The following is a 144,179-nucleotide window of genomic DNA, read 5'->3' as shown; positions in this document are numbered from 1 at the left end:
ATTCAAAGTCTTGCTAGCATAATAGATGGAATGGAAGATTTTATCCTTATTTTGTCCCAAAACAGCTCTCACTGCATAATCACTCGCATCACACATTAGTTCAAAAGGGAAAGTCCAATCGAGACTACTTATGATAGGTGCATAATCTTTTCTTCAATTCATCAAAAGCAACAAGACTTTCATTATCAAACTTAAATGGCACATCTTTTTCCAATAAATTGTAAAGTGGTTTAGAAATTTTTGAAAAGTCTTTAATAAATCTTCTATAAAAACCAACATGACCAAGAAAACTTCTAATACCTTTTACCTTTATTGGAGGTGGTAATTTCTCAATTGCTTCAAGTTTTGCTTTATCTACCTCAATGCCACTACTCGAGATCTTGTGCCCAAGTACAATACCTTTTCGCACCATGAAGAGACATTTCTTGTGAAGCCCTACTATATTATATACTTGTCATGTCATTCATCTACTTGATAGCATATCTACATACTGGGATGTCTCGGAGAATCGTTAAAAGTCGATATCGTACCCAGTGTTACAATTAAGCTGATTAAAACCTCGAACTAGTTTGAATAGAGATTTTAGAATGTATTTGAGAGTTATTGAACCTTAGAATGTCTTAATATGGTAATTCGGAGTTCGAGGATTAATTTGGAGTCAAATTAAGAATTTTCATAATGTAAGGGCAAAATGGTCATTTTGCCACCCGAGGGCAAAATAGAAATGTTGGATGAAATTTTTGACCAAGTTTGACTAATTGGAGCATGATTTGAATTTGAGAAATGAAAAATTATAATTCTGACATTTTTCCGAACATATGGGCAAAATAGTCATTTTACGTGTCCACGAGGACGTAATTGGAATTTTTGAAATTTTACTCCACCATAACACTTGTCAAGCCCATGAATTTCACCTATTATTATTTTATACTTTGGATAATTAAGAGATTACATGTGGTGGTGAGAAAATGCTTAATTGTTAAGTTTTAACCATGGACCAATCACATGGTGACACATGTCAAGTTTTAATATTTTTATAATTTCCTTTATAAACTCAACATAAACTCTCCCATTTCACTCTTCATGCCTGGCCAAAGCAAAGAACAAAGAGAAAAGAATAGAAACACACCCTAGAGAGGAAAATTCAAGAGAAATTTGTTGAATTTCAAAGAACAAAACAATCAAAGGTAAGATTTTTCAATTTTAGCTTAAGATCTACCTTTCCCATGCTTTCTTTTTCATTTTCTATGGATGAAACACAAGTTTCCATGAGGGAATACTTCCTGACAGAACATAGGGAGAGAGGTTTTGATGATGGATTTGGCTAGATTTCATGATATCTTAATGTTTTTAGTTGTTTGATGATGTTTGGCATGAAAAACAAGCAAGAAAATCACATGCCCTTCAACAACCCTCTTTGGTCGAATTTTATAGATGACATGTTGATGATGGATTTTGTTGTATTTCATGTTATTTAGCTCGTAATTGATGATTTATGATATCGGATATCGAAAATGGCTATCGAAAAGTATAGTTCCTTTAGTAAACGACTTGAATAATAATGAGAAAATCGTAGTAAATGGACTTGGATTTGATTCCTAATGACGTAGATGGATTTATTGGATTGTGTTAACACTGATTAGCACGTTAGTTCGAAATCAGAATGAATTTTGGTTATGATGAATTAAGTCACAATCAAGCTCATTGAGGTATTTTGGTGTATTTGAAATATTGGAAGTGTAATGAGTATATTTGAAGTTGAATATGATGTTTTGGTTAATTCAACAGTGTATAGTTTGAGTTAGGTCAAATACAAATTTAGTCCAATCATAATTGAACCCACGTAGAACACCGTCTTTAAGTGATTATTCGAACAATTCTCATTCAATTTCATGCATTCATATTGAGCCTGAAATAGTTTTATAACAGTTTGGCACAAATATATTGAATTACGTGTCGTGTATTATGTATAGGTGGTGAGCCCTTTGATAAGGGTAAAGATATCATACCCAAGGACCAAGAATAAGAGTACTCCAAACTCCCGCTATTGTGAGTAATCAAATGTTCACTTTAACTATCTAAAATAGTTTATATTCGTTTTTATGATTTTAAAGAATAATGAACTTAAACCGTAGATTTTTATGTTTTATAAGTTAAGTGTTGGTTAAATGAATGAGATTTATAATTTGTTTTGCAATTCAATAATGATTTTGAAAATTGAGTAAGTGGAGATTATATACTTGTCTTATTTATATAAATATATATGGTTTGAATTGATGGCTTATGACAATGTGATGGCATGAATGGCTGGATTTATGGTTTGTGGATTATATGAACTGTTTTGTTTTACCTTGACAGGCTGGATAATATCCTATTAGCCATGTCATGCTGTCGAAATTTTTATTGATTTGGTGGGTTATTTGATTAGCTTACTACAATGGGTGGGTTTCCATGGACCAGCGTATTAGAGGGGTACGGTAAATCCCATTATATTTTACCTTAGTACGAGAGGCGCGAAGGGTATCTCCTAAGGTAAGTTTAGAGTTCACTTCACGCCGAACCACCACGTGATGATGAAACTCAGCCAACACCAAGGAATGGCGATGTTTTAAAAAAAAATGTTTTATGGGTATATGTCGTTTTAACATCCTTGGCAGACTTGGTTGGATGCTCGGGCCAAGGTGTCACCGAGTACGAGTTTTGGCACAAGCCAAGTTTTTAAGAGAATCATAAGCCTTGTTGATTATTTTGATGAAATGTAATTGTTTTATATGAATTGAAATGAGTTTTGGAATGTTATGAATCATATTATGATGGGATGATTTAGCTGTCTCCATTTACTCGACTTTAGATGTTGTAGATGAACTTTGCTTACTCATTGGGTTTATAAAAACTCACCCCTTTTTTTTTACCCATTTCAGGCTCAGAACAGTCTGTAGACAGTCGATTTTGTCAAAGATTGCTTTTGGATTTGCATCCTTAGAAATAGAAGGTCTACAGTCTCATATATTTTCAGTTATATTGAGGCCCACATGTTATTGTAGAATATTTTTGTCTACCTGGTTTAGTGTGCTATTATATATATTAATTTATTTTGCTCTTAGGCTACAAAAATTGTTTATGCAAGAATCTATAAATATTGTTTTATAAGAAAATGGAATATTTTATTTAATATTTTTATTTAGTTTGATTAGTCATAATTTCATTTTAAATGGATGATTTAGATTACTACAATTATTTTTAGATAAGAAATGTATATTTTTTGATCGTATGTTGTATTTTCACTAGGTTTCAAAATTTTTAGAAAAAAATGATCAAAAATACCCCTGTGTGGCAGAAATTACTTTTTGTTTGTTTTTGATTTAAAAATAGTTTATATTCCCTTAAAACATGATATTTAGTAACTGTTGCTCATAGGGGAGATGTAAAACTGATGCAAGAGCCTTGCGAGGTTTCGATTGACATTTTGGGTACTAAATATCTATCAAGACATCGCGACGGTTGTCATGGGCTCGAAGGGAGTACCAAGTCGTGACATTTCTCCTAGTTGAGCACCAAATTTGCTTTTTCAAATCTCTTGAGTACCCTAAGCAAGATTTAAGAGACAATCATCAAAATTATTTCCCAAGACGAAAAAATCATCCATAAATACCTCCAAACATTTCTCCACCGTGTCTGTGAATATGGCCATCATACATCTCTGAAAGGAGGCAGGTGTATTACATAGTCGAAATGGCATTCTTCTAAAAGCAAAAGTGCCATAAGGACATGTAAATGTAGTCTTTTCTTGATCTTCAGGAATAATAGCAATTTGGTTATAACCAGAATAACCATCTAGAAAGCAATAATATTCCTTACTAACTAAGCGATCCAACATTTGACCAATGAATGGAAGAGGGAAGTGATCTTTCCTTGTAGCCTTGTTGAGCTTGTGGTAGTCCATGCACACTCTCCATCCAGTCACAGTTCTTGTTGGAATGAGCTCATTGTTGTCATTGGCAACCGCAGTCATTCCTCTTTTCTTAAGAACACATTGAACTAAACTTACTCATGAGCTATTAGAAATAGGATAAATTATTCCAGCATCCAACCATTTGATGATTTCCTTCTTGACTACTTCTTTTATGATGGGATTCAATCTTTTTTGCTGTTCAATTGTGGCTTTGTGATTTTCCTCAAGGAGAATTTTGTGCATGCAAACAGAAGAGCTAATTCCTTTAATATCAGCTATGGTCCACCCTATTTCTTTCTTGAATTCTCTAAGTGTCCTTAATAACTTCTCTTTTTGCATGTTAGTAAGAGTAGCAGAAATAATAACTGGAAGAGTAGAAGATTTTTCAAGAAAAGCATACCTTAAGTGTACAGGCAGAGGTTTGAGTTCCAAAGTAGGTGGTTCCTCAATGGAGGGCTTAGAAGCTGGCATCAAAGAACCTGAAACATCTAAAGACTCAAATTGATGACTAGTTTTAAGTCTGGAGTGAGTATTTAACAAATTTAAATATTTAATAAATTCATCATCATCCTTATCAGAGTTAGCAACTAAACATGCTTCAAGAGGATCATTGGGATTTTCGTCTAAGAAAACATCTTGTGTAAAGTTGTTTACCACATTCACAGGAAAGTAGTCTTCAGATGTCACAGGCAATTTTAAAGCTTTGAAAATATTAAATGTTACCTGTTGGTCTTGAACTGTCAAAGTGAGCTCACCTTTTTCAACATCAATCAAAGCTCTAGTAGTTGCCAAGAATGGCCTCCCAAAGATGATTGGAATTTGCCAATCTTCTTCCATGTCAAGAATTATAAAATCAACTGGAAAATAAATTTATCTACCTTGACAAGAACATTTTCAATAATTTCCCTTGGGTACACATAAGAACGATCAACCAATTGCAAAGTAACAAAAGTGGGTTTGCATTCCCCCAAGCCAAGTTTCTCAAAAATTGACCAAGGAATTAAATTGACACTTACACTTAAATACTCAAAGCTTTTGCAAAAAATAAATTACCAATAGTGCAAAGGATTATGAAACTACCTGGATCTTTGAGTTTTGGTGGCAGTTTATTTTGGAGAATTGCATTACACTTTTATGTAAGAGAGACAGTTTCAAACTCACCTAGCTTTCTCTTTTTGGAGAAAATGTCTTTCAAGAACTTGACATAACTGGGCATTTGTTCCAAAGCTTCAGCAAAAGGAATATTTATGTGTAATTTCTTGAAGACATTGAGGAACTTTTGAAATTGCTTTTCAAGTTTTTGCTTTTGGAGCCTTTAGGGAAAAGGTGGTGGAGGATGGATGACTTGAGAAGTTACTTGATTTTCAACCTTGACATCTTCTTTCTATTCGACTTCACTCTCTTTCTCACACATTCCTTCCTTATCAACATCTTCATGCTTTGGTTCAACTACTTTTTCATTCAGCCTTTCAATCTCTTTTTCACTTCTTAAAGTGATTGCTTGGCATTGTTCCTGACCTTTAGGATTGATTTGTGTGTCACTAGGTAAAGAACCTTGAGGTCTATTGTTGATGGAATTTTGCAAGCTATCCCACTTAAGTCTCAAGATATCTCAAGGATGCTCCATAGCTTTGAATTATAGCATCATTCTTTAATATATATTATAGGAGAAGTTCTTCTGTTTGGGACTTCTTTTTAGGAATTGATGGTCTAACTTGTTGTTGAAAACCATGAGGCATGTTGGGTTTTGGATTGGAAGGCCTTGCATTGTTATTCCATGAAAAGTTGGGGTAGTTTCTCTAACCAGGATTATAAGCATTGGAGTGTGGTTATTCTGCTGTCTATCGAAGTTCCCCATAAACTAGACTAATTCAGAATTGTATGGACATTAATCATTTGAATGGCCATCTCTACACATCTCACAAACTATGAATGAATTTTGAATTGCATGAACTCCTAGTGTGTCAAACTTTTTAGATAGTGTAGCCACTTACGTAGCTACTTGAGCAGTTAAGTTGCCAAGTGCATTAATTTCATAAGCTCCAACAACTTTTCTCTGACCTGACCTTTCTGAAGGCCATTAATAATTATTTGAAGCCATCTCTTCCAACAAATTATAAGCATCTGCAGCATTCTTACTCATTAATGCCCCACTAGCAGCAGCATCAATTGTGGTTTTTGTTGACCCAACCAGCCCATTGTAGAATGTTTGAACTTGCAACCAATTAGGAATACCATGATGTGGACATCTTCTCAGTAGTTCTTTAAACCTCTCTCAAGCTTCATACAAGGACTCACCATTAAATTGTGTGAATGAGGTGTTATCATTCCTCATCTTTGAAGTCTTTACAGGCGGGAAGAACTTTGCGAGAAACTTTTGAGCCAAGTCTTCCCATGTAGTGATAGACCTATTATGCAGTGAATTAAGCCAGCTTTTTGCTTTATCCCTCAGAGAAAATGGAAATAGTCTCAATCTAATAGCATCATCAATTACTCCATTGTATTTAAAGATTTCGCAAATCTCCAGGAAATTTACTAAATGAGAATTAGGATCATCACTGGGTAACCCACCAAATTGGACTGAAGACTGAATCATCTGAATGTATGCTGGTTTAATTTCGAAATTATTTGCATTGATGGAAGGTCTCTTAATGCTTTGGTGCAAACCTTGCAAAAGAGGAACAACATAATCCTGCAGTGCTCTATTTGCTTTGGGAACCAAACTAATGGCATTATTGCTATTGTTATTGTTATCCTCAGCCATTGTCTGATTTAAAGCTACAACTTGGAAATTCTCCCTTCGATGTTTTTTGAAAGTTCTTTCTATCTCAAGATAAAAAAGAACAAGATTCAAGTTGTTTCTTCTTTGCATACAATGACCAAACATATCTGCAAGCAAACATAATCTAATTTTAAAACAAGAAAAATAAAATTTGAAGTAAGACTAAATTGCTTGGTATTAGCATTAGTAAAAATTCTAGAAACAATTCCCCAACAACGATGCCAAAAACTTGTCAGTTAAAATTCTATTACACAAGTATACGTATCGAATTGATAGTATATAAGAAAGCAGAGTATCGATCCCATAGGGAATCGATCTAAAATTTTACTAAGTGCTAAAATTAGAACAAATTAATCTTATCCAAGCACTAAAAATTAATTGAGTAACTAAAACTAATTAACTAAAACTTAAACCAACAAGAAAAAATCAAAATAATAATAACTTGAGAAAATATCAAATCAAACAAGCCTAGGATTACAATATCCCTCACACTTCATCTAAATTTCACCTCTCTTTTTGAACTTATTTCAATGGGTTGAATTGCTAACCTAGAATCCTAAATTATTTATAAAGGTCTCTCGACTCATTTTATAAAAATATCTATTTTAACCAATACACTATATCTTTATGTAAATTGAAATTAAAACAGACTCATTAAGTTTAGGCTCTAATCTGGTTACATATGGCCTATAGGTATATCCCTATCCTGTACACAAATCAATTAATATAATCATATGCTATCTCAATTTTAGTTTACACTAAACTCCCTTTCCCAAGTTTGTTTAGGTTCCTAAATCAATTTAATTGGTGATCAGGCAATTAAAAAGCATTAAGAACAAATTGAAATAAACAATTCAAATCCAATTAAAGATAAGTAAGAAAGAGATTAAAAGTTTAGATTACATGTGAGTTCAATTGCAATCCTAGAAAAAGAAAATTAGCTACTCATAATTGCAAAAACAAATAACATTGTATATAATTCAACCATTGAAAGTAACAAGAAAAATAAAAGCTATGGAAGAAAACAAAATAATATTTGCCGCATTGGTCTCCAAGTTTCAGCCTTAACTTCTAGTTTCTTAAATCTCCCAAAAGTTGTCTACCCTAATGTTCTACAAAATTGGACTAAAATAATTCTACAAAATAGAATTATCAAAACCACATTCTTTTTCCTTGTGTTTTTTACTTCAAGAATGTGTGTTCAACTTACAAAAGGTGTCACGACCCGGTACTACCCTCGAGCCCGTGACAACTGCCACGACGTCCCGATTGACATTCATTACCCTGAATATTAACCGGAACCCCACAAGGCTTTAATATCAGCTTCTCATTTCCCTTGTGAGTAATTGTTGCCAAATACCACGTTCTAAAAGATTTTAAACTGTTTTCAACTTAAAACAAATAAAATAATAATTTTCGTCTCACAGGGGTATTTTGGTTGTTTTTCTCTAAAAATTCGAAACCTGCTAAAATGTAATTTACAAGTACAAAACACATAATTCATAATCAAAATGAGTTTAAAAGTCTAAAATCTTCATTTAAAACAAAATTATGATTAATTGGACATAACAAGAAAATAAAAGAAATATTAAGTAAAATATTCGATTTTCTTATAAAACAACATTTTTAAAACACTGCGTAAATAATTTTTATAGCGTCAAAGCAAAAAAAATTCCTACATACAGTAGTATAAATATCTAGAGTACGAAATTTAATTTACAATAATAAGTGCCCCCCCCCCCCCCCCCCCCCCCCCCCCCCCCCCCCCCCCCGGAATAAACAAAAGTAAAGAGGACTATAAACCTACAGTTTGAAGGATGCAAACCCAACGGTAGTCCTCGATGAAATCAGCTATCTACAGTCTATTTTGAGCCTGAAATGGATGGAAAGGAGGGTGGTGAGATTATAAAATCCCAGTGAGTAAACAGACATCATCATAAACATCTAGAGTTGAGTACATGGAGATGATAAAGTAAATCATCGTAAACTGGGTCACAACATTAGAACACATTTCATTCAAAATATGTAAAGAGGCTTATGAATCTCATAAAAACTAGGTTTGTGCCATAAATCCATCCTCGGGGACACCTTGGCCAAGGCATCCTACCGAGACCTCCAAGGTTGTTAAAAATTCACATTTCATATAAAATACATTTTTTGTTGGACATCACAGCCGTTCCTTGGCGTTGGCTGAGTTCACCCTCACGTGGTGGTTTAGCATGAAGTGAACCCTAAACTTTACCCCAAGAGATGCCCTACGCGCCTTACTGATCGAGGTAAGAATATAATGGGATTTACCGTGCCATTCTAAAAAGCTGGTCCATAGAAACTCCCCTACTGCAGTGATTAATTAATATATAATCCACCATACAATAAAACTCAATAACATGATATGATAATTTTTTTGTAATTCGCAGTCTTTCAAGGCAACCAAACAATTCGTATTTCAATACAATTGCCAACTAGCCAATCATGCCCGATTTATCATAAGCCAATCAATTTAAATAATCGAATTGTAATAATTAACAGTCTCTGTGTACTCTATTTTTCAAAATCATTATTAATTTCAAAACAATTTATAAATTAATTTCATTGAAACACATTTATTCATAAAACATTAAAATTTACCTTTTTAAATCCCTTTTTCCATAGAATTCATGAAATCATCTAAAAACCACCCTAGATAATTCAAATGACAATAAGTTTACTCACAATGTCTAAAGTGTAGATTCTCGAAATACTCACACTACTGGTTCTCGAGTGTAATTCCTTTGCCTTTATCGGAGGACTCACCACCTTGACATAGTACAAAATCAAAAAATTCACCACATTAGTACTAAATTGAAATTAAACTAATTTAGACTACTAATGCATGATATGGAAAGCAAAAATGCACTGGTAACTATCTAAACCCGGTATTGGCCTAATTCGTCTTATCACCCGATTAAATTACTAACGTGTCCAATTTAATCCCAAATTACTCCATTTCTTTTCTAATACCTCAATTCACCAAACATTATTCAAATAACACCAATTTCAGCATCAAAACCTTTCCATTTCTTCATGGAAAAATTCGGCCATTACAATGCACTAACACCGTGATTTTTCCTACTTAATTTTCTCACCATTATTCATCATTTTCTAAGCCATTTCTCTTGAAATAATAACAATCCATCTCCCACACATATCAAGGAAGATTCGGCCAATGAAGATTCATGGGGAAAATGGATTCTTTTCTTATTGTTTTGCTTCTAAATATGCTAAACTAACTAAAAATACTAATATAACTTAAAATCAAATCAATCCAACATCTTTCTCTCTCCATACCCATTTTGATCAGCCATGAATTCATCATAAAAAAATGTAATTTAACCATGGAAAATGAGGAGAAATGCTTAAGGAAAATAGATTTCAAGTTTAAATTGAAAAATCTTAGCTTTTTCACTTATTTTCCTTGATTTTCCAAACTTTTTCTCTTCAAATTCCCCACCTAGGGTTTGTTCTCTTCCTTTTTCCCTTTGTTCTTGGTGTCGCTGAATATTTGGAGAGAAATGAGGGGTTTATAGGCTGATTTTTATAGAAAATAATAAAATATTCTAAGCTTGACACATGGCATGTTTCCATTGGTCCATTTTTAAAACTTTAAAAAATTTAAACCTTTTATCTCCACCACATGATTAGTCAAAGGTCAAAATGAGGATAAGGGAAGACCATGTGCTGGACAAATATCCTGGTGGTGGAAATTTACTGTTTTGCCCCTGGGGTGACAAAATTACCATTTTACCCCTATGCTTCGAAAAATACCAAGATTACAATTTTTCACTTCTCAACCTCAAATTATGTTCTAAATAGTCAATCTTGATCAATCTTAGTCAAAAATTTCATTCAACACTCACATCTTAACCTCAAGTGGCAAAATGATAATTTTACCCCTAGGTTATGAAAATTCTAGTTTGACTCCAAATTGATCATCGAACTTCGAATCACCATATTAAATCATTCTTGGATTGTAAAAGTTTTAATTTCATCCTAAAATCTCTATTCGATCTAGTTCGAGGCTTAAATCAACTTTGTTGTACCTTTAGGTACAATACCGACTTTTGTAAATTTTTCGAGACTTTCCTAGCATGCAAACATGCTATCCATCACATGTATGTTATGACAAATATTTTATAAGGTCAGGCTTTACAAAAGGAGAATTCAAACTTTTGACTTTGGTATCCAAATTTTCTTGTTAAAATATGAGTTAGTGCATTTGGTTCCTTTTGGAACCCACTCCAATTTTACTACTTTGATATGTGAAGGTTTGGTTCCTTTTGGAACCCATACACTCTTGATAACCTTTCTTTTATTTGCAGGGATTCTCAAATGATAAAAATAAATGAAATATCCTACTTTATGGCAGCAAGTGCATCTAATGCATTAACCATGTTTTTCATTTTCTTTGACAAAAAAATTCTTTAAATGAGTTTCCTTTTAAGTGCCATCATAATCTAGTCCTTCTTTATCAAAGAATGCTCTTTATGCTTCCAACATGTCATTCAATTTTTGTTGACTCATGTGAAATTTTGAAAATGAATCAAGCAAGTTCTCATTTTTTTTCTTCAACTTATTTCTCTCAATTTCCAAATCCTTGACTATGCTTTTTAACTCAATCTTTGCTTTGACTAAAAAATCATTTATTACTTTAAGTTTGGACATGATACTTTTGTATTTCAATGTCTTTTTTTTTAATTCAAAAACTAGATCATCATATGCATATTGTACTTCCTCAAAATGAATATGAGTTCTCACCTAAAGTACATGAGCTAGAGTCATAGGAAGTAGAGCATACCTTGGAGTCTTTAAGTGCCACGAAGAAAAGGTTGGCAATTTTTTCTTCTTCATCTTGAGAATCATCACTATCACTTTGTGTAGCAACCATTGCTTTATTCTTGAAGTTCTTTGAGGTACTCTTCTTGTTTGAGCACTCATACTTTGTGTGTTTTGATTTTCAACACTCATAACATATCAAGTGATCTTTGTTATGTTCTCCCTTAGGCATATCTCTCTTAAGGGGTCTCCTACCTCTATAGTTCTTCTTCATAAACTTGATAAACCTTTTAGCTAACATGGCTTTGTCCTCATCCTCTTCACTCTCATCTCTCATGCTTCTCTTTTCTTTCTCAATTATGGACTTTAATGCTATCCCCTTTTTTATTGGTGTCTTCTTTCGTTTCATCATTTTTCTCACTTTCATGATTTAGGGTCATCTCATAGGTAAGTAAAGATCCTACAAGCTCTTCTAGTTTGAAGTTGTTTAGGTTTCTTGCTTCCTCTTTAGCCATCACTTTTGGTCTCCATGATTTTGGTAGACTAAAGAGTACCTTTTTGACTAATCAGGCATTGAGGAAATCCTTTCCTAAGGTTTTTAAACCTCTAACTATGTTTGTGAACCTTTCCAACATTTGGCTTATAGTCTCACTGTCTTTCATCCTAAACAACTCATAATTATGTGTGAGTAATCCTATTTTTGATTCATTAACTTGGTTTGTTCCCTCATAGGTGGTTTCTAAGGTATCCCAAATTTGTTTTACGATTTCACACATGGATACTTTGTTAAACTCACTAGCATTAACAGAGCAAAGAATGGTGTTGTAGGCCTTGCAATTTTTTTGTATCAATTTTTTTTCCTTCTCATCCCATTCTTTCCTAATCTTAACTATCATCATTCCATCTACATCCTTATAGGGGACATGGGGACCTTCTAGAATTACATTCCAAACCTCAAGATCTATAGATTGAATGAACATCTCCATCCTCATTTTCGAATAAGGGTAGTTTGTAGTTGAAAATAATGGAGGTCTTTGGATTGAATGTCCCTCACCAAGAATAGTTGCAATGAATTCCATTTTCATGTGTTAAGCTTTCCCTTTGAATCACTCAAGGTTGTCAGACTTGTAAAATTTGAGCTCTAGCTTTGATACAAATTGTTAGTACAATAAGCTCAATATAAGGAATTCCAAGAGTCTAGTGAATTGAAATCTTTTGAAATTTTTTTCCAATTTTAAGAAAATAATATTTTCTCAAACCAAGGTCCCTTTTTGAGATAAGTAAGACAATAAATTTCTTTGTGAGATAAAAGAAGTTAAGAACACAAATAAACTTTCAAAGAATGAGAAGAAAATCAACATAATAATTTTTATAAACATTTGGCCTCCTTACCTACGTTATCTCCTTTAGATTTACTAAAGAGTTTGAAATCTACTATTCAAATGAAGTTCAAGACAATGCCTTTTATGGATCAAGCATAACTTTAACATTAGTTTTTTCAAGGATAAGACTATAACCTTTTTACCTTTTACTTAGTTTAAGGTATAACCACTCAAACTACCTTTTGATTTGGTTAAGGTACGACTACTAAATTAACTATCTTTTGATTTGGTTAAGGTATAACTACTCAAGGTGTTATAATAAATGAGGAGTGAAGAGCTAAAATGCCTTGTAAAAGCTGAGTAGCAAGATAAGTATAAGTGTTTGGTGAGGAGGTAGATAAGAAATTAAAGAACAATAAATGTTACAACTGAAGACTTGTACAAGTGTGAGAATTAAACAAGGCTAATGAATGTTGAGACTAGTAATCTTCTCTTTGAGTTGTGTTTTTAAGTCTTCCAACCTTTATAAATGTGGTGAGAACTTGTATTTATAGTTGCTGAAGTTTTTGAGGTGGTTGAGGTGGATTTTAATGCAAAATTAGTCATTTAGCACTCTGATCTAAGCTTTAATGGTCACTATCTATCAATAAATTTTGTGATCTATTGATAGATTACCTTCAATAAATTTGAAATTCACACCCATCTATCGATAGATGCAAGTTAAAGGATCTTCTAAGAGCTCTTGAGTAGCTATCTATCTGTCACGACCCAGAACTCCCATCGAGCTTATGACAACCGCCGTGAAGCCTCGACAGACATTCTTCACCCCGAATGTCGATCGAAATCTCGCAAGGCTCTCGTATCAGCTTTCGCACTTCCCCGGTGAGCAATAGTTATCAAATATCATAATTCAAAAGATTACGAGTCATTTCCAAATTAGAACATAATATATTGTTTTCTGACTCACAGGGGCATTTTCGTCATTTTTTGTCAAAAATCTCAAAACTTGATAAAAATGTAGTAGGTAAGCAGAAAATATATATTTAGAGATTTAAAAACAAATTAAGTATCTAAAACGTTCATTTGAAGTGAAAATTTGACCATTTGAATATAATAAAAATATTTAATAAAATAAACTATTTTCTTGTAAAATAATTTTTTTATAAAGCTATCGGTAAATAATTCTTATAGCGTAAAAGTTAATTATATTCATATATACTATAAAGCAAATAACAAAAGCATAAAATTACTTTTACAGTGACACATGGGCCCACATCTAACCAAAATGCATCGGAAGCTGAAAACCTACAACTTTTGCCAATTCAAGTCCAAATAAGGGTTTTTGTCAAAGTTAGCTAACTATGGAATTTCCCGAGCCTGAAATGTGAGGAAATGAGGGTGGTGAGGTTATAAAATCTCAGTGAGTAAACAGACACCATCTAAACTATCTAAAGGCGAGTAAATGGAGACGAATTAAAATAAGTCATCATACTATAATTTCATTACCTTTCAACTCATTTCAACCAAATAAACAAATAGGCTTATGATTTCCTGAAAAGCTTGGCTCTACCAAAAATCATTCTCATACTCAGTTATCAAGGATACCTTGATCGAGGGTTATCCCAACTGAGTCCGTCAAGGCTATTAAAAAGTTATATACTCATAAATCATATTTTTATTTAGAAAATATAGATGTTCCTTGGCGTTAGTTAAGTCTCACTCTCACGCTGTGGTCCACGTGAAGTGTACTCAAATCTTTACCTCAAGAGATACTTCATCCAACATCTCCCCCCCGGAGGTAAATATATAGTTGGGTTACCGTGCCCCTCTCTAGGCAATCCACGAAAACCCCCACCACTGTAGTGACTATGGATTATTTAATCTATCACCTGATTTATAAAATCTTTTTTTGCATGACATGACAATTTATCGCAACCTAGCCTCTCAAGGCTGAATACACAGTACAAATAATTCTAACACAAAAAATCAGTTTAGCCATTCATGCTCATATATTGTCATAAGCCATTCAATTTAAAATCATAAATTTACAACACAAGCAGGCAGTCTCCAATTACTCTATTTTCAAAATCAGTATTCAATTTTTCAAAAAATTTATAAAATCATTTTATAAAATCACAATTTCTCCTAAAACATAGCAATTTACCATTTAAACCCATTTTCCATAAAATTTCACAATTGTATAAAACTACTCTAGATAATTAAGACGATAATAAGTTTACTCACTGTTCTAGGAGTCGATGTACTCCTAATCTCAGTCTCCAAGCATAATCTTTGTGCTTTTACTAGTGTAATTTACTCACCACCTATCCACAATGTACAATACATAATTCACCACATCAATGCTTGACCATTATAAAATCAATTCAGGCTCGGTGAATATGCATGATATGATATGCAACTTATCCGACTACTGCTTAAATGCGGTGCTGACCTAATTCGGCCTATTACCCGATTAAATGACAATTGTGTCTGATTTAGCTCCAAATTGCTCCATTTCATTTCTAATATTTCAATTCACTAAATACAATTCCAATAATCTGAAATTCAGCTTAACAACCCTCACAATTCTTCTTGAAAATTTCGGCCATTGTGGTGCACTATCACTAAAAATTTTCGCATTCCATTTTCTCACCATAAATCATTATTTCATCAATTTTTCAACCAATTCACTTGATCACAAAATCAATTCATTACTTCTACACTTCACATAGGGTTCGACCATTGAAGGTTCATGGGGAAGATGGATTCTTTTCTTGTTGTTTTGTTTCTAAGCATGCTTAACTAACTAAAAACACTAACATAACTTAGAATCAAATCAATCTAACATCATTCTCTCTCCATACCCATTCCAACCAGCCATGAATTCATCATGAAAACATGTAATTTAACCATGAAAAATGAGAAGAAATGCATGGGAAAGGTAGATCACAAGTCAAAATCAAGAAATTTTACCTTTTGTCACTTGTTTCCTTGAATTTTCACCAATTTTTCCTTGAATTTCTCCACCTAGAGTTTTTATTTTTCTTTTCTCCCTTTGTTCTTCTTTGCTCTTAGTTTGGCCGGGCATATGAAAGAAATGGGCTGATTTTTATGCCTTTTTTATAAAGAAACAATAAAATAATAAAAGCATAACACATGACATTTCCTTATTGGTTCAAATTTTAAATATCTGACTTTTAATTCTTTAATTCTCCACCACACATTTCTCATGTTTATCCATTTCCATGATGAATAAAATCCCTTGGTCTTGACAAGTGTCGGGGCTGAAAATTTACCGACTTGCCCTCGAAGTGGTAAAATTACCATTTCGCCCCTATACTCTAAATTATACAGGAATTAAAATTTTTCACTTCTAAACCTCAAATCATACTCCAATAAGTCAAATGGGGCCAAAAAAATCTTTTCTAAAATTTTCATTTTGTCCCCAAATGGCAAATGACCATTTTGCACCTAGATAGTGAAAATTTTGGTTTGACTCCAAATTGATCCTCGAACTCCGAATTACCATTTTGAGTCATTCTTGTACTGTGAAACTCTTAATTTCACCTTAAAATCCCTATTTTAAATAGTTTGAGGTATAAATCGACTTACGTGTACTTCCAGGCACAATATCGACTTTTAAATATTCTTCCGGGGCTGTTCAAATATACAATCACTCTATCAGTCTCATGTGTAACACGGTAGATAATTTAGGGTTGGGCTTGACACTATCGATAGATTCGAGTGATCTATCAATATATAAGATTTGTCTTTGAATCCCAAATGATAGGATGAACAACTATCGATAAATGAAGAACATCTATCGATAGATAGAAATCAAATTCTTTAAATAAAGAGCCTTTTTGTTTGTTTTCAATCTAAAACACTTAACTCTTTCGTTTAAACCATTTTAAAGACTTTTTAGACTTGTTTGAACATCTGTAAAACAATTTTGATCACTTGTTTGTCATTTCAAAACTTAGAATCAAATTGAAGTATTAAATCAACCATATCCAATTGATAAACTAAGTTATTTACCTAATTGGGCATATCATGGCTTGTTAAGTAACTCAAGGTCATGGTAGGTTGAACAATATCCTAGCCCACTAGAAAGATTCTAGTAGGGACTTTTCAAAATGGCTTTGAGGTTTGTCATTTTGAACAAAATAGTGGGAGTAATTAATATAAGACCTAAACCTTGTCTTCAATTGGTTATCATGCATTAATGACACTATTTGTTTTTATTTTATACTTTCTAGTTATTAGATGAATATGAGTAAAATAAAATCACTCAAATGCATATAGATGAAAAAAAAGCCCAATGGGCTAAACTCTTTGAAATGGTACACAAACTTGAGAATGGTTCTCAAGCGAAATCGTTTGTCTTAAAGCTTTGTCAAAAGCCCAAGATTGAGGACAATGATGATAAAGCATATGATGTTTATCAAACTCAAACAAAGCCACATATATGAGATTAGCTAATATGACTCCAAAGCTTTAACAATTATATTAAATGAAAATTCACAATTAGGAATGAACTTCCATGTGATGAAACTGTCATTGCCAAAATTATTGAATATAAGAAACAAACAAGGGCAAGGGCACATACTTGGAAAAATGTTCTCATGCATATTTATGGTAAAAATGGGAAAAGGAAGAATTGCAAATGTTCCTTGGACTTGATTAAAAAAGATGAAAAACTTATTGTCATGACCTAACTCAGGGAACTGTGACTGACACACAAGCCCAACAAGTAAAGCCCACGAGACTTGAGTAAGCTTCGGAGTTTCTCTAAATTGTACACACATAATAAAGGGTTTCATGACACAAATATTCATTTAATATTCAATTTCAAATATATAAATATTTACTCTTGGCATTTAGTTCGTACATCAATAATTTCAAATATTCATAAAGCCATACATTGACCAACAAATGGGTTTATACTATACAACCTTTATACCAATACAAATGGCACATCATGCTTGGTATACTTTACAAACTAAAAGTCCTAAGGCGAAGGCCCTACACAGACCTAGTGGAGTGACACATTGGAACGAAGACCTACCGAATGCCAAATATGTGTCTATCTAACGATAACACTAGCCATATAATCCCATAGCTTCACTTATCTACACATGGTACAAACACATAAGGTGAGTCATCTAATACTTAGTGAAAGGACATTAACATGGCATAATATAACGTATAGGCATACATATATTTATGTGTATTTAGCCAGAAGACAAGCATAATCAAACATTTCCAAAGGCCAAATGCAAGGATTGTCTTAATATCCCATGTACACATCTCATCATATTATGCCTTTCCAAATCACAACTCAACAACGTATCATATTCATAGTTTTTTAAACTTTATGTCACCTCATCAAAGCATATCAAATTAAGGCTAAACCTTAAAGCCGTCATCAAGCTAGGCTCTTAAAGCCATCATCAAACTAGGCTCTATAGGCACACCTTAGTTGCTAAGCACATCCTCAAACCCCATATGCATATAATTTGCTTGCCTTGAAGCTTTTTATCAAACAATAATCATATTTCACTCATCTTTCTCCAATGTTAAGGGCACATCAATCATCCCTAAGGGGTCTCCACATTGGTATACATTTTATTAGGCTTATTCGCAAGTCGTATCAAAGTAAATATCCATAGGCACACACTAGTTGCCAAAGTATCATAACAGTTTCAAATCATTTTCATTTGAGCTTATCTGAGGCTATGTCATGTCATTAACAAATTAGATCACGATTAATCAAGTTACAGGCTTCACACATAAATGCCTTCTGATTACTTACTTGGGAGCTCCATTGTATAAAGTGTATAAAAAGGTACTATTATTTGATGCTCTTGTTTTTAAGATACGTGATAAAATCGTAGGTTGGAAGAATAAAGTACTATCTTCAAGGCGTTGGATAGCTCTTTTAATAAGTGTTCTTTCTTCTTTACCAATTTATCTTTTTCACGTACTAAAGCCACTAGTCAATGTAATTGAGAAACTTGAGAGGTTGTTTAATAATTTTATGTGGGAAGGAGCAACAGATGCTAAACAGGTTCACTGGGCATCATGGCAGAAAGTCATGTTTCCTTGCATGGAAGGATGTTTAGACATCCGACGATTGATGGATGTGGTTGAGGCTTTTTCTTTAAAACTATGGTGGAGATATAAAACTTGTAATAGCCTTTTATTAAAGTTTATGAAGGCTAAATACTGTGTCAATTGAATTTCTATACTTGTGCAGCCAAAAATTCATGATTCTCAAGCTTGGAAAAGAATGACAAATGACTACCATGTTGTGCAACAGAATATAAGGTGGCAAATCAAAAAAGATGATGTTTTCTTCTGGCATGACTGTTGGATAGGTGACCACTCTTTGGTAATTTTCTTCCTTTCTTATATTAATTCAATGATGAAAGTTAATGAATTTTATAATAATGATGGGTGGAATGTAGAAAAATTAAAGAATGTGTTACTAGAAGATTTGGTGCAAGATATTTTGGAAATCCCTTTTGATGTTTGTGAAGAGGATACTGTATAGTGAGCTCATACATCTAACCGGGAATTCACTACAAAACCTACATGGGAATTAATTTGACAACAACATTCATATAATCCTCTTAGTAAGTCTATATGGCACAAATGTATTAATCTCTCAATTTCATTTTTTTGTGGCGAATTCTAAATTACTGTATATCGGTAGAGCTAAGGATGAAAAATAAAGGTATTCAATTAGCTTCTAAATGCATTTGTCATAATTCAAAGGAATCTCTCATACACGTGCTTTGAGATAATCTACTGGCTAAACAAGTTTGGAATTATTTTGTAAAATTCTTTTAAATGTACATTATTCATCCTCAAAATATTATTTAGATTATTTAGGAATGGGTCTATTTAGGGGATTATGTTAAACAAGGCCACATTTGAGTTTTACAACCATTATTTATCTGTTGGTTTCTGTGGGTGGAACATCATGATGCAAAACACAAATGCCTTGGTATGTATCCTAATAGAATAATCTAAAAGATTATGAAACTTTTGTTCCAGTTTTTTCAAGGTAAGCTATTGGAGAGATGGTAGTGGAATAGTGACATTCATATAGCTAATTTGTTGGGATTAAAGTTCCAACATAAGCATCGTGCAATTCTAAAAAAAATTTGTTGGCATAAACCATTGACAGGTGAGTTCAAATTAAATATTGATAATAGTTCAAAGCATAACTTTCAAAATGTAGTTGGAGAGGTGTATTGAGAGAATGTGCATTTATTTTTAGTTTTTCTGAAAACCTTGGAGTTAATAGTTCCTTAAAAGCGGAACTATTGGCCTTACATAAGGGCCTAATCTTATGTCAACAATTTATTATTTATAAAGTTTGGATTGAGATGGATGCATTAGTAGTGATGTAAATGATTTAGGAGGAAAGTAAGGGGTTTAATGACATATGCTACCTATTAGCGTCTATTTGATAGTGTTTGAAGCAGTTATCTTGCCAGATTACGCATATTTATTGTGAGGGTAATCAGGTGCAGATTATGTATCTAACCGTGGCTACTCATATTCAAATTTGTAAGTTTTCACTTAGACACAGGATGAACTATGAGGTATGTTACGATTAGATAAACTTAATATACCATATGTTAAGTTCAAATGAATGTAAGCGAGTAGTACTCCTAATTTGTTATTATTGTATTTTTATAGATTCATGTAAATCATTGCTATTACTCATTCTTTGCATGCATGAAAATGCAAGGCCAGTAATACTTCAAGTATGTTTTATTCTCGATATTTCTTGTGAATTTGGAGGTAAGATTTTACGTCCCCCTCCATATGTAATTTATTTTATTAATTAATAAAATTTTAATAGAGTAGCTGGGACCTACAAAAAGTTCCAGCATAAAAAAAACAAATCTTTGAGTGGTCCACCTTGGACATAATCAAATCACACACGATGGTTAACCAACAAAATCAAATTACGCTGGGGCAAAACCGCTGGTAGAGCATCAAATCACGCACATGTCGAAGCAAGGGGCGGAGAATCAAATAATCGTCTAAAGCAATCTCCTAACGGACAAAATCACCTAAAGTAATCTTAGATAGGTGGCATCATATACACACTCATCACCCAAAGTAATCTCTGAACAAATGGCATCACCTGAAGTAATCTCAAATGAGTGTCTTTAAAGCACTATAGACCGGAATCACAAGCGCGACTAACACCACCGTCTCTGCTTATCACCATCCTTGCAAGCACACACATAGTCATAAAGGTAGGACTCCACTCAACCTCAAATCAGTTCAACATCCAAAATTCACCCGTCGGACAGAACATCATTAAACTCATGGGCCATCATTGCCCCTTTAATTTATAAGCAATAATTCACATCATCCATTGGCTCCCTAGCCTCATATGCATGAACAACTTACGTCAAGTATTGTGGCTCAGTAGCCTCACATACGTAGGTACTTTCGCCTCATTGTTCATAAGTAAGGCCATCATGCCTTCAACCATTCCTTATGTCCACATAAACCACAAATCATATTTGACGAGCTTCAATTACTGATAAGCTTGATATGGTTCTAAGTGCCCTCAACCTCTAAGGCATCAAATGTTTAACATCCTTTAACGAGCTGTTTGTCTACATTAATCTACTCTTAGATGTTCATCATAGTCACTATACTTCCTAGTCTAAGCTCACACAAAGTAAGCCACTATGTGCTTGCACTAAGGCACATAACACAACAAATAAAATTCACACATAGATATATTTAGCCTAGGCACATTCATCTAGGAAATCATATACACACACATATATATTCATAGTTCTTTAGCCTAGGCATACTGTCACGACCCGGAACCTGCCACAGGCCCATGACAATCACCGCGACGTCCCGATTGACACTCATTATCCGGAATGCCAACTGGAACCCCGCAAGACTTACATATCAGTTTCTTTCCTTTCCTGTGAGCAATCATTGTTAAATATCGAGTTTTTAGAGAATATATACTATTTTAGATAAAAAACAATCAAAATAAAATTTTCGCCACACAGGGGTATTTTGGTCATTTTTTCTCAAAAATTTTAAAACTGGCTAAAACGTAATATATAAGTACAAAATACATAATTCATATTCAAAATGAGTTTAAAAGTCTAAAATCTTCATTTAAAACGAAATTACGGTTATTTGAATATAATAAGAAAATAAAAGAAATATTAAGGGAAATATTCTATTTTCTTATAAAACAATATTTATAGAGTTATACGTGAATAATTTTTATAGCGTAAAAGCTAAATAAAATTATACATACTGAAATACAGTAAGCCAAAATATTTAATTTAATTTACAATAACAAGAGGGCCCCCGAATAAACAAAAGTAAAGAGGACTGTGAACCTACGGTTTGGAAAATGCAGATCCAATGGTAGTCCTCGATGAAATCAGCTATCTACAGTCTATACTGAACCTGAAATGGGTGGAAAGGAGTTGGGTGAGATTTTGCAATCCCAATGAGTAAACAGACATTATCATAAATATCTAAAGGCGAGTAAAATGGAGGCAAGTTTAAACAATAAATTTCAACCCATTTCATAATGTTTTCAATTTATTTCTTAAACCATAAAATATTTGTAATTTACCAAAACAATTGTTAAGGCTTATGTCTTTTATTAAAACAAGGCTCAAGCCAAAACTAATCCTCGAGGATACCTTGGCCGAGGCATCTAACCGAGTCCGCCAAGGGTGTTAAAATATTCACACGTGAAACACATTTTTATTTTTAAAAACCAGCCGTTCCTTGGCGTTGGCCGAGTTACACATTCACGTGGGGGTTCGACGTGAAGTGAGCTCTAATACTACCCCAGGAGTTACCCTCCTCGCCTCTACAACCGGAGTAACTATATAACTGGGTTTACCGTGCCCCTCTAATAGGCAGTCCACGGAAACCCGTCACTGCAGTGACTAACCCACCAATTTTAATAAAATTTCGACAGTATAACGTGGCTTTTATTTATTTATCCAGCCTGCATAGTAAAATCAACTTACATAAATTTCCCAAATGCACTCACAAAATATAGCCACATATACTCATTTCTCATTAGCCATTCCTAGGAAAATATATATTTTTCAAGTCAGTTTACAGCCTCCAATTACTCAATTTCATAATCAATACAATATATTTTTATTTATCACATTTATTCCTAAAACATCAAAAATCTCGTTTTCATTTCATAAAATACATAAAGGGCATTTAAAAATAAACTCTAGATAATTTACAATAATAATAAGTTTACTCACCGTTTGTACAAACTAAAAGCTTTCTAAGCGCCCCGATCACTACTCGTCGGGTACGACTTCTTTGCCTTTTCTGGAAGGCTCTCCTCCTAGACACATTACAAAAATTTACACAATTCATCACATTGATGCTAAATCACTATATAATTAACTTAAATCCTATACTAATGCATGGTATGAAATGCAATAGCCTAAAACGGCTTAAACGCGGTATTAACCTATTTTTGGCACTTTGCCTGATAAATTGCTAACGCGCTCCATTTTAGCTCTAAATCATCCCATTCTCTCTCCAACATTTCTAACCATTTAATATCAGCCAATAACCTTCTAAAAACAACAAAATCAGCTCACTTCCTTCCTTGGAAAATTCGGCCAAAAATTGGACATTAACTCGGTTAATTTTCTACTTTGTTTTTCTATCACGTTTAATCGTTTTTCATCATTTCTCTTCATTTTCCTTAGAATAAAATCAATTCATCATCATTGTACAGCATTGAGCATCCAGCCAAGAGTGGGTATTGTGAAAATTTAATGATTTCTTACCCAATTTAATTTCTAAACACATTTAACTAACTAAAACTATCAATTTAACTAAAAATCAAAACCTAAAAATTTCAATTTCTCTCCCCAATTTCTCTCCCCTAGAATTTCATCCAGCCCTTGATATCACTTTTTGATCTCTCTCCTCAAGCATGCTAAATGGAAATAAAGATATAGGAAAGGTAGAAATCAAGCTAAAATCGAAAAATCTTACCATTAGACCCGTAAACGGTCGAAAACCGTGAATTTCCCATTAAATTTTCTTGTTTCTCTTTGGTTTTTCTTTTTTTCTTCCTTTCCTCTCTATTTCCTCTCTTGTTCTTCCTTATGGCCGGCCAGCACTCAAAATTTGGGTTTAAATGGGCTGACTTTTCATTAAAATAATATTATTTCATTAAAAAAATGCCACATGTCACTTTCCCATTGGCCCATTTTTAAAATTTCATCCATTTGTTTCCAAATTTTCACCATACACTTGTCTCATATATTCATAGCTTAGATAAAATTCTCAGACTCATCCAAAGTCTCGGTGGAGTAATTTTTGAAATTTACACTTTTGCCCCCGTAAAAGTGAAAAATTACATTTTTGCCCAAAAAACTGAAAAATTGCCCATAGACATATTTTTCATCCCTTATACTCATACCATTCTCCAATTTGTCAAATTTGATCTAAATTCTCTCAAAATCTCAAATTTTGTCCGTGGGTGGCAACATTACGATTTTGCCCCTACATTTCAAAAATCACCAGAATTAAACTTTTTCACTTCTTATCATTAAATTATACTCCAAATAGTTAATCTTGGTCAAAAATTTCACTCCATGATCAAATTATTATCTTAGGTGGCAAAATGACGATTTTGCCCTTGAATATCAAAATTTCTAATTTTACCCCAAATGAACCCTCGAACTCCGAACAATCATTTTTAGTCATTCCTGGACTATAAAATATTAAATTTCATCCTACAATTTCTATTTGAACTAGTTCGAGGTTAAATCAATTTAAGTGTACCGTTAGGTACAATATCAGGTTTCGTCTATTCTTAGGTGTTTTTCTAGCGTAATAACATGCTACTCAATGCATGTATGTCATGACATGTATTTATAGGGTCGGGTTTTACACATACTCATTTAAGTAATCAGATTCACATGCATATATATAGTTCTCTAGCCTTGACATACTCATCTAGGCAATCATATAGCATTTAAGTACCATGGCAACGCATTAACTAATGTGCCATGCACCACATGCATTTTATTCAAAAATAATCCCACTCATAGTGACAATCAGAGGCACTTCACAATTTAGCTCAAATCCTTAGCCTCTAACTGTCTTATAGCTCACCAACACGTTAAGTAGCTTCAACTTTCTTTTAAACGCATGACAACATACAAATAATGTTATTTCCTAGCATTTGAATTTACCCAGCTTTTTAAAATTAATTCTTAACAATCCACTATGCAAGCTCAAATTCTTCAACAATGAGCTAAATCCTTATCTTAGGTGCTAAGTTGCCTAATTCTTAGCTCCAAAGCCCTAACAAACTTAAAGGGAGAGGATTACACCAAATCTGAAAATAATTGGATCCAAGATTATTAATTGATTAAATCAAAAATAAATTGGTAAAAATGTGTAATCTTAGCTCCAGATCATTTTCCAAGCTTAGATCTAGCTCAAATGAGCTCCGTACAGCATTTGGGGGCTTAGGATTTCGAATAAGGTAGAGAGAAAAAGAAAGAGAAAAGGTTTTCCTTTGAAATAAACAAAGTGCCTGAAACCTCTTTTTATTTTTGTAATTATATAGGAATGTATCGTTACATTCTTTACAAATTCCCTTTAAATGTATTAATCCATTTGGCCATGTATCGATACATGTCATTCAAATTTCTCTTTGTCCAAAACGTATCAATAAATTGGGAAAATCTACACACATTTTTCTATAATGATTGTTCCTCAATCGCTACCGGCGTCTGAGTCTTGCGAGAGAACCCACCAAGTCCTGAACAAGCCTTAATTGAAACTTTAGTTATTACTTCATATTCATGCCATCAATCTATGAAATTACTTTGAACTGTATAACTTTTTGAAATAAGATTTGAGCAAAACTCGTAATACGTCATTTTAACCTTTACTCACCATAATGGTAAGAATACATTATAGTCTAAAATCTTCAATTGTACATTTATATTGAGACTAGTGTCCATTTACAAAAATAAAATATATTACAAATGATTCAACCTCAGCAGCGGAGCAACTCGAAATAAAGTGCTAAGAGATGTCTTTACCTATCCGCGATGGACAAATAGTGTCGATGAATGCACGCTAAGCTGATCACTTATCTACAAAAAAGGAGATAAGGGGGTGAGTCTTGCAGACTCAATGATCATCGGCTCCGTGAGCAGGGCGTAGATGGGAATCAAGCTTAAAGTAGATAGTTTGGAAGATAAAATCATAATATAAAATGGCAAGCTCATAAAACCATATAACAAATAAGGTATTTGTGCCTTGTAAAAAAAATAGTGCTGTAAACTTATAATGAAATAGTTCCCTTGGCAAAACAATGCCGAAAACAAGCGTAGCAAATTAAATTTCAATCATCAAAAACATCTTTTTCCTTCAAAAATACAAATAACTGTATAAAAGTACGCACACTCCCAAAATGTGTGGCATGTAAAAATCAACGTGTACATCCACATAAATCAACTCATGATCACATATAAGCATTGAAAGCTTTCATTTAAATAAGAGAGTTGTGGAAAAACATTAACTCTCCACCATGCAAAAGAGTACAAGTCTAAAACTCTCAAGGCTCTCAAGTAGGTAATCATAGATAATCAATCCGTGGACCTTCTTCCACGCAATAACAATTCGAGAGGCCCCCCTCCATCAAATTCCCACAGTCATGGCAGTCTCGACGATGTTGGTCGACATCAGAGAAATCAAGTGGTCGCAACCACGTATATCAACTTGTAGCCTAGCCACATATATCAACTTGTGGCCTAGCCACATATATCAACCCGTGGCCTTGTCACGTATAATCACAGACCGTGGCCTAGCCACGTCTAATAAGCCGTCGGTGACCTAAAGGTTCTTTAGCTAAAGCTCACTTGTGCACAAGGGTCACACTATTTCGATGTGACATTCGACCTACTCTCGACTCTCTTGGTTTATCAAAATCGTTTTCAAAACCAAATCAAGGTTTTTGAGACTTTTGCTTTAAATCATTTGAAAACAAGGTTCGATAACCTTTCAAATTGCTTTTCACATTAAAATGCATGGTGTAAACATTTGTATAAAGATTGGACTAAAACTGGCTCTCAAAAATTTGTATTTAAACCATTTAACAAATGCATTTAACTATGCATGTCACACAAAAATATAAGCCATAGATTTGGTGCAAAAACATTGCAAAAAGGCTTGTTTCTCGGTTTTTAAAACACTTTACATATAAGTATATAGATAGTATACACAAACAACTTCTAAATAAATTTGCATTTTACAATTGCCTATCATTTCTACCAGCTCATGCTTTCCACAATAGCAGTGTATAAATCATTGCAAACTATGTATTCAAATCACTTATCATGTTCTAGCAACTCATGTTTTCCACAAAAAACAGTATAATTGATTACAAGTCCATTTAAAAATCGCCTACCGAGGCTAACAACTCATGCTATCCACAATTGCATTTAAAGGAAACCAACAATGCTTATTAAAGGTATATCAATATATAGTTTATGGAACTTTGGAAATAGATATCCTTTACTCACCTCACAATAGCAGGATGCTACGTTGCTATCAATATATAGTTTTACTTGCCGGCCGCCCGTTACCTCCTCTGGTATGCCACCACGGCAAACCTTTCTTACTTATACACTTCCTAACAACAAGTTAAACTCAATATATTTAGTGAATGTCACCTCAATCCCACTCATATTTGCTGTTCTATATACCATATTTTTAGTTTTCTTTATTTTTGAAAATCCCTCACAATAATCTATTTCTTCATTACATTTACTTCCGCATTTATAACTAATCACACACATATATGGATAGCACCTTAATCAACAAATCTTAATCAAATTTCACTCTTATCCTTGTTGTTCACCATAATCTATCATGCAATCTATGAACTTTAACCAAACAAGTCCTATATGACATAAGGTACCCACATTGCATGTTTACCTTTCGATCTTTCCTTTACTTTGAATCCCTCACATAAGTTACAAACTCCTTACATCCTCGGTCATCATTGCTGCCATAAGCACAAGTAATCAATATCCATCTTACTTTTCTTTCCACCCATGATCTCAAGGTTACAAGCACTTACCCATCATTTGTCTTGCTTTAAATCACCATGCTTTCAAGATCAACCATCATGCATGCACCCGATTCTTTGAATCCTTGGAGATCCTGGCTATCACAAACACAATCTTACATTGCAATCGGTTTACAAAGAATGCATTCAAACACAATGACAGCTTTTACCTTCCTTACCTTGAAATCACTAGGCCAAACCACACATCCTCTTCCAAGTTTCAACAATGGCGAGTCGAATGAAAACCTCTCATTTTTTCTCTAATCCCTCCAAAACCGAGCCTTTCTCTATCTTTTCTTCTCTTTTTTTTCTTTTATTTTCTTTCTCTTGGGTGGAGCTTTCCAAACAACTTCTTATTTCTTTCTTTCTCTCAATGGCACGGTTTTGCCTAAGTTCTCAAACTATTTTCCTTCTTTTTTACCTTCCTATTGATTATTCATTTTGCCACCCTCTTGAACCAATCACAACACATGCACCAATTCACCTTTTATTTTAATTTGGCCATTTTGCCAACCAATGGTTCTTCATGCACCAATTTCCTCCCTTGTTCATTGGCCCATTATCTATCCTCACTAAACTTCTCCATTCACCACCTTCACTCTCCCATCTTTTCTTCCTTTATTATTTATTTCTTGCACCACCTTATTCCTCCAATCCTATTTCATGCACCACCTTTACCTTATATTTTATTTGGTCTTTCATTAATCTATTTAAGTCACATGCATCCCATATTTTCCTTTCCTCATTTGGCCACCTAACGCACCAATCTCTTTACATGCAAATAGATTTAGGCTTACTCTTCCTTTTACTTTACATGGTGGGGGTCTCATATGTTCCCCACTAACTTTCTCCTTTTTGCATGCAATCATTTGCATGCAATAGTGAATTCACATGCACATCTCATTATCCTACGTAATCTAACTTTCCTTGGTTAGTTAATTTCCATTTAACTCTAAATGTTGAAATTACACATAAGTCCTCAAACTTTTCCTTATTTACCATTCGACCTTTGAAACTGTTCATTCTTTATAATTTGGTCCTTCCAACATTTCTTAATTCTAATTTTCTTCTATTTTCCTTCTTTTACACTTGTACAAATAAAATATCAAATTGACACTTCATCAAGGTGTCACCATAATATTTAAATATATTATTACCTGCTCTTGCTTTATTTAATAAAGGCACGTGGGCCCCACTTAGTCATTTTTCTTTTAATTTCCTTTCGTACTTCTTCTCCTCCACTTAGACAAGCCATATAGTCCTCCTTCATGACTAATTTTAACAACAAATAAAATATTAATATTTTAATATTATTTTATTAATAAAATATTATTTTATTTCAAATTTCACCACTTGTCTCCTCAGGTCACAAAGCGTCTCACTTTGCCCCGGTTCACGTCCAATCACCTTTTAACTCTCTAATTCATCCTCAATAAAATATTATTATTTAATTATTAATTTTCTCGCGTGTGAAATATTTTATTTCAAAATATTCCTTTCACCCATCACCGCTTTTTGGCACTTAAATTTACATCAATTAACTCTCCATCTTATCGATAAGGTTTTACTAGCTTTTATACGAGGTTACGGGATGTTAAATTTTCCTAGGTACTCTCGGCTTCAAATCTATTGATACATTCAGATAATGTATTGATATATGTTCATTTTTATCCAAATCTATTGATACATTCTTGAAAGGCATCGATAGTAAAATCCCTTGTATGCCTTATATTGTTCATCCTGCTAAGAATGTGTCAATACATTAGCTAACATATCGATACATTTTGCCCAGAATATACATTTCCTGCACTAACTTTCCAAAATTCCAAATTCAAACTCCCAATTCATTTCTTGCTTAAGTCACAATTTACATCACTATTTCAACTCATATTTCTTGTACATATATCCTTAATTATGACATCAACTTGAATCAAAACCTCAAACTTTAAGATTCATTCATCATTTCTCATAAAAATAGCCTAAATGTCATAATATAGGCTTTATACGTTTAGCTTATTTGACATACCACCAAGGTCCTCAATGATTTCATAATTTTTTAAATTCATAATTTCAAACCATGGTCCAAATCCCCAATCGACTCTAAACCATATGGTTCATCAATTATTTTATCAAAAATTTGGCTAAGTGTCTTGGTTTATACTTTTAATAACTTGGCATTTATATATATATATATCATATAGCAAATACCCTCAGACACATTGAAAATTTGAGGTCAATCTCCATAAGCCATAGTATAATCATAGATATACACATTAAGTTTCAAATTAGTCTAGCCATCACCACATATAGCTCAATATCAAAGTTAAGGGTATTACATTCTCCCTTCTTTATAAAAATCCGTCCCCATATTTTTTGTTCAATTGAAGTATTAATCTTCATCCTCAAAATATTACACATTAAAACACATTAATGCTCCATTAACTTCTAGACTTATAATCATCAATCTAATCAAATCCTGACAAATCCACAGAATAATCTTTGAGAGGTTTCTACAATCCAACATATCACTCTTAATATGTTCTCAAGCATTCATATCGTAAGCTCATATAGGCCATCCATTTATGGATGTTGAGCTATACTTAAGATCCCAATTTAACATTTAAAGCGCTCTTTGCAGCCTTTCCCTAAACCAATTAATAATGATGTCCCTTTTTTGTTTACACACACATAAAGGATACATCTAAGTAAAATTTTAAATAAGTCATGAAACTAGTTGGCCAACCTCTTGAATAATTCATATGTCTCGCTTTCTATCATGGGCCTTGGCCATCTCTCCACCATTTCCATTTACTTGGGTCTATTTGTACCCACCTTTTGACATCACACATTTTCAAAAGCCAATGCCGCTCAATCATAATGCATACTAGGGACTTGTCATATAGTTAGTGTTTTTTAAGTATCTGAAACATAATTCTTTTGCATTTCACATATCTTTCCAAACTCCTAGAGTACAGGATGTCAGCCATAAGTACGACTACAAATTTATCTAATTGTCCCTTCCAATATACAAATCATAACACCAAATTTGGTGGATCATAATTCAATATTTTCCTTATCTTTATCACGCACTGTGCATGTGAGGGAAACATTTTTCGCATTTTCGTGTTCTACCTCCACAAGCATATTAAGATCGAAACATCGTCGAGTCTACAAAACGGCAAGAAAATTATTACCTCGAACCAACATTCCCGTGTATGCTTATTCCTATAGCAATTCTATGCATTGTGTGTCACATTAGTCATATACCCAACATAATTCTATCATTCTAAGGGTTCCACCCTTGGCCACCAATCTCAAGTTACTTTTACGAGCATATACTCATATACTACCTAACTACTCATAAGTGACTCATGGTCGTCCAAATTTGGCCTTTTAATTAGGCTCAATTTTTATCTTAAGATATATCTTTAACCTTAATAATCAGCCTTGTTATCTAGGCTCATATATGATATCTCAATTAGAATCATTGATTGAAACAAATCTTGGGGATACTTATTTCAACAGTGTTGCCCATCAATCACATACAAAAGAGTGATCCTCCCTAGATAATATCAAATATTTGCTTCATCATAACAAATACGTCTAGTGATAAAACCACTAACGCCACATCTAAGTCATCTTTTAGTGCCGAAGCCACTAACGGAATATCAAAGTCACAACGTAAGAATCTCTTCTTTACCAAACTCGCGTTATACATGTTATCATTTTTCCCTCAAGGCTAGCACTTAATTCACCATAGTGCGGTCTAAACTTTGGGCATAAAGTTACACTTATAGTCGTAACTATTAATACTTTTCCGAAATAAACTCATTTAAACCGTAGTCATTAAACTAGGGGATTTCTAAACATACTTCAAATTGGAGCCATATATTTAAAATCATGATCTCCCGATATCCAAAATCACTTTAGAATATGTCAATCTTTGACAATGACAAGCATAACTCAAATGTTTAACTGGGCCACTCATCCAAGTGTACCTAATCATCAAACTGCCACTTCATGGCTCACAATTTTAATAGAATTCCATCTGAGGGTTTAAATGATCAAAGGCTTATCTTCAAAGCCACTCATATCTTCAACAATTCAATTTATGCTCCATAGTATTTCAGCTCATTGGTTCCAATGGACATTATTATCAAACCTCTCAAAACGGCCTTGTCCTTAATCCGGATCATATAGGACTAACTAATCTATTTGTAGTGATTATCCTTAAACACTCTATGCGTGTTATAACAACATCCATATTTCCCCTATTGGTTAACTTACTAACCTCATCAATGTACATATAAGCCTCTAGGCCTTTCATATTATACTTTACATACATGGTAAGGCATTCCCAATCTTATACCTCATCTTCAAATATAATCACCAATTATCAAATCCCTCTATGGATTATCTCTTTCTATATAATACTTATAAATTCACAATTCATACAACTTTGGAAAAGCGGCTACATATTTAGCAAGCTTCACTTACTCCATGATCATGCATACCAAAATTTACAAAGATTGCCTTCCTTTACAAGTACATACTCCATATTTTTATAGTATGCCAAATTTTACCTTTGGCACTTTTCGCTACTAAGCAATCTTGCACCACCATCACAATATTCAATACAAGTCTTGTTAGGCAATGGTCTCCAAATATCTATCCTCCACAAAACATCAAATTGCACATCTATTTGTGCTAGTTTCGCAATCACATGTCAATCATCATTTATTCAGTATCCTCAATAATTTAAAAGGGTATTGGGTGACAAGTCATTTTATTGTCTGCACCGAAATTTCTCTATCTTTCATTGACTGCATATATTGTCTAATGCAGTCAATCATGCCAATAAGGAAAATATTTCACTTATTTATTGCAACGCTTATCTCTAGGGCTACAAATCCCAAAGCAAATCTTATTAAGGTAACCCCAAATGCCACCTTAATAGCTAAGTTCGAAATTCAAGTTGGTACACCTTTCCCAACAATCTTTCAATAACTTAGTGCTTTCCTCGTATCAGACACATGTCCTTATGTCACTTTAGCACTCTAAAAAATCAAAATTGTCACGATCCAGAACTCCCATCGAGCCCGTAACAACCATCGTGATGTCCAGATAGACATTCATTACCCGGAATGCAAATCAAAACCTCGCAAGGCTTACATTAGTTTTCTTGCTTCCCCTGTGAATATTAGTTACTAAAATCATGTTTTAAAGTGATATGAACCAATTTCAATTCAGAAAAAGTCAAAGAGAAATTTCAACTACGTAGGGGCATTTTGGTCATTTTTCCCAAAAATTTTGAAACCAGTTAAAAATGTAGTATGAGAGTGGAAAACACATATTTCATAATCAAAAAAAGTTTAGATATCTAAAACAATCATTTAAAGTGAAACTATACCTATTTGAATATAATAAAAATATTCAATAAAATATTCTATTTTCTTATAAAACAATATTTATAGAGCTACCAGTAAATAATTTTTATAGCGTAAAAGCTAAATAAATTCATACATACTGTAATACAGATAACCAAAATATAAGATTTAATTTACAGTGACACGTAGGCCCATGAACGACCAAAAGTATCAAAAACGGTAAACTTATAGTTTTTGAGGATGCAAGTCCAATTGTAGCCCTCAATGAAATTGGTGGAAATGAGGGTGATGAGATTATATAATTTCAGTGAGTAAACAAATACCATCTAAAATATCTAAAGCTGAGTAAATGGAGACAGATAAAATAGTTTAACATAAAAATAATTCACAGCATTTCGAACTCATTTTAATAAAATAAAATAGATTCATTTCACCCAAATAAACAACGAACCTTATGATTTCCTAAAAAGTTTGGCTCATGCCAAAATCATTCTCATACTCAGTTATCAGGGATACCTTGACCTGGGTCTATCCCAACCGAGTCCGCCAAGGTTGTTAAAAAGTCATGTAAGTATAAATCATGTTTTTTTTTTTTTGAAAACATAGTCGTTCCTTGACGTTGGCTGAGTTCACCCTCACGTGGTGGTTTGGCGTGAAGTGAACTCTAAGGTTGTACCTCAAGAGTTACCCATTCGAGCCTCTCCGATCAAGGTAAGAATATACCCGGATTTCGTGCCCCTCTAAATAGGTTGGTCCACAGAACCTGCCACTGCAGTGACCAATTTATAACCCACCAATTCAATAAAAATTCAACAACATGACATGGCAATTTTATCATTATCCAGCCTATCAAGGCAAACAACAGTTTATACATTTTTAGCACATTTACATATTCAACCATTCATGCCAATATTATCATAAGCCATTCAATTCAAACCATAATTTATAACACAGCAATTAGTCTCCAATTACTCCATTTTCAAAACCATCTTTCAATTTCAAGACAATTTTATAAAATCATTTCATTAAATCACATTTTAGTTACAAAACATAAAGATTTACCATTTAAACTCATTTTTCTATCAAATCACAAAAACGAATAAAAACTACTTTAGATAATTAAGACGATAATAAGGTTACTCACAGTAATGGGAATCGAATTCCAAATACTCCGATTCTTGATCCTCGGATATTATCTCTTTACTTTTGCCATAATGCTCACCACTTAGACATAATGCACGATAAGCCATTTACTACATTTGTGCTAAATTGTTATAAAACCAATTCAGGCTCCATACTAATGCATGAAATGGGATGTGAAATACTCGGATAACTATCTAAATACGGTGTTCAATATAAATTCAATTATGTACCTAAATAAAATGGTATTGGCCTAATTCGATCTATCACCCGATTAATTGGCCAATACGTCCAATTCAACTCCAAATAATTCTATTTTTCTCCCAATTCTCCAAACCATCAAACACAAGTCAAATAGTTTAAATTTAGCAAAATCATCTTCACATTTTCTCTTGAGAATTTCGGCCATAGTGGATGCATCAATACTATGATTTTTTCTACTTGATTTTCTTACCGTAATTCATCATTTCCTAACCAATTCACTTGAAATAAAATCAAATCCACCATCCACACTCTACATGGAAGATTCGGCCAATGATGGGTGATGGGAGGAAGTGAATTTTTCTTACTTGATTTTCATGCTACACATCACCAATCAACTAAAAACACTAGAATATCTTAAAATCTAACCAAAACAACCATCAAAATCTCTCTCTAAGTGTTCGGCTAGCAAGAGACCCATCATGAAATCATGTGATTCAACCATGAAAAATGCAAAAGAATGTATGGGAAAGGTAGATAACAAGTCAAAATCAAAAAATTTTACCTTTGATTGCTTGATTAATTGAAATCCACCAATTTTCTCTTGAATTTTCACTCTAGGGTTTTGTTCTTCCTTTTTCTTGCTTCTCCTTAGTGAGGCCGACCATAATGAAGAGAAATGGGCTGGTTTTGTGCTAATTTATAAGGAAAATAATAAAGAAATAAAAGCTTGACACTTGTCACCTTACCATTGGTCTATTTTTAAATTCTTAACTATCAAGCTTTCTTTCTCCACCACATAAAATCCTTCAATTATCCATGACAATAATGGGTGAAATTCATGTGCTGGACAAGTGTTGGATGGTGTAAAATTATAATTTTGCCCCTAGGGTGGCAAAATGACTATGTTGCTCTTATCCTCGGAAAAATGTTGAAATTAAAATTCTTCATTTCTCAAACTCAAATTATACTCCAAATGATCAATCTTAGTCAAAAATTTTCATCCAACATTCACATCTTATCCTCGGATGGCAAAATGACCATTTTACCCCTAGGTTATGAAAATTTTAATTTGACTCTAAATCGATCTTCGAACTCCGAATCACCATTTTAAGTCATTCTAGGGTTTTAAAATTCTCAATTTCATCTTAAAATCTGTATTTGAACTAGTTCGATGGTTAATTCAACTTAATTGTATCATTTGGTACATTACTGTCCTTTAACGATTTTTGAGGTACCCAAGTAAGTAAACATGCATTCTTATGTAAGAATTGCATAATAAACATATTGTAGAGTCAGGCTTGATAAAAATTGTTTTAGCCGTAACATTAACATAAGGCACCCATCATAATGTAATTACAAATGTTCAATTCGTTACCAGAGGTTAAAGCCATTACTCATCAAACCATTCCAGTTCTAATGGATGCGATAGTCCTACTTCATCCATTACAACCTCCAGTCGCAGAAATATGCTCATACTTTAACTTTTCATTGGAGCATCTTGCTCCAAATTCCTCTTAACGATAGTTCATTCCTCGGGGTGGGATCTTCACTTGGATCACAAGTAACACAATTCAAATTCAAAACTCAAGTTCGAAAGTATGTTGGTTTTCTAAGAACTTAGGAACTTGTATAGCCTCCTGCTCGTAATTCATACTGCAGTCACAAACCATGAACAAGACTATACACTAATCTCGATACCTCGCTGACAGATTTAAGACGACACATAAGCTTAGGCTCTGATACCAACTTTGTCACGACGTAACCCGAAAGTCTATGACCGACACATAAGCCCAGCAAGCAAAACCTACGAGTCTCGAGCAAGCCTTAGAGTTTCTCCAAATCGTACACACATAGTCAAGGGTTTCATAACACAAAAATTTATTTAATATTCAATTTCAAATACATAAATATTTATTCTTGGCATATGGTTCATACATCAATAATTTTAAATATTCATAAGGTTATACGTTGGCCAACAAATGGGTTATACAACCCTTATGCCAATATAAATGGCACATCGTGCCTAGCATACTTACAAACTAAACCAAATCCTAAAGTGGAGGGCCTAGACAGACTAGGAGAGTGACACATTGGAACAGAGACTATCGGATGCCAAATATGTGTTCGTCCAATGACAACACTAGCCACATAATCTCGTAATTTTACTTATCTACACATGGTATAAACACATTAGGTGAGTTATCTAATACTCAATGATGGGACATTAACATGGCATAATATAACGTATACGCATACATATATTTAGGCATATCTAGCCATAAGACAAGCATAATCAAACATCACCAAAGGTAAAAATGCAAGGATCGTCCTAACATCCCATGTGCATATCTCATCATATTATGCTTTGCCGAATCACAACTCAACAACGTATCGTATTCATAGTTTTCTGAACTCTATATCTAATAATTCTATTTTATAAAATTATTTTAGTCCAATTTTGTTATTAGATATTATCTAAATCCTCAATTTTTAATTATAATTTACTTATTTTTAGTTGTTTTTATAATTAGTTTATTTTTAAGTGAGTTATTTTAATTTTATGTTATTTATTTTAATTTAGTTATTATTTATTAGTTTTTATATTTTTCGTAGGAACTAAAGGAATTAGGCTTAATTTTGAAAAGTAAGGTGTTGAAAGACCCAAAGTCTGTTTGCATATGCTTCAGTGTTTTGGCCATAACTCCCGTTATATAACCCTAATGATGTGATTCTTGGACCATTGGAAAGCTAAGAGACAGAGCTACAAATCTCATGAAGATCACTCTACCCAATTTTGCCTTGAAGAGAAAATCGTGTCAAAAAATTGCTAGATATACTGTGCCGAGAATCAAAATTTATAAAGATTGACAGTTAATTTTTTGGGCCTCTCATTACACTTTTGAGCTCAATTAAATGGTAGGTCAACTTAGGAAACTATAGGTTAAGTCTATTAGTATATAGGATATTTTAAGAACATTAGGGTAGATAAATTTTGGAGATTCAAGAAGCTAGAAGTTGAAGCTGAAACTTAAAGATCAAGATGGCAAATATTGTTTTGTTTTCTTCCTTGGCTTTAATTTTTCTTGTTACTCTCAATGGTTGAAATATATACAATGTTATTAGTCTTTGCGATTATGAGTAGCTAGTTTTCTTTTTCTAGAATTGCAATTGAACTCACATGTAATCTAAATTTTTAATCTTTTTCTTACTTATCTTTAATGGGAATTAAATTGTCTATTCCAATTTGTTCTAAATATTTTTAATTGCTTGGCCACCAATTAAATTGATTTAGGAATCTAAACAAACTTAGGAAAAGGAGTTTAGTGTAGACTAAAATTGGGATAGCCTATGATCATATTAATTGATTTGCGTATAGATAAAGATATACCTATAAGCCATATGTAGTTAGATTAGAGCCTGAACTTAATGAGTCTGTTTTAATTTCAATTCACATAGGGATATAGTGTTTTAGTTAAAATAAATATTTTTATAAGATGAGTCAAGAGACCTTTATAAATAATTTAGGACTCTAGATTAGCAATTCAACCCATTGAAATAAGTTAAGGAAGAGAGGTAAAATTTAGATAAAGTGTGAGGGATATTATAATCCTAGGCTTGTTTGATTTGATATTTACTCAAGTTATTATTATTTTGATTTTTCTCATTAGTTTAAATTTTAGTTAATCAATTAATTTTTGGATAAGATTAATTTGTTCTAATTTTAGTACTTAGTAAAATTTTAGATCAATTATTTGTGAGATCGATACTCTGCTTACTTATATACTATCTATTGGATATGGATACTTGTGTAGTAGAATTTTAACTGACAATATCACCGCATCAAAGACATCAAATTAAAGCTTAACCTTAAAGCCATCATCAAACTAGGATCTATAGGCACACCTTAGTTGCCAAGCACATCCTCAAACCCCATATGCATATAATTTGCTTATCTCGAAATTTTACATCAAATATTAATCATATTTCAATTATCTCTCTTCAATATTTGGGGCACATCAGTCATCCCTAAAGGATCTCCACATTGGTATACATTTTATTAAGCTTATCCTCAAGCCATATCAAAGTAAATATTCATAGGCACACACTAGTTGCCAAAGTATCATAACAATTTCAAATCATTTTAATTTGAGCCTATCCGAAGCTATGTCACATCATTCACAAATCATATCATAATCTTTGAGTGGTCCTTCTTAGACATAATCAAATCACACATGGTGGCCAACTAGTGGAATCAAATCACACTCAAAGGCTAAGCCACTAGTGGAGCATCAAATCACGCGCATGCCGAAACAATGGATAAAGAATCAAATCATCGTCCAAAGTAATCTCCCAACAGATGGCATCATCCAAAGTAATCTCAGACAAATGGCATCATATACACAATCATCATCCGGAATAATTTTCCAAACCAATGGCATCACTCGGCGTAATCTCAAATGGGTGGCATCAAAGCACTACAGGTAAGAATCACAAGCAGGACTAACACCACTGTCCCTGCTTGCCACCATCCATACAGGTACACATATAGTCATAAGGGTAGAACTCCACTCAACGTTAAATCAGATCAATATCTGAAATTCACCCATCAGACGGAACATCGTCAAACTCATGGACCATTACTGCTTATTTAATTCATAAGTCACAATTCACATCATCCATTGGCTCCCTAACCTCATATATATGAATAACTTACGTCGAGTATCGTGGCTTAGTAGTCTCAGATACTTAGGTAGTTTCACCTCATTGTTCACACGTAAGGTCGTCATGCCTTTAACCATTCCTTATGTCCACATAAACCAAAAATCATATTTGACGAGCTTCAATTACTGATAAGCTTGATATGGTTCAAAGTTCCCTCAACCTCTAAGGCATCAAATGTTCATCATTCTCTAATAAGTTGTTCATCTAGAGTAATCTACTCCTAGATGTTCATCACAGTCATTAAACTTCCTAGTCTAAGCTCACACAATGCAGGCCACTATGTGGCTTACACTAAAGCACATAACACAACACATAGATATATTTAGCCTAGGCACATTCATCTAGGCAATCATATATACACACATATATATACATAGTTCTCTAGCCTAGGCATACTCATCTAGGCAATTAGATTCACATGCATATATATAGTTCTCTAGGCTAGGCATACTCATGTAGGCATTCATATAGCTTTTAAGTACCATGGTAGTGCATTTACCAATGCATCATGCATCACATGCATTTTATTCAAAAATAATCCCACTCATAGTGATAATCAGAGGTGCTTCACAATTTAGCTCAAATCTTTAACCTCTAATTGTCCTATAGCTCACCAACTTATTAGGTAGCTGTAACTTTCCCTTAAACACATGACAACATACAAATAATGTTATTTCCTAGCATTCGAATATGCCCAACTTTTCAAAAATAACCCAATTCCTAACAATCTAATATAGAAGCTCAAATTCTTCAACAATGAGCTAAATCCTTACCTTAGGTGTTGGGCTGTCCAAATCTTAGCTCTAAATTCAGTGCAAACTTAAAAGGAGAGGATTACACCAAATTTGAAAATAATTGGATACGAGGTTATTGACTGATTAAATCGAAAAATCAATCGATAGAAATGCATAATCTTAGCTTCTGTTCATTTTTCAAACTTAAATCTAGCTCAGAAAAGCTCTAAACAGTTTTTAAGGACTTAAAGATTCAAATGGGATAAAGAGAGAAAAAGAGAGAAAGGATTTTCCTTTGAAATGGGTGGAACACTCGAAACCCCTATTTATTTTTGCAATTATACAGGGATGTATTAATACATTTGAGAATGTATTGTTACATTCTTGATGAATTCCCTTTAAATGTATCGATAAATTTGGCCATGTATCAATACATGTCATTCAAATTGCTCTCTGCCGAAAATTTATTGACAAATTGGGAAAATCTATCGATACTTTTTCCCTTGGGTGCTATTGGCTTCAAATCTATTGATAAATTCAGATAATGTATCAATAGATGTTCATGTTTAGCCAAATCTATCAATACATTCTTGAATGTATCGATAGAAAAATCCTTTGTACACTTGTATTGTTCACCTTGTCAAGAATGTGCCAATACATTAGCTAATGTATCGATACATTTTACCTAGAATGTACATTTCCTACACTCCAACTTTCCAAAAATCCAAATTCAAACTCCCAAATCATTTCCTGCTTAGGTCACAATTTACATCATTATTACAACTCATATGTCTTGTACATATATCCTCAATTATAACATCAACTTGAATCAAAACCTCAAATTTTAAGATTCATTCTTCATTTCTCATAAAAATAGCCTAAGTGTCATAATATAGGCTTTATACCTTTAGCTTATTTAACATACCACCAAGGTCCTCAATGATTTCATAATTTCTCAAATTCATAATTTCAAACCATGGTCCAAATCCTTGATCAACTCTAAATCATATGGTTCATCAATTATTTCTTCAAAATTTTGGCTAAGCGTCTTGGTTTATACTTTTAATAACTTGGCATTTATATATGTATTATGCATCAAATACCCTTAGACATATTGAAAATTCAAGGTCATTCTCCATAGGTCATTATGTATTATCATAGATATACACATTAATTTTCAAATTAGTTTAGCCATCACCACATACAGCTCAGTATCAAAGTTAGGGGTGTTACACTTATAGAAGTTTCTACTTTGACCATGTACATGATTTCAATCAAAGTTTTGGTATTGGATACCAAATGTTGATTGCACTTCTATTATGACATGAAAATGCTAAAAAGTAGTAGAAAATTGGTTAAAGATAAAGTGGTCCTGTACGTTGGAAATGGAGCAAAGAGTTGCTACATTGAAATTAGAACTTGTCCTTTATGATTACCCTCGGTTTTGATTTAAGCACTAAAAACGACTATATATTGTTATGTTCTAGTTTTGCCTAAGAACATAGATTTGTTTTCCCACTTGTTATGAACAAAGGTGTTATCATTTAATATTAAGCACAATAGTTATTTTTTTCATTAAATGATTAGAGAATTTGATCTAATGGTCTTTATGTTGTAGGTATTGATAAACCAAAGCTCAAGATAAATGTCAATGGAACAATAATTGATAATCATTCATATTTAATGAAATATGAATTTGAATTTCTCGAAAGGTTCAAAGAATTCAGACTATGAAACTAGCTAGCATAGACTTTTCTCACTATAAAGATTGGATCAAAGTGAAAAAGACTCAAGCTAGTAGTTCATAGATTATCTTAAGTGTGAATATGATTCCTTCAAAATGGATATCCCTAGAAATTGAAAACATAATAATGTTTGATCTTGGGATAAGTCGATATCATGTTAAACATGAATTGATCTATTAAGACAAGTCTTCCTAAGCACCATTTCCTACAAAACCTCTACAAACCTTCAAATGGGTTCCATCTATATTAGTAAACAACAAAATTATATGAGTTATGGCTTGGTTGTCTTGCTTGGATAATTTGGACATACAAAGCTTATGTGAAGCATGTGTGGTTGTAGGTATATGGTATATCAAAATGGTTTGGATATTGTTCCGAATGATCAATAGTGATTGTCTCACCTTACTAAAGAAAATGTTCACTAGTAAAGTACAGTGGTAGTGTATGATACTTGAAAATTGTTCAAGAATCATAATCTTACAACGGAACCTGAGCTTATGATTTACGCATCAAATGCATAACCAAAATCATGAAATTACACAAGAACACTGAGATTAGTAAAATGCACTTTAGAAATGAAGATTCCTAGTGATGCACAACTTATATGTGATAAACCTATTAAGAACCAACATTTGACATTGATTATAAAATGACTAGAAGCCATGAGATCTTAAATGGATGGAGACCAAGAATGGACTTGGGATAATCTATAGATATGGATTAAAGATCCATAAAGGTATATATGCTTGTTAATAAAATGATTTATGAAATCAAGCAAGCACTTTGGAGTTTAACATTCAATATGATGTGAGAATCAAAAAGGTTTTGATTTCATCAAAAATAGGATGAGTCTTGTGTATACAAGAGGGTCAGTGGGAGTATAATTGTTTTCGTAAGTTATTTGTATAATTAATATATCACTTATGTAAAACAAAAGGTACCCATGCTACAATCTATATAGATTTGGCAATCTAAGGAGATGATCAAGATTTGGGAAAGGCACCCTAAGCTAAAGGAATTTAAATCTATAAAAATAGATTTAAGGTGATGCTTTGACTTACTTAATCCATGAGGACATGATGCAAAAAAAGTTTAGCATAGTTGACCTTAGGAATGACATATGCATATGATGCATTGAGAATTCTTTTACTCATGTGTAAAGCAGTCATTTGGAATGATTCCAAATGAGGATGACTACGAGTATCTATAACTTATGTCTTAATATATCTCATTTTGTTTAAGGCAACTAGAGAGACGTTTTGGATATGAGGTTCAACTTTGAACTAGAAAATGATTCCTAACATTGTTAAAGTAACAATGGAGCCATTACTTAAGGAATCAAGGTCTCATTCAAGGTCTAAAAGGTGTTATGGCATTACCATTTAATGATAGGGATTATCCAGTAGATTGGTAAATTATAATAAAGTGAGTTCCCATAAATCATTGCACCAAAAGCGACTGGTTTAGTGCAAGTGGGAGATTGTTGATATATGCCCTATAGCCAATTAGATTGGTTAAGGGATATATTGTTATTTATGCATAATCATTTGGTTAAATCCAAATACAAAAGGTTTCTTTCATCAATAAGTTCAATGATAAAGAATTATCATGTACTTATTGGATGAAGCCCTAGGAATTAAATATGCTTTGCAAAAGAATTGTAAAGAGTTACAATTATGAGATACTTATGTATCAAAGCATTATTCCTAAATAGTTTCTAGTCATTGTATTATTAAGACAAGGTATCGATAATGCTCAAAGACCACACATGTTATGTTCCTTACTTGTGAAGTAAACAACCGGTCTCATAAGTTGAAGTAAAGGGATACTTAGAATTGACATGTGGGTGCATGTTAAGGAGAGTAAATCCATTGAACATGACCCACCATGAGAAGTCCATTTGGTATCTCACTAAGTGTCTATGAAATACTTCTCATGTGTCAGTTGTATAAGTATTCTTTTGACTTGTGACATCAAATTGTCTTATACATAGAGTGCTATACATTGATACTATTTTACAAGGTTCTAACCATAGATGTCGAAATTGATGGTTATTAGGTTTAGCATGAAACATATAAAAGCAAATGAATAGTCTAGAGAGGATTCATCACCCCATATGAATCGATATGTGACATCTTTTTTTTTTTTTTTTGGCTAGTATTAACTCATGAAAATTCTTGGCCAAAGTAGTATGAATATTCAGAAAAAGAGTTTTTCGAATTTCATAGGACTTAATAAGTTAACTGCAGGAACTAATATGAAAAGACTTTAAGAAAACTCCATGCCATTCTTTAAGTCTTTTTGGGATAAATGATGAAATGAATTAATTATACTAGTAGACCGCACACTAAAAGGTTAATCAAACTATTTTGACATTCATAACATTTGGGTAATCATGATGCATTATTAAATGTCAATCTTGATCTATAAACTTGAATTAATCAACTTAAGGTTGATAATGAATGTATAAAAAAACTGTATAAGTGTATACAGGAAATATAAACCCTTAAATATACTAATTTCAAAATCTATTAATTCAATTAACCGGCTTCAAATTTTTTTAACCAATTTAATCAAAACCTTCTAACCAATTTAAACAAATTAATCAAATTAACCAAACCGAATTAATTGAATTTTTCAATTAATTCAGTTAATTTAGTATTTGATCAAATTCTGCTCACCCCTATTTTAGCCACATCACATACTTACCTATAAATTTCAATAAAACGGAAAAGAGATGTCAATCTTGGAAACAGGCACACAATGCTGTTACAGACTGCTGCAAAGATATCTTCATCACAATTCGCAGGCACGAAAAATGCAATGGAAACGAAGTCAAACGGTAAAAGGTAGATTGCAAAGAGCTCCCATTACAAATAATCCAAATTAGAGACAAAGAGTACCTAAATTTAAGTATTTTCCTTTTAACTCTCAACTATCCTCAGTCATGACTAACACAAGTCATTCTTCAAGCCATGACTTCTAAGGCTCATTCTATTCCCGCCTCTAGTTTCACAACTCGAGAAAACTAAAGACTATGCTGGTGGAATGGCATCTTTGGCATTACATTCCACACTATTGGTGTCGGCAGCCATTGAGGAACTACTAACTTCAGGTACAACCCTTCTTGGAACATCAGATTCTTCAGCAGCAGGCTTGGATTCAGATGGAATAGTTTCCGCCCCAAATATCATTATTGGTAGGCTGGTTGAGGCAGAGCATGGAACTGTCAGAGTCATTGTGGCAGTATCACTTGCAGACAATCCATCCATGTGAGATATGTCATCTCCACATATAATTTTCTTGGCATGCTCCAATTGATTATCTTGTGAAATATCTATATCTTGCCTTGACGAAGCCTGTTTTTCAAACATCTTGATTCCATTGGGTTCACAAGCCATGGCTTGAGGTTCAGGTTCAGGAAACTTGGGGGTTTGAACTATACCAAGGTCAATACCTTTCACATCATCATGAACCAATTCCTGCGGCTTAAGGTCAGAACTCAAGGCCTGGTGTTCAACTTGAGGCTTCAGATTTACAGTCTCAGTAGCTGGCAAAGTAGCAGTAAATGTTGCTGACACTGGCTCAGATGTTTTAGGTGTCTCCACATCAATATTTGGTGCCTTCATCAGTTTGAAGGCTTCAAATCCCTCCAGTGACTGATCCTGTCCTACAGCTTTATCATTCTGCAATCTAGAACCTAAGATTTGTTCTTGCAGGACTTTTTGACCCAGGGGAAGACTTGTGTCATTTATTGACAAGTTACTAGCTGGAGGAATCAGAATAGAGGCAGATTTGCTCTCACTAGCAGCTGTGGCACCAGACTGAAGCCTAGTATGTAGACCTTGGTCTGGAAGGTTAGGTGCACCATTTTTATGCTCAACAGCTTTCTCACTTTTCCCAGATGGAGGACCCACAGCATGGTGCTGGCTTTGAGGGTTTACAAATGGGATAGGAATCTCTTTTCTTTTGTACATCTTAGCATGAGGAGCCACATCATTTGCAGCAGTAATTGGCGTGAATCGGCCCGGTAGAAATACAACACCTCTCAGATGAGTGTTGGTGTCACCTACCTTAACATTAAGAAGATATCCAGCATCAAATGAACCTTCAATGACACCAGAAACCATCTGACCTACCATTTGATCAGAGGCTGGGTTACTTGTTCCCACACTCTGCTCGTTTTTCTTTAGAATGTCAGATGCAGGTGTCGCAGGTGTGCTCTCCCCTTGAACACTCTCATCCTTGCGTGGACGCCCACGTTTCCGCTTCATAGGGGGGTCCGCTGAAGGACATAAGCTAGCCCCTTGATTCTGGCTGCTCATCCTGAATAAATGGATGCACAACCTCCTTTATAGTATCTTAATATAATTCCTTTGCAATAGTCTTCCCAAATCTTCCTGCAATCACAAAAGCAATTAAAATTTTTGTCATCGATATGACCAAACAAGAACTGAGCACATTAAAATAAATGGTACAAAACAGTAGTCAATAAAGAATACGCTAATACTTCTTTTGACATGCTAGTATATCATATCGCACAGGAATCAACTACACTAAACTATATGATATCTGGAAATCCTCTAGATTATCATTAAAATAAGATTGCCTATTGGTGAAATAGCTATGTGTTCTACTTGGTGTAGGCTCAAGTAATGGTCCAAAATTTTGATATTCCTACATGCTCAATGCCATAAACAAATTAGAGTAATGTTTTAATTTTCAAACGTTTTCAATACAATAAATGGATTAGATTTGAACAGCTGATATACCTACTGAATAAAAGAGCAATTGTTGATGAACTAAGATATGCATGTCAATAAAGTTGTGTATGTAATAGGTAGATTCAAGGAAAAGTCAAATTGATATACATTCAATTACAACAAATCTTTGATATCTTAAATTGATGCTTTCCAAAATTTGGCACCAAAGCTAAGGATATACATTCATGATGGATTGTTGCTAGATTTTAATCAATACAGTGGCAAAAACTACGTGCTTCCTAGTTTCTCTTTCTACATACAATTCACTGTAGAATAAGCAGCGGATATACATTCAAGATGAATTGTTGCTAGATACCAGAATATTGTAAGATCTTCTGGCTAGCTCTATGAGAATAACTGATTTTTTTTCATTTTACAGTAAATGAAAGTATAGACATGATCTACAAAGGATATCTGGAAGTGTAACCAGGACCAAAAAATTCTGCCACAGATTCGATATCATGATCAAGGGCCAACGTTCAAGTCATAGGTTCTGCCTGATCCACTATCTTTACATTTAGCCTACAGCACTGCACTGCTGCACTGGCTGAGGCCTTCCCTGCCAATGAAATGCTAACCAAATCTTCATTTTGAACCATGATTCTTTGCCCAAGTCTCGCATTATCAAGGACATTGAGACTTGAGATAACAACAAATTTCTCAAACAAAAATAATTTCCAACAAGGAATGGTACTCAATAGAGCTAGAAGATCTGCGAGAAATGAATATGGGGAAACTCACAAATAGTAACCAAGGATGAAAGAGATAACTCCAATTTCTGTGCAGAACAAACATAAAGCCCAAATCCATTCTAAAAACGAATGCGGAACAATCTACACATTCGAAGAGGGTAACCTTTCCTATTCCAACAAAACTACATTGATCCTGGTTCAAATACACCTCGGATATAAAGAAAACTTGAGCCCTTAATCATAACCCAACTCAGTCAAGATTGAAAACATGAACACCCTTTTGATACATTTCAAATATCTCATGGGTTTTAAAAGTGAAAAAGTCACAATGGGTACGAACGAAAGAACACCATAATTTTCACCAATCTAAAGAGGCAAATGAATCTCATCTAAGCCTTGAACTAAACACACAGTCCCCAAATAAAATCTCCCACTCATTTCCATCAAGAAATAAAAGAAAGAAGGAAAGAAAGAAAAAGAAAAACCCACTAATCAGTTACGGTTTCTTTCATGTTTTTCCCATTACAAGTTTTTTTACTATGAAACCAAACCTGTAACGCAATGATAACATAAAAGTAAAACTACAGTTTTTAAGGTGGAAGAAGGAGATAAAACTAACGTACCTGCGTTGTAGGGGAGATTCCAAATCACCTGAGTGAAAAATGGGTGGTGAGATAATCAATAAACAAATCCAAAATTTGCTGATTTATTAGTTATTATAATAATAATTTTTTCTTTCTGTTTCTGCTTTTTTTTATTTTATTTTCTTTTCCTGATTTCCTTGGAGTTTAGCTGTTTGGTTCGCGGGATGGTATTATAACCGAAGCGCAAGGAAACCAGGAACGGGCGCTACGAGATGCCTGTTTTTTTTGGGCCTCTATAAACAGAAAAAGAGTATTTCGTTGGGCTTCGATTCGCCTAAAACATCAACGGATAACGAAGAACATGGGCCTCGAAGCTATCTTTTTACTCCTGGTGGGACTCGAACCCACAGTGTGCGGCGGTTGGAAGGATCAAGAAACCAGACCAATCTCAAAGTGCGTCCCTAAACGGTTCCCCAGGTCAGGAGGTACGTGTTGTCCACGAGACAATCTAACATTCTCATAGCCAAGAAAAATCACAATTCAACGATAATTATAAACTCATTCACTCATTTTAGTTTTGAGCTTCTTGGTACTATTGTTTGTTGTCTGCTTTCTTTCTCTATCCTGAAACCACAGCCATAACCATGGCTTCCTTGCTAGCCAACGGCATCTCAAGCTTCACAACACAACCCACCTCAGATTCAACCAAGTTCGCGAAAGGGTTTTATCAAAAGCTCGATTCCGTCAAAACCATGACGCAAAAACCCCCAAATTCAAGGCTTTTCAAGGTCAGAGCAGATGTGGGTTTTGATTCTCAGACCCTGACGTCAGATCCCAGCTCTTCCTCAGGTAAATCCTACGATGAGAAAATCCAGGAAATTCTTCGAAACCGTGATTATAATAAAAAATTTGGCTTTACTATGGATATTGATTCGTTTTCGATACCCAAAGGGCTTTGTAAAGAAACAATTCGTTTAATTTCTTCTTTGAAGGAAGAACCCGATTGGATGTTGGAGTTCAGATTGAATGCTTATGGGAAATTTTTGAAAATGAAAGAACCTAAGTGGTCTGATAATCGATACCCACCCATTAATTTCCAAGATATTTGTTATTACTCTGCACCCAAAAAGAAGCCTACTTTGAATAGCTTAGACGAGGCTGACCCTGAACTTCTTAAGTACTTTGATAGATTGGGTGTATCTTTGAATGAACGTAATCGATTGGCTAATGTCGCGGTTGATGCGGTTCTTGATAGTGTTTCAATTGCTACTACACATAGGAAGACTTTGGAGAAGGCTGGGGTGATTTTTTGTTCAATATCCGAGGCAATTAGGGAGTACCCTGATTTAGTTAGGAAATATTTGGGGAGAGTTGTGCCTATCGAGGATAACTATTATGCAGCTTTGAATTCAGCTGTTTTTAGTGATGGGTCATTTTGTTATATACCTAAGGATACAAAATGCCCAATGCCAATTTCAACTTATTTTCGGATCAATGCATTGGAAACTGGGCAGTTTGAGAGGACTTTGATTGTTGCTGATGAAGGGAGTTTTGTGGAGTACTTAGAAGGATGTACCGCACCTTCTTATGAAAGGAATCAACTTCATGCTGCTGTTGTTGAGTTGTATTGTGCTAAGGGTGCTGAGATTAAATACTCCACTGTGCAGAATTGGTATGCTGGCGATGAGGAAGGAAAAGGTGGGATTTATAATTTTGTTACGAAGCGTGGACTTTGTGCTGGAGATCACTCGAAGATATCATGGACCCAAGTGGAGACAGGGTCTGCAATTACTTGGAAGTACCCAAGTGTTGTTTTGGAGGGTGATGATACTGTGGGTGAGTTTTACTCTGTAGCACTTACGAATAATTATCAGCAGGCAGACACGGGAACAAAGATGATACACAAGGGTGAGAATACAAGAAGTAGGATTATCTCGAAGGGTATTTCAGCTGGAAATTCAAGAAACTGTTACAGAGGGCTTGTTCAGGTTCAATCAAAAGCAGAGAACGCTAGGAATTCCTCACAATGTGATTCAATGCTAATTGGTGATAATGCTGCTGCAAATACGTATCCTTACATCCAGGTACATATGCTTATTTATTGGCTTTTTTTTCCCTATATTGCATTAAATACTTGTGTCTTCACTAGTTTTGTGTACCTTTTTCTTTATGATTTTATCATGTGGGTAAGTAGGTGGCTCCCCTTTTTTTTTATTTGCTTTTCCTGTTTACCCATGGAATATGCTGCGGTGAAATTCAAGCTTTTGAATTGATATTTTGGAGCATGCATGTGTGTGTTTTTCCTGTTTGTTCCAACTCCTTGTCTGTCTGTGTGTAATACTCTATCCTTACCATGTTTACTCTCATAACCAACAAGAGCTCCTTTATTCAACCTCCATGAATAGAATACTGGAATGCTAGTTGGGGTAGAACTTGATTCTCATCCTTGTTTTGACAGAAATCTCCTTGATGTTTGTACTGTCATAGTTACTTCTTTACAGTGGCATTACTATGTCTGATTTACAGCTCTTATTTGTTGCATCAAGAAACTAGGGGCTATATTTTGTTGCTTATGATTGGATTGCTGTTACTTAACAGGTTAAGAATCCCTCAGCTCGCGTTGAACATGAAGCCAGCACTTCCAAAATCGGTGAAGATCAATTATTTTACTTTCAGCAGAGAGGAATTGACTATGAGAAGGCCATGGCTGCGATGATTTCTGGGTTTTGCCGCGATGTTTTCAATGAGCTTCCTGATGAGTTTGGTGCTGAGGTGAACCAACTCATGAGTTTGAAGCTTGAGGGATCCGTGGGTTAAGCATGATTTGATGTTCACTCAATTTAGGTTATGCTGGATAATGAGATAATTTTGTCAGTGAATTAAATGATGTTTGAGTTCATGAGGATCCTTTTGTAAATGACTAGTTAGCTTTAATGCACTTTACTGACCCCTGAGTGTCCATTGGAACGATAAAATTCATGTTTCATGTAAATGTACACCTAACCTCTGTATATATACTTATTTCTTGACCTAGAACCTTGAACAACTGTATACGAGTTCATACATAGGCAAAATTTTGTTTGATGTGAAGTCTTATGTATTGCTGTGATATTGAGCATTGGAAATAGAGGAATGAGATTAAAGTTTCTCTTGTTACTTTGGCTTGAACCATGGGTTCCAATAATTTTTATTCTTGCTACTTATCTTTGATATCATTCTTCGGTTGAGATTAATCAGGATAGACCCTTGGCAAACAGAGGAAAAGGAGCTGCCTTGCTTAACGTAGGATAACCTTAGAAGTGTTGATGGAGATGAGACTCGATCAAATACAAGTATGAACAGAAGAGACCAACAAGCTTCAATGCTTGCTCAAATAATTTAACAACTATCATTGGTGGGGCTGACTTGCAGAAAGGAGTTGTCTAACCGTTTTGGCTTTAGCCTTTGTCCCCTCACCTTGTTTGACACTTATTTTGTTTTAATTACTAATTTTTTTCCTTTTCAAAGATGCTTCATGCCGGTGGAAATTTGGTCTGTTTTATATTTGCCCCTTTGACTTCAGAGCTCTCCTCACTCTCTCTCTCTCTGGCCCAACCACTAAAATAGATACCGTCTTCGTACACTCAAACTTTTACCCCGAGGGTCAGCTCTCTGATCACACAAACAGCGGGATGGTATAATTCAGTGTATGCTATAGTGAAGAACAAGAAATAAGAAAAATAACATATATATACATAGAGCAAAAACCAACATTAGAAACATATTTATGGTAATATTCATCACTATAATTTTGGGGATTCCAGCTTATACCAGGCATTCAACTACATGGGTCATTTTACTCTCCTTTGTTCTGCTGCTGCCTGAATATAATTTGATGGTAGAAATAGGTATGCAATTTAACTAATTGAATCCCACAGAGCAGAGTTGTTCTCTGTATTTTAACCCCTAAGTCCAAGATGCATATTGATTCATTGATTACCTCATGGGATTCTGACGTTAATGATAAAATATAAACATACTTAGCTCACGTCAGTACCTTCGACATACTGCATGCTATGGTTGGCAGTTTGGAGCAGCCTGTACTTATTTATGTTTAGTATTAAAGAACACCCAAATTTAACTTGATGAAACCTGAAAAAGGAAATATTTAATTTGTTGGAAGAGAAAAGGCCTTGTGATTATCTAGTGGCATGCTGGTCCCGAGCAGGTCAGTTTTCACACTGATGTAAGGCCAGCTAATAAAAAACCAAATTTTCTCCCCCAAATTTCATATTAGTGCACATGTAGGGCTTCATCAGCATATGACATCCTCGATGCCTTAGTTCCGTCTATAAATATCGTTTCAAGCCTAAGTCACATCTGTCTCTTGTTCCACTCCTTATTTCTTTCAACTTTCCCTGGTAGTAAAGTTTATCCCTGGAGAAAAATGGCTCTTCTGAGGAGATCATATGCTTACTCCAAGGTGGATAAGGAAGACCCAGAAGAGATCATCCATCGACGGGCACAGTTCTTGATCTACAAAGCGCTGGAGCAAGCAGATTCCAGAAGAAAATCATCGTTTCTACGAATCAGATTGTGTAGGCTGAAGGTGAAGATCGGTAGAAGATTGAAGAAGTTGAGGAAGTGTGCGTTGGTTTGTATTTCTGCGCCAAGAGCTGGTGTTTACAAGCAGGTTATTGGTCAATTGAAAACTTGGAGACGCTTGTTTAGCCTTGGTGGAGGAACCATTTCCAGCCTCCCTCGTCCTTTGTTGGCTTAAAGATATGCTACATAAAGTTTTTCTCCTTCTGCTTTGTTAAGAATAAGAGTGATTGTGTTTTCTTCTTGTTGCAGTGACAAGATTTTCTTGCTTCTTTTCTGGTATTATCTTGGCATTGTCTCTTTTTGTTCAACACATTACTCAGAGCTTCCCAACTGAAAAATAGATCATTCCGAAATCTAGTTTCCTTGTTGCCTTGAAACCATTTTCTTTGCCCCCCTTTCTGTTGCATATGCAAAGAACATAACCAAATCAATGACGACATGATCAATGGAACAAAAGATATAACAGGCTTGATCAGATGCACACCAATATGCTTGAAGGGTCATCGGCTATGACAAGCCTGCAAATACGCAGATAGTTTGTGGTAACTGCTGGTGAGTAAGAGAAGATAGAGCCTGTTCCATTGATTTTTCAAATCAACCCAAAAGAAGGGGATCCTTGTCAGATTGTGGTCCTCATTCCAGCTAGGGTCCTCTGCAAATTTAGGATTGAACCCAAACCGAGATTTGAGACATGTCACATGGGTTCAACTGCCTTTAGCAGTTAGCTCATTACTGAGATGTTGGAGACAAAGCAAGCACATACAAAGATTGAAAGCCAGACACTATACCCTCTTTCCCATCATGCCGGACTGTCCTGACTGTACTCCCCCCTAGAATTAAATAATTAATTATTGATTGGCTCGATGCCGGTGGCCAAGTGGCCTCTGGTCAACCCAGCAAGAACAATCTGGCCTAATAATGCTCTTAAAAAAGCTGCTCTTTTTGGGTTCTCGAATAGAACATTGGATATTCTACTTCTTTGATTTCACATTCAAACTAGCAAAGAATCCATGGATGGCACCCGTTTCTTCATCAAAATTCGCATGATCATATTCATGCACCGCACACCTATCAAAAGCTTGTGACCACGTTTAGGCCTCAAATTTCGCATATCAGTGTCACTGACAAGCTTAAAGTAAAGCAGCAAGCTTCACATTCCATACGGCTTCACATGTTATTGATTGAGGTTAATTGATCATGTCACATGTTTTTTTTTCTTCTTCTTTCTTTGAATATTTTTCATCAAATAGCTATTTTCAGTATACATTAAAGTCAACAAAAAAGTCAAAGAAAGACAAACACGTAAAAATGGAAAAAGAATGTAGTATATTTCCACTTTTATATGAGATTAGGATTGGTCTCAAAAATTGTTAATCAGGGACTTCGACCTTTATTAATATATAAGTTAATTTCACAAGATCAACCGCAATTTGATTTAGAAATTTTCGTCTGTATAAAACTAAAGGAAAATCAATATTGTCAATATATTCATACAATACATAATATTTCATTAGAATTTTTTAGAGTTTTATATAAAACGGTTTATGCAATTAAATTCCTATTCTTTTATTGTAATAAAAAAATCTCTATCTTTTTACTTTTAACCGTTATCAAATTCAATGTAAACTAATATTTTTTACTCATATGACATACAACATGGAAACTGATGTAGTCACGTAACTATATGACAATTGATGACAAATGGGTCACATGACCACCTCATATGCTACATGGATAAAATATATTAACCGGTATTATTGTTGTTAAGATTAAGGGCTTGTATGAGTCCAAATAAAAAAAAAATAAAGACTCGTTTAAGTACAATAAGAGTGTAGTTATATAAATTGACGTAGTTCAATTGAATTTTTTTCTAGTGGTGTAAAATATAAGAAAGAACATGATGAAAGATAAGCCTAAAATTCTATTACGAAATTGATGGGCTGATGCTGAGGCATGGGCCATAGGTTAATCCAAAGAAAACATTGGGCCTAAGGTAAGTAGACGTTTCCCCTGGGCTTCACACTGAGGGTCCAAACTCTGGTTGATGACGTGGATTCTCATCCTAAGCAGAGCCAATCCAACATTGATATTTAAGGTACATTTGATAATTGGAAAATAACGTATCGAGGAATAATTTTTTTTGTCTAAAATATTTAGTAAAAAAATTAATTTTTTATATTATTTAGATTAACTGTTGAAAATATTTTTTGTTAGTTAAATTATTTTATAAAAAATATAAATTTTTCAGGAAAGTATTTTCTTAAAAAATTATTATTTTTATTGTTTGGATAATATTGTAGATAATACTTTTTTATTTAAAAAGATTAATATTATTTAATTAATTTTTATAATAATAATTTCAAAATCATTTATAATTTTTTTTACTCAATAAGCTGTGAATTTATTATGGATAAAAATCTGTTATCCAAAAATCTGAAGGAAAAAAAAAACTCAAAATCAATGGAAGAGAAAGAGAAAATAAGCTAGTGAGCTTGTCTTTATCCCATTTTCAAGCTCTGTTTTTCACATCTCTAATATTATAAGATACAAACAAAACCAATAACTTGAAAAAGAAGTCAACAATGAGTCAATCAACAAATCTTTCTTTATTTTTTTTATTTTTCCTTTGGGTTGATGGGTCTCCACCAGTTGTAAGGCTATCAACAACAAAGCTGCTGCAACTTGTTGATCTACGATGGATGGCAAATGTTGGCAACGGAAAAGAAAGAAAGAGATTTGCTAGTAAAGAAGGTGTAAAGATAGAAAGGGAAACCATAAAGTAGAGAAGGAGGTTGTAGAGGTTTAGTTGGAATCATGGCTTGTGAGAGATTTTTTTTTTTATATAATTGGAAGAGGAGAGATTTGAACCCTACTCTTTACACAGGGAGATTATACACCAACCAATAAGCCAAATGCTCGGGTGCTCATGACTTGTGAGGGTTGTTGATGGAGGAGGTCGACGGAGGAGAAAGTTCAACGCAAACAGGAACAAGCAAGGTAAGGTCGGGACAAAAGAAAAGAAGGAAAGGGACACAGTGAGTCAGTTTTTTTAGCCAAGAAAATTTTCTTACGTCCATCAAGGGCATAAGACAATTTACAAAGTCAATCGGTTATTTTCAGTTGACTTATAAAATTTTTTTCCTTCTTGAAATTATTTTCAATCTTCCGAACACTCAAAATGGCTGAAAATATTTTCTGAAAATCATTCTCACCCGTACCAAAAGAAACCTTAGTAACGAAATTGATACTTTAGTTTCCACGTTTTCTTTATATTGTAGTACATTTATTAATGATACGAGTTAATTCAAATATATTGTTGATTAGGTTATTTGAATTATTTATTGGTGATTTTGTTTTTGGATGCTGAAAACTTGGAGCTTTGGTTTGCTTTTGAGCTTGGTAAAAGCTAAGGAAATTGTTTAGGGATATGATAGTTTCGAAATTTTGATGAATGTGTGTGCAATTGTTGGAAATTTTATGTGTTAGTGTTTGAATTTAGTGGAGAAATGAGTGTGGTAGGGTTTGATATTGGAAATGAGTACTGCATTATCGCAGTTGCTAAGTGTCATGGTCCTCGCGTCGACGTAAATCTCACATCATCAAGATAATGCTCCCAGCGAGTGAGCCACAAAGTTCCACATCGAAGAGAAACTCTTAGCGAGGTGTAAGGGTGGATTTCATGGTCCTAGATAAGGGAGCCATGAATTTCACATGGCTATGTACTAGAGTTATACTAGGAAATATAAGGGTTTACACCACCTTTAACTTGTGATGCGCCTTTTGTGGGACAAAACCGTGAGGCCAGCAAGCCAAAACAGATAATATCTCACAAGAGTTGGTGTGGACCGTGACAATTGGTATAAAAGTGAACTTTGAGTATTAACAATGTGCCGCTGAGGATAGTGGACCCTTGTTGAAATGAGGGAGGTTGTCACGGTCCTCGCATGGACGTGAATCCCACATCGTCGAGGTAATGCTTCCAGCGGGTGAGCCACAAAGTCCCATATCAAAGAGAAACTCCCAGCGAGGAGTAAGGGTGGATGCCATAGTCCTAGAAAGGAGAGCCATAAATTCCACATTGGCTATGTACTACAGTGATATTGGGAATATAAGGGTTCACACCACCTTTCACCTGTAAGGTGCCTTTTGTGAGACAAAACCATGAGGCTAGCAAGCCAAAGCGGATAATACCTCACAAGGGTTGGTGTGGACCGTGACTAAGTAACGTCAATATTAATGTGTTGTTGAATGATGAATCGAAGTGCAAGATACTTATTATTGTTTTATTTGGTGAGACTTTATTTTACAGGTTAAGAGATCGATTGCTAAGAAGTTTAACGAACTTGAGATAGAGAACGAACTCAAGTTGTTCCCTTTTGAAACTTTTGAGAGTCCTTATGGTGGAATTTTGATCCGATTACAGTTTATTGGGGAGACTCATGAATTTACTCTTGTACAAATTTTAGGGGTAAGCAAATTATTGAAAAGAGTTTGGAAATGTGTGTTTTAGATTACATGATTAGAATTCCATCTTACTTGATTGATATACAAAGACATACTTATATTAATGCAGTAGTGATTACTAGATCGAAGTCGTTGATATTGTTGCATGATTGTATTGCCACCACCCTTGGTTATGGAATTTACAAGATTGATTTCTCTAATTTTGGCCCAATTTATATTGTTTTCGTGGATATCAGTCATTATGACACACAAATCTTAGTTGCATCATTTGAGATTGGACAAATGAAAATTATCTCATGCTTTTGAAGGGAGCTTTGGAGGAAAAGACTTTGATGAAGTTTTGTTCAATTATTTTCCATCCCAATTTAAGGAGCAATATCTATTGATGTTTATACAAATATAAAGGTTTCTATTAAGATAAAGGAAGGCATTGTGTGATATACTGAAGAAATTCTTCAGTGCAAATACAAAAGCATAACTTAATATAAAGAGCTTGATGGATGAGAAAGATGTTAAGGGTTCTATCAAGAAGGAAGAGTTTAAGAGGTTGTCATTAGACTTGTTAAAAAGGATTAGTGTCCTTTGTCACAAGGCTTTGTGTCATGATCAACACCAACCCTTGTGAGTTATTGTTCACTTTAACTAGTTTACCTCATGGTTTTGTCTTAAAAAAGGTGCCTTATAGGTTGAAGATAGTGTGAACCCTTAAATTCTCAGTATCACTTTAGTACACAGCTGATATGGGATTCATGGCTCCCTTTTAGGACCATTACATCCTCTTTTGGCTGTCCATTGGGAGCTTCTTTTCAATGTGGGATTTATGGCTCCCTACCAGGACCATGTATTCTTTTCGATGTATTCTATTTATATTTGAAAACTAAACCTGATAATTAGGGCTTAGAATAAGTGTAGAGCCCATAAAACTTTAGTTAACCCGCATCATTTCCTTTTATACAGCATTTTTTTCAATTTTTCCTCTTCGATGCCGCGTGTCACAGTCCACACCAACCCTTGTGAGGTATTGTCCACTTTGACTCACTAACCTCACGATTTTGTCCCACAAAAGGCATCTCACTAGTTGAAAGTGGTGTGAAGCCTTATATGCCCAATATCACTCTAGTACATAACCGATGTGGAATTCATGGCTCCCTTCTCTAGGACCATGACATCTTCTCTTACTCCCCGCTAGGAGTTTATCTTTAATGTTGGACTTTGTGGCTCTACCCGCTAAGAGTATTACCTCGACGATGTGGCAGTCATGTCTAAGCGAAGACCATGACATCTTCTCTCACTTCAACAAGGGTCCATTGTCTTTAATTGTAAATCACTAGTATCCTGAATCCACTTTGATACCAATTGTCATGAAATACACTCATTCGCTTAAGTATTTGATAGTCCATGTAACGCTTAAATGGACGCTTCCACTCAAGCTAGCTAATAACACAAATCTTAACAAACAACAATAATAGTCACAAATTAGATTAAGGCAATGCAATATCAAATCCAGAAGGCACAACGAATGCAATATATTTAAACATTGGAGCCATATAAAAAAAATATTTTATTAATATTGAAATAAGTATAAAGGGACTCAAAAACACCACCATCGGGCCATAGGGGCAACCTTAGATGACTCACCACTAACATACTTTTCCTAGTGAGGTAATCCAATAACCCACCGACTGCTCACCCCTTATAAAAAGATTACGAGGTTTTACAAGTATTTCACGAATAGTCATTACAATGTGTGAGATGAGGCATTCTTTTCCTAAAAGGGCCTTTCCCCTAAAGACTTAACAAGGATTTTTAGAACTGTCACCAAATGCCATTACAATGTTTGAAAGGGGGACACCTTCTTTGCAGGTACAAAAGACTTAATCTCCTATGCAATTTTACCCTATTAGAGCCTATACAAGGTTGGCTCATGACACAATGTCACACCCTATTTATGCTACATGTCATAGACTATTCTCCTTCGCTTAAGTATGCGATAGTTCGTGCGGCGCTTCAGTGGACACTTCCACACAAGCCAACCAATAACTCGTTTATATCTGATCAAACATCAACAATATTATCAAATTAGACTAACGCAATGCACGTCAAAATCATAAGGCATACCAAATGCTATATACGCAACCATTGGGCCATATAAAGGAAAATGTTTTATTAATACGAAAATAAGTACAAAAGGACCAAGACAAGCCATCGTCGGGTCATAAGGGCAACCTTAGATGATTCACGACAAACATAACTTTACCATTGAGGTAGCCCAATAATCAGACGACTGCTCACCTCCTATAAAGATTTTACAAGATTTTACAAATATTCCACCAATAGCCATTACAATACTTAAGATGGGAACATCCCTTTCTTAAAGGGTCTTCCCTTTAAAGACTTAACAAAAATTTCTACAAGTGTCACCAAGTGCCATTACAATGTTTGAAGGGGGGACATCTCACTTGAAAGTACAAATGACTTAAACTCCTAGGGAATTCTACCCTGTCATGGCCTTATACAACGTTGGCTTATGACACTGCAGCACTCCCTTTACTTCATGCCTTCTCTCATTGACTACTACACTTCGTCAACTTCCAATACAATTTTCTCCATCTTCAAGGCAAAACTTGGCAAAATTATCTTCATAAAAGTTGTAGGTTTGTCTCTTATGTTGCCAATAGTTTAATAATCACCTCATTTGGAGATATGGATTGGAAGTTATTCTCAAAATATCATGACATATATGAACAGAGCCTAGACTCTTTAAACACCTTTCTTTACCAAATTGAACCTTATTCTTTTAGAGTCCTACAAAAACATAACAATGAATAAATAATAACTAAACTAAGGAAAATAAACATAAAATTAGAATAAAATAAAATAACTTAATAAAAATAAACTAATTAAAAAATAACTAAAAATAACTAAATCCTAACCTAAACTCAAGAATTTAACTAACTTTTAAAAACAAATTGAGATAAAAATAATTCTATAGAATAGAATTATCACATTTGCCCCTTTTAAATTTTTTTTTTTGTAGTTTCTTTGTATACATATTGCATCCCATGCAAACGTATCATCAAAGAATTAAATTTACTACCACTAACCTTTTTATGTGTGAGACAAATATACTTGTACATTCTTTCAAATCCAACTCGTTTGGATCCCTTTTGATAGAATGGTGTGTATAACTCCAATGAAAAAGTCATATTTAGTAAAATCATCTAATATGAATAATAGAAATTCAATATATCCTACTGAATCCATGGAGTTCTCATACATTTTAAGTATATTGATTATGCATCTTTATGCACAAAATGCATAAAGTTCATAGACTAAAAGCGGGATATAGAAATCCATCATGGCCACCCAAATGTTAGAAGAGTCAAGATGGTTTGACTCAACTTTTCAGTGATTGACCTTTCAGTGTAATTCATTCCTTTATCATATATCCCAGAGATGATAAGAACATGATGTAGTGTATACTTTTATTGATCTTCATATTTGTTCTTGCAATTATATCATTAACTTTACAAAGACTTATAAAACTCCTTTCATAATCTTTAAGGCACTTTGGCCAAGGACTTCAATAAGCTAATATCAATCAAGAACAATTAGGATATGTCCCCTGAATCACTTGGGGTATTGATTTCTATCTTAACCATCCATTTGCCTTCACATGTTTCATGTTATACCCAACAACATCTTGTGTAGGTATCTTTGGTAAGACCCCGTAAAGATGAAATGAAAGTATAACACTTCACATAGAAAACAATCTGGTGTCTGAAGTCTAAGAAATACTTACACAACTACCACATGAGAAATATTGTATAGACATTAAACTAAGATACCAAATGCACCTCTAATGGCAACACATGTTCAGCAAACTTGTTCTAAAAACAAGCACCCATATTCTAGTTTCAAGTATCTCTATACTTTAATCTATGAGATCAGTTGCTTACTTCTCAAGTAAGGAACATATAATGTACTAGTCTATAAGCATCATTGATGTCTGTCAGTTAAAATTCTACTACGCAAGTATACGTATCGAATAAATAATATATACGTAAGTAGAGTATTGATCTCATAAAGAATTGATCTAAAATTTTACTAAGTACTAAAATTAGAACAATTTAATCTTATCTAAACACTCAAAATTAATTGATTAATTAAAACTAATTAACTAAATTTTAGACCAACAAGAAAAATCAAAGTAATAATATCTTGAGTAAATATCAAATCAAACAAGCCTAGGATTACAATATCCCTCACACTTCATCTAAATCTTACCTTTTTTTCTTAACTTATTTCAATGGGTTGAATTGCTAACCTAGAGTCCTAAATTATTTATAAGGGTCTCCCTACTCATCTTATAAAAATATCTATTTTAACCAAAACACTATATCCATATGTGAATTAAAATTAAAATAGATTCATTAAGTTCAGGTTCTAATCTGGCTACATATGGCCTATAGATATATCTCTATCCTATACGCAAATCAAGTAATATGATCATATGCTATCCCAATTTTAGTCTACACTAAACTCTCTTTTCGAAGTTTGTTTAGATTCCTAAATCAATTTAGTTGGTGGCCAGGCAATTACAAGCATTGAGAACAAATTAGAATAAATAATTCTAATCTCATTAAAGATAAGCAAGAAAGAGATTAAAAATTTAGATTACATGTGAGTTCAATTGCAATCCTAGAAAAATAGTTTGGTTCATAATATCTAATAAAAACTTTATCCAAACAAAATTAGCCATTAATCCAAGTCAAAGAAAATAAGAAAAACACAAAAGTAAAAAGAGAAAACTAATAGTTGAAGCTTTTGATCTTGATTCTCCCTCCAATTCTCTTGCTTTCTTACATTGTTTTTGGCTCTTTTTCTCCATAAAAATTGCTTGCTACCTCTTCCTAAAAACCTCTGAAAAAGGCCCCTTAAATAGCCTCCAAAAGCCCTAGCTTCCACAATCCTGTAAGCTTGTTATTTTTGGAAAATACAGTGAGGGCCACGGCTCTCATTTTCCAGAGCCGTGTCTCTCAAAGGTGCTGCTCAATTTTATTCTTCTGGTGCAGTACTTTCACTTCGACAAAGATTTTGACCACATTCCAGTTAGAATTGGGCAAAGTGGTAAACATCAAAGTTGTAGCCCTGCCTCTTAGCTTTCTAATGGTCAAAAAAGTATGTCATTTAAACTTCTGTAGTAGGAGATAAACTTGAAAAACCAAAATATATGCAAACAGAGCATCAGTCCATTGTGCACCTTTCTTCACCAATTGAAATTATTTTTGATCCTACTCCTACAAAAACATAAAATAATTATAAATAACATAAAACTAGTATTATTAACTTAAAATAAACATTTAAACATAAATTAAATTAAACTAATAAAATAAACAAAAGCACCTAAATTTGATCCTAAATCTAGTCTAACTTAGACTAATTAGGTATTTAATCTCCCGTTAAATATATGTATTTGATGCACTCATCAATGTCTAGTCTCAACAATACATCAACCAAGAACATTTAAAGATTATGCTTTAATGCATAAGGATCTCCTAATTGTAACACTTTACAATTCCCTTGCAAGGCATATTAATCTCATGGACTTCATCCAATAAATTTATATTCATTGTCTTATTGATGAAGGAAAACCTCTAATCATTTAGCATGAATGATATGATTGCATGATTGGATCTAAGCCTTGATCAATCCAATTGGTTGCAGGGCTTATTCCAACATTTTAGTCATGTCCTTAATATCTAGCATCAAGGTAAAGAAGTTCTAACAAACCCCCAAATTGATCCTTTTTGTATCCATTCTCGCAGCTTCTGCCAAGCCATATTCTCCACATTATCAAGGAAAAATTAATTCCTTAGTTCTCGCTTAAGGTCACCCCAAGTGTTAATAGGGTGATAACTCTATGATATAGAGTTATTTGAGCTTAATTTTAATGGTAATTTAGTTTAGTTCTTGTAGTAATACATAAAATTAGTAGATTTTATTTAATTATTTTAAATTAGTTAATTTAAATGAGTCAATCTAATCTTAGTTAATTTTATGCTTAATTTGGTGTTAATGTGGTTAAGATAGGTTGTTATTGATTTATTTGTGTTTTTGTAGGTATTTGATAAAAGAAGAATTTTATTGGAAGAAGAAGAGCAATTTCAAGGTACAGACTTACACTGCATATGTTTCGGTATTTTAGCCATAACTCTCTCTACAGAGCTCCAAATGAGATTACTCTTGAACCATTGGAAAGATAAAAGAAAAAGCTACAACTTTCATGTCTAACACTTCATTCAGTTCAGCCTGAAAGGTGGTCAAAAATCTTCTCAAATTTAACATACTGTAACAATCCTAAAGCAATTACAATTTCTGTTAATTAATTGGGTAAGGCTGCGACCTATGTAGTCTGATGAGAAAATCCTGGTTGGAATTGACTTCTTTCTTCACCCAACTTAGTCTAACTTCAAAACCCTATAAAAACAACTTTTCAGAGGACTTCTAGGGAGGAAAAAAGGAGAAACCAGATTTACAGCTGAGATTTAGGTCACAAAATCGTTGAAAAACAAGTCTCGTTGGAGCTGAAAAGAAATTGAAGGATTCAAGAAGATTTGGAGATGAAGAGTTTCACTCTTGGAGTTTCTTTATTCTTTATTTTTATTGGCTTAAGTTTCAATGTTTAAACTTATTTTGATAATAATGTGTGACTTAATGAGGAATTAAATTATTTATCTACAATTATGATTGAACTCAATATGTAATCTAATTTATTTATCTCTTTTTTACTTATGTTTGACACCATGGGGCATTTGCCATTAACAAATTTTTAGCACCACCATGGGGTATTTGCCATCGACAAATTTTTAACACCACCATAACTTGGCATTCCTAGCAAGATACATTATGTTCATTGCCACCTTGACTTCTTACGACTTTGTGCGGATAACTCGAAAGTACTATTTTATGTCAAAGAGAAAATTTTCTAGCTTTTTCACATCTCTAGCCCTTTCGTAACGCATGGGCTTTGGCACTTTAGCTCTTTTTCTCCTATCTCCTGAGCTAGAATTAAAGTTACCAACAACAATCACCAAAAAATTTACATGAGCTTTTAATTTTCCAAAGTCAACTTCTATAGTATTCAACGCATCCTTGGTCTCATCATTTAGAGTAGTTATAATGTCGGACAGTTCCCCGTTGGACTGTCTTAATATCTCTTATTTGATCAAGCGAGACCATTTAACCCTTTAACGTGACCATCGCAACCGCAAGCTCCTCAATTCTTTTGTGGTTCTCAAGTGCGCTTTGCATTGTCACCATGCTTGCTTGCTTTTTCGCTTCACACGTCTTACCTATAATCTGATACCAACTGTCACAAACTATACTCTTTATCTCAAGTACGTTTGTAGCCTGTGCAACGCTTAGGTGGACACTTCCACACAAGCTAGTAAAGAAATTGATTATATCTGAGCAAGCACACATTATAGTCACGAGTTAGTTTATGAAATGCAATAGCAAAATCATAGGGCATAGCAAATGTCATATATGCAACCATTGATCCCACAAAAAAGAAAAATATTTTATTAATAATGAAAAGAGTACAAAAGAACTAAGAATACAAACACGTTATTGTTGGGCCGTAAGGACAACCCTAGATGGTTAGCCATAAACATACTTTAAGTAGTGAAGTAGTCCAAAAACTTGTCGACTCCTTAAAAAGAGTATTTCCTCTAAAGAGCTAACAAGATATGGACATTCCAAGAACCATAACATTGTTTAAAATGGGGGGAAAGTTACATTATTTGAAATAGGGACACTTTCCCCCCAAGGCACAAGATTTGTTAGTGTAGTGAGCTCAATGCAATAAATACCAAAAGATGGATGAATTGGTATTTTAAAATTTTCTTTGCAAGCTCGATGAAAATTATCCATTTTTTGAAAAATAATTTTTCTTATTATGTCAAAAACAAAGAAGTGATTTTTCTTTAAAGCAAGTATCAATAATAAATCACAAGATATAAAAATAACTCAAGACACAAAGATTTTATAGTGGTTCAGCTTTCTCAAATGCCTACATCCACTTCTTCGGCTCACCAAAGAATTTTCAATCTACTAAAAAGATTCTTTCTTCTTAACGGGATCAAGTAATAACCCTCACATAATTCATAAGGGGATTCTTATTTTTTAACGGGATCAAGCAATAAACCTTATACTAGCTTTTTCATGGCATCAAGCGATAACCCTTACATAATCCACAAAGAGATTCTTGCTTTTAAACGAGATCAAGTGGTAACCCTTACAGTAACTTTAAAAGGTAAAGTTAAAACCTTTACAAATGTGTGAAGGTTGAGTGCTGAAGGTTTAAGCTTGGGTACGATGAGAAGAATTGATCTCACAAATATCAACTCAATGATTTGCAAGTGAATGAGCTTGAATGGCTTTTGAATGCTTTGTTGGAAGACTAATATGAATGTTAGAGAGAACAGATAAGCTTAAGGGTCTCTTTAGGGTTTTCCACTTTGGTGTTGTCTTCTTTTACTTCAAAATGAGTCAAAGGTGGCCTTTTATAGTCTCAAGAAAGTTTGAAGTGGTTAGACACAAGTTTGAATCAAATCTAGCTATTGCTAAAGCTTAAAAGTCGGCTATGACACTCTTAGGGTCGAGTATGGTTCTTCAAAATCTTGAATTAGGGCTTCCATACTCAACTCTTGAAGTCTTATACTTGATCTACTTCCAAAAGCTTATGATTTTTGAAGTTTAGCTTTTTTTATATATAATTGGGAAAAGAGATATTCAAACTCTACTCTTTAAGTAGAAGATCATACACCAACTAATAACCCAAATGCTCGGGTGCATTTTCAAAGTTTAGCATAGTGTAGTCAACTATAAGCACTTGAGGGTCAACTATGGCTTCTCAAATCATCAATTTTTGCAAGTGTTCTACCTCAAGTTTGATTATAGCTTCATCAAGGTCGATCATGGCTACTCAAATCTCGAATTGTGCTTACATTCTATCTCAATGTCGACTATGGCTTCATGTCTTTGAGATTTTTCATTCAATCTTTGTAACACCCCTCTCATTTAAAGAAGTAGGTAGGGGTCGGCAGGTGGAGAAAAAAGAGAAGAAAAAAGACAAAAGAGAAGAAAAAAGAAAGAAGAAGAAAGGAAAGAGAAAAAAAAAAGAAGAAAAGTTAAGCCGACATTGGAAGAAGGAAAAGGGAGAAAAGACAAGAAAGAGAGAAAAAAAGATAGGGGGCCGATCAAGAGAAAGAAGAAAGAAAGAGAAGAAAGAGAGTGGGGACTCGAGGTAGAGAAAGGAGAAGGAAAGAAAAAGAGAGAGGAGGAGCGACGTCTCGAGGAAAAGAAAAAGAAGAAAAAATAGAGAGAGAGCAGCAGCGTAGATGAGAAGAATGAGAGGGAAGGAAGAAAAATGAAAAAGAAGGAATAAGATAGAGGAAACAGCGACAGTGTCGGAGAAGAAAGAGGAAGAAGAGAAAGGAAAAAGGAAAAAGAAAAAGAGAAACGCCGACTAGAAGGAAGATCGACAGCAAGGGGAAAAAGAGAAAAAAAAATGAAAAGGAAGAGAAAATAGCTAAATACACGCGTGAAACAATAACGAAGTAGCGTCCCGCTATTGTGAGGTGAGTGAGTGTTAAATTTTAAAACTATGTCCCTATAACATATATATATATATATATGTTACATTTGGTAGTTGACAAAATTGTGGACAGCGTGAGTTGGTAGAAAGCCTTAAGTTGTTTATGTTTGTGACAAGGATTTTAAATTTGTTTTTTTTATAATACATAAAAATATATATATCTACATGTTTTCAAAACGGGGAAACAAACCTTTGACTGGCTTTCACTTCAAAATCATACCTTGCAAGTTTGTGTGATGTTTAGGCCAATGGCCTTTGTATTGATTCATAAAACTTGATGATAAATTATTTATTTCACTTAGCATGCTGATTTGGTAAATATGTCATGCTTTGAAATAAATTATGCATAACATACATTTTATGATTATACGACTTTTAATTTGTCATGTTATGCAAATGTATTAAATTGCAATGATTTTATTTTAACGTGATTGAGATACTTTAGGTAAGACCTGTTACCACACTAGGTTAAGTGTGGTCTTTGTGCACAAAGTAGTAATTGTAAATTATTGATATTTGATTTAAAAAGGGAGACCTGAAGCCCCGATTTATATATGGTGGCGTGGGTAGTTCCCACGAGTAGGTAAAGGGGGAATTGAAGCCCCGATGTATGTATGGTGGCGTGGGTAGTTCCCACGAGTAGGTAAAGAGGGACTTGAAGCCCCGATTTATATATGGTGGCGTGGGTAGTTCCCATTAGTAGGTAAAAGGAGACCTGAAGCCCCGATTTATATATAGTGGCGTGGGTAGTTCTCACGAGTAGGTAAAAAGGGACCTGAAGCCTCAATTCATATGGTGGCGTGGGTAATTCCCACGAGTAGGTGATGATGTCTAAGAGAGTAAGCCTAAGGGCTATATTAAACCTACCCGAGGATGATGCTCACTTGTAGATTTTTATTTCATTATGCATGGCATTAATACTTGAAAATTTTTATTTAATGGCAAGTGAAATTTACCTATTCCTTGGTTATCAATTAATTCGCCTTTTTATTTTTAAGAATTTTCATTTTTCACTTGTCATTGAATTTAATGATGACTGGATGTCAGGGTTGAAAGATTTTTTAGTACCCTAAATACAACTGTTTTCATATATGTTTACTTGTGAATTATTATTTTTAAGAATTACAAAGTATATAAACAAAATCTCTCAGTTTTATGGAATGTATTTTCTACGTTTACTCTTGAATTTATAAACATTCCACTTTTATGTTTGTTTCCCCTTATCGCTTGCTCACAGGGTCGATGATGTTCACTAAGTCTGAGATTCACACCCCTTTTATCTCTCCTTTTTGCAGATAGAGATTAGTCTAACGTGTAGTCATCAGTGCGTACGGACCATCACAGAGTAGGTAAAGGCATCTCTTAACCTCACTCCGAGTCGCTTTGCTGTTTAGGGTTGTGTCGGAACGAAATTGCTAAATGTTAAAAAATATTGTTAACTCATAAACGTGAATTGTTATTATTTTGAATGGAGTAGACAATAGTGTAATTATTGATATTTGCTTATGCACATGATTTTATGTATTTAATGAATCTAGTAGAAGTCTTAAATAAGGCTTATTCAGGACGTAGCGAAAATTTCTCGGAAGTCTCGGACGTCGGTAGCAACCAAGTAGGGGTCGTTATAACCTTGCCACAAGGTCGACTATGCCTTCTCCATTTCACAATTCTTCAATCATTTTTCAACTATTCTGCCATAATGTCACAATCCTCGCATGGACGTGAATTCCACATCATTAAGATAATGCTCTCAGCAGGTAGAGCTACAAAGTCCTACATCAAAGAGAAACTCCCAACAAAGAGCAAGAGAGGATGTCATGGTCCTAGAGAGGGGAGCCATTGTTGGCTCCATTAGTTTTTGATGATAATAAAACATTCTCATTTCATTTGTGTCTAATATTTCTAATTGAGTGTGCATGACAAAAATTGTATGCAAATATTTAATCAATCATTCAAATGCACATATCAAAGAGGACAAAAATAAGGAAGTCACAATTGATCAACAAGACAGAAGCCCCTTTGTCGATAAATGAAGAGTTAGTCACCTAAGATTTAAATCAAAAGTTGGCAGGCTGAAAAGTATTGAGAAACAGAACTAACTTAGTCAACCAAGGAATGAGTTAGTCGACTAAGTGCACATTGTCAGAACTGCTAGAAACTAGAAGCAGAAGACAGAGACGACTTAGTTGACTAAGCCATAAGTTAGTCAACTAAGAGCATTCTTCTTGCAATTTTGAAGTCTACACTAAAAGATAGATTAACGGCCAGATTAGCTACCAAACTGTTTCCAACGGTCAAAAACTGCCTAACTCCTATCAGAGTTGATTTTTGAAGTATAAAAGGGACTTCCAACAGCTAGAAACTAGTTTTAGAAGGCTTTCAAGGAAAAAGAGCTCAAAAATTAGTAAAAATCTATCTGCACTTTACTGCACTCAACGAACATCTTTGTAGTTGTGTTTTGCACTTCAACTTGTACCACTTAGATCAACTTTGTGATCATAGGTACACTTTTATTTCATTCTCTTTATGTTCTTAGAGTGAAAGGGTCACTCTAAGGGGTTCAATCAAGCTAGGATTACTTGTTTAGGTAAAGGTTCTAACTTAGCCTTAGAAAAGTTAGTTTTAGGTTTTGGTTAATCCTGTGAAAAACCTTTGTTGTAGGTTGTGGTTGAGCCTTTAAAAACCACTTTGGGTTTTGGTTGAGCTCGTGAAAAATCATTGTGAAAGTTTATGGTTGAGCCTTTGAAAAACCACTTTGGGTTTTGGTTGATCCCGATAAAAACCATTATGAAAGGTTTTGACTAAGCCTGGTAAAAGCCATTGTAAAGCTTGGTGAAAGCTTGTGAATTTCACTGGTTTATAGTGGATTAGTTTGAAAAATCCTTTGTTGGATAATCAAGATAGTGATGTAAGTCTTGGACCGAACCACTCTAAATTTCTGCGCATTGTCTACTCTGTTTTTATTTTCATTGCTTTTCAAATTAGTTCCTCATCTTACCAAGAGCCAAAAAGTGCTATTCACCCCCCTCTAGCACATTTACTTGGGACCAACAGCCATGAATCTCACATCAGCTATGTATTAGAGTAATATTGGGCATATAAGGGTTCACACTACTTTTAACCTATAAGACGCCTTTTGTAGGATAAAATCGTGAGGTCGACGGGCCAAAGCAGATAATGCCTCAGAAGGTTGGTGTCACAACCCAATTTTCGGGGCATAAACGGTGCATGGGCCCAATGGGCATAGCCCACTAAGCCCAAGCAAGCCTCTTTATGTAGTCTTGTCTATTTTTCCATCACTCATTCTTACAGTCACATTTCGTAATTCTTAACTATAAGTATTTCAATAACATATTATGACAACCAAGTATTTACATTTGTATTATCTTAAAATAATGTCACCCATTGCTAACTCACAATGGCACCATAAGTCAAAGTATACATATTTTGATCATAACACATATCTTGATGATTTACATCACGTGTACATATACACAAGCAAAAGACTCTTGACTACCAACGGATTGACTCTAGGTGAAGCTATAGCTACTGAATACCACAATACTTACCAAAAGGCGAATAGGAGAGGACACCTCAATCTAGGTCCCAACTACCTCTGAATCTGAAAACATGAAGTTAAAAAGAGTGTATAAACCCAATGAGTGAACATAAGAAAGGAACAAACAAACATACGAAAAGTTTTAGAAAACATGATGCACTTATGTTAAAAACAATGCAATTTAACTTGATTTCTTGTTAAAGCTCCTTAATTCAATCCTTAATTGTTTAATGCCTTAGTATTGAAAGATCCATGATCAACAATGAAGTTAAAAAGTGAGAACATGTAGCAAATTTCCAACAAGACAGAGAGTTTCTTGCTACAGCGAAAATTAGAGCCGAAAACCACCAGAGAGTTTCTCTCTGCAGCAAAAATCTCGGCTAGGTCAAGCCCCCAGCACCTGAGAGTTTTTCGCTGCAGTGAGAATGCAATTTCACTGCAAGGAGAAATAGGACAATTAAGCGAGAAGGATCTTTGTTACAACGAAAATCCATTTTTGATGCAATGAAAATAAATTTGAAAGCAATTAACAATTTCAACATTCTACATTCAGTGCAATCACATAACATTTTCCCTAACCTATTTATGGTATGTGTAAACACGTATACAACTCCCATCTCTCCAGCTCATGTGCACTCCCACACCGCATATAGCTGGAATCATCATCATGTGCACTCCCACACCGCACATAGCTAGAATCATCATGTGCACTCCCACACCACACAAGGCAATATCATCATGTACACTCCATACCACACCACCACCGGCATGTGCACTCCCACACCACACACGCTCGATTGTAGTTATCACACAACATTATCGTTCAAGACATTACATATCAACATAATATAGAAACACATGAATTCATCACATTACATATTTCACAACATAAAAACGTTTCATCAAGCACTTGTTCTTATGCATAATTTAAAAAAAAGACCAATAAAATATTTCAAGTGATTCAATCTAACATATACATTTATCCCAAAACATTTTAATGCAAGTTCACTCACTTGTCTTTGTTGATTCTTTAAGCGACTCTAACTTCCACTAATGCTCCAAGTGGAGATGTGGGGTCTCGTTGGAACCTATCACACACAATAACATCACACCAACTCAATTTACCTGAATATTATTCCAAAAGTTGTTTCCTAAATCAAGTGTTACTAGTTATTCCTAACTAGCTTCCAATTACCATTTGACTGGCTATTTATTTACACTACTCTAGTCACACTAAAAATGAATAAATAACCTTCAGCAATAAAATCGTCTAAATTTAATTATTGACCATCATCAATAACTTAAAAATCAACTCTAACTCATTACTCACCTTGGCAAATTGTAGTTGAATTCCTTTTCAAAAGTTTTTCAAGCTATTATGAAAAGTTTTCTTCTCTCTCTAAAACATTCAACTAGTGAGAGAAAGTACCAAGGAAAGCCTTTTGAGAGTTTTTAAGGTGAAAGAGTGAGAGAGCAGGAAAAATCCTATAGAAAGGTATATAAAACATGAGAATTGGAGTTACCATGAGAAAGTTATGGAGGTTTCAAGGGTGGCCTCCATGGAAGATGGAAAGTTTGGAATGGAGAGAAGGGATGGAAAGAAGAAGAAGAAGAAGCTACTGGAAGTGAGGAGAAAGTGCTGAAAAAATTAGATATTTATGCTTGGGTTGACTAAAGTTCCAACTACTTACAAAAATGCCATTCAATAGTTGACTTTGCCTTCTTTTTCCATTTGGTTCAAACTTTTTACTCTTTTGATATTGAGAAAAGGTCCATAATAGACTAAAGGTACTTGAATTCACAAAAACTTAAAAATTTAGATCATAGGTCCAAATGACCATTTTACCTCTACTATGGAAATTATCATTACTTCTATTTTCTTCATTTATTTCATTATTATCTACCCCATTCATTTATTCCTTAGGCCTACTTAGACCTTAATAATATCTAGAAAAACCCACTTCTAGGGACTCACCAAGAAAATGACAAAACTATCCCTAATCCACGTCATCGTGTCTACCTCCGCTACACGTCTATGAAGGTCGAGGTTTCACAGTTGGCGCGGACCATGACACATAAGGTCGATTAGAGCTTCTCTAGAGTTGACGCTTGCCTTGTGTCTTCAATATTCTTTGACTTTTTTACTCTTCACTTCAACTATTTCTTTCATGATTCTTTCTTATAATCAAATAGCATGAATTTGTTTTTCAAACATTTGTATAATCTTGAGGATCAAAACATGATATTAGACAATTTCAAATATCAAAACCAAGATTTCATACAACTTTGTCAAATGAAAACATAAAACATTCGATGCTAACAAGATGACTTACTTTCCTAACCAACTCTACCTCGTCATATCCTTATACAAAAATTAACTCATGACATCTTGCCTCAAATCATTGAACTAACATTGATGGGTTGCGCCAAGCCCATGCTATAGTGCAACGCATGAACGACACTCAAGAACTCTAATAGCAAGCTATTAATGATGAGCTCTCCCCTAAAAAAACTAATTTAATATCATGTGGATTAGTAATCCACGTATCAGATATTAAACTGATAAGAACAGATACTACACTTGATCTTAGCCAAAAGGCCGAGAAAGGTATGAGCTGTGATGTAGTTCTGTTTCTCTTTTATAGAGCACTTTGGCATCTTGCTTGTTTGTGCTCTTGATATGGGATATGAACTTAGTCAAAGAACTAACTTTTAGTATAGTATCCTTATGATAGAAATAAAAATCAATTCTTCCAAATGCTTTTGCTTAAACACTAACACTCAACTTCTTTAAACTATGCTAAGCAATAAAATTTTCACAATAAATTATTATCACATGAAAATCTATCCAATCAATTATATACATAACTAGCTATGTGCTACATGCATCCATTAAAGTTATCAAATTATACCCCAAAAGAATCTAATAAAATTCATTAAAATGATTAGTACAGATACTTTATTCTCAAAATATTAATATATACTTTTAATCTTTTAGAGAGGATTTAAGCATTAACTTTGGATATTAGCTATCTGTCCAGCCTAGTCTCCGTGATTTGTTTTCTAGTTCAGTTGCAAAATTTGAAAATCAAACAAAAGTTGGTAAGCATTTGAGGACAAGCTGTACATAATAGATTAATCAATAACAACCGACGAACGAAGAATCACCTACTACAATTACTTCTGCGTAAACACTAGCACTCCAACTTGTTTTAACTATGATTGGATAGGGGCCGCGCGCACGCAGGCCCCCACTGCCACAAATTATGACGTAGGCTCTCCCACTTGGGGAGACCTTGGGGCCGCACCCCTCCCCTGTGCAATGGAGGTCACTGCCCTAGGCCATGGGTCTTCTTGGTCGCCCATCGACCCCGTCCAGGTAAGTATGTTCAAACGTTGCAGCTTGCCTCCTATTTACGTCTCCAGCGCTTTGCTATACTATTATCGTAGAGCCATGTGGGACTTTGCAAAATGAAAGTGAGATTTTAGATTGGAGGGGTGCTGAACTGATCCCTCCTGTGCAAATCACTTGGTGGGCTGCCGTCTGCAGATATAGTGATATAGTACAGCCCCTTCTCCTTCATCAGAAAACTGACGCAGATAAAATCTCAAGCAAACGATGGAACTAACAAACAAAGCAGGGCGAGGAAAAGAAAGAAAAGGCAAATGCAAATGGAATCAGCAGCAAAATCACTAAACCTACATCTCTTACGTTGGTTCAACTCGATTGTTTGCTAAGGAGCGTGAAAGTTTCTCCATTTTAAGGGATTATAAAATCAACCTCATTATTCAAGTCCATTACTTTGTTCAATTTTTGCCACCAAAAGGGTATTGATTGTGCCTAGGTACACTCTTTATTTTGTTACTCGAATCATACTAGGATAAAGTCTTCTAACCACTAACCCTAAAACTTCAATTTGTATAGCTGGAGCACATATTAAAACATTATCAAAATTATATCAGAAAAATATGTTTAAACATTTATGTATTTAAAATATGGTTTGATGAAATTAATTAATGAACAAGAATTTGAATGGCGAAGTTCTCATAATGAAGTTCAATCAAAATCAGCAGGACTATATAAAAATATGGCATACATTTAATCGGTAAAACAACTACAATAAATGTTCTCGAAACCTCCTTAAAAATATTGCCTCTTTTTGTATGTTAATGATTATAATAGAGACGTATCAGTTAAGACCATTACTTGATACATTGTGGATGAGATGTAAAATTTTTATAATATTCATGTTAAATTAATGAAAATGTGATTCATATTTTTATGAATACTAAATAAATCAAGAAATATCTTTTTTTTTAAAAAAAAATGGAGGATAAAAACTGACCAGAAGTCAAGGTGAAACTGAATAATTTAATGTCTACATTAATGGTCAAAAAAAAAAACCTAATAGACAGAGGAAAACTTGCTCAATCAATGCAAAATTTAATTCCATAATGTGCTTCTTTCCCAATTAAAGCAAAATATAAATCTGGAATACATCCTCAATTTCCCATGCTATTGGTTTCTACTTTCCATAAAATCTGCGTAAATTACATTAATCCAAGAAGATGTTTCTCATTTACTTTCAAAATCCCCCCTCATTAGTCAGCAAATCCCCCATTAATTAATAGCCAGCCTTATTTGGCTATTTCTTACCAAATACCCACGAAAACTTGATGCGTTAAACAAGGTAAATTTTCAAACGTTTGTAAAGCTAGTTGCCTTGTAAATAATTTATAAACCGCTCAAGAGCTCTCTCTCTCTCTCTCTCTCTCCCATGGTTTTAGACTTGATATGCCTACCCCCAAAGTAAACACAGAGCCTGAAAGAAAAAATGTCCAAGAAGCTTCAGAAATCTCTCCAGGATTACCTCGCCAAGATGAAAAAACCCTCCCCAACTACTCAGTTCCCATCGAACTCACTCTCTTCTTCCAAAAAATGGACCCTGAAAGGCTGCAAACACCCCAAAACCCTTTCTTTTGCTGTCAATCATGACAGAAATGATCAAGGAACTTGTGACAACGATGATGCGGCTACGCTTTCCGATGTTGATCGTTTTCTCTTTGAGAATTTCAAGTCGTTATATATCAAAGACGACAACGAAGAGGTTAATGAAAGCAGAGGTGTTAGAGAAGATCGTGAAGATCATCATCAAGTGAGAAGCCCTGGTGGGATTTTGTTTGAATCGCCAAGGTTTGTTGATCCTCCGCCAGACCTTTGCGGGTCCAACAGGTTCTTCGTGGCTACGGGGTTGTCGAGTTCGCTTATCGAGGAGGCTCGGAGCAGTGCCGTGACTAACACCACCATGTCAACATCGGAGGACGTGGGGTCAACCTCGACCTCAACTTCAACCAACGCTACTGCCAATGACTCCAACAGCTGTGGTGGCGATCATACCAAGTGTCCGAGCATTCCTGACGAATGCATTGCGGTTTTAACGTATTCTCCGAACCCGTACGATGATTTTCGGCGTTCAATGCGAGAAATGGTGGAAGCAAGGCTGCAACATCATTCCACAATCGATTGGGATTTCATGGAAGAGCTTTTGTTTTGTTACTTGAACTTAAACGACAAGAAATCTTACAAGTTCATCTTAAGTGCTTTCGTTGACCTGATCGTGACTTTGCGTCAAAACGAGAGGAAGATTCCGGCAAGGTCTCGGAATTCTAAGGCTGTAAGAGATAGGAGATCTAGGAGAACAAGGTATAACAATGTAACGTAAGGATTTGGCAATCGGTTTTGTTTCTTTCCTTATACGGGAAAAACAAGGGAGGGTGAGTGATGATGGGGGTGATTTATTGTTGTTGGGTTCAAAACTGTTTTGAGAAATTGGATTTTATTTGGTCATGTTGTTGATGCAAATATTTTATACAGAGAGAAGAGTGAAGAGTGGCTTTCAAGAAGAGGGCTCTTTGTTTATAATTTAGGTCATTGGATGCTTGTGGTTTTTGGTACGATTTGGTGGATATTGGTGTTGACGTTGTCCATTGCTTGTTCCCTGGTGATTAATTGCACCGGCTCTGAATTTTCTACCTCTTGAGAGCAATAATCCAATTTATAATATTTTTCACCATTATTTCACATGAAGACTGATTTTTACCATTAGATAACCAACGATGGAAACACGTAAGGTACCTTTTATACATACAAATCAAGTTTTCATATTTTTATTTTTAATCAAATAAACTCTTAATTGCAATTAAATTGTATAAATTAGAAACTCAATAGTTTGTTTAAGTTGATTTTTTTTATTTTTTTTGCTTCAAATTTTAACTCAATGATTTTTAAACATGTGCTTAAAGAAAAAGAAAAAAAAATTAATTTCTACTAACCAATATTTTATACCACATCATTTGTCATGGGTTGATATCATCATCAAATCACATGTCAACATGTCACGTGGTATTAAATAAATAGTTGTATGGTTGACTAACCACCATTAATCAACGATTAGTACGAAAGATTTATTTAATTCAAAATAAAAATTTTAAAATTTAATTGAATTCATTGAGTCTTAATTACTTTTTCTGAAATAGTTAAGAAATTAAACTTATTTAAGTATTATGTTTTATAAGAATTTATTTGACTTAAAATAAAAAAATAAAAATTTAATTAAACGTAATAAAATAATAAAATTATTTATTTAAATTTCAAAATAATTCATAACTTCTTTAAAGTATTATGTTAAAAATTTCGCAACAATACAGAGGTTGGGCATCTTCCATTTCTATTTGGCAGTGACTTGTGAACTAGTAATTGTTTAGGCAGTTGTTTAATGACTCTCATACTTCAAAGAGTGGAATTAAATGTACATCATCCATGTGAGGATGGCAATTTCACCTTGGGAATTATCTTTAGTACTATAAAATAAACAATCACTTTAGTAATAAGCTCAAGTATCTATTTATATTGAAATTTAAAATAAAAAAAATACATAATATTTAAAAAAATTTCTAAATTATTTTAAAAAATTCCACTAAATCTTTGTACTTTTATTATAATCAAATAAGTCTTTTTATTTTTATTTTGAATCAAATAAATTTTTTTGATTAATAATTAATTTAATTAAAATACTATTTATCATTTTATATCACGTAACACCAACATGACATGCTACCATATAATAATTGATGATAATATATGTTGATATATCATAATTGAAGATGTGACATATTAATTTTACATTATAACATGATCATATATCTTTTTTATCATCCACGTCAATATCATATCAATGTCATGTAAATATAAAATAATAAAAACATTTTGATTAATGACAATCAATCATTAGTCATAAAACTTATTTAATCCAAAATAAAAATATAAAAATTTGATTAAACACGATTAAAAATAAAAACTTATTTAAATTTTTTTGAATAACTGGAGGACTTATTTTTGAACATTATACTTAGAAAAAAAGAGCAATGATACTCAAATATAAATAATTAAGGCAGGTTAAGAATCAGAAGCCACTGGACTTAAACTGAAAATTTTAGGAACAATATATAGTAAGTAATTAATAGGCACCTCATATGCTTTCCATCAAATGGAACCTCATACCTTGTAAATCAGTTCTATTTTAATATCTACACATGAATGTAAATCTCAGGGGCACCATAGGTGCAGTAACTAGTGTCATTTCCAATAACTAATCGACCATCTTGTAGGCTCTTGCTGATGCACTGTCAAGGCCATATAAATCAGGAAGCAAAAACTTAGGTTGCCTTTATATCCCATCTCTCCAACAAAATTCCCAGTTTCACTCTATTTCCGTTTGCTTGATTTTGTTTTCCACAAGAAGTAAGCTGTGACCAAGTCTAATCCAGTAATCCTTCATAATCTCAGTAGAATAATACGGGAATAAGAGTTTGCAAATGCAACATTGCCCTCATGTTGAGAAAGTTACTTTCCTCCAGACATGAAAGAACACTTAGCTGCTTGGTTACGCAGGCAAACATTTTCTGATATTTGTCAAAAGTTGCGATATACTTCACACAAACCCTCCACAACGTTTTATCTCAATTCTTCTCTTTCTGACACTCCAGGAGATCATTGCTCTAGAAAAGCTCATTTCCATCCAGACCAATTACAAAAATTGAAGAATGGCATCCCTACCTAACAACTGTTAGGACAAGATAAGTTTAGTTCCTTTGATTGTCAGGCATTTCTTTACTTGTTTCAATGTACTGCTCATATAAAGATTGATACTTTGCAGGCACGTAATCCTTGAATCTGTTACAGATGACAACAGTGTAAGATCCGGTAAAAATAACAGATGATAATTTCATGCTAAAAAGAAAGAAGAGAAAAATTTTTTGGGAAATGCATGATAGGCTAAAGACTATCAGGTACTCTAATAAACTCACACCTCAGTGGTCAGCTCAATTCTTTCCCTCCCTGTCTGAAGGCATAACACCAATAGTCGAGGTACAGTCAAATAGCAAATTGTTGATGCAATTGGTACTCATGGATGAGTGTTGCTAACAGGTATCCCTCATAAGTTATAAGTATCTCTAAGGACAGTTGCTGCCTCTAACATATTAGATTGCTTCACATAACGTTGGAGCATGCTTACAACATTTCTGGGATTTTTGGAGAGGGGTGAGATAAAGGAAGATCTTAGCAAGTATGGAGAATGGTAGGACTTCTTTAGCTTGTGAGGGAGCTGTGGAAGACTAGCGGTAACCAATGCAATGGAATATTTTATGGCTAATTGGCTATGCTTAAGGCTTGACTTTTCTTGTTATTTTCCTGATGGTGCATGGTTTATGCTAGACATGATTTCAGTTATTCCTCCTGAGTTTATTAACAGCTATGATTTTATTGTTTTCTCCTCTCTCTTTTTTCCCCTTTCTCGTTTAAGCAACTACATTCTTCTTCCTTTTTCCCCCATATCCCTTTGATGCTTTTCAAGCATACGTCCATGTACATTGGTTGTGAACATCATTTGGCATTTTTTATAAATCATTACTCATACCAAGAATAGGAAATTAATTTTTGCCTCACTTTCAATGATATCCTAAAGCTCAAAATCTGGTGTGAAGCATCCTGACAGTAACTGGTCAACGAGTTCCAAAAAATCTCTGGCCAAACTATGCTAAAGGTGAAGCAAAAGTATACTATACTAGTTTCAAGATGCCTAACCTACAATGGAATGGAATTCAGGTTGCTCACATAATGGAAGATCATAAGAGAAACATAAAAAACAGAAACCATCCAGAACAAAACACAACCTTCAAATTTGAATTATCATTAGAGTGACAGCCATATTAGAGTTGATTTATACCTTTCAAGAAGAGGAAGCCTTTCTGGTCCTGAAAATAATCCCACAATGGATTGCAGAACATTACTAATCTTCATCACTTTGGACTTCATTGCCTTCATAAACCCCACAAATTCTTTATATTCTGTAGGACTAAGTTTCTCCTTAACCTGTAAGACAAGGGAATTTTCAGTAGCATCCCTAATCCAAAGCAGCTAGATAAACATTATCAGGAAATTGAAAAAAATGAGCAGATGTTTGTTTGGTATAATGAATTTCAACAGGAAAACAGCAAAATACAATTAACAAATTTATTCTAAGCCAGTTCCTACCATAAAATTAGGAAAAATCTTTATAGCAAAACCATATGATATCATGGGTAGTCTTTTCAATTTAATTTCTCCAGACACTCCATAGATAAGTTTTTAAAACTCTCCTAACATAAAAAAAAAAACATTCTGACATGTTTAGATATAATATTTCACTCCTACCCATCTCCCACATCTAATAAATTAAAATATAAACCAGTCACTTAAGCCCCTTAAAGTGCCAGCTTTCTCCTAAGTGAAAATTTCAGAGAAACTGAACATAATAGTCAAATGAAACTGTTGCATTCACTCCAAGAAAGAGCACCACTAAACCTCATCAGATATCACCTTATACCTGAAGCAAATAGAGGATCAGCTTTATTTAAAGATCAGAGTGGAGGGCATGAATGAAGTTAATCAATGGAACTGGTCTAGGCAACAAAAAAGACTTTGCTTTTCAATTTCACTTCAATGACAGATAAACATTCACAATAATTTCATCATTTCCACTTCAGCATCCTAAGCCATTTCTTCGAGTTTCCACACATACTTATCAAATTCTTTCCAAACGTTTTGAATTCACCCGAAATTTTTTTTAGTAAAACTTCTCTTCTATTCTTGTCTCACAATTTTATTTATAGTCCTGAATTTGTCCCATCAGTTTCCATTACACCGTCCCAAGTCAATACTCAAGTCCATCACACAAATTCTTCTAAGAAGGTAATATCCTATTGCATCATTCTGCAGACCTCTAACACTTTGAACATTTTTACTTCAGGTTTAGCAATTCATACCTTATAATATTGTAAAATAAGATTCTGGAAGGAGCCAAGGAAATTGAACAAGTATACTTTTACAAAAACCAATAACCATATTCAACATGTCAATCAGCACTTTTCATGTAGCATTTGATTGATCAAAGGGAAGAAATGAGATAATAGTTTATTAGATATTCTAAAATTTAAATTTAAATTGGTAAAAATTATTAGAGATGAAATCGTGGACCACTTTTGGCTAGAAGACTGTTGCAAAATTTCATGACACCTAGCAATCATGCACAAGTCAACATGTTTTGCAGTTAGCATTGTTGGCTACTATTTGTACTAAAAAAAGGGTCTGGCATCAGTTCCTTTTTGCCTAGTCGATATATAGAATCAAAGTGTCTTGCATCAGTTCCTTTTTGTACAGTCAATATATAGAATCAAAGCAAATATCGACACAACTAAATCTATCGATTGCAAAAAACATTTAATGAAATTTTTTAAAGAGAAGACAAACATACTTCACCTGAATCAGAAAGGCAGAACCTTTAGTTTCCTCGGCACCACATGGTTCAGCGCTAAAGAGAACTCCTGCAGCTCCATCATCCTTATGCAGCAAATGAACTTTAGCATTCAGCGCACTTCTAGCACCAGAAATCTGTAGTTTCTCATGTTTCACTGAACTGACTATGAAAGGAAGGTCACTTGGCCCTGATCTTTGGGCATCTGATGCATAATTATTGGAACTTTTATCATGCTGCAACGTGTCAAGCTCTATGGGTAGTACTCTGCATTTCTTGCTAGAACAAGACTCTAAATGTTGCTCTTCTCTTTGTTGCCTATCCAATAAAAGATCACCAGTCGAATCAATCACATCATGATTCTGATATTGCATTTTTCCCGTCCCAGTAATTGACAACTTTTTCTCATTAACCATTAGATCACTTGATCGCTTCAACTTTTTCATGTACATACAAGGAGTGAAACATGAGAGACTGGCAGGAAGAATGCGTCCCAGCTGGCTTGAGTTGTTGCTGCTTTTAACTTCAAAATGAGAAGACAATTTGTCTTTGGAGTGAGTTTGTTCCATTGATGTAGACTGCAAACACCATTATTAAGAATCAACTCACATGAAAGAAAAGGATGAAACACAAATTAATCAAAAAGACAAGATTGGAGGTAGAAAACAACAGATACCAAATCAGGTAACAGTTTCAGGTAAGATTTGTCTAGAGGCTGAGCAGTTTGTATCTCTCTTCTACTTCCTGTATAAAGAAATATACCATAAGCAGTAGCATTTCTCATTTGAACATGTCACAAATTATTTGTTAAATGTGGGATATATAGAGCTCATTTGGTGCATAGCACAGGATTAAATAGGGTATTTCTTGTTTAATGCTATATTTTTCATTATCTTTAGTCTTTTCCTAGAAGGATAGAAAAGTTAGTCAGATTAGTTATTCTACATGGATAGATTACATAATCCTCTAGACATGGAGCAGATTGGATATCCTACATGGACAGATTATGTAAAAAATAAGCTGTGTATTTTTGTTATCCATGTACCAACAATAAGAGAGAAACAAAGACAATTTACTCGTCAATTGTATCATATCCTATCCACAATCCTACACCAGTTTCGGAGAGGATAGGATCAGCCTGAGCAGTAATTTGTGACGCAACAACAAATACCAGATCAAAGTTGCTCTAGGAATTGAGATTCAGAGACTTGACATTTTAAAAAATTCCCATGTAGCAAGAAACAAATTAAGCACGTAAGCAGCATAAGATTAATACAATTTCCCCAATAATTCCCATTACTACTGAAATGTAATATGACTAAAGAAGTCACTGGCGTAAATGAATTGAACTGATTATTACTTTGTCAGGTCTAAGATAAGAGTGAGAAAAATGTAAAATCAGAGAAAAGAGCATCAAGGAAAAAAGGAAGGCTAAAACACCAACCATGCACCAAAGTTAAAGACCCTCAAGAGAAAGGTATGCTACCTGATGAAGATTCCTTGATGTCCTCAACTGGAACTGTTTTTGTAGCAGAACTTGGACTTAGATCTGGATGAAAGTAGGAAACAGAGGTAATTTAATGAAGGCATTATTGGTCACAGCATGACTGAAAATGCTCTAATCAAAAAATAATGGAACCCTCCAAAGCCTATAAAGAAATAGAAAAGTTAGTTTTGGTTTTGAGCCAAAAAACATGGAGGGCAAGAAAAATAACTGTGAATTTGCATGAACCACAAGAAAGTTACACATTCTAGTCAAAAGTTACATCATGTTTCCAGATAACTGTTGACTCAACTGCTAATGATGGTACCAGAGGAATTTAGCTGAATCTTAAAATCTAGAGGTGGTTTAGAAAAGTGAGTTTTAGGCCTATTAACACGTTGGTATGCAGATGTGACTCCATGAAAGATGGTCATGTGAAGGGGAGGGGAAGAATGAAGAAAACATGTGCAGAAATTAACGAAAAGGATCTTACTTTATTGATCCAACACAGGATATGGTCCTAAATAAAGCACAATGGCATTATATGATCCCTATAGATGGAGGGGAAAGACATTTTTGATGATGGTGTCAAAATCAGAAGAGAAGAATGAAGAGTCATGCAGTCATACGCAATTATACAGTCAACTTTCCACACTATCAAAAATGGAAGTGGAAAATGAAGTATAAACTGCAGAGCACAAACTTCAGATTTCGGATCTTTATGACTGAAACTTAAAAAGTTCATCTAAAAGAACAGTTCCCTCAATAATTTTTGACAGTATAAGATTAAGAGACATAAAAATCAAGGAAATATGACAACAGTAACATCATTAAATAATACTTTACCCTTTTTTTCATGATCTGCAAATTTCAGCTTTGTAGGACTACGGCTTCCTCCATCTCGGAAAAAACGAGTCAGCGTAAAAACAACATCCCCAAATTTGGTGTAACACTGCAAAAGCATAGAGGAATAAGCAGAATGCTTCAGATAAAGGGTTGTTCCATATGCCATAACTATACCTTAATATGAGGCTGTATCCAAAGTGATATTTGAGACTGACGATTTGAATGAGCAAACCTGTGAAGATGTCAGAAGATAAAGTAACCATAAAAGGAAAATGGATAACAAGTTGACAAAGTCGATGAGAACAAGGTTTCACAGTTCAAAATTTCTGAGAACCTCAACCATACAATTCCTACTTTGAGTCCAAAAGGAATTGTGACAAAATTTTGTGTGAACAACAATCAAAAATATATAGACCAGCAAACCAGCTAAAAGAACAACTCCAAAAAAAAGTTGAATATATATTCTGCAGGCACAAACTTCTTATATAGCAACTTCATAAACAATTCACAATCAGAACAATGGATGGATTCGTACAAAACAAAATACTTGCTGAACCTCACTGTGCATGTTCAGAGCTCAGTTTTCATTTTTCCAACCTTTGGAAAGTTTTTCCTTCTTACTTGCTCAGGTCTTAGGCTGATAAAGGTAAGCTGAAGAAGTATGTCAAAGTTTGCAACCATGATGCTAAATTTAACAAAAGGATTGAAACTAAGGAGAGCTGACAGGACTTTAAGTAAAATGTTAAATTAATGCATAATAGGCAGAGAAGTGAACATTTTTAACCCCAGTTGGAAAAGAAAAGCAATAAAAGAAATGAATGTTTCCAAAGGAGAAGTTGAAGGGAACACAATGTAGAGAAAAGTGTTCACATTACATTTTCAAGTATTTACGACAACATGGACAAATACTGTCAATCACAGATCAAAAAGTCAAAGAAAAGAAAACCTTTCATCACAAAAGATGATCGCCCCATAATCCTGGCGGTGGCGGATAACACGTCCGACTGCCTGATTTACAGCTCTTGATGCTTGTTGATTATACCACTCTTCTCCAGTTAACAACTTAAGCATCTGAAGAAATTAGTATGAAAATTGTTAACTTCAACAAATAAAAACATTTAAAACTTAAAGCTTGAAAGACATCTTTCCTCAAGCAACATCTGCATCACCTTACATCCTTCCCTGGGTGATTGTGTCTGTAGGTCCAAGTACTCACGTTTGAGACGAACCTGTCATATCATCTATCAGATTTGCGAGGAAAAGACAAAAAGGGAATGAGAAGGCTAATGTGGTATGTGCTTGTTTGTCAGAACTTGCATTCATCACATGTAAACACTCACACACACATCTATAATAGCCAAAATTCGTTATATAATGCTCATTCCATTGTTATAAATATAGAAAAAGGTGAAGCTCAAAAAAATTGAAAACTGTCAATGATGAAACTGGGGGAACGGGCTAAGGATGACCAAACCTTAGGGTCTGTCCTTGTGGCAAATGGCATCCCAGTGATGACTACAGCCCTTCCAGCGTAGTCAGCAAAATCTAATCCCTCACTGACCTGAAGAAATAGAAAAAGATCAATCATAGTAGACAAGGCTGAACTTCAGAAAGAAAATTAGGCACTACTGTGAATCAAACAACTTGTATAGTTCAAACAAAAAGCCTTTGAGAAAAAACCCCCCAAGACACCACTGGTGAAGACTTGCAGCCATGTAGACCCTGACGCTAGCAAGATCTGCTGCCTGAGTCACTGCTTTTATTATCAATTACTACCACAAATAGCACTGTTTATACAGATCTAATGAATCTGGAAGCGTGCATGAGTATAAATAAAGATAAAGTTCAGGATTGCAAGAAAATTACTCCATGAGTTATTCCAAGGTTTTGTAACGTACACAAGGTGCAAAAACTCATTCACATATTTTGGAGGTGATGAATAATAGGTTAATTTCGCTAAAATCCTGCATCTCATAACAATACAAAAATGGGCTTCTCAGGGATGAGAAACCAGACAGAGTGCTACATAAATATTTTTGGAACTTTTATAACACAGCTATTTACCTTCTTGGAGCCAGCACCAGAGTCAACAATCACATATCACTCGACTCCAGGCCTTATAAAAAACTGGTGTTTGCTGTTTGATAAAAGAAAGTAAAATCCTACTACACAAGAAGCATGTAAGAGAAGCTTGTAAAGCTGTATCACTAAAACCCTCAAACAACCTTCCATAATCACAATTTATAGCTGAAAGTAGCCGAAGATCTCTACAGTTCTTTTCTGTCACCATCAGACATGTCACATGTATAAGTCTAGCAGAGTGCAAGAACAAAAGTTTTGCTTTAAAGTTAAATGATAGCATACCTTGCCACGACAAACAGCAAAAAATACTGCACCGGATGTTGAAGTGTCCTTCAATTTACTCATATAGTCCTGCCGTAGAAAACAGACTAGTTATCTGCTATGAAGTCCTTGATTATGTTTAAATATTAAAAAATACTAACTAAATTTTTCATGTATCTGCTACCTCAATTGCCAGAGGAAACAGTGAAGATTGCCTAGGTTCAATAACAGGTTTCTTAAATTTGCATATTCTTTCCCATACTGTACTTGAATTTGCATTACCCTGTAAGGAGAAAGAAGATATATTTTTATGGAGCTAAGAGTAATGGACTTCACTTCCCCTTCTCCACTAAGCTTGTTTCAAGGTCTTACCATGTTTTTCCAATAACTAATGCACTGGTCCAAAAGGTAGTAAGATGGAAAGAAAACAAGCAGTCCATCAGGTACAATTCGAGCAAAATTGACTGGAAAGAATTCAAAAAAAAAAACAACATTGTTAATAAAACATTGTGACTAATGAGGCAAATACAAAAACCTTTACATTGCCAATTGTCATAAATTGAAGCATAGGCTATAAGTTCCTGCACAACTTGAGCATACTGCCTCAAGCCTAAGGTTGTTAAAAATTGTGAACCACTTTTTTTTTTTTTATGAAGAAATTTAGAAAGCACACTTAATTCAGGGCATTAGACCATAATTGGTTTTGGCTCATTTATACAATGTGTTCTTTCTTCTACAAAGTCTAGATCATTTCAATACGTCTACCCAGCACATTTTATCCAAATAAGTGTTCATATAACAATGACCAGGCAATTCCCATAGCATATTTTATTGAAATAACAGTGACCTGCCCCTATCTCTATTTATAATAAGTTTACATCCAATGATTTCTATCTACTGCAATAACATGATCAAGTTGCAGAGAAGCAATAGCCCTTCTACCATCAATAAGTGCTCGTATTACTCATTTCATATTGAAAAGCTATGAAGCAATTAGTGGTCTAACACTAATTGTTTTAACATCAGCACACCAAACTCTCACCAATTATAATATTCACATACCAATAGCATTCCCAAGTTCTTGTTTGTATTCTGGAGAATCACGATTCCGGTAAGATGAATTGAAGGAGCGACCTGATGGACCAATTGGGACAACTCCTGCCCATATCTGATCTGAGGATATTACATGAGGATTTTCCAACCGAACAGGAAAATCTCTGATTGCCAGCAAACAAATTCTCTCTTTAGTAATTAATATTCAAGAAAACCGTAGCATAACAGATGTGGCAAAAATGAATCTGTGCAACTTACAATTTCAATTCTTGTGCAAATGAATCCAAGGGAGATAATGTACCAGATGTCAACACAATAGATGCAACACCCATTTTGGAGAACTCTTGCATAGCAATTCCTGGATTGAAGCACCACCAACTGAGTATCCTGGATGTCTTACCTGCCAAACGCAAATAGACAAAAAGATAATATAGTTTTACAAGGAGACATATCGAAAGATCACAGTGGCCAGCTAGTTTCCAGGAACAGAACCTTATGCCTCCCTAATCTGCTTTTATTGTACTAAAAAAGCTATATGAAGTACATCAATTATTGTCATAAAGTAGAATAAATTCAGACTAGAAAAAGGAAAACTATGGATTATGTTTTTGTAAAAACCGTATAAATTTTAAGATAAACTTTACAGCAAGAAAGAATGTGAACTTATAGTGCACCTTTCAATACACACAAGTCTTGCTACTTTTATCTGCTCATTTTGGTATATAGCAGGCTGGAAGGTGGAAAGTCCTCATCTTGTAACCAAATATTTTCTCTATTCTACACGAGCATAATAAGCATGGTTTTGAATAAGATAGAAGGCAATACCAACAACCTTGTTACTAACAAAAAGATCCAACAACCAAAATACTGTTAGCTCCTCCAACATGTTGCCACTAAAATCACATGCGTACACTAATAAACACTAGTTCTTTTTCAAAATATTGTTGTTTGTTTTTGCTAAATCCATGCTGCATCCCAGTCAGTGCTTCATTTATATTAGGAAAACAAAAAGAAAAAGACCTTATTTCTTTATGTATTTCTTAACAAATGAATATTCTTCATGAGGCTTCTAAAAAGGTAGTTTTCATTATACCCATTGTCATATATTCACACCTGACAACCAAAGAATCAGAATGATATTTTAACAATGTTAACATGGTTTAATAAAGAAGTAGGTTGAATCAAGCACTCAGGGAAATATACTTATAGAACAAATAAAAGAGCAAAAATAAATTCCAATAATTTGGCCTCTGAGTTACCTCTGAAGATATCTGTAGCATTTACCTCAGCCTCTTGCACATGAACCTGAAATAAACAGAAAAAAGTTAAAATTGCAGATGCCTAGTATAGGCATGAATAATATGGAAACAACGCCACTATAAAAAAGGGCAATGCGAATGACAAGCTCCACTCTATCGTGACTATTAATTCAAAGCATTGAGTTGCAAGCTTACACGATAATAATCAGCATGATTATTGCCCTTATCTCTGAAAATACTTTTAAGGATGTTACCAATGCTTTCCAGCCTGCAGCCACTTCCCTTTGTATCCTGCTGCCTATCTTCCTCAAGCAACACGGCAGCTTCCTCAATTATATCGATAAGTTTAGAAGCAGTTTCATGAGTGATATTGAGATCAGCAAGTAGCTCATAAATGTAAGGCCCAGGCTTGGTAAATCCAAGTTCCTTGGATTCAATGGGAACTTCAGCAATTCGCTTCTGAAGTTTCAAAAGAAGAGCTGCAAAATATGCAGAGTTTAGCCCTAAAGATATATCTGGTGCTGATGTGTGTGTGTTTGTGTGTGTATAGATAGATAGATATAGAATCTGGTGATGACAATTAGAAACACAATTAAGTTGAAGCTACCAGCAAAGGGACTTAAAGTATTTCTAGAAGCATAAAACCTTTAACTTAAAAAATCAAAGCTTACTTAACAAAGGAGGAAAAACACAAACTCATTCCAGAACAACTAATTGCATTTGAAAATAGTGAAAGGTAGTAATTAGATGCATGCAAATGTATTTGTAAGAAGAGCAACATAGGTGCATTCTCAATGTACCAATTTAATTACCTCTCAAGATTGCAAAGTTATCTGGATTCCTTGATTTATCATTTGATTCTTCTCGCCTCGCAACAGCTAGGTCAACACAATTTTTCGCTTCAGAAATGCATGCCGTCAGAAGTCCAGAAGACAAGTCAAAAGAGGCTGCATCAGCACATATGCCTTCCTGCATCGTATTCCCATAAAATCAGTAGTTAAGCTCCTGTAACACCATGTGTTCTCTTCAAAATTTACACATAAGTTCCAGTCACAAATTTCATATTTTTTCCTTACCAGGTTGTGAGCTTCATCAAATATCAGTACGCTGTTGTGCCACTCAAGGTTAAGAGATCTTCTATAGTCACGATCTATAAGATAGTTGTAAGGTGCAAATAAAATATCAACAACCTTGTGGAGCTCTCGTGACACATAATATGGGCATCTACAAGAAAAAAGTAATAAATAAATTCACAAGCAAATATCATCAACAATAGCAACGTTAACAATGGGGCCTCTAGAACAAGAAATGCATTTCAAAAAGACAACCATATGAAGTATGGAAAGAGAACACTACTGCAGAAACCTACGGCCCAAATCTTCTTCCAATATTCACCAAGTCCTCTATGTCAAGAGGTTCATCTCCAATATGAGGGTTGTTCTTCATATATTCTACAATAAAAGCACAACAATAATTAACACCAGATGCACCTGAAATATTTCTAAACTAGAACTTCAAAAATGAAATTGTAGAGATGGTTGCTCAATTCACCGGACACAATATGAAAAGTATAGTCCAGAAGACCAGAATACAACACTATCTAAACCCTTCCATGTTGTCCATATCAGAATGACCATCATCATGTAAATAAAATTGAAGAGACAAATCAAGCAGAAATTTAATCCATTTCTGCATTACCTAGACGAATCAAAATCGATAGGCATTGCTTACTTTCTTCTTAGGGATTGGACAACATTCAAATATGAAATATAAAACTTTAAAAACCATACACAGCATCAAGTAATAATTGGTATACACTCTAAAGCCTAAATCAAAATCCACCTCCTTCCCTTTTACTTCTTTTTCATATATATAAATTACTTTAAGCCTCTTTAGTAGGCATAATTGTTGCCAGTCTGTATATGAGAAAAGTTGGCATCCACTCAGAGTCAAAGTTGAAATTAAAACAGAATAATCTATAGACTCTGATACATTCTGTGCATTGGCCTGTGCATGTCTAATGAATCTATGCTGAAAAGTATAGTTCAATTACCAGCAACACGAGGAAAATGTGTGCAATGACGCTTCTGACGCTTTCTGCAAAGGGCACGGCAGGCATTTGTCTGAGCTTTCCCGTGAAGTAAGCTCACTTCATCATGTATGCACAATTGCTCCCGTGATCCCAAAACTACCATCTTGGGCCTGTATTATCCTCTAGTGTTCGGAAAGTCATAATCCAAAGTTCAAAAGCCAAAGTATTGAGTTCATGAAAACATCAAAATGATTAATTGTCTAATAATACCTCTGAAGATTCTTTATTGTTCAAGCATTTGATTCTCATGGTTAAGAACTTATTGTGACAACGACTGACAACAAGACTCAAAAGTTCCCTCAAATATGATATATCACACCAAAAGGTTAGAAATCTGCAGTACCTTCATCTTTCTCTTTCTTTTGATAAAAGGCAAGCAAATTTTTGCCATATTAAAGAAGCGAATACAAGATATTCAAATGGTGTTTATCTGTTTCTAGACAAGCAAACTTTCAGATGCATACTGATCAAAAAAACAAAACAACGTAGCAGATTGTAGATAAATTTAAGAATGATTGAAGTTAAAACATATAGTGATAAGATTTTCTAGAAATACAGCAGGTTTTTATATACTCCAAAGTAACTCAATTCAGATTGCAAATTAATAAAATAGTCAAACAGCTAGGGCTGAGCATAGGTCAGAGCAGTCAGTTTTGGTCGTGAAGGAGGCCACAACCAACCAAGCCGACCAGGGTGGGGGGACCAACTGCCATCAACCAATGCAAGTGAGGGAACCGACCAAACCGTGACCAACCACGGTCAGTCGGTTATGCAGTCGGTTAGATGGGTTTGGGCTTAATGGCCCAAGGCCCAAGCTGAAAAATTGGTAGCCCATCTGACCCAAACCAGCCCAATTCCAAGGTGAAAAAAGGCTGCCCAGCCCATATAATTTATTTTTTAGTAAAAACAATAAATTAACTTATGGTTGTGGAGCCGTCAGGGAGAGGAACTGAGCTAAGGGAGTGAGGGTTAGTTTTAGCTTACGGTTTCTATCTGTGGGGAGCAGGCTGTAGCTGGGGGGAAATCTGAAGGAGGGGGGGTTTGGCATTAATGAGAGTTAGATATGTAATTTCTGCCCCATATATAATTTAAAAAAATAGGGTCGGTTTTTCGATCAGTGACGGGGGAAGGTTTCCTCACTGACGAATGAGCTGATCAACCTCCTCAACCAAAACCTCAACCGGAGCCAATTAACAAAACTGTTCCAGCCAAAAACCATTGGAAACGATCAGTTGGGTGGTTTCAACCACCCACTGCTCAGCCCTCCAGACAGCTCCAACTTGGCTTAGTAATTAAACAAAGCTCAAGCGGCAACAGGAAACCCATTTCTTAAAGAAGCCAAGTATCAGAAGATCTATCCCCAACTTGAATGAGCTTTTGAACATACGGCTTCATAGAGTTTTATGATTGCTCAACTTTGAAGCATCTTATATCAACTCAAGGTTCCACTTTTTTTCTTGTCAAAATAGACATTAGATAACAATCCTGCATCCATAAAAACACTATTAAAGAGAAGGGCAAGAAGTAGTTCTCGGCTCATAAACATCCTTGCTAGGCTCTGGCTTACAGGATCAGACAAAAGTCTTCCAGGAAGATGGATTTTTCTTTTGCCAAATCAGACATATTAAGCCAATCAACAGATTTAAGCCTACCATGCATCTCCATCATATTCACAACTGAGACAGCTAAACTGAAGAAAAGTATCCCTCTTCTTCACAACTAAATGCATCTACTTTTGAAGAAAAAACAAAACTCAACTTGCTTGGACTCAGCAGTTAATGTGAAACATGAGTTTGTGTCCAACACATGCACTTTCCATTTTCCCTTAAATTTGGAGGGTCATACCTCATATTCACACCCAGTTTGAGTGTCAGAATCTAATCCAACATGGGTAATGACAAGACCAAGCAACATGGAACAAGTCTAAGATAATGTAATTAACTAGTGATGTAAACATTTCTCATAAGACATATTAATCACCCTCACTACAGCAAAATCATGCATAACAAAGATGGAATGATAAGCCAGTAATGACAAAATTAAATCATGTATTATGCTACAATTAGACGATCAACTCTGACCTGTAGTTGCTTCTTCTCAACTCTTGAACAACTTGCCGGAGTTGGCTGTGAGTACGTGAGGTATAGACAATAGTTGGAAGGTTGCCAGGCTGAGATTTCGATGATCCCACATCAGATTGGCTCCCAGAAAATAGACTTTTTATTTGACTACTCCCAGTTGAAAAACCACCCAAACTCTTCCTCCAGGCCAATGTAGCACAGAGAAGACATAAGGTTTTCCCAGTTCCAGTAGGACTCTCCAAAAGAGCGTTACACCTCTGCCACATGAAAGAACAAATAGAACACCCCTTGAATTAACAAAATTCATACTGCCCATAGCTTAATAGCATAAAAGCTGAACTCAGAACATGTTCATCCAACAGCGATATCCAACTCAAAATTACGCCAAAATCATAAGCAACAACTACCAAAACGTCCCTCAATTACATACCAAATTTCAAAAAACTGCATCAAAATTTTATTTTCCTTGGACATATTTCTAAGAAAACTGAACAGTTCATTAATTTCAATAAACTAAAAATACGATTTTTATTTATTTTTCAAAAAAATAAAAATGAAAAAATTGAAAAAGAATGAAGCACTGTTCATTAGATTCAACTCCATTACTCAGACTAAAAGATAAAACCTTTATCACTAAATGAAAAAAAAATAATACAAAATTTAAGCAGACAGACCTTTTGGAGAGCTTCAATAACTTTCTCCATGTAAACAAGTTGGCAATCATAGGCCTCAAATGGAAAATCAACATCGATTCCCCGTAATTTGTATGTTGGCATCTTTTTCTGTATGGATTCGGAGAAAGGGAATGAAAGAAAATGGTGGTATTTTGCCTTCGGTTCATTGTCTGGATTGAGAAACGGGAACTTTGTAAGTAAACCCTAGGGAAACAAATGTCAGCTGGATTTTCCCGCCATTGCGCTCCCATGTAGTACAGGGCTTATTTTCAGAGACGCTGTCGTTTGACAAGCATCCTAATTGTAACTAATTTTTTTCGAGTATGAAAATGCAGTCCCTCTATTTTATATTTTAAATTTTAAATTTAAATTACAACCAATGAAAAAAAAATTGATAGCATCGACTATTTTTTAATTAAATATTGTTCAGCTCAATCTTGACTCAACTTAAAAACATTATCTTATTGGATAAATATTGAGATTTTATTATAATTTACTTCAAGTGGATATTATAAAAATAATAAACACTAATATAAAAATATTTTTTATTTTAATTTTTAGTAACGTAAAATAAGTCTATGACTGAGATTGGGCTAACTCTTCAAGATTTCAACTTAAGTGATCCTCGTTCAAGCCGACCTAAGCATGCTCCATGGGTATTTGTAGCATTAAGATGTTAATTTGGGTATGATATGACATTGAAGTTGAATTCTTTTGTCACATCACACGTGGCAAAACCAATCTCTTTTGTTCTTTTCCTTTTTCTAACAATCACTTTTGTATTTTTTTTCTTTTTTTCTATTTTCTTCTTTTATCTATATGTATTTTTAATAAATAAAAAAATTAAATTTTAAACTTGAACCTTTAAAATAAAAGAATAATAATACTTTTATTTTCCTATCACCAATTCTGGTAGCACCAACCACCCGATATTGTACTCAACATGCAAACAACCAAGTAAAATTGTCAAAATGCAAATTCGAGAGGTTAATGATTAAATTGCATATAATGTTTCAATTCCATAAGTTGCAACACTTCAAACATGTAACATGTTGATCCAATTGTTAACACCACCATATCAATTCATCGATGACTAAATTTAGTAATAACATTGTCAATTACCTGACACTATAAAAAAAGAGACTTTTATCGACGAAAAATAATTCGTCAATTACTTTTTGTTGACAAATGTCGATGAATTATCAACCACTTTTTAATCATATTATGATTAATAAAATATCGACAAAATAATGACAAAAAGTATGCAAAATTTATTGACTAATTCGTCAATGTGTGGTCAATAAATGATTGGGGCATAATGATAAGAAAACGTGCAAAGAATGCCTACCAACCACCTCCGTCGATATTGTTTATCTTTGATGGAATTTAACCACGTAATTATCAACATAATTGAGTGTCCATATGTATCCCACATTGCTGACAAAACGATAATTCTTCTATTAATAATTTAATTTTAAAATATCGATACAATTTTTATCGATAAATTGAATATATTAATAGTCTGATCGGGTTTCTCCCATTTTCCCATTGTCGCTTCTCTCTCTCTCTCTCTCTCTCTCTCTCTCTCTCTTCACCCCCGACCCCTTAAGCATCTCTACTGCCTACCCACTTTCCCCCATCGCTAACCCACCCTACCCAACCGTCAACCAAGCATCCCTATCCCTATGGTAATTTCTTACTTGTGTTATTTCTGATACTGTTTGCATCTTTATGTTGTAGTTTCTGCAACGAATGAATGGATGGTGATTAAGAATTTGTGTAATGAATGCTTGCATGTCATAGAAATTTTATTAAATATTTACAATATCTCCTTCTCGTTTGTCAATTCTTGAATGTTGATATGTTTCTTGGTTTCTGTAATGCTCTCATCAAGTAAACTACACATAAATTTCTCTAAAGACTAGCCTTACAAATTTTAAGAAAACCCTAGCATGCAAGATTGAAACCAATTGTTGACTTGCTCTATTTGAAATTGTTAATCTTAAACATAAATATATACTATCACCTTGAGATATCGGAATGTAGAACTTCTAAATACTTTCATTTTTGAAAAGAATTAATTTAAACCATTTGTCCAAAGAAAACTTTATGCAATCACATTTTTATATTAAAAATGTAAAATCAATGTATATTAAAATATTTGACTAATTAGTTTATGAAACAATCTACACGAAAAACAAAAAACAAACCCCTCATAAATTACAAGTCAATAAAGAGATATGCCACTCTTTTATGTATATATATATATATATATATATATATATATATGTTTTCCTACATAAGGGGTTTCTACTGTTTTGGTGATAATATATTTCTTCTGCCTACAGGGGGAAAACTGTGTCTGAATCCCCCAAAAATAGCGAAAAGCACTCTAAAAAAGCAGTGTCGACCAAAACAGCCCAAAAGTATAAGGATCCATAAAAAGCAGCCGAAAGCATTTTGAAAAGCAGAAAAAAGCAAGTTCACAAACCAAACAGTGAAAGCAATGGCCAAAAGCAAATTCAAATGTAATGAAAATGAAATAAAAATTCACATGTAAATGTAAAATCTACTGCCTATATAAAGGCTCAGATTCAATATTAGAGCAAGAGTCCCTTAAGACCAAAAATTTTAAGTTTGGGAAAGTTTTAAACTTTCACCAAAACCATTTTTAATATTTTGTATCCTAATTATCCATTTCTAATAAAATATTTTCATTAAAATATTTTCCGGTGTCAATCTTGATCGCTTTTGGTATCAGAGCCACACAAGAACAAAAAGTATTTTCTTTAAGATTCAAGTATTTTGTTACTTTCACTTTGTTTTCCAAGTTTTGGTTTTAACTGATTGGCTGGTACTATATTAATTCTTGCTAAGTTATTGAGAAATCAATCTATTAAGCCGTGGGTTAGGCATTTTAGGACACAATTTTTCACCAGAACAGTAGAAACCCCCTATTTAGGAAAACAATTTGATAAAACAAGATGCTTCCATTTTTAAGAACTACTTCTTGTTCTAGTTCAAACTTTAACCAAACACAAACCGTTAACGAGAAAAATATTCATTATGAAAATATTAACAGATTTCAAAAAATTATACGCCAAGGAATTAGGATCATTCTGTCAACAATTTGACATTAGAAATGAATCTTCTTTCAAAACCCTATTGCTCTGCAAAACCAAAACAAAGAAAGCATAAGAACAACCTTCCAAATTACTATAAGATTCCAAAATACAAAAAATATAGGAAAACAAAACAAAAACAAAAAGAACCAGTTAAAATAGATAAAACAATAAAATGTTTTAGATGTGGAAAAACTAGTCACATCTCAAAATATTGTAAAATAAAAAGAAAAATTAATCAACTCCAATTAGGAGAAGAGATTGAACAAAAACTCAATGAAATACTCTTAGAATCTACATCCGATAGTGACACACTTACAAATAGTGCATCTTCAGAAAACCTACAAATAGATGAAATACAAACAACATCCCAATCTTCAAAAGAAAGTAAAAATCTAATTCATGTACTAACAAAAGACCAAGAATTTATGATTGAAATTATTGACAAAATAAAAGACCCAGTTTTAAAGAATGAATATCTTGAAAAGCTAAAAGACTCAATAAAAGAAAAACCTAAAAAAGCTAACTTGTTAAATCATGAACCAATCTATAACATTAAAAACATTATATTCGATAAATATGAAAACACAAAACCAAAAAAGATAACCAAAACAGAATTACATTCAGAAATAAAAATCATAAAACAAGAAATCTCCAAACTCAAAAAAGAACAACAAAGCATTAAACAACAGATTGAAATTTTCAAAAATACAGAAACCCCAAATGAACAATTTTTTTCAGACACCTAAAACCAAAAAATTCAGAACACACAAGAATATATGAAGGTTCTCACTGAAGTATCCATCCAAAGATATTTAATAAAAATAAAACTCCCAATTAATAATGAGTTCCAACTAGAAACAATAGCACTATTAGACACAGGTGCAGATCAAAATTATATAAGGAAGGGATTAATACCGACAAAATATTATGACAAAACAACAGAAGGACTCAAAATGGCTAATGGTGGAAAACTCAAAATCACATATAAAATATCAAAAACAGAAATTTGCAACCAAGGAATTAAATTCAAAACACCCTTTTTAATGGTCAAAAATATAACTCAAGATGTTATTTTAGGTACACCATTTATATCAATATTAAAACCTTACAAAGTCACTCATCAAGCAATAACTACCAAGATACTAAAAACTAAAATCAGTTTTCCTTTCATAGAAAAACCAAGAATTAAAAATATCAATTTATTAAAATCATTATCAATACACACAGATGAAATCAATATGCTAATTAATTACAAACAAAACCAAATCACCTATTTAAAAAATGAAATTTCCTTTGAAAGAATAAACCAACAATTAATAACAGATGAAATTAAAGAAAAAATAAACCAAATAAAAAATAACATAGAAAACTCAATTTGTTCTGATATCCCTAATGCATTTTGGAATAGGAAAAAACATGAGGTAACATTACCTTATGCAAAAGATTTCAATGAAAAACATATCCCTACAAAAGCCAGAGCTATCCAAATGAATAAAGAAATGGAAGAATATTGCAGAAAAAAATTCAAGATTTATTAAATAAAAAACTCATCATAAAGAGTAACTCTCTTTAGAGCTGCTCTGCTTTTTATGTAATCAAAAATGCAGAAATTGAAAGAGGAACACCAAAACTAGTAATCAATTATAAACATCTAAACAAAACATTAGAATGGATCAAATATCCAATTCTAACTAAAAAAGATTTATTACAAAAACTTTGTAATGCAAAAATCTTCTCAAAATTTGACATGAAATCAGGATTTTGGCAAATCCAAATAAAAAAAATCGAAAGGTATAAAACAGCATTCACAGTCTCTTTTGGACAATATGAATGGAATGTTATGCCTTTTGGATTAAAAAATGCCCCATCAAAATTTCAAAAAATAATGAATGAAATATTCAACTGATATTCCCAATTCACAATAGTATACATTGATGATGTTCTAATTTTCTCAGGAAATCTAGAAAACCATTACAAACATCTCAGAATCTTCATAAATACAAGATCCCACCATATCTTGCATAGTATTAGGGTTTTGAAGACTTCATAAAAAGAATATTACAAGATGAAATATTACAAAAATATTCAAGAATAGTTCATAAAAAGAAGTCTTGGTGTTTCACTCAAACTGTAATGTTCGCAATTCACAATAGTATACATTGATGATGTTCTTTGTTTTGGTTTTGCAGAGCAACAAGGTTTTGAAGAAGATTCATTTCTAATGTCAAATTGTTAGCAAAATTATCTTAATTCTTAGTGTACAATTTTCTTTCTTTTTTAATTTGTTTTTGGAGTTTTAAATCTTGGCAGATTTTTAACCTTTCTTTTTGAGGGAAACTTATGAGTTCACCATATGTAAGATTTTCATAAGGTAGTATACCTTTATAAGTTTCTTTTATTTGATTTATAACTTTCTTTCCTAATAAAGTAAGAAGTCCAGTTAAAAAATTTTTTTTCCAAGAAGGTTGATTATTATCAAATCTTTGCATTACTCTTGTCATAAACATGTCTTTGTACCATTTGAAATCTGTTAATTTTTTGCATTTTAAATTTGATAATAATTCAGAATTTTTGTCTTTAAGATGAGAAGGATCTCCTATAAAGTGTTTTGATTTTGAGAAAATGAGGGTTGCAACAGTATCTTGAATTTCTCTTCCATGGCTGTCTAAAATACTATGACCATCATTATCTTTTTTTGTAGCTTTTAATATCTCTTGTTGTCGGTTTGCTGTAAGATAGTTATTCCACCATCCTTTTAATTGTCCTATGAATCCAACAGCTAAAAGCTTTGCTATAGCATGATCTGTAATTTGACCAGTTTGGTTTTGTGTTTTGTATACATTTGAAACCATTGTCATTTGTTGGAGTGTACTAAGGATATTATATTCAGACATACCATCAATATTCCACTCATAAATAGTATTGGCATTGTATTTATTTTGAAATATGGGTTTTTCTTCCATATTTAAGTCTGGTGTTGTTATTTTCGGATAATAATATTTTTGAGATTCTTTCCAAATCACTATATTAATTTGTTGGTTATCAGATTCTTCTGAATAACTTTGTGAGTCTATTTGGTCATCTATGATATTAATTGTGTGGGATTGTTGTGTTGGTGTTTCTGGAATTACTATTCCTGAATTTTAGCTTTCTAAAACATCAATTCGATCCTATATTTCTTTTAAGAACTGATTTTGTTGTTCTTGATGATATCTTTTTGGACTTTCAAAGGGTTTAAAAACTGGTTCTGCAGTCTTAATATTTTGTGTTTTTGTTGGCAAGTCTTGCATGATTTTGGGTTGGTTTTCAACCATAGTTTCTATGTTTTCTAGTTGTTTTGAAATGGTATGTAGATTTAAATTTGTGTAATTATTTTGTTCAATTATCATTTTTACATCTCTTGAGGAAACAGCTTCTCTTAAGTCTGATGCTCTCATTCTTAACGGAGTTGCCTTTATTCTTATATTTTTGTGAGAATATTGAATTTTTGTCAAAGGAGGATGTTGAGATTCAATTTCACCTTTATTAGCTTGCCATTTATTAGTGTTTTTTATAGTATTTATTGATACTGGTTTATAATGATTTTCAAACTATTCAAAGAATTCTATTAAGATTTTGTATTTGTTCATAAAACTGTAATATTCTTGTAATATTACATCTTTTTCTAGATCACAAAGACATACAAGAATTAAAAGTGTATATAATTATACACTTTAAAAAGCTACTTGAAAATGTATATTACACACTTTTAAGACTTTGCAGCATCAATTCCTACTTGTACTAATCCATAGTGTATATAATTATACTTTTGACTTCTAAGTTTTTGGATTGTATCTTGATCCAGTAATTGGATATTTTCATACTGATTTTGGATGGGTATTTCTTTTTCTTTAGTTTTGATTAAATACCCACAAAAGGAATTTAAATAAAGAGAATGAAATGTTGAAGATTTATAAATTTGTTTTTGAGGAACTTTTGAAATTTCCCAATTATCTATTTCTTGTATAATATTTTCATAATGAATATTTTTCTCGTTGACGGTTTGGGTTTGGTTAGAGTTTGAACAAGAACAAAAAGTAGTTCTTAAAAATGGAAGCATCTTGTTTATCAAATTGTTTTCCTACATATGGGGTTTCTACTGTTCTTGTGATAATATATTTCTTCTGCGTATAGGGGCAAAACTGTGTCCTAAAACGCCTAACCCACAACTCAATAGACTGATTTCCCAATAACTCAGCAAGAATTAATATAGCACCAACCAATCAGTTAAAACCAAAACTCAGAAAACAAAGTGAAAGTAACAAAATACTTGAATCTTAAAATAAATACCTTTTGTTCCGGTATGGCTCTAATACTAAAAGCGACTAAGATCGGCACCGAAAAATATTTTAATGAAAATATTTTATTAGAAATGGATAATTGGGATATAAATATTAAAAAGGGTTTTGGAGAAAGTTTAAAACTTTCATAGACTTAAAGTTTTTGGTCTTAAGGGACTCTTGCTCTGATATTAAATCTGAGCCTTTATATAGGCAGTAGATTTTACATTTACATGTGAATTTTCATTATATTTTCATTACATTTGAATTTGCTTTTGGCCGCTGCTTTCACTGTTTGGCTTGTGAACTTGCTTTTTTTTGCTTTTCAAAATGCTTTCAGTTGCTTTTTATGGATCCTTCTACTTTTGGGCTGTTTTGGTCGACACTGCTTTTTCAGAGTGCTTTCGGCTATTTTTGGTTTATTCTTCTGTTTTTGGCTGTTTTGGTCGACATTGCTTTTTCATAGTGCTTTTAGTTGCTTTTTGGTTGTTTCTTCATTTCTTTCTTCTTAGAGGAATATAGTCTTCGTCTTGAGTAAGATCTGCTGTTTCTTTGGATGAAGCAGTATCTTCTGGTTCATGTTCTTTATCAAAGTCGAAAGAGCTGAGCATTTCTGCCATTATTCTCTTGTACTTGATCTTGGTTTTTACCTGAGCAAGTAATGCGCTTGCATTGGACTTGGCCTGGAGGAATCTTGCATTTTTCTGTGATACTTGGGCATTTTTGCAGAGTTTTGGGTTTTTCTCGAACCATGCTTCGAGGAAGTGGTTGTCGTATTTTCGTTCATCGAATTTCTCCCACCATTTAATCTTGAAAATTTTGGTGACTACTGGTGCTCCAGAGTGGGGGTCAGTATCATAGGCGTAATCCCATGATGTGATCCATGGTAAAGTCAATTTGGAGGAAAAATGTATTGAAACATGTAAGTTTTGCTAGTTTGGTTCTGGTTGGAACTTATCAGAAAATTTTTTATATAAATTATCAAATTTTTAGGGAAGTATCTCCCTTAAAGAACCAAACCAATTCCACCAATGTGAAAACCATGCGAAAAATTTATATTTGCTTCCAAATTTAAAAAACATTAACCAAGAATGTCGGTTATGTTTATTGTTAAAAAGGAAAGTATTGAACCATGCCTGTTAGTAATCCCAGTAATTAAATACAGGACAATATTTAATTGTTGTTGAAAAAGTTTGAGGAAACTTTTGAAATATATATATATATATATATATATATATATATATATATATATCAATGCTTATAATTGTTTGATAAACTAATGAATATTTTTAAAATAAAATTTATTTTTTTTCTCAATGCATTTAGTTGTTTTGTTAATCACTAAACACATATTCTCAATGAAAAACTATTGACAATGTTAAATAACTAGAATCTACTTAGTATGCTCAACCAGTACTATTTTATAATTTTTTTATTATTTAGGTGCTCTCTTTCTAAATTTGTGTGAAAGTATTTTATCAATGTACTATTCCTTTTGGTTTTTCATTTTTGTTTGTCTTTGGTTTTTGAATAGTTGATATTTGTCATTTCTCAATATGACTTGTTTGTCTAATTAAAAATATAGAATAAATTGCATGTTCATTTTTTGTAACATCAATTATTAAAAATCAATTCGAATTTTTTATGATAGTTTTGTGAAGTTGACCAAACTAACACTTCAATAAATTTATTCCTTATCTAATTAATAGTAGTTTAAAGAGTATGGATTTAATATCTCTTATCTCAATGCAGAATTAGTATATGTGCAAGGGTGTTACTTTTTTACAAAATTTGTTTATGTGCAGGGGTGCTTTCTTGTTGATTTTTTTTTTTTGATGATATGGATATCATTGCATGCCACCATGTTGAGCAGAATGCTAGAGCAGGGGTCACCTATCTATCTATCTATCTATCTATCTATTTATCTATCACTGGGTATCAGTGTATACAAAATCTTTCCTTTCCTCATAAACCAAAACCCAAACAAGAAAATTTATTTATATTGAATGAAAAAGAAATGCATAAACACAAACAGAAAATTAGTTTAGGGCTTCCCTATTTCATTTTCCTACTAGCCCTTTCTTTTACCTTAGTTGCCTCACCTTTAGCTTCCACTAGCTCATCTGCAAATTGTCCAATGGACCTCAACTAATGACAAGAATCTCATGGAACTCATCCTTTTCCCGCAATCTCCACCTTAACTCAACTTCCAAAACTGAAATTGCAAAACAAAATTGTTACGTATCTTTTCTATCGATCTTTGGTATTAGACTTGCCCAACATCTTAAAGAAACCTCTTTCTTTCAGCTACCAAATTTGCCCATTTCTGTTTCTTGCCTTCAAGATTCCCAATCAAAGCTCAACTCTTTTTCTCTCCCTAGTAACCTTGTTTCCCTTTATTTTGAGCCTATGCAGTTTGTGATTACATTTTATACATTTTAATATACTTTTCCTTCAAAAAGGAAACTTGCATCTCTTTAACAACGCTGAACCTTATCTAGTTCCCCTTAAGTTTCTTTTTCCAACAAGTTAATCTTGCATTTTATTTTGGTTTATTTGATGTCGTTTTGGATTTTCTATAAGCAAATGCAATTTGATGAAAAATGGTCAGTTGTGAAAGATATTTGTTTGATGTGTTATCATCTTCGCATAATGTGCTCCATCAATCTTCCTATGTGTCTTCTTCAATACCACTAATAGTTAATGTTACTACATTTCTAGTGTGTAAGTGAAAAACCCAGCGAGCACAGTTTAAATCCATTAGACATGCATGTACTTACATCCATATCTGTCTGCTTCATGGCCAACTTAAACCAAGTATACGTTTCTTTGAAGCCTATTGCATATACTATATTTTCTTCAATTTAATTTGCATTGAAAAGGTTGACAAATGTGTTTGGTGGAATATACTGTACAATTTTCTCGTTTGTTTGAGTTGCTAATTTTTTTTTTCTTGTTGGATATATGCCTATGTGCTAATATCTTTACAAGCTACCACATTGTTTTGCATGAATTGTTGGATATGTTATTTTTCGTGTTTTTCCTAATGCTATTTGAATTTCCTCATGAATTATTTTTCCTTCAATAACTGATTATCCAGTCATGGTTAAAGTTAAGCATAGCGAACATTGAGGATAGTTGAGTGCTGCACAAAGTTCGAATGAGTAGCTGTAGCTTACATAATCACCAATGTTGGCAACATCCACTTCGACAGTGGATCTTTAAGTACCACCATCCACTAATTCAGCGACTCAATCATTATTGGTGCAACCTCAATTAGCTTTGACACCAGAAGCTGGTACATCTATTGTTAATGATTGAGGTGAAGGTACCTCTTGCTCGACACCATAGTTGAGGGGTCAAGGGCCCAATGTAGGCTTACCCACTCTTACTGGTCTAGATTGACGTATACGTTTTAGTCCTCTTAAAGTTAGGTAATTTCGATATGCCTAATATTTCATTATATTGCTTAAATAATTATGAATATGAGTTTTGTTATGCATTGTAATTACAATATAGTATTTTTACGGAGATTAAAGTGACTCCAACAATCATAAGAATAATCAAGAGTCACTTTAGTGGTGCTTGACCTATTTAAAAGGTTGTTCTAGTGGACATGAAGGAATAGATGTGGAGAAAATTTGAGGTACCTTATTGTATTCACTAAAATATTAGTTGTTATAAAAAATATTTTTTTTTCTCATTTCAATACTAATAAATTCCTACTTTTTATGTTGAATTCTTTTATGTGGGCTCATATAGATGCTTTGACGGTTCGAAAATATGGAACAAAATATGTCCAAACCGTTTGAAGGATCTGTTAGGGGAGGGAAATGCTAGGATTCAACCCCATGTTCAAATATATACATACTAGTAATTGAACATTTTTCCCAACCTCCCTCAACACCAAGGTATGGCGGCTAGCCGGTCGCCGGACCCTCCATACCCACCCTTACCGGCTATCGCATCTCCCCTAAGGCAGTCAATCATAAACCCAAACAAGGCGGTGGAAAATACCTTTCAGCCGTAACCCTTCCATGATGCCCAACAAGCTGCGCCATGTCAAACTTAAGCGCCGACCTCCCCAAGATTCCACAGAAAATCCTTCCTCTTTGTCGTAATTGGCGAAAAGCCCCTTGTGATTCTTACCTCTCGAGATCCAGTAGTGTACAAGGATAGGCCAGCTGCTACATTTTTTGAAGATGAGATACGTGCCTTAGAGCAGCCCTTCATGCTCTCACTAGTTGGAAAATTTTCCCAAATGCCAAAACTTGCAAATATTAGATCAGCATTTAGAGGGATTGGACTTGTTGGAGCATATGAGTTAAGATGGCTCGATTACAAGCATGTCCTTATACACTTCTCAAATGACCAGGACTTCAACCGAATCTAGACTAAATAACAATGGTTTATTGCCAATTAGAAAATGAGAGTGTTCAAATGGTCCCTGAAATTCGAAGTGGAGAAGGAATCCCCGGTGGTGCCCGTATGGATCTCTTTCCCTAACTTAAAGGCTCACTTATATGAAAAATCAACGTTACTTTTAATTGCTAAGACTGTTGGTAGGCCTTTATTTATTGATGAAGCTACTGCCAAAGGCTCTCGGCTGAGTGTGGCAAGAGTCTACGTTGAATATGATTGTAGGAAGCCAACTGTGGACCAAGTTTGGATAATGATCCAAAACAGAGAAACTGGTGAGGTAATTGGCGGATATCTGCAAAAAGTGGAGTTCTAGCCAATGTTAGCATATTGTCATCATTGCTGCCATGTTGGGCAAAGAGAGGTGGACTGTATGGTGCTGGGCAACAAGCACAAAAGTCAGGGATTAGGGAAGCAGCAACTCAAAAGGAAAAACAAGGTATCCATCCCATCGATTACTCCACCTGATGGAGAGAGAAAGAACACGGGATTGGAAGAAGGTGGAGGCATAAATTTGGAAAAAAGATCACATTTGGAAAATGAAAAAATTCTAGGCCCGGAGGCACCAGCTACACAACTTCAAAAGTGGTGTCAAGTGAAAGGCAGTATAAGTGGTGTCAAAAATAGGCAGGACAAGGAGGGGGAGCTTGAAATGGACCCCAAAGGTGATGGCATGCTATTGTCTAACAGATTTCAGGTGTTCTTGAGTGAGGAAAATATGGAACAGAATCGACTTATGGGAAGATAGAGGTCGTCGAACTTGGGGCTGGTCACTGACAAACCATAAAAGGAAGATGCCGCCTTGCGTCGAGAAGCGGCAACAGAACAGATGACAGAGGTGGAAGGTCAGAACGGTAAAGGAGAACAAGGTGGTGCAGAAACAGCAACAGTAGACTCGGCAAAGTTGCAGTCCTCGTCGAGCGATATGCATGCAATTTTGCATGAAAATAGAGAGCACAGTCCTATTGGAAACACAGCAAGGGAAAGGAAAGTTACAGGGACTACTACAGTGGATAGGGTCTGAGGCACGAGTTTCCCCAAGGGTGCATGGCAAGGGGAGTCAAAATAATAAACTAAGGAATAAGGGAGATATGGAATTAACATCACTTGTAGAAGATGGGATTTTGGCACACAAATCGATACATGAGGATATTGGTGAGAGTTCAAGAAATAATATTTTGAAGCCTCAGATGCTGATAGACTTGGCACTGTAGGAAGATGACCATAAAAAGGCAAAAAAAGAGTCGGGGGGTTAGAATGAGACAAGTACAACTTTGCGTCAAGAAGTGGAAAAGGAACAAGGGATGGGTACAGTAGAACTGGAAAGTAAGGATGAATCAGTAGGTGCAGAAATAGTGATAGCAATTCAACAAAATTGCAACCCAGACAGACGAGCGACGTGCCCAATGACACGGAAGTGACTAACAGAATAAATAAAAAGAGCGACGTGCAAGAGATCTCCCATGTAATCGGGAAACTTGGGCATGTTGGAAATACAACGAAAGAAAGGTTGGAGATAGTGCCAACTGCAATGGGCCCGTCTGACACAATGAAGGGTGGAGGCAAGGCACATGGTGGATTTGACAATCCATTGGCAGTAGAGGACATTGTGCATGCAAAAGAAGATGAGAAACATACTAACCGGGCCCACGCTGAAGTCAACATAAATTATAAAATTAAAAAAAGTCAATGTAAGCAAAATGACGGGATGCTTGACTCTGGGCTTCATGAGGCGGGCAAACAATGTCTAGCAAATGGCTCTCTAGACCATGGGCCCATGCGAGACCACACATGCAAGGTCATGGGTGCAGAGGCCACGGTAATACAGAGCGAATAATAGATGATGGGACATTGGTGCCGGATTGTAAGCAAACAAATGCATGTGAGAAAATTAAAAACTATTTTTTAGAACCATTGGTTAGGCCAACTACTCTCTCACTTGGGGATGGACAACACACATCAGAGAGTGAGCTTGGAGGCAAAAATAGAATTGTTGACACAGTTGAAGGAAGTGGGGAATGTAGCCTAATAATGGGACAAAGAGCATATCAGAATGGGAGAGAGAATGGCCATAATCGGATTATTTCATCTGAGGCATGTCCACGTGAAAGAATGGAAGGACATACTGATAATCATCCTGCCTAGGAATCTACTTCAAGTAAGTACTTGTGTATTAAAAAACTAAGTGAAGTCCCTTCTTTTTCAAGAACTAACTCTACAGAATTGGAAGTCCATCCACGAGTACGGCATAGGAGACATTCAGACACTGTAGTTTCAATTAGTAAGTTAATCAATTTAGCATCAGAGAAAGCTATGGACATAAGGGAAAATGATGGGGTCTATGATGAAGATTCCATCTCGGTGAGTTATGCTGCCAAAATCCATTCATGATTAGTGCACTAGTTTGGAATGTGAGAGGTATTTCAAGTGCAGTAATCCAAAGAAGAATCAAGAAATTACAATTATTGCATAAAATGAAAACTTTAGTTATTCTAGAACCTATGGTTGATAATTCTAAAGCTGACTTCATTAGAAGAAAATTAGGCTTTGAGAAAGTCTTCAAGAATTGCTCCCAAAAGATATGGTTGTTTCACTCTGTTGATCTGAGTTGTGAAGTGTTGCTAGATCAAGTTCAATGTCTGCATGTCAAGCTCACCATGCCATGGTTGGAAATTCCCTTATTGGCTTCTTTTATTTTTGTGAAATGTACCAGGTCAGAGAGGTTAATACTTTGGGATTGTTTAAGGGGCTTGTCAGCTAATATTCATGCACCGTGGATAGTTGGGGGCGATTTTAATGCCATTATTCGTAGTGGAGAGCGGATGAATGGAGCAGCACCGCATGGAGGTTCTATGGAAGACTTTGCTACTGCTTTGCTTGATTGTGGATTAATGGATGGTGAATACGAAGGAAACCCATTCACTTGGACCAATAACCGTATGTTTCAACGGTTGGACAGAATGGTGTATAATCACCACTAGCATAATTGTTTGCATCTACACGTATAAAACACCTGAATAGAGACGGGTCGACCACTGTCCGTTACTGGTTTCCTGCTTTAAGAAACAGGATAGATCTCCTTCATCTTTTCGATTCTTACATGCTTGGGTTCTTCATCATGGGTTTAAAAATTTTGTTGAACAAAACTGGACTTCTCCCATTTGTGGCTCTGGATTGCAAGCTTTCTGGGCGAAGCAACGTCGTTTAAAACAAGCTCTGAAATGATGGAATAAAGAGGTTTTCGGAGACATCTTTCACAATTTAAAGGTGGCAGAACAAAGAGCTGCAGATTATGAAATTATTTTCCAACAAGAACAGTCAATGGATAACCAAGCTGCCATGAATAAAGCCTATGCCCAGCTTAATCATCTACTCAGTGCTGAAGAATTATTTTGGCCACAAAAATCTGACATTAAATGGTTAGTGGAGGGTGAACGTAACACTAAATTTTTCCACATGCGGGTCAAGAAGAAACAAATTAAAAGCCATATCTTCAAAATTCAAAATCCGGATAGGAGTTGGATTGAAGAACAAGATGTTGTGAAATCTTCTGCAATGGAATTTTTTTCCTCCCTCATGAAAAAGGAAATGTGTGACATGTCCAGGTTTAATACTTCGTTGATCCCTGCTATTATTTTTGAGAATGACAATCTTAATCTATGTGCAGTGCCTTCAATGGAGGAGCTGAAAGAGGCAGTTTTCAATATTGATAAGGATAATGTTGCTGGCCCTGATGGATTCACTTCTTATTTCTATCAACAATGTTGGGATATTATTGCTAATGACCTCTTGGATGCAGTTGTTGATTTCTTTCATGGAGCTGACCTCCCAAGGGGAGTTACATCTACAACTATTGTGTTGCTACCCAAAAATAATAATGCCTCCAAATGGAGTGATTTCAGACCGATAAGTCTTTGTAATGTTTTAAATAAAATCATTACTAAGATTTTAGCTAACCGTCTTGAGAAGGTGAATCCCTCCATGATTTCAGACAATCAGAGTGGCTTCGTAAGAGGGAGACTGATCAGCGACAATATCCTTCTTGCCTAAGAGCTAATTGGGAAGATTGACCGAAAGTCAAGGGGTGGAAATGTAGCTCTCAAGTTGGATATGATGAAGGCTTATGATCGACTTGATTGGAAGTTTCTCTATAGAATGCTTCAACAATTTGGATTTAATTCTCAGTGGATTGGCATGATTCACCGCTGCATATCTAACTGTTGGTTCTCCTTGCTGATAAATGGTGGTACTATGGGTTATTTCAAGTCAGAAAGAGGGCTAAGAAAGGGCGACTCCATCTCTCCATTGTATTTATCCTGGCTGCGGAATATCTATCTCGGGGACTAAATGCTTTGTTTGCCACTTACCCTTCACTGTAATATCTTTATGACTACTCTATGCCAGTAAGCCACTTAGCATTTGCAGATGATATTATTATTTTTACTAACGGTGAAAAATCCTCCTTGCAGAAAATTCTATTATTCTTGCAGGATTATGAGGCGACTTTTGGGCAACGAATAAACCATTCAAAGAGCTGCTTCATCACTCACTGTAATATGGCAAGCAGTCGCATCCAAATCATTTCTCAAGCCACGGGTTTCATTCATTAGTGCCTGCCTATCACATATTTAGGGGTGCCTCTTTATAAAGGACCAAAAAAGATAATGTTATTTGATGACTTAGTTACCAAGATCCAAGACCGTATAGCTGGATGGGACAACAAGGTTCTTTCTCCGGGAGGGCGAATAACACTATTACATAGTGTATTATTTTCTCTGCCTATTTATTTGCTCCAGGTCCTTAAACCTCCTATTTATGTGATTGAAAGAATTGACAGATTGTTCAACAACTTTTTGTGGGGAGGGTCGACAAGTATTAGAAAAATTCATTGAGCTTCGTTGCATAAGATCACTATTCCATCTAATGAGGGACGACTAGACATTAGAGGCCTAAATGATGTATTGAAGGCCTTTAACATGAAACTTTGGTGGAGGTTGTTGACTTGTAATAGCATTTGGACGTAATTTATGCGGAGTAAATATTGTGCTGGTCAAATTCCAAGGAATGTATAACCGAAGCATCATGATTCACAGACAAGGAAACAGATGTTCGCTAGCTGCCTGGTCACAGAGCATTACACTAGGTGGCGGATTGGTAAGGGTGAGTTATTTTTTTAGCATGACTGTTGGATGGGTGAAGCACCATTGGTTAGTCGATTTCCATCCTTTGCATCATCTACGACAAGAGTCCACTTTTTCTATGATAATGGCAAATGGGATGTGGGCAAGTTGAATGATGTGTTGCCAGAGGATGTTGTGGCAGAAATCTTGAAAGTTTCGATTAATCCACACAGTGATGATAAGACATATTGGGTACCTACCTCGGATGGTCAATTCATTACCAAGTCCGCTTAGAAGATAGTTTGACAGCGACAGTTTGTAAATCCTCTATTCAATTTAATTTGGCATAAATGCATTCCTCTTTCAAGTTCTTTCTTTCTATGAAGGTTATTACAGGATTAGATCCCAATTGATTCACGGTTGAAAACTAAAGGATTCCAGCTCGCTTCCAAATGCCAACATTGTAACTCCGAAGAGTCTCTCTTGCATGTCATGTAGGAATGCCCAATAGCTACACAAGTTTGGAATTATTTTGTAAAATTTTTCCAAATCAACATTACTCGTCCCCTAACTGTTTCTCAGATAATATGGGCATGGTTGTACTCTAGTGATTATACGAAGAAATGACACATACGCATGTTAATGCCTCTATTCATTTTTTGGTTCTTATGGGTTGAAAGGAATGATGCGAAGCATAGGGACCTTGGTATGTATCCTAACAGAGTGCTGTGGAGAATACTCAAACTCATCAACCAAATATTTCATGGGAGGCAATTCCACCGGTGGCAATGGAGAGGAGATCTACAGATTGCTCAAGCATGGGGTATAATATTTCAACAGGCAGTCCTTTATCCTCCAAAAATATTCTCTTTGCATAAACCATCAGCAGGTGAGTTTAAGTTGAATGTTGATGGTAGTTTCAAGCATAATCGTCAGAATGCTGCGGGAGGAGGACTTCTTCGAGACCATACAGGTACCATGATTTTTGGATTTTTTGAAAATTTTGGACCTTGTGATTCACTACAGGCAGAGTTAATGGCACTCCATAGAGTTTACTTTTGTGCATTGAGCATAATGTTTCTAGACTTTGGATAGAAATGGATGTAAAAGTAGTGGTTCACATGATAAATGAGGGTCATTAGGGATCCTTTAGGACCCGGTATTTGCTTGCTTCCATTCGCAGATCCTTGAGTGGTATCTCGTTTCGGATTTCACACATGCATAGAGAGGGGAACTAGGTAGCAGACCATCTCGTAAATCAGGGGCATACACAACGGATCCTGCAGGTATTTTCACAGGCAGAAGATCAACTCAAAGGCATTCTTAGGTTAGATAAAATTTGTTTACCTTATGTTAGGTTTAAATGAATGTAAAGGAGTAGTACTCCTAATTTATTTTCCTTATTTTACTTTTCACATAGAATTTTGTAATATGGATGTGTTTCAATTTTATGACGATAGTAAAAAAGATGGTCATAAAATGCAACACTCCATTCTAGGTGCCTTTCTTATTTTCATTTTCTGTTTTCATGGTTATTTTAGTTTATGGGCTTCATGTAATAGTAGGGAATATCTATTTTATTGTAGCATCAAAAGTTATGCACATAAAATAGATTTCCTTACTCTATGTGCTTTTATGAATCTTTCTTATGTTCATGTAACTTGGAGGTACGGTTTATGTCCCCCTCCTTTGTACTTTTATTTCGTTATTAATAAAATTTAACAGGGTAGTTGGGCCCTGCGTGAATTTCCAGCATTAAAAAAAAACCCCATATTCAAATATGAAATTAATCAATAAATTAAAAGCAAAACACAACAAAAAAAATAAGATATACATATAATCAAAAAAATAGCCTAATCCTTTAAGATCACTTGTTTGTGTTTTTTATCCAATTTTTATATTAGTTATGGACACTCATAAGTTCAAGTATTACATATCTTGCTCTAGATATCACAATCAAAAGTCAATTAAATCCAAAAGGTTTGTGATGAAGCAAGAAACTTGAAAAGAGAATAAAACAATCTGAAATCCTGTAGTCGAAATCTTTACTTTTTCACCTTTAGGATTTATCAAATTTTCAGCCATATAAGTATTTGGCCCCTAACAGTAATCCACACAATGACCAAATAAGATCTCTAAAGTAGGATTTATTTTACTTGTACTAGCAAGTTTCGTTTTCAAAAAAACCAGAAAACCAAAAATCATAGTCAAACCTTATTTTTGTCAAATAAAGAAAACTTTTCTTTTTTCTTATTTTTATGAATCGGCTAAGAAGTGACATAAAGCTTAAAATTTTAGTTGGCTAACATAACATATTTATAAAGCCAAACTAAATTGTAACCCTAGATACAATATTTGTATTTTTATTTCCTTGTGAACTTAATTAATTTTTTTACTTTATTTTAGTCTATTTCGATTAAGTCCAATTTAATTAATTATCCTTGTTTATTCTCAATCATGTCACTTAATATAAGTGACCCATTAGGATTTTAACATGTTGGCAATAAATATAAATCATAATTAAATATCAATTTAATAATTAATTTTTATTTATAGATTATGAGTAGTATCTAGCAACACATCATTACCACTCAAATGTTAAAGTGTCAATTAAAGAATTTGACAATGCCTTTCAATGATAAGTCTTTCAGTGCAATACAGTCATTTTATCAAATATCTCGAATATGTCACAAAGCATGGCTCAATGTCTACTTATAACATTCCATATTCGTTCTCATAATTCATGATTAACTCTATGAATTTAGGAAACTAATTGTGAAACCCCTCCCTTAGATTCAAGGTTAGAATTGTAACATTACTTGGTGAGCTATTGATTAAATGTCTTTAAACATAAATATGGGACTATTTTGACTTGGAAAATTCATATTTTGATAACAAATTATGTTTAAGTGAGAGTGAGTACCTTTGAAGGGTCAAATAGGATGGTTTTGAACTTAAAAACTGCATTCTAGACAAAATGTATCGATACATTTTCTTCATATATTGATACATGGAACCTAAGGCACAATGTATCGATATATCAGCCCTATGTATTGATACATCAAGCCCAAATTGGAAAAATTGGGTATTTTGGTCTTTCTAACCCTATTTTTAAAGCTCTAAAAACCTCAGTTTTTCCTTATTTGGTAAAAACGAGGTTTTTTACTTAAAACCCAACCACATTTCCTCTCTTTTCCTCTTAACTCCATTTTTCACCAAAACAAAAGATTTTGAAAATCTAAAGTCATCTTCAAGCTTAGACTTTTATTCTAAGGCTTTCGAAAGGTAAAGTTCATGTTTTTAACCTTTTAAATTTAAGGTTTTGATTTTCAGAAGTTATAAAGTTTCTGAAATTCGTTTGAAATCTTGACACTTAGGCTTTTGAGTGGGTTTTGGAACTTACAAGCTCATCAAGGAAAAGTTGCTCTAACTCTAGCTTATAGTTAATCTAAATCCTTTAGTTAGAGGTTAGATTATATGTTGGATTTTAGATTAACCATTGCTGGAAAATATCGAGGAATGATTTGATGATTATTAACTTAGAAGAATCAAGTATTAATATTGTAAATATTGTGTTAGGTTTTGTGGAGGAGGATTGAACTGTTGAAAGACTAAATGTTTGATGAAAATTCTTGAAACGCAAGGCACACTTCATTAAGGTGGTTGGATACTGCGTTTTTAATTATTTTCATATAATTAAGCATGCTAATCCTTTGCCTTGCATATAAATGAGTTTTAATTACGTTTGTTTGGTAAACAAATGTTTTCAAGGATGTTTATGCAACAATAGACTAGCTATATATAGTCTACCATATAATATTTGAAAATGGAGAACAAGCCTTTCAATGAATTTATATCTCAACATCTCATTTGTAAATGACTAATGTGTGATGGATGAATTTTTAAAGGATGCATGAGAAATGTTTTCTCTTTATTGATGCCATGGTAATTATGGTCAATTATTATAAATGTTGTCACAGTTGTTTGACTAAGGATTATAATGTTTTAACATTATATTTATTAATGATTTGATTCATTTCTTTGGACATTATTCACTATATGTTGAATTATGTATTGTCGGCTTAAGCTGGTTAATAATTTCTCAAGACTCGCTGGATTTAGTAGCTAACAAAGTACTACCCTTTTATTGAATAGTTGTCAACAATAGAGTAATGGATTGTTCGATTCTAGTGTGATGACACTAGGTGATTTAATTGTCCTTGGTTGAGCTCCATTTTAATTGATTGAATGTGTAATGTGGTGATTTAGACTAAGTTATTATTGAATTCATGATTGTATTGATGAATTGTATCATAGATATTACCTATGTGATGTTTACAAGTTGTTTATTTGTCTATCATTGATTTATAGACTTGTTTGAGGTCCTAATGATGAGTTATAGGCTGAATTTTTGCACTTTGTAGCCATTCTATCGATATATTGCACAAATGTATCGATAGATTCAACATAAAATCGAAAGATTTGCATTCTGCTTTAAATCTATTGATACATTGGGACAACGTATTAATAGACAAGACAATCTATCGATACATGATGTTAAGGTATTGATAATATCGATAGATCAAGCTTATTTTTGAATTGAATTGTTTTCAAAAGCATTTTTAAAAAGGAATGTGTTTATGCTTGCTAGTAAATCTTTGAAAACCTCAAATTATATTTCAAACCCTTTGAAATGATGTTTAATCAAACTTTTGATGTGATTTCCAACTTTTAAATATTCTTTTAAGAGTTTATGAATTGTTTTAACAATATTGCTTTATAAAAAGGAAAAGTATACCATCCATGTACCTTTTGAAAGATATCAATTTTAAAGAGAGAAAAAGTATACGTTTCTTGATGTCATTTGAAAGATAACAAACTCAGAAACAAAGGAATTGGTCGAGCATCAACCAAGTGATTGTTGACATGCTTGGTAAGCAGGATTGTCAAGAGAGGACACTAGACAAGTGAGACTCAGCTTGAATCAGTGCCTGAAAAGGTGGGTTTTGCAGATATTGATTTATCATCTATTTGCATATTTTATGAAAGTGTATTTTTTGAATACTCTTTCCAATTACTTGTTCCTTTCTCCATATTTGCTCACGGAGTCTTTGTGACTCACAGTTATTATCTATTTTTTTTTAGATCAATAGATTACTTGGCTTGCTATCCATTTAAGAGAACCTGTTTCTTGTGGTTGATTTGGTAGGTGATCGTCATGGCATCCAATCGGTGTCAACCCTTTCCTTGTGTTGTACTTCGTTGGTTGAGTCTGTCTTTATGTTTCAGATTGTTGTGATTATGACTTGGTTTGTATCATGTAATAATTAATACTCTGTATTATTGCCATTGGATGGCTTATGGGTTGTATTTGCCATAGGATGGTTGATATTTCGAGTTATATTTATTTGCTTTTGCATGTTAAGCACGTAAATGTGCAGACTAATTTTATAATATTTTACGTATATAATATTTCATGTTTAAAATTGTTTTGCATATGATTCCACGGTGATGTTCCCCATGAGTCACATATGGTTATTGGTTCAATTATTTACTATTAGGCTTGCATGGGTTAAGAGGGTAATTCCCTTCAATATTCTTACGTTGATCATGAACTCGAGATTGGGTCTTGATACTAATTAACTTTCCTCAAATTCATCATGGTTTGACCAAAGACTTTATACAAGTTAATCTAGAATTGAGAACAAGTGAGATACATCCCTTCATATTAGTAGAGGCAGTGAATCTTCTCTTAACAACTTATCCACCTTCGCATGCTTCATCGCACACCCAAAAAAACCTTGTTTAGGCATCTGGTTGCCTCCAAACCCGTAGGGGTGAAATCAAAGTATGTCATTTCCTGTACAAGATGATTTAGCATCTCAAGTTTGAAGACTAGTTGCACGACTATCACATAAGAACATATCCTATAAACACTTGAGTGAAATACCAAATGGAGTTCTCATAGCAGGTCGTGTTCAGTGAACTTGTTTTCTAACAAGCATCCACATGTCATCCTCAAGTATCCCATATACTTCAATTTATAAGATCGATTATTTAACTTCCAAGTAAGAAGGCTTAACATGTACCAGTTTTTGAGCGTTGTCAATGCTCTGTCTTGACAATACAATAACCAGAAACTATTTTAAGAACATGGCTTTGATGCATAGAGATATCATATTTGTAATAACTTTACAATTCTCTTGCAAGGCCTTTATGTTCCATGAGCTTATCCAATTAGTACTTAGTACCTCCTTATTATTGTACTAACATGAAAGAAAACCTCTATCAGATATAATTATGCGATTAAGTATGCATTAAATGATAACATATATTCCTTAATCAATCGAATTAGCTCAAGAGCATATACCAATAGGAGACTCAAGTCAACAACATCATTGAGACCAAAAAGATGTCTCGATCGTGGATCACTGCAGAAGTCTTGACATAGTTGATCTGTCACCACCCGAAACTCCCCTCGAGCTTGTGACAACCGCCGCAGTGCCCCAATGTGCATTCATCTCCTAAAATACCAACCGAAGCTCCGCAAGGCTTAATATCAGTTTCTCATTTCCCCCGGTGAGTAACTGTTGCCAAATATTATATTTCAAAGGATTTTGAGCTATTTCCAACTTAAAACAGATAAAATAAAAGTTTTCATCTCATAGGGGCATTTTTCACTGAAAAATTTTGAAACCAGTTAAAAATTTAGTAAGCAAGTGCTAATCGCATAATTCACAATCAAAAATAAGTTTAAGCATCTAAAACCTTTATTTAAATGAAATTATAATTATTTGAACATAATGAGAAGATAAAACAAAATGTTCAATAAAATTATTTATTTTCTTATAAACAATAATTTTAGAGTTATATGTAAATTCTTTTTGTAACATAAAAGCAAAATAATTTCATTCATACTGTGACACAGTAAACCAATGCATTTAAATTAATTTAATTTAATTTACACTATCAAGAGGGCCCACGAATGACTAGAAGTGAGGAAAACGGTGAACCTACAATTCGGAGGACGCAATCCAATGGAAACCCTCGATGGAATCAGCTACCTACAGCCTACTCTGAGCCTGAAATGGGTAGAAAAGAGGGTGGTGAGATTATAAAATCCCAATGAGTAAATAAACATCATTTAAATCAGCTAAAGCTGAGTAAAAAGAGACAATTAAAATATCTCATCATTTTTAAGTATTTCACAATTTGAAAATTTATCCCAACCCATGCAAACGGTTGTATTTCATTTAATTTCTCATTAAGGCTTATGACTTTCATAAAAATTTGGCTCATGCCATCAAATAGTATTTGATGACACTTTGATCAGAGGCGTACACTCGAGCCTGCCAAGGCTGTTAAAAATTCACATTTCACATAAAACACATTTTTCGTTGGACATCACAGCCGTTCCTTAGCGTTGACTGAGTTCACCATCACGTGGTGGTTCGGCATGAAATGAACTCAAATATCACCTTAGGAGTTACCCTACGCACCTCTACAACCGAGGTGAGCACATATAAACGGTACCGTGCCCCTCTTATAGGCCGGTCCACGAAACCCGCATACTGCAGTAAGCTAATAATTATCCCACCAATCAATAAAATTCAATAACATGATATGATAATTATTGTAATTCACAGCCTTTCAAGGCTAAATACATATTTCATACATTTCAACACCAATATCAATTCAGCCATTCATGCAAATATCGTCATAAGCCATTCGATTTCAAATCATAAATTTACTACATAGCAAGTGGTCTCCAATTATTCTATTTTTCAAAATCATTATTTCTTTTCAAGACAATTTATAAAATCCTTTCATGTAAATACATTTTGTTTGTAAAACACAAAGGTTTACCATTTAAACTCATTTTCATAAAATTTCACCAAAATCGAATAAAAACATACTTTAGATAATTAAAATGATAGTATGGTTACTCACCTCACAATAGCGGGATTTCTACGTCGCTATTGATTCGTATACGCATATAATTATTCCTAATTGCCCGTCACCTACTTCGTTAAACACGCTTTCCTAGCAACCATTTAAATTCAATACATTTAGTGCATCAATTCTATTTTTCTCTCTCTCATTTTATCATAAATCTACTCACCTAATTCACATCTTAATACATTTTCACTATAATTAATTGCATCTTTCGTTCACGTAATTCTTTAGATTATTAACACCGGTAACATATTTATGGTATTAAGTACCTATTTCAACCTTCTAAGCAACTTAAATTTACTTCATATCACCAATTAACTAATGTATAATTAAATAAAATAAGCTAACCTCCATATAGTCCAATTTCAAAATAAGTCATGGTGAAGAGTAAAAAGATTTTACCCAATTAAGTTAGGTTGGCCCAAATCTCCACCTTCCTTTTCTTTTGGATTTTTCTTCCTTTGTTGTTTTTGGACTCTTATTCATGGACTTCTCCCATTTCTTTTTAATTGAACCATGCTCATTCTTCCTTTATTGGACCATGTCCATTTTTCTTGCTTGTTGGGCCATGCCCATTTTCCTTTCTTGTTATTTTCTTTTCTTTTTTTTTTCTTTCTTTCTTTCCTCCACCGTCCAGCAACCCTTGTTATCTTTCTTTTTCTTCTCTTCACATGCTCAACCCGTCCCACTCTCTTCCTCTCTCTCCCTCTCACCACCAACCACACTTTCTTCCCTTTTGTCCTTCAATTTTTCAACAACTATGCTGCTTTGTTTTTCCTTAAAATTTCAGTAGCTAAGTTGCACCTTTCCCTCCAAAAATTTGCAGCCAAAACAACAACAATTAATCACCAAAATAGCACCTTAAAACCTTCAAATTCTGCTGCAAAAATCTGCACTTTTTGGCCTCCAAAATCAGTAGAAAAATGGCACTTTTCAGCCTCCAAAATCAGTAAAAAAATGGCACTTTTCAGCCTCCAAAACCAGCCCTTAAATGGCTCTCTTTTCCTTCTTGAATGGTAGCAAAAACAACCCCTCAACTTAGCTCTCTTTTCCTTTTGTTTTTCTTTCTCACGCACGGTTTTCTTTTTGTTTTTCTTTCTCTCCGTTTCTTCTTTGTTTCTCTTTTACTCTCCCTCAACCGACCTCTCTTCTTCTTTATCTTCTTTACTTAGCTTACTCAATTACATATATATATATATATATATATATATATATATATATTATTCTTTCTTGAATGTTCCACAAACTTCCACATTGTTCCAACATGGTCGCCCACATCACAAATTTTTTCTTCCTTCACTTTTTGCTCCGCATGACCGACCCCCCTTTTATTTTACCAAGTAAAGAGTCTTTGACTTTTTTATTGACCACATGAGCGGCTGCCCATGTTGGTATTCTAATATATATATATATACTATTATTACTTTACTATATGTTCATTTTATTTATCTCATTAATTCCACTACATATCCTTTAACTTTTATATTTAAATTCGATCTTTTTAATACGTCTAAAAATTTTGATTTTCATCTAACTTCCTTTCTCGGTACGTGTACCACCGAAATATAAAAATTGCACCTCAACGCGATATTACCACAATATTTAAATATTTACTTATCCGCGTTGGTTCGACTTAACAAAACACGCGTATTTCACTTTTGTCGCTCATTTCTCTAAAAATTCACTTGTATTTCTTCTCTCCCACTTTGATCAACCATATGATCCTTCTTCATGACTAATTTCGACATCCGGTTAAATATTAGTATTTTAATATTATTTTATTAATAAAATAATATTTTATTCTAAAAATTTTATCTTGTCTCATTGGTACCTAAAATACCTTATTATGCCTCAATTAGTATCCAATAAGCTTTATTTATCACCATATCAAAGTATGGGGTATTTCATATTTCTAGCCAAACAAATAAAAGAGAATGGATAACAGTGGAGCAAGGCGGAAGTGACCAAAAGCTCAAAAAATGGAGCTGTTTTAGAGAGAGAAGGAGTGAGGAAGAGAGAGAAAAAAATAGGTTTAGTATTATTTTATAAGGTAATTTTTTAAATTATAAAAGGATAATTTTGTCCAATCAACTTCTTTTTTTATTCCCAACAACTCGAAATAGTCATTACCAAATGGGTTTTGATAATGACAATGCAGGTTTCTCTTAAAAAAGCTCTTTCTCGGAATAACCATTCCATTGAACCCAATACAATTTTATCTGAGGAATGAGAATAAGGAAGGAATGACTATTCCATGCCCCTTTTATTGATTAAAATAATTTTAAAATAAATAATAAATAATAAAAAGTTAAAAATATTTTTTATTATAATGCATGATTATTTATTTTATTTTAAATATTGATAGTTTATAATTTTTTTAAAATATTAATAATTGATAATTCAAATATTAGTATTTTATTTATAATTTAATCATTAATATTTTAAAATATTAAAATGTAATTTATAATATAAATTTATTATGATTGAAATATTATTAATTTTGATTAATTATTATACTTAAAATATTTTTATAATATAATCAAAATTTTAAAATTTTTATTATAATATATGATTATCTATTTTTATTTTATTTTTAAATATTAATAATTTATAATTTAAATAAAATATTAATATTTTATTTATAATTTAAATATTAATATTTTATTTATAGTTTTGATATTATTATTAAAATATTAATAATTTTAATTAAATTTTAAATTTAAATATTAATTTTTTATAATATATAATAAAAAATGAAACCTTTTATTTTAAATTCTTTTCTTTTTTTTTTCATTTTCACTTGTAAGGGTATTTTTGTCTTATTAATTTTAGAAGTTATTTCTCCACTTATGGAATAGCAAATACCATAAAGGGTTGGGATTAGCTAATCTTTGATTTTGAGTGATTTTAAGGCATGTTTGATTAGGGGAATGACTCTCTCTATTCCATAAAAGTTTTTCTCTCCCCATTTGGTTTGTTTTTGGAGGAATGATCTTCAAAACTTGGCAAAACATTGAAATAGCTAATACCACTTTCCTTCTTAGTATTAGTTATTCCACACATATGGGAATAGAGTCCAAACATTTTGAACTGAAATGTCCTCACTTTCTTTCAAAAATTACAAACTTAAATTGATAAAATTAATATTTTAAACTAAAAATTAAAATATTTTTAATATTTTAATATTTTAATTGTAATATATTTCAATCATAATGACTCACCAAACAAGGCTCAATTGCATCCGAGCATTTAGCTTATTGGTTAGTGCATGATCCCCCTACCTAGAGAACAAAGTTCAAATCTCTCTCCCCCAATTAAAAAAAAAAAACTAGGCTCATTTAAAAAAAAAATTGACGCTTGTTCCCATGCAATTATATACTAGTATGGTATTTAAGGATATAGATATAATAGGACATAACATTTGGAGAATATTTTTAATCTATACACAATTCACACATAAAGAACATAGATATTCACATATGGACCAGCATATAACACTTAACAATTGCAAATTTTCGAAAATCACATTACATGCATTTACTAAAGCATGTAAGTTAAAATAAATTTTCATTTGACAACCACAAGAGAAATATTGATTAAAAAAAACTATTAACAAATATGTAATCATTGGTACCCTAATTAGATCCCTATGAATGAAGAAATGCACAAACATGTCTCCATCACATTCCTTTACCTCATACAAGAAACTAAGTGTAAAAGAATTATAAAATAATTATTGTTATTGAAGGTTTGACATAAAGTTTTCCAATGCTCACCGTGAAATACTCCATGTCTAGTTGCATGTTTTTTGTGTGTGGATAAATCATTCCATCAAATTAGCAAACTAAATATTCATTATTCAAAATGAGTTAGTGCCTATCTGGTCTGGGTTTTTTTTTAACTTATTTATTTCTTAAAAGCAGAAGTTGAGCCAAGCACTATTTTATGAGAAGTTTTTAAAAAAAAATTTTTTTAAAGGACAAAATCTAAAAAAAAAACTTTTAAAAAGCTCCAAATAGGAGCTTTCTCTTCTCTTTTTTTTTTTTTAAATATACTAGCTTCTTAGGAGAGTTATTTTTTTTTTCCAAAATGATCCTCTCTCAAAAAATACTTTCTTCCTTTCTCCGTATTGATCTCCCTTTCCTCTCCCGCTTTCTACAAATCATCCTTCTATGGTTTTTTTTTTGTTCTTACAAAAATTAAAAAAAAAAGATTTAAAATTAAATTCAGGTATTATAAACTTATTTATAAAAAAAGCTTTATAATAGCTTTTTAGTTAAAAAAAAAAGGCCAAAAATGCTGTTTGTTCACTTTCCCAAGAAACTACACCTATGTCATTCCAATTCTTTTTCATTTTGAGAAACCAAAATGACTGTAACCTTTAAGTCACACAGTCCACACTTTTATAAGTTACTTATATAATTAGAAGATTTACATTAATGGTAATATAGAAAAATTACTCTGGGCATGTATAATGGCCCCTAATTAAGCAAATTATTTATTTCCAAAAAGTGAATATTTTGAAATATTAAAAAAAGTTAATATTTGGAAATATTAAAAATAGTTGTGTTGAGAATGAACGTAGAGACTAGTATTTATAAAGAGGAGCACTGAGAGAATCAAGAGAAAATTAAAATAAAATATGCTAGAAGATCAAGTAAAAAGGAATGTTCCAAAATTTTATGAAAAACGTGGTAAAAGGATTGAATAAAGCAATCAAAGTACAAAATATCATTTGAGTTTAGTCCACTTGTATATTTGCACGTAAGGGGAAATTCGCAATTTCTTAAGACTTGGTTTGATTTTGTGTGCACGCGAGTCCAATTTCTTTTTTTACTTACAATAAATACATAATGGATTTGCTTATATAAAACACATAACATCTTTTGTACTTAAACAATGTGAGATTGCAACTTTATAAAATATCACTATTTTTCCAACGATCTAACCTTGCATTCAGAAATGAAATACATCTCTAGTAAGTGATTTTCACTTTGTCATAGAGAAATTTTAAGGATCCACTTCAAATGCAGCATATTTCCACAAAGGACCAATTAGCTCCCAAACTTCTTTTTTATTTCATTTCTTTATTCTTTATCATATCTCTGAGTTTTTTTTTTTTTCCCCTCTCTGTCTATTTTCATCTTATTTTTTCACTAATATTAAAAGAATATGGTGAAATGTTCTGTAAAACCAACTTAAAATATGTATTACACTTATCACAATATATACAAAAAGACTTGGATAAGTATCTATCTTGTCTATTAGCACCCAACTCAACTTTCAAGATTGAGGTGCCACCAGAGATTCCAATCTTGAAGTGTAGCAGCTTGGACAAAGGCTTTGTAAGCATGCAATGAGTTGCATGTCATTCAATCAAATATACTTTAGTCAAAACGACACGTCACATTCGTGTCATCACAAAAATGCACGTCACAATTTTAATAATTTTCATTAATTATTTTAGTAATTGGCGAAAAACCCAAAACACATATTTAGTGGAAAGTGAATATGAATGTGAAAGGGAGGGGGAAACATAACCTACTCATTTAACTATTTCAGTACTTGGCAGGATTTACCGATTCAGTTTATGCGCCTCACCTTGCACGTTGGCGGCTTGGTTGGACCAATAGCTATATGAGTTCCTCAGTTTTAAGTCTAGAGAGTTCACGATATTTAAAAAATACGCACATGTCATTGTTGATTATGTCAACACGTTGGCCCACTCAAACTGGTTTAAATTATATAGTAATTACTATATAATATATAGTTAATTGTAGTAAATTTACATTAATTTTTTTTTTATAATTAGAGAATGGGGAATTCAAATCCTGTTTTTTAGACAAAGAGATAATGCACTAATCAATTAGCTAAATGCTCAGGTATAATTTTTTTTTTAATGTAAAAGATCTGTCTCTAAGAATAAAATGTATTATTATTAAGAGTCAGTAAAATCAAATCAGATCAATTACTCACTCAAATTAGATGCAATTTGAGTAAATCGGTTCTATTTAATTGTTGTATTAGATCAATTGATTTAAAATATTTGATCTAATTAGTTTTTTGGTCAGTTCTCGATTTTAAAATTTTTAGATCAATCCATCCAAAAAATCAAACTAATTTTTTATATTATATATATATTAATATATAAAATATTTTTATATGTATTAAGAAGAATTAATAATAAACTTAATTAATAATATACTAAAAATATATTAGTTTAGCATATGTACATATACAAATCATAATCATAATAATTTAATTTTAGTTATATATATATATTTATTTATAAATATTTATTAATATGAAATTACTAGTTATATATTTTAAATAATATAATTTATATATTAATATTATAATATATAATAGTAAATATTCTACATATTAATTTGTTTTAATTATTACACTTTAGTAATGTTTCGTAATATAAAATATTATGAATATATATATATATATAATTGTATAAATATAATATAATATATATAAACATATTTAATTTATTCATAAATATTACTATAACTTAAAATAAAATTTATTTATATGATTACATTTAATAATTTTGTAAGTTATTATCTTAATTTTTATAACATATTTGTTTATAATTAATTATTATTTATACAAACTTTGTTATAAAAATTAAAATATTATAACATATAAATTGTACCATTAATTTCATATATATAATAAAGTAATATATATAATTAATTTATATATAATTTATATATTTTATAATTATGGATGAAGTTTATAAGTTTTAAAATTATAATTTGTAAAAAAAAAAGTGAAAATTTTTTTGATTTATTGGTCTAAAACCAAATTGATCGAACCAATTTTATATTTGATCGGTTTGATCTTTATTTATATTTGATTAATTTTTAAAAAATATTTAATACATTTGATCCTTAGATATGACAAAGCAAATCACTCAATCTACCCTTTACCCAACCCTAATTATTATATCCTTTGAGAGAACAAGCCATGCTGCTACTTAGAAAAATTCTGCCCCGTCACTGTATCTACTATGCGATCGATTGAAAGAGTAGAAAAAAAAGTTAATATCCTAAATTTTAGAGAGAATATTAATTAATTTAATTAAAGTATGAATATAATCATATTCGATCTAAACACTTTTTGTCAGTTTTTTTTTTATAAATAATATTTTTTTGACAAGCAAAATTATTAATTTACAAACTTATGACTTAAAAGTATATACTAAAATCTAAAGAAGATGCTAATCACATGTTTATTTGGAGTTGATTTTAAGAAAGATCATTACCACATCAGAAATGAAAAACCAAAAAATTAACGAAAGAAGTTTTAAAAAAATTAGCAGATGATGGTTGTCGTAGATGGACCCAACTCTGATAAGTCTATCCATTGCATCCTAGGAAAAATTTTTAAAACCCGAATGAAAACCCAAAACCCGAGAACCCAACCCATGAGCCGACCAACAACCCGGCGCTTGACCTAAAAAAACGAAAACCTATAGAATTCCAAAGACTCCTCTCTCCGTAGATCTTTCTGGAAGCCGGAGTATCTCTAGACATCTCTAGGACCACCCGACCCCCACAAGACTCGCCCAAAAATATATAAAAAAGAAAAAAAGACAAATAGTTAAATATATCACAGAATTATTAATTTAAAAAAAAAAAAAAGAGTAAAAAGAAGTTGAAATTTCCACACAAACCCTCCTTAATAAAAAGGCTCCTAACTCCCTTTCGCTGCGTAAGGTTGGTTCCGTATTCTCTCTCTCGCGCACCAACGAAGAAAAAAAAGAAACCCCCAACAAAAAAGAGGTGTTTTTGAAAAGAAATTTCCAGAACCTCTTTTGGCCCCCAATCTTTCCTCTCTCTCTATTTCGTTTGTAAAAGGTACGATCGCCATCCTCCGGTCTTCGCAATTTCGTCGATTGTTTTTTGTTGGTGCTTTATTTCTCCGTCTGGAATTTGTAGATCTGTTTAGTTTTACCTTTAGATTTGGTGCATCGGTGGATTTTTTTTTTGCTTGATGATTTTTGCATTAACTTTTGTTTCTCTTTAGATTTAGATGTTTTCAGTGATTCAGGTGGAAATAGTTTTCTCAATTTATTGCTGATTTTTCTCTCCTGTTACTTAAAATTAAGTTTTTTTTTTGTTGTAATTTTTTTTTGCACCTGTTCTTTGGACTCAACGTCTTTCTAGTCGGGAGATTTATTTGAGAAGGAAAACGAAGTTGAATTTTGTTATTTTAGGTTGATTTGAATGCGATTTCTATCTGTCATTGCTAGGATTTTGCTTTTCTAATTGATTTATTTTAATGTAGTGTTATTTTTCAGTTGGAATCTGGTTTTGAAAGTTTTTAAGATTAAGATTTATTTCTATTAGTTTGATTTATGTGGCTCTTCTAAAAGCTTTTTGCTTTTTTTTTTTTAAACTAAGGTGTTTGATTAACTTCAAATGTGTTTGTTGTTTTTGCATGCACCTGGTAAGCACATTCATCTGACATTATGTCGTTGTGTGCTCTGTGTTCTAGTGTAAATGATTAACTTATCAAGAGTCTTCAATTGAAAAAAAGTGGGGAAAATGTCATTTGAATCTAGTTATGAGCTCAAGTCCATGGGAGTTACCACAGAATCTTGAGTCACAATTTATTGCTCATAATAAAAGGGAATATATTTATATCACCATGATTGATATTAATTTTGTATTTTCTTACTCTTAATTGTGTGATTATGTTGATGCCTTGCCTAGATTTCTAGTAATTTCTAGATTGTGATTATCTGTTTCCTTCCTGCATTAATATTTATATATACTCATATTGCTATTTGTTTTGTTAGGTGAAGATCGATTTTATTTTATATAAAATAAATCAGTGTAATTTCTGGTGAAGATGAGCGTTGTTGGGTTTGATTTTGGCAATGAAAGCTGCATTGTTGCTGTCGCGAGGCAGAGAGGGATTGATGTTGTGCTTAATGATGAATCAAAGCGTGAAACTCCAGCTATTGTATGCTTTGGGGAGAAGCAGAGATTCATTGGTACTGCAGGGGCAGCATCTTCTACAATGAACCCTAAAAATTCAATTTCTCAGATAAAGCGGTTGATTGGCCGTCAGTTCTCAGATCCTGAGTTGCAAAGGGATCTCAAGTCTTTACCCTTCAGTGTCACTGAGGGACCTGATGGATATCCTTTGATTCATGCTCGTTATTTAGGTGAAATGAAAACCTTTACTCCAACACAAGTCTTGGGAATGGTTTTGTCAGATTTGAAAAGCATAGCTGAGAAGAATCTGAATGCAGCAGTGGTCGATTGCTGCATTGGTATTCCTGTATATTTCACTGATCTTCAAAGAAGGGCAGTTTTAGATGCTGCCACAATTGCAGGCTTGCACCCTCTTCGCTTGATTCATGAAACTACAGCAACGGCATTGGCTTATGGTATCTATAAGACCGATTTACCTGAAAATGAGCAATTAAATGTTGCCTTTGTTGATATTGGACATGCTAGCATGCAAGTTTGTATTGCTGGCTTCAAGAAGGGACAACTCAAGATATTGGCTCATTCGTTTGACTGCTCTTTGGGCGGTAGAGATTTTGATGAAGTTTTATTTCAGCATTTTGCTGCAAAATTTAAAGAGGATTATAAGATTGATGTTTTCCAGAACGCAAGAGCTTGTATAAGGCTTCGGGCTGCTTGTGAGAAGTTAAAGAAGGTACTTAGTGCCAATCCTGTGGCACCTTTGAATATTGAGTGCTTAATAGATGAGAAGGATGTTAAGGGTTTCATTAAGAGAGAGGAGTTTGAACAGATCAGTGTTCCAATTTTGCAACGTGTGAAGAGCCCGCTAGAGAAGGCTCTTGCTGATGCTGGACTTGCAGTTGAGAATGTTCACACGGTTGAGGTTGTTGGTTCAGCTTCTCGTGTTCCGGCTATGTTAAAAATCCTCACGGAGTTCTTTGGTAAAGAGCCTAGGCGCACAATGAATGCTAGTGAATGTGTTGCAAAGGGTTGTGCTTTGCAATGTGCAATTCTCAGTCCCACATTCAAAGTTCGGGAGTTTCAGGTAATTGTCCACCAAATTGTTGTCTTAATCTCGCTCTTTCTGTGGAGTGTCATCTCAGCTTTGCATTTTTCATTCATTATTTGGAGGCTTTCTTGTGTAACTTGAGTAGTCTATTTTTTTGAAAAGGTGCATTGTTGTATGATTTCTAGTTTGGTACTTTGCTTTATCATCTTGAAGATGGGAATGATGCAAGGTTTTTGCCTCCATTCCTTATTTTATCTGTTGTTGCTGCTGCATGTCTATATTCACTTTTGTGTACTTTTCCTTTCTCTTTTTGTCATATTTCTAACATGGCTTATCACTTAATTCATATTTGAAGGTCAATGAGAGCTTCCCTTTACCAATTTCCCTATCATGGAAAGGATCTGCTTCAGATGCTCAGAATGAAGGAGCAGAACAACAACAACTGGTTTTTCCAAAGGGAAATTCAATACCCAGTGTCAAGGCTGTGACATTCCACAAGACAAGTACATTCAGTGTTGATGTTCAATATTCTGATGTCAGTGAGTTGCAGGTCCCTGCAAAGATTAGTACTTACACGGTAATTAATCAGGAACCTTAATCAAACTGATCATCTTGTTTTCTAGTTTTCTACTTTAGGATAAGAATTACTTGTCCAGTTCAAGAATTTAGAATTTCTTGCTCAACCTTCTGATGAAATAATTTGTGGCATTTGTTAAATGGCAGATTGGTCCTTTTCCAACAATAAGAAGTGAACGACCAAAATTGAAGGTCAAAGTTCGTCTGAATTTGCATGGGATTGTGTCCCTTGAGTCGGCAACTGTAAGCATATGTGAATTAATTTCTAGATTTTAATTATACCTGAAGGGTAATCTTTTTGTGCTCTTTCATAACTACTTTTCTGTGTTTTTAAGCTCTTGGAAGAGGAAGAAGTTGAAGTTCCAGTGTCAAAAGAGCCAGTAAAAGAAGATACTAAGATGGAGACTGATGAAATACCTAGTGATGCTGCTGCCCCCTGTGCCAATGAGACAGATGTTAATATGCAAGATGCCAAGGGTACAGCTGATGCTGAGGGGGTTGAAAATGGTGTTCCTGAGTCAGGGGACAAGCCTGTGCAAATGGAGACTGATACCAAAGTAAGTGTTTTTTAGTCAGCATGCTATATAAATGAGTGGCGTTGTATATGTGTGTGTGTCTGTGGGTTTGGGTATGGTTGTTTACATTTTTGTTTTGCCTGTCATGTAGGTTGAGGCTCCTAAGAAGAAGGTTAAGAAAACTAATGTCCCAGTGGCAGAGTTGGTTTATGGTGCAATGTTTCCTGCAGATGTTCAAAAAGCAGTAGAGAAGGAGTTTGAAATGGCTTTGCAAGATAGGATAATGGAAGAAACAAAGGATAAAAAGAATGCTGTTGAAGCCTATGTCTACGACATGAGGAATAAGGTAAAATGTTGTTACTAGTTTGCAAAATTGTTACTTGGCTGTTCTGATCTTAAAACTAATTATACTTTTATGTCTTCAGCTTAGTGATAAATACCATGATTTTGTCACTGCTCCGGAGAAGGAAGAGTTTACTGCTAAGCTTCAGGAAACAGAGGATTGGCTGTATGAAGATGGGGAGGATGAAACAAAAGGTGTCTATGTTGCCAAGCTTGAAGAGCTGAAGAAGGTAATTCTAGTGTTTCTTATTATTTCTCAGGTTGACTGTATAAATTGAGTATCTGACAGGTGTCTAAATATTGCAGCAAGGGGATCCTATTGAAGAACGTTATAAAGAGTATGCTGAGAGAGGAACTGTCATTGATCAGTTGGCTTACTGTATTAACAGTTACAGGGAGGCAGCCATGTCAAATGATCCCAAATTTGATCACATTGAACTTGCTGAAAAGCAAAACGTAATGGCCTCTTCCCTCTCTCTCTCTCTCTCTCTCTCTCTCTCTACCTTACCCCCCCCCCCCCCCCCCCCTTCTTCTGCTAAGATTTAATTCTTTGGTGCATTATAGGTCTTAAATGAGTGTGTGGAAGCTGAGGCCTGGTTGAGAGAGAAAAAACAGCAACAGGATCAACTTCCCAAGTATGCCACTCCGGTTCTCTTGTCAGCTGATGTGAGAAAGAAGGCTGAAGCATTAGACAGGTACACGCTATTCCACCTGCTTAAGTTATTGTATCCAGCATGTAAATACTTGTTTTGTTTGTAGATTCCTGTAGCTTGAAAAAAGTAATGTTCTCCTTTTTTTCTGCTAACCTATGATATATATTTTGATATATGGTATCATTGATATCTACACACGAATATATGATACTCCTGCTGAGATTCAAATTTTGTCTTAAATAGGTTTTGCAGGCCAATAATGACGAAACCTAAACCAGCTAAACCAGCCACACCTGAAACACCAGCAACCCCACCTCCTCAGGGAAGTGAGGCTCCGCCACAGGGTGCAGATGACAATGCCAACCCGAATGCAAGCCCTAACTGCAATGCTGACCCTAGTGAAAATGCACCAGCAGACAGTGCTGAGGCACCTCCAGCTTCTACAGAACCAATGGAAACTGACAAATCGGAGAGTACATCAGCTACTGCATAAATTATTAGCAGGTGATCTGTTGTTTACGTGGCCAAAATTTGGTTCTTTATGTATAAGCACTGTTTTTGAAAGAGCCTGAGACCAACTCTTTGGTAGTCTGATATGAGAGGCTGGGATCACTGTTTTCAATTTGTAAAGCATTGTCTTTGCTACGCCTACCAAGATTTGTTATTGTTAAGAGTGAGTCTTTAGAATCCAGGTGTTTTTCACGAAGGGATTTTAAGAGAAAAGACTGCTATTGTGCTTCCTTGATAAGATTTTTCTGTTGGAGGGAGGCTAAACTTTACTCTTTAAAGGATTTCAAGTGTTAAATCTTGTTTTATGTTTTGTAGGATTTGTCTTGGGATTAGTAGCCACTTCAATTCTGGGTATTGTTGGTGTCCTCAAATCTTGGATTTTGTTTCAATTGAAGTTTAACATTATTTTTCCGTGTCTTTTGTCTACCTCTAGGTAGGAGTTTCGAAATGTTTTCTTCAGATTTCACATGCTTGTCTATCTCTGTTCATTTCCTTTTCCCCTTGGTAATGGGTCGTTGTCTTGTCACTTAATTGTTTTATGTGACTTTATATACATATATACATATCGTTGGACAAGATTGTCGAAGGAATACGAGTTTATTCCCTGTTGCTTGGAATGTTAGTTTCTAAATATCATGTCAGTTTTTAGTCATTTAGACATTCTAGTTTATACACCGAAATGTGGAGAGAATTATGGGGCGAGTTGGATTTGGGCCGAGTAAGCCGACATGCAAGCAAGTCCATCTTTTTAAATCCTGTGCAAGAATCAGGAAGTGACCAGAGGGCCCAAGTCAAGAGCAGAACCTAACCCACAAAAAAAAAAAAAGACAAAAGGATCCAAATCAACTAAGAAAAAAAGTCGAGTAACAATCAACAAAGGAAAGGCATTTCAGTTTGCCATATGAGCTATTATCATGGAAAGTACACAAACAGAGCAATTGCAGATGATAAGCCAGTGATTGTTTCCTTTTCATAATAAGTCTTTCAAAGTGGTGCAAGTACAGGAAAGAGGTTAGCCATCATGTATTTTACATTAGTTTTTTTTTTTTTTTCTAAAAGAACCATGTCATTGTCACCAAGTTTTCAAGAGTCTAAGTGAGGTTGAAGAGTTCTCCGGTTCCCCCCCCCCCCCCCCCCCCTGCAAGCGCATGTGTGTTTTCTAATTTTCTCATTTCTTCCAAGAGAAAAAGGGTGACAATTCATCCAAGAGATGGACCATACGATAAATTTTCTCGTTGCTGAGTGGTGCAAGTCCATAAGCTCCATGCCCATGTTGCCGTCCGGGAATCCAAGGAAGTTCTCGAGGTCGGTTGTGGTGGTCAGCTGACCGCCATGGGGCGACGTCGTTAGCCATCCAGCCCTCGAAGAGAATGGGCTTCAACTCAGCACTGGCGGTGTAGATGGCTACCGTGTGGGCTGCGGGGCCGCTGCCAATGATGCAAACCTTTGTCCTAGAGGAGTTGGAAAATGATGCTACGGTCGTTACGGTAACTGTTCGTTCTCAATTTTAAAATTTTTTGTTTTTTATTTTCTTTCAATAATATAAAAATGAAATTAAATATATATTAATATATATAATATATATATTTTATTTAAATTTAAATAAAATATAATATATTTAATATTTTTACTTTTTTTATTTTTTTATTTTTTTATGCATTTTAGAGATGTCAAATATTGAGATTGTGAATTTTATTTCTATTGTTGACAATTGATGAGCAAGAAGTTATCAACTGAGATAAATATTAAATTTTATAACTTGTTACATAATTTTTTATTTTGAATCTTTTGTTACTTTGTTATTAAAAAATTTATATTAATTATTATTTTTTATTTTCTTTCAATATAATTTATGTGAATGAACATGAAAAGTCAAGTCATAAAAAATATTCGAGTTGATAATTTATGATGGGTAATGGTCTTGTATTAGATAATTTTATTTTGTGAAAATTAATTTTATTATTTTTAATTTTTTGTTAAATTGAATATTGAATATTAATTTGATAATTTCTATAAAAAGATATAATTAGTTGAGTAAAGAAACAAAGGTTATGTTTTTTAGATTTAGGTTATTTGTATATTTTATAATTATAGATGAAATTTATAAATTTTAATATTGTAATTTATAAAAAAAGTGATAAAATTTTTATTGATTTTTTAAAATATTTAATTTATTTAAGCTTTATTTAATCTTTTTAACTACGACGGATCGAACCACTAAATCATTCATAGTTCACCTCTAGCCGCAGCGGAAGTGGTCGCAAGGCCTACCAAAGTGCGGGCTTTTGTCCACAGAGCGTCTTGGCGTTTGGATGACTAACCCCTTCAAACGCAGTTAAAAACACAGGACACATGAGGTGATTATAATAACGGAGCAAAAAAGCGGGGCGCCGGAGCGGGCAGGGATTTCTATTCTTAAATAACAGCGCTTTTCGTTTTCAACCAGTGCGTTTAGCCTTTTTCAAGTGAAAACGCTCTTCTTGTTCCTTCTTTTTGCGGTGAATAATTAAAAGTGGGTTTACCAATCACTTCTATTTTTGTTATTTTTTTGGTTTATCTTTAGCATATCACTTCTTTTACGGAAGTTCAATTGTATCGGAAGTTGGTGTTTATGATTTTTTTTTATTTTTATTTATTTTTGCCGTAGCCATTATCTGCGGTTAATTGCTATTGCTGGGTTTTTCCTTTTTCCCCTCTTTTTTCCCATTTTTTTCTTATTTCCTGCATTTCGGAGAAAATGGTATTTAAGTTTGAAAAGAATGTTCATTCAATATGTTATGTTTTTTAGTTTGTCCAAGTGCCAGTCTGAGTTTAATCTTATTGCTTATTGAATGCATTGGTGTTCATATGCTAAAGCCATTTTATCCTTCCTGCTTTAGTTACTTCACCTTCTGCGATCTGATACGCAAAGTGGGCTGTAATTAATGAAAACCATCATGCCATCATCTGCTTTGAGGCGATCCATATCAACTTTGTCTCACCTCTGCGAGCCAATCAAGCAAACAGGTGAGCTTCCCAAAATGCTTGTCAGCTGATTAATCCGTTTCTTTCTATTAAATTGGCATTCTTTGGTAGGAATGAATTAAGATGGTTTCATATAATAAAAAGCATGAAAAGGATTACTTCCATCAAGTAATATGTTGGTTAATTTTGCATGGTTTTCCTAAACAGAGAATGAGATAGTGCAAATGTTCCAGTTGCCTAGTCCAAAGAAGGAAGCTCAGGACTTGGCTGTTAAGAGGAAGAAACCCTCTGTACGGACATTGGATGAGAGGTTCATAAGAATTTTGAAAATATTTAAGTGGGGTTCTGATGCAGAGAAGGCATTGGAAGTGCTCAAGTTGAAGGTGGACCAACGGTTGGTTCGTGAGGTTTTGATGATAGATGTAGAGATCAATGTTAAAATCCAGTTCTTCAAGTGGGCAGGGAAAAGAAGAAACTTTGAACATGACTCTACCACCTACATGACTTTAATTCACTGTTTGGATGAAGCAGGACTTGTTGGTGAAATGTGGAAGACTATCCAAGAGATGCTTCGAAGTACATGTGCTATTGGCCCGGCTGAATTGTCTGAAATTGTGAGAATATTGGGCAAAGCTAAGATGGTGAACAAGGCACTCTCCATTTTTTATCAGATTAAATGTCGCAAGTGCAAGCCAACATCAAGCACTTACAACAATATAATCTTGATGTTGATGCAAGAAGGGCACCATGAGAAAGTTCATGAGCTCTATAATGAGATGTGCAATGAGGGTAACTGTTTACCAGACACAGTGACCTACAGTGCACTGATATCTACTTTCAGTAAGTTGGGTCGTCATGATTCTGCCATTAGGTTGTTTGAAGAGATGAAGGAGAATGGATTACAGCCTACGTCAAAGATTTATACAACCTTAATTAAAATCTATTTTAAGCTAGGTGAGACTTGGAAAGCTTTAGGTCTAGTTCAGGAGATGAAAGGAAAGGGCTGTAAGCCAACTGTTTTTACTTACACAGAGTTGATAAAGGGGCTTGGAAAAGCTGGGAGGGTTCAAGATGCCTATGGTATATTCATGAATATGTTAAAGGAAGGTGGTAAGCCTGATGTTGTGCTTATTAACAATATGATTAACATCTTGGGCAAAGCAGGTCGATTGGAAGATGCTTTTAAGCTTTTCAATAAAATGAAGTCTTGGCAGTGTATACCAAATGTTGTAACATATAACACTGTAATTAAAGCTTTATTTGACTCCAAAGCCCCAAGTTCTGAGGCATCTTTATGGTTCGAGAAGATGAAGGCAGATGGTGTTGTTCCCAGCTCATTTACTTATTCAATTCTTATTGATGGTTTCTGCAAGACAAACAAAGTTGAGAAAGCTTTATTACTTCTGGAAGAGATGGATGAAAGGGGTTTTCCTCCTTGTCCAGCTGCATATTGTAGCCTGATCAACAGTCTTGGAAAGGCAAAACGATATGAAGCTGCCAATGAGTTATTTCAGGAATTGAAAGAGAATTGTGGGTGTTCAAGTGCTCGGGTGTATGCAGTGATGATAAAACATTTTGGAAAGTGCGGCCGTTTGAGTGATGCTGTAGATCTTTTCAATGAGATGAAGAAACTGGGATGCAATCCTGATGTTTATGCTTATAATGCTCTCATGTCAGGGATGGTAAGGGCTGGCATGATAAATGAAGCTCATTCCTTGCTCAGAACCATGGAAGAAAACGGTTGTGCTCCAGACTTGAATTCTCATAATATCATTCTAAATGGCTTAGCTAGGACAGGTGGCCCAAGGCGGGCAATGGAAATGTTTATGAAGATGGAGAATTCAAATATTAAACCTGATGCAGTATCTTACAATACTGTCCTTGGCTGCCTCAGCCGAGCTGGTATGCTTGAAGAGGCTGCAAAGTTAATGAAAGAGATGAAAGCAAGAGGTTTTGAATATGATCTCATCACTTACTCATCGATACTTGAGGCAGTTGGCAAGATTGATGAAGATCGTAGTCTAAGCACTTTCTGATGGAGTCCTGATGTTAGGTAAGATAAAGGCATCTTTCATATTTCTCTCTTACCTTTTTCCAACTATCGTTTGGTTTTTCTGTCACTTCCATATTTTAAATTATTCGTTGGACTTTTTTGAAGAAATGCTAAACCAAAGGATGCTATCTGAATCATTGATGCATAATGTTCTTATTACTCATATTTTCTGGATAGCGTTTCTGGTGCAGACAATCAGTTTGCTATTAACTGTCTTATCATGCAGTGACCAACTTATTTATAGATGATTCTACCCTTGGCTAACTGCCATAGCAAGGTCATTTAGTTCTAAGCTAAGTGGATTCAATATACAATTATCAAGCTGTAGTTATGGGAATTGGCTAGAGGTAAACCAAGCAATATGACTAGAAACCACAGGGGAAGCAGGCATGGGGCTGAAATAGGCTTTAGAATCAGTAATTCATAGAGATTGAAAACCAAATCATGTGGGCAAACTCTTCAACCTGTAACTTTAATTCTCAAATTAATCTTGTAACAGTTTTGTCAAAATATCTCAAATGTTAATCATCACAAGCTAACTATTTAGTCTGACATTTGCATATAATAGCTAGCCTAAGAACAAGATTATTCATTGAAGATATGCCTGATGAAGAGGGTTGGCTTTAACAGACTGAAGGAGCAGACCTGTGCAAACTGATGATGCTTTTATAGGTTCCTCTAGATCAACTATTCGACACTTTCCCATCCTCTTGGTAACAAGCACCAACTGTTCACACAAATCATCCATTTGTTAATGAAAAAAATTCATTTCACTTTACTGCTTTTAAGTATGCAGGTTTACTGATCGTGGCAAAGTTTTAGTGTGATAATTATTATAGGAAACATCTTTGGAGCCTTTTTCTTGTTGTTTCATGTGTGTGGTTTTGTATTTTGTTCTGCTTGATGTACAGGTTGAGGCTCCAAAGAAAGTGAAGAGAACAAATATCCAAGTTGCAGAGTTAACTTCAGACATGTAACACGAAGTAGAGTGTGAAATGGCTCTGCAAATGATGGTTATGGAAGAATCTAGAAACAGAAAAAATGCTGTTGTTGAGGGCTGTGGTAAAATGCTGTCGGGTTAAAACACCTACTTTTCCTTTTTTTCTAATATCTTCTTTTAAACTAATTATTGCTCTCTAACTCTAGCTAAGTGACAAATATTATAAATTTGTTACTGCTCTGATCAAGGAAGCTTTACTGCTAAGCTTCTGGAAGTTGAATATCAGCCTTATGAAGATGAGATGATGAAACGAAGGTTGCTTATGTTGTCAAGCCTGCCAAGCTTGAGAAGGTAGCTCATTTTCTTCTGAATGTTATATCACTCCTTTTGGAGACAAAACTGTATGACTATAGAAATTGCAGAGATGAGAGGTGTCTTAACTTTTATAGCAAGGTGAGGTGATCTTTTCAGCAAACTTTACAGGTACACTGAGATGGTGGATCTGCCATTTCACCTTGCTCATCCTATTAACAGTTATGTGGAGGCAAATATATCAGCTGATCCCAAATTTGATCACATTGTACTGGCTGCAAAGCAGAAAATAATGGTCTTTTTGGGTCTCTTTCTTTTGCTGCCTGTATCTTTTCGTCTCCTGGTCCCTCCTTATTGCTGGAAAATAAACCTGTTATGAGTGTATGGAAGCTGAGGCCTGGAGGGGAGAGGAAAAATAGCAGCAGGATTGCTCCCACTAATATCAACTCGAGTTGTCTTGCAAGCTTATGTGAGACGGCTGAAGCACTTGACAGTGAATGCAGAAAAACATGGGTTACATTTGTTAAAAAACATATACATCATGCAGAGAATAGAACTGTAAAAGTAGGAGTAAAGGAGATAAAAGGAGAAAATTAGAAATTATCTTATTATTTGAAAGAGAGGATATTGAGGATTCAAAGTTAACAAATTTTGTTTGATCATATTTCTATGCCAGTTTTGACGACATGAAATCAATACTCTTTCTTTATATATTGTTAGTAGAGATGAATGCAAGAAATGGGTCCTAATGTTTCAGGTCCTGCTTCAGCTTCTTGGCAAGTGTAACTAGTTTTGTTGGATATGGACATAATGGATACAAGTAAAGGCTGGTTAGGTAAGTAAGGGTGCCTGGTCGTTTTTGCTTTCTAAACTTGGAAGCAAAGTTTTCCCAGCTACACAATTTTGTCAAAAAATAATTCTACGTTAGGTAAGCGACCTGGAGATTCTGCATTAATTTTCGGGTGAGTCCAACGATAACTTTACAATCACATTTTGGTCTACAGTGATAAAGATTTATACTTGATTCGGTGAAAGAGAGATTGACATCTCATTAGTTTATTCATTTTAAATTAAAAAAAATCTAAATATAAATTTTTTATATTTTTGTGAGAGCATGTTGGTTGATAAAAACAGAGGCTGGTTTTAACCAAAGCCAACCAATTCTCATCTTCCCTTCAAGTTTTCACCATCAAAGGCATTCAATATTTTACCAAAGCTTGGAAAAAACGAACACCCTCGACAAAAAACACAAGAATAATTATAAATATAAATAAAAACAGGAATTGAACATTCTTTGGCTCATTTGATAATGAGAGTGATTTACGGGTTTTAGCGGAGAAAAAAAAAAAATCAAACCCAGCAACCCAAGGAGAAAAAGAGAGGAGTCTCCATGGCTGGGTTTGGTATTGAAGTCGGTGATGATACAAGGGAAAGGGATCTCTGTAACTCCTCAACAAAGCGAAAGAGAAACTATCCTTTAGACTGTAAAGCCAATCTTTGAAAGTTATGTATTTTTATTTTTAAGAGTTTCTAAATTTTCAGATTTATTCATTAATGAGGGGTCAATCTCTCCTTCACCCACAACGTAACAGATATAAACTCCAAACATTCAGCCCCAGACTGGATAACGTAAGAGGGAATGCACAGCTACCTATCAAGGATTAGAGGCATATACCAAATCTTGCCATCTACTTGCCCTCTCAATCAACACCTTTCTTTGGTGCTCTCTGTTTTTCCTTTTCCATGTGAAACACCAGAAGGTAAGCTTACAGATATTGATTCTTGTGTCTAGCTAACAAAGGAAGAAAAAAGGGCAATTTATGCCTTCAAAGAAGTTACATTACTACATTATGTTACATCTCACATTTACACTTTTAACTGAAGCAGACAATCTTGTTATGGTCACGAGCACACAACAGCAAGACATTTATCCAAGCACTCACCTCCAAAAATGGTACTATCTAATCACGAAGTCCATGCTTTCAAGCTTGATTATTGGTGACAGCAATTGATAGAGGAAAAAAGGATCACCAGTGCACTATAACATTAAAGCAGTACAAGTAATAATGAGAGTAATGATCTTCTCTAAAGAGTAATGATCTTCTCTAAATTCAGTAAAAATTTTCTACTTGACTGATACAGCATGTCTAGCCTCATTATTGTCGCTCACAATAGCTATTGGGAAAAGTCCCCAATATATTATACAACAACATTTAGCAGTCAACATCTACTCAACCTTACAAAGATAACTGGGTTTTGCATGCATTACTCACTAGCATTCTCAGCAGAGACATCATTCTCCTCATCATCACCCTGCTGTATTTTTGCAATTTCAGCCTGTGCTCTCTCCATGATCTGCCTCTTCTGCATTTCCAACTCCCTATGAAAATCCATTCTCATCTTCTCCAATTCCAACATCTGCTGTCTTTTACTATTCTCAATCTTTTCGTATATATCGCTAAATTTCTGAATAGAGTCTGCAAGCAATCTGAACGAAGAACCCTCATCAGATTGCCTCCCAAATCTTCTCTTTTTAGGTGGCAGTCCATCTGAGATATCCTCCTCACCATCAGCGGATTCTGAATTTGCTGGGCTATCCCTCATTTCATCCAAACCATTTGCACGGTTCAAATAAACCCGAGGGTTCATGAACACATACTCCCCTGAGTCCAACCCACAAGAGAGTCCACCCTGCTGTGGAGGAGTTGACATTAACATATCCATCTTTCTGAAATAAACCCATTTGCTAGTGGTAGCACCAGTCTCTGCCAGCATAGCCTTCTCCTTCTTATACTTCTTCTTCAATGTATCCAATCGATTACGACACTGGGTGTCAGTCCTTTCAATCTTTGAAACCTCTGATACCCTCTCTGCAACATCTTGCCATTCCTCAGACCGAAGACTCTTCCTCCCACGTTGCAAAAACCGGTCACCCCATGCATCCAGCAAAACAAATGTCTCACGCTCGGTCCAATCTGTAAGAGAATTCCTCCCGCCATACGAGGGCTTTGGCACTGACGTAGCTGCAACTGCTGCTGCTGGTACTCGAGGAGCAAATTCATAACTTGACACCAAACTCTTCAATTTCCTCTTTTTTGGGTGCCTCTCCAAGTCAACCTCATCACTCTTTCTATTATAACCTTTCTGCTTATCACCACCTTCATCGTCATCGTCCTCATCTTCATCCAGCTCGTCGTCGTCATCATCATCATCCATATCTTTTCCTACATACCGAACACCATTGTTTTGGTTATGGTTTTCCTCTTCCTCTCCCAAATCCTCCTCATCTTCTTCCTCCTCCTCATCTTCATCATCATCAACATATTGATTCACAATTGGTCTAGCATAAGGAGCATTTCTTACAGGAAGCTTTTGGCGATTCAAAGAACCATAACCCTGCTGGTGAGTAACACCATATGGATTTGGAGGGTATCTAGCATCATCTTCAATGTCATCCATTAAAACCCAAAATTCAACTCAACAATGAGTAACTCTGAAAGTATACCTAAAATAATCCAAGACTATAGCTCAAAACAAGATTCAAAATGAAACAAAAACGACACTTCCCCTACACCTTACCAGGTCCAATCCCAAATTTCCTCTTCCCTTTAAACAAACTTCAAGAACAACATAACAATCAATTATTTTTTTACAAAAAGAATCCCGCTAATTCTCATCACCACTCCACTCTTCCAAAAAAGAAAAACCCCAAAGTCCTAAACCCTTGAATCTTTTCTCTTCATAAAAGGAAAGAAATGCAAAATCCCTTTATTATTGAATCAAATAACAAAAACCCATAAAAAATTACTCAAAAAATCGACTTTTTCAACTCTAAATTCTCAATCTCTCAACAGCCAAGTTAACAGAATCAAACCCCTCCACGTTCATTGACCTAATCAAACACCAAACCACTAAATTTCAAGTTTCTTTTTCTTTTTTGGCTGACTTTTTTTAATTTCCAGCTCTTGATCACTGATTTACCCTATCCCATAAAATCAGATTCCAATTAACTCCATCATCCTCAAAATAACTAAAACCTAAATCTTTAATCAAATCGGAATCCATTTTCAAATAACAACGATACCCATCAAAACTTACCTGAAAAAGTGCTCAACATTCTCAAACTTTTCTTCAACATCAAACCCTAAGAAGCCCCTAACTCAAAAACTGACAAGTTTCATTTTTGTTTTCTGGGAACAAACTCAAACACGGAAAGGGGAAAAATTAGGCGATTATGGGAGAGAGTTAAAACTTGGAAGGGAAAAAAAAAAATAAAAACATAAAAATTAGGGATAACAAGAGGATTGCTGCTATTGTACGCCTTGTGCATAATCCTTTTAGATATCAGGCCCTGAGATTTGTGAGCCCATTGGGTCAAGGGACTGCTAATTGGGCTTCATGATTGTTTATCGAGTGGTAATAAATTTAAAGAAATTTCAAGTTTTAAAACCAAAGGGGTGAGGATTTAACATGCTGAGATTGTGCGAGCCAGCTGCCTCCGCCAAAGATAGCTGCTTCGTTGCCCGCAACAAGGCCAAGATTGGTGCCCTGCCTACCCATGCAGACCGTGTCGACGCCGTGCGTACGAGGTGCCATTTTATGTCCATTAAATTCTACATAATTATAATTAAATAATTTTATTATTTATAATTATACAAATATGTTGCATACAACAAGTGATCGTATACCTTATTTTTTAGCTAATCTAATTCAACTTTATGAATACACAATTAAATTTTAAAATTATTAATCTAAATATTCAAATATTTCAAACATTATGCGTAAAATATTCGTATTCATTAAATATTTAATTAAAATAATTAAAAATTAATTTTATAGACATTATTAAATTAATAAATTAAAATAATTCATAAGAAATAAATTAAAGTTTAAAATCATATTTTTAATAATTGATGAATTATAGTAAGTATTACACTAATCATAATAAATTTATAAACAAAAAAATAATATATAAATTAATATTTAATATTAAAAATTATCATTTGTAATAAGATTAAGGAAGTGAATATGCTAAACTCACTATCTGAATTTTATCCAAACACATTATAAATAGTAATTTTATTATCAAAATAATATCCTAATCTTTGTCAATCGAATTGAATAATGCTAGATATCCAATTATAAAATATTCAATTATATCACTACATACATTTAATTTTGTTTATAAATTTACTTTCAACACATAAGATAATTGAAAAACATCTACACTTGTTTGACTAAGAGTTATTTTAGTACTTAGCATTTGCATTTCAAGTTTAACATTGCTTTTAAATTCTCTTATGAAATGCTTAAAAAATATTCATTCTTTTTCGTTCAAACATTTTTTTAATGAAAAGAAAAAAGTAAAAGTTAAGAAAATCCTATTACCCAGTAGTAAAAAAGGAGAAGCAATGATGCAATTCCGCGTGTCCCAATGTGCTTACGATCTCGTGCGCCACAAACAAACAAAGGAATTCTGGCACTTCAATACATGCACGACACGTGTGGTAGGCCTCACTTTCAGGAGCAGTGAACTAACTCGTTTTCAGCCGTAAGATTATACGACTTTTCGCAGAGAATCTTCATCTCTGAGCCGTTGGATTTCACGAGGTTTGCACGGCAGAAGGGAACACGTGTGGGGCCATGTGTATTTATTTATATTTAAATTATTGGTTTTTTCAGTTAATTAGATTTTCTTTGTTTTTATAAAAAAATGAAAAGAAAAGGCTGACTCAAGCTAAACGACAAAACGGAACTGTAAAATAAAGAGGCCTGTGAGGAATCATTACTCGGGGCGAGCTCTTTTCTAGCGGGGTCCACTTTTTTGGACCCACTAAATCATAGACTTTGATGGCCAGATTTGACGCCGTTTAAACTTATTGATTGGGTCCCACTAGAAATGATGTGGCAAAGTAAATTGACTACTTTGCCGCATTCCGTCAAGGAGTAAAGAGTATTTTAACAAATGAATTTATACTTTTTGGTTGTTAATAGGAAATTGACTGTGCTGTTGAGAATGACATTAATCTCCAAATGTAGAATTATAGGAGAGCATATCACTTAAAATGATTGTATTATAATTAGTCAATTATAATATTAAAATAAATGGTGGACCTTTAAATAATTCTTGTTGTGATTAGATAATTGCAAAACTATAATAAAAAGAATTGTAAGTGAAATGCTCGTGAAAAAATGCATTCTACTTTGACACCGTATTGACGTTGATACAATGGCAATTAGTTTTACGTGAAGGCAAACGTCTGCTTCGACTAAAAAGAAATTTTCGATTTTAGATTTAGAAAGACTTAAAGTTACAAAATAGTTGGATTAAAATTTATTTGTGGTTTAGGATGGTAGAAGAAATAATTTTATTTCATTATCAATATTTTTTGAATTCATTTGTTAGTTAAAGTCGATAAAAGTTTGAAGTAATTATCTTTCTTATTCAAAATAAAAAAAATTAATTTTTTTGAGAAACTTTTTTGTCTAATCTTATTAGACCTAATAATAAAATGCCTTAAAATTTTTCTTATTTATGCCATATTTAGTTATATCTGCTCCAACTATGACTTAAACCAAAAAATTTGAACAAAAAATGTAGCTCATTTAATAATGGATCTCATAAAAAAATTGCTCATGGAGCTATGTGATATGCTTTAATCTGACATAGTATATGTGTCCCTTTTTTTCTAAGATTTATTTTTAGATGCAAAATAAAATTTTAATAATATTCACTTAAAGAAAAAACATTTTAAAATTAACCTAATAACCTGCAGCATTATTGTTATGCCTTAGGAAATAGCTTAAAAAAAGTTGGGATTTTTATTTATGTAAATCCTAATTTTTCCACAGAAGGGCAGCTTGGTCATCAGGTCATATAAATATAGGGCCACATCCGTACTTTCAGGACCAGAGAGAAGTCGCACCGTGTTTGGATCAACGCAGAACCATGGCTGGTTTTGGTTCAAACACCGACGGGCAAATAATACGTTTTGAAAAGCTAAAGCAAACAGGTACTTGTTTCCTTATCAGTTAACGTGGTTAAACGCAACAGAAAACATTGGCGTTAATAGACGTTTGAACCCACCAGGCCGCATTGTCTTTTTGTGCTGACTACCCTTAGAAAGGTGAACAATTTACTCTTTCAAAAGCTTTACCTTTTATACCAAGGAGTTTTTAATGTCTATCTTCAATAGACCAGTTTATGGTCTGCATACAGAGGCTTCCTTTGCTCTTTGCTAATTCTTTCATGAAAAAAAATGTGTTTTTTTTTTAAATCTTATAAATCCATCTGTTGAATTATTATTTTTTTAAAAGAAGATATAAGGCCACTCACATTATGGGGTATTTTTTAAGATATATTTATCGTAAAATCCCTCCCAAAAAAATTGAAAATAAAAAAGTTGATGATCAGAGGAGGCC

At 33.9% G+C, this 144,179-nt stretch overlaps 9 protein-coding genes and 3 non-coding genes across 27 annotated transcripts in view; 6 read left to right on the top strand and 6 right to left on the bottom strand.

Moving 5' to 3' along the window:
- The window catches only part of LOC148762167 (uncharacterized), a 6,344-nt gene extending 1,555 nt beyond the window's left edge, over positions 1–4,789 (bottom strand). The window contains exons 1-2 of the mRNA XM_088807654.1: positions 4,202–4,789; positions 3,653–4,021 (exon numbers count right to left, since the gene is read on the bottom strand). Coding sequence (XP_088663780.1) covers positions 3,653–4,021; positions 4,202–4,789 — 957 coding nt within the window. The remainder of the gene's footprint in view (positions 1–3,652; positions 4,022–4,201) is intronic.
- Positions 4,790–6,183: 1,394 nt separating this feature from the next.
- On the top strand, positions 6,184–6,290 carry LOC148762166 (small nucleolar RNA R71). The gene has a single exon (XR_016027291.1). It is a non-coding gene; the product is annotated as a small nucleolar RNA R71 (small nucleolar RNA).
- A 38,502-nt stretch (positions 6,291–44,792) lies between these two features.
- On the bottom strand, positions 44,793–48,207 carry LOC18595903 (uncharacterized). Of its 9 annotated transcripts, none has more exons than XM_088807756.1 (3): positions 48,039–48,207; positions 47,151–47,282; positions 44,793–46,360 (listed from the first exon to the last, which is right to left on the bottom strand). In XM_088807756.1, exon 3 carries the CDS (start codon positions 46,283–46,285, stop codon positions 44,996–44,998), a length of 1,290 nt encoding a protein of 429 aa, XP_088663882.1. In that variant the 5' UTR covers positions 46,286–46,360; positions 47,151–47,282; positions 48,039–48,207; the 3' UTR covers positions 44,793–44,995. The 9 variants fall into 9 exon arrangements, with proteins under 9 accessions (XP_088663882.1, XP_017979072.2, XP_088663883.1 ...); XM_018123583.2 differs by having other exon boundaries at positions 47,157–47,282; XM_088807757.1 differs by having other exon boundaries at positions 47,151–47,277.
- A 205-nt stretch (positions 48,208–48,412) lies between these two features.
- LOC18595902 (iron-sulfur cluster assembly SufBD family protein ABCI8, chloroplastic-like) lies at positions 48,413–51,155 on the top strand. The gene is made up of 2 exons (XM_007024058.3): positions 48,413–50,083; positions 50,598–51,155. Exons 1-2 carry the CDS (start codon positions 48,644–48,646, stop codon positions 50,814–50,816), a joined length of 1,659 nt encoding a protein of 552 aa, XP_007024120.3. The 5' UTR covers positions 48,413–48,643; the 3' UTR covers positions 50,817–51,155.
- Positions 51,156–52,313: 1,158 nt separating this feature from the next.
- LOC18595901 (uncharacterized) lies at positions 52,314–52,963 on the top strand. Its single transcript, XM_018122966.2, has one exon. It carries the CDS (start codon positions 52,426–52,428, stop codon positions 52,756–52,758), a length of 333 nt encoding a protein of 110 aa, XP_017978455.2. The 5' UTR covers positions 52,314–52,425; the 3' UTR covers positions 52,759–52,963.
- A 19,720-nt stretch (positions 52,964–72,683) lies between these two features.
- LOC148762165 (U2 spliceosomal RNA) lies at positions 72,684–72,879 on the bottom strand. The gene has a single exon (XR_016027300.1). It is a non-coding gene; the product is annotated as a U2 spliceosomal RNA (small nuclear RNA).
- Positions 72,880–73,493: 614 nt separating this feature from the next.
- Positions 73,494–73,654, bottom strand: LOC148762164 (U1 spliceosomal RNA). The gene has a single exon (XR_016027278.1). It is a non-coding gene; the product is annotated as a U1 spliceosomal RNA (small nuclear RNA).
- A 1,321-nt stretch (positions 73,655–74,975) lies between these two features.
- OFP14 (ovate family protein 14) lies at positions 74,976–76,349 on the top strand. Its single transcript, XM_007024056.3, has one exon. It carries the CDS (start codon positions 75,103–75,105, stop codon positions 75,988–75,990), a length of 888 nt encoding a protein of 295 aa, XP_007024118.3. The 5' UTR covers positions 74,976–75,102; the 3' UTR covers positions 75,991–76,349.
- A 1,374-nt stretch (positions 76,350–77,723) lies between these two features.
- Positions 77,724–93,228, bottom strand: LOC18595899 (RAD3-like DNA-binding helicase protein). 4 transcript variants are annotated; one of them, XR_001928552.2, is made up of 23 exons: positions 92,952–93,228; positions 92,278–92,534; positions 90,158–90,306; positions 89,474–89,555; positions 89,181–89,328; positions 88,917–89,073; positions 88,300–88,583; positions 88,105–88,150; positions 87,104–87,245; positions 86,855–87,009; positions 86,165–86,256; positions 85,977–86,075; positions 85,814–85,882; positions 84,924–85,010; positions 84,619–84,678; positions 84,396–84,520; positions 83,624–83,681; positions 83,450–83,555; positions 82,607–82,669; positions 81,797–81,864; positions 81,121–81,698; positions 79,555–79,700; positions 77,724–78,500 (listed from the first exon to the last, which is right to left on the bottom strand). XR_001928552.2 is itself a non-coding variant. In XM_007024054.3 (23 exons), exons 1-23 carry the CDS (start codon positions 93,051–93,053, stop codon positions 78,410–78,412), a joined length of 3,159 nt encoding a protein of 1,052 aa, XP_007024116.3. In that variant the 5' UTR covers positions 93,054–93,225; the 3' UTR covers positions 77,724–78,409. The 4 variants fall into 4 exon arrangements, 3 of the variants coding, with proteins under 3 accessions (XP_007024116.3, XP_017979241.2, XP_088663620.1); XM_007024054.3 differs by having other exon boundaries at positions 81,126–81,698; positions 92,952–93,225; XM_018123752.2 differs by lacking the exon at positions 92,952–93,228 and having other exon boundaries at positions 81,126–81,698; positions 90,158–90,318; positions 92,278–92,413.
- A 32,358-nt stretch (positions 93,229–125,586) lies between these two features.
- On the top strand, positions 125,587–130,903 carry LOC18595896 (heat shock 70 kDa protein 15-like). 2 transcript variants are annotated; one of them, XM_088807767.1, is made up of 10 exons: positions 125,587–125,761; positions 126,712–127,928; positions 128,248–128,469; positions 128,616–128,711; positions 128,804–129,025; positions 129,135–129,329; positions 129,409–129,555; positions 129,632–129,781; positions 129,890–130,020; positions 130,222–130,903. In XM_088807767.1, the coding sequence occupies exons 2-10, from the start codon at positions 126,759–126,761 to the stop codon at positions 130,469–130,471; spliced, it is 2,583 nt and encodes an 860-aa protein (XP_088663893.1). In that variant the 5' UTR covers positions 125,587–125,761; positions 126,712–126,758; the 3' UTR covers positions 130,472–130,903. The 2 variants fall into 2 exon arrangements, with proteins under 2 accessions (XP_088663893.1, XP_007024112.3); XM_007024050.3 differs by having other exon boundaries at positions 126,706–127,928.
- A 723-nt stretch (positions 130,904–131,626) lies between these two features.
- On the top strand, positions 131,627–137,065 carry LOC18595895 (Pentatricopeptide repeat (PPR-like) superfamily protein). 4 transcript variants are annotated; one of them, XR_016027234.1, is made up of 6 exons: positions 132,695–133,000; positions 133,368–133,494; positions 133,660–135,505; positions 136,417–136,567; positions 136,652–136,796; positions 136,929–137,065. XR_016027234.1 is itself a non-coding variant. In XM_018123297.2 (4 exons), exons 2-3 carry the CDS (start codon positions 133,413–133,415, stop codon positions 135,486–135,488), a joined length of 1,911 nt encoding a protein of 636 aa, XP_017978786.2. In that variant the 5' UTR covers positions 132,695–133,000; positions 133,368–133,412; the 3' UTR covers positions 135,489–135,505; positions 136,417–137,065. The 4 variants fall into 4 exon arrangements, 1 of the variants encoding a protein (XP_017978786.2); XR_016027233.1 differs by lacking the exon at positions 132,695–133,000 and adding an exon at positions 131,627–131,975 and having other exon boundaries at positions 136,417–136,796; XR_016027232.1 differs by having other exon boundaries at positions 136,417–136,796.
- Positions 137,066–138,765: 1,700 nt separating this feature from the next.
- On the bottom strand, positions 138,766–141,049 carry LOC18595893 (uncharacterized). The gene has a single exon (XM_007024042.3). The coding sequence runs from the start codon at positions 140,214–140,216 to the stop codon at positions 139,023–139,025; it is 1,194 nt and encodes a 397-aa protein (XP_007024104.3). The 5' UTR covers positions 140,217–141,049; the 3' UTR covers positions 138,766–139,022.
- Between the last annotated feature and the right edge of the window lie 3,130 nt (positions 141,050–144,179).

This window comes from Theobroma cacao, chromosome 6, assembly GCF_053813885.1.
Source record: "Theobroma cacao isolate CCN51 chromosome 6, ASM5381388v1, whole genome shotgun sequence".
Lineage (NCBI taxonomy): Eukaryota > Viridiplantae > Streptophyta > Magnoliopsida > Malvales > Malvaceae > Theobroma > Theobroma cacao.
This window is presented reverse-complemented; position numbering and strand designations above follow the sequence as displayed.

What these genes read in the sequence shown, in the direction of transcription:
- LOC18595903 (XM_088807756.1), bottom strand. Translation starts at nt 46,285, where the DNA reads ATGAGCAGCCAGAATCAAGGGGCTAGCTTATGTCCTTCAGCGGACCCC.
- LOC18595902 (XM_007024058.3), top strand. Translation starts at nt 48,644, where the DNA reads ATGGCTTCCTTGCTAGCCAACGGCATCTCAAGCTTCACAACACAACCC. An exon ending in ATACGTATCCTTACATCCAG is followed by an intron (nt 50,084 to 50,597) that starts GTACATATGCTT and finishes GTTACTTAACAG; the next exon opens with GTTAAGAATCCCTCAGCTCG.
- LOC18595901 (XM_018122966.2), top strand. Translation starts at nt 52,426, where the DNA reads ATGGCTCTTCTGAGGAGATCATATGCTTACTCCAAGGTGGATAAGGAA.
- OFP14 (XM_007024056.3), top strand. Translation starts at nt 75,103, where the DNA reads ATGTCCAAGAAGCTTCAGAAATCTCTCCAGGATTACCTCGCCAAGATG.
- LOC18595899 (XM_007024054.3), bottom strand. Translation starts at nt 93,053, where the DNA reads ATGCCAACATACAAATTACGGGGAATCGATGTTGATTTTCCATTTGAG. An exon ending in ACATTTTCCTCGTGTTGCTG is followed by an intron (nt 89,556 to 90,157) that starts GTAATTGAACTA and finishes CTTTTATTGTAG; the next exon opens with AATATATGAAGAACAACCCT. An exon ending in CCACAAGGACAGACCCTAAG is followed by an intron (nt 84,679 to 84,923) that starts GTTTGGTCATCC and finishes ATGATATGACAG; the next exon opens with GTTCGTCTCAAACGTGAGTA.
- LOC18595896 (XM_088807767.1), top strand. Translation starts at nt 126,759, where the DNA reads ATGAGCGTTGTTGGGTTTGATTTTGGCAATGAAAGCTGCATTGTTGCT. An exon ending in TCTACGACATGAGGAATAAG is followed by an intron (nt 129,330 to 129,408) that starts GTAAAATGTTGT and finishes TTATGTCTTCAG; the next exon opens with CTTAGTGATAAATACCATGA. An exon ending in AGCTTGAAGAGCTGAAGAAG is followed by an intron (nt 129,556 to 129,631) that starts GTAATTCTAGTG and finishes TAAATATTGCAG; the next exon opens with CAAGGGGATCCTATTGAAGA.
- LOC18595895 (XM_018123297.2), top strand. Translation starts at nt 133,413, where the DNA reads ATGAAAACCATCATGCCATCATCTGCTTTGAGGCGATCCATATCAACT. An exon ending in CGAGCCAATCAAGCAAACAG is followed by an intron (nt 133,495 to 133,659) that starts GTGAGCTTCCCA and finishes TTTCCTAAACAG; the next exon opens with AGAATGAGATAGTGCAAATG.
- LOC18595893 (XM_007024042.3), bottom strand. Translation starts at nt 140,216, where the DNA reads ATGGATGACATTGAAGATGATGCTAGATACCCTCCAAATCCATATGGT.